Source organism: Molothrus aeneus, chromosome 6 (genome assembly GCF_037042795.1).
Source record: "Molothrus aeneus isolate 106 chromosome 6, BPBGC_Maene_1.0, whole genome shotgun sequence".
Taxonomy (NCBI): Eukaryota; Metazoa; Chordata; class Aves; order Passeriformes; family Icteridae; genus Molothrus; species Molothrus aeneus.
In genome coordinates, this window is record NC_089651.1 from 25,178,048 (window position 1) to 25,308,045 (window position 129,998).

The following is a 129,998-nucleotide window of genomic DNA, read 5'->3' on the forward strand; positions in this document are numbered from 1 at the left end:
GCTGCCTTACCTCAGGTAAGAATAGTGATGCCACCTTCAGTAAGAGTCTTATGAGAACCACAGAAGTACATTGGCAGGTGAATATATTTCCTATTTTTAACCATTCTCTCATCACCTGTAGCAAGAAGAGATACTTTGAAACAGGTTCATCACAGAGGATATTTTGTGGGATTATATGGCTCCTGTGCCACTTACCCTTAGTGTACCAGTGAAGTGGCTCCCCCAAGGCAAGATCAGGTAGGAGAGACCAATCAGAATTTGGACTACCAGTTGTATTCCTGACAGACTTTTACCTTCAGCATCTTCTGTCATTGCCTCCCTGTTAGACCTCCACTGGTGGCAGTCACTGCTGGAGAGCTAACGTAAAGCAAGTTGTCCCCTGTCATACAGACTTGGTCTGAGAAAAAACAGATATCATGGTGGTTAAAGTTCAAGGCAAGAGGATATAGACTACCCTCCTGTTGCAACTCCTCCTACCCTTTCTGATGGAAGAAGAAATGGGAAATTATGAGGAAAAAGGCTCATAAAGGCCTTGCAAAAACTCAAATAAAAAAGCTACATCGAGGAATACTTTGAGGCCACAATTAGTCCTTGCAAATGCATGCTTACTGTTTTCATCAGCTGGAAGAGTTAGCAGAAATTAGTCAGCTGTGAATTGTTTCTAAAATGAGACAAAAAGCAGCAGTCATCCACAAGGGATCTGAAGCAAGAATGAAAAGAAACACAACATGAAAATGTGGCCAAAACTCTTACATGGGGAAACAAACAGGCACCAAAATAAGCATGTGAAGTGTCTTTACTGGTCAATTCATCATGAACAGAATAAGATGTTTCCCAGCACAAGAGTCAAAGAATCCCAGTTTGGTGGTAACATCCAACAACTTGAGCTGCCACCGTGTATGATCCGAGACTGAAGGGTAAAGCCTCTGCTAGATACTGGATAATAAACACCCTGGACATCTCAACTGTTCTATATCTTGGCACTTGACCAGCAAAGCGTCCGTGTAAAACCGTATGCCAGTAAATCTGCCTTCTGCTTTTAAGCTGATTATTCAAGGGTTAACTATGAGATCCCCTAATGAAGTAATAAAACCCAGACATATTTTAAAAGGTATTGATTCATCACACTATCTGTTTTGGAGCATTCTCAATGTATAAACTATAGAATGGAAATGCTCTGTAACCTACAAGGAGTTCATTAATTGTGGTACATATTATTTGAATCATTCTTTGCTCTACCTTTACTGCAACATTCTGGATTTTATTAGGACTGGGCCCAGAACAGAATCTTGCATAAGACCCCCCGTGCCCCCAAAGTTGAAAGGGTGCTCAAAATCTAATCCACAGCGCACAACCTGATTTTACCAATTAATCCATTCAGCACCATGATTGTGGTAGAGATCCCTGGCTTAATCCAGATATCCCAGCTTGCATCCTTTCTGGGTGGTAGTGATGCCTTTTACTCGGCGTCCTGCTGTGGCATAAGGCAGGTTTCCATGGAAATAGTGCCAAAATGCAAGCAACCTATGAGACTGTATTTATTTACCTTATACACCTTGTACCTAGTTCTGCAAGTTTTGTCATAAGGATTGTGCTCCTGACAGAAATAAGACACTCCTGATCCTAATCTCAGCTAGACATTGCAAGCACTGGCCAGGGACTGATGCTCAGATTCCACTTGAGCTGTTGTGCATCAGGGTAAACCACATCATCCCTGCTCTAGGCAGGCACTAAGGGAGGGATCAACCTCACCTTGCCTTAGCTTTCTACAAGTAAGGGGTCTCACCTGGTCAAGTCATGTAGGGAGCTCTGGAGTCAATGGAGAGGGAAGGGTTTCTGCAGGTGGTGATTCCTCCTTTCTAGCTCAGAGTGTCCTCCCAGAGTGAGCGATATGGTCCCACCTCTCAATGGGACTTGAGTCAAGAGGAAAAGTAGATAATTAATGTAGCCTATGTACCTATTAAAAGGTTGGTAAAGGGGCTCTGAGAAGCAGGATTTTAACACAGCACTTGTGTGTGTGTGAGAAGAACCACACAGGATGGGCCCTTGCCTCATCCCAGGCTTTTAAAGAGGACAGTATGTCAACCTTACCCAGCTGTTTAATTGCTCCTTGAGGACAGCTTCAGGACACCTACAGGACAGCTTAATTCCCTCCAGGATGTGATGGATGCTGCTGTCTGCCCTCCTGCCCCCAGATGATCTGATCAGCTGGAGAAACTTTAGTTGTTGCCATCTTTAAGCAGTCTCTGACAAAGGGCACCAGGTGACAGAAGATTTCTTGATCCCTGGCTGCTGGCTAAGGGTGGCAGCACAGTCCTATGCAAGGGCACTTAGGAGCCTCAAGAGACGTCCTCACAGTTGCTCAATTCAAGAAAGGTTCCTGTGTAGGCTGCAACAGAGCTGACGAAGGAGTTGGTACCCATGCCATCAGTGTACCACTGGTTTACATCATTTAACACTCACAAATGAAGTGTTTATTGCTCATCCATTTAGGGCTCACTATGTGGTCAAGTACCAGCTTTTTTCAGTCTGCTAAATTACCTGATGAAACTTTTGATTTAAGGAATAGAGCTGGGAGCTCGGGAAAGCCGGGCTCTTACCGACCAACTAGATTTGCTGTCACATGAGTGACAAGATATTTATGCTGATAGGTCAACAGACAAACAGACAGATTCATTAATTTTCTTCTCCCTTGTCCCATTATCTAAGCCCCTGTGCCATCCACAGCCACTGGAGTGAATGTTCATTTCTATTCGACTGTCATACTAACTACTGTTCTAGTTTAAGTATTCTTTTGAACCCCCAAGAACAATGTGCACAAGGCGCAAATCCATCCTGCTCCTCCATGGCTAAGTAGGGCCATTAGACAGGAGAAACAATAGAAACTCAGCGGGGGCTCTGTGTTTGCTCCCTGCATGGCCGCACACAAAGACAAAAAGCAAGGAGGGCTGGATGGTCCAGGGATGGTATTGGATACCCTGATGCACTCATTTTCCCAGCATCCCCAGATCACAAAGGAATAGAGGTTTTGCAAGGGCCTGCAGAGGCTACATCAGTCACTCGGCACAGGACCTCATTGTCTGGTTTGTTTTGTTTCCCTGAACAATATGTCACATATTTACTTTCCTCTTGGAGGCCTGATGCTAACATAAAATCATCACCACGTTATGCCAAAATGTCAGCATCCCACATTGCCACATCTCCACATGAGGCTGCCTCATGGGCCCCCACTAGGATTTCTGCACCCAATCAGTTCCCATAAGCAGTGTTTGCAGGATGAGAGATCTTCTTAAAATAGAACAAACCCAGAAATCCTGGAGCCGGTGGCAGCTCTCGTTCAAGTCTCTGTCTTGAGTGACTCCATCTGGACAATCTAGGACTGGTTTTGAGTGGCTGTGGAAGCAGCTGGTCCTGGTTAAAACCTTTTTTATTAGAAATAAATATAATTGCTAGGGATATAAGTCAGGAAGGTCTTTCTCTCCAGTCATTAGCAAGTTTTACCTCTAGTGAAGGGATTTCAAAGTGGATTTGCTTACTTAAGTGGCCAGCTGTATTTTAAATACCTCTAACTTTTACCAATGTGCAGCTCTGAGATGTTTGCTGCTGCTGCTGCCTTGCTGCAGCTTATGCTGGCGCACAAGCAGGTGTAACTCCACTGAGTCCCACAGACTTTTTCCTGCCAATACTGGCCTACACATCTCTCCAGAAATCCAGCCCTGGATGTTTAACAGCTTCTGCCCAACACCAGACCACCAGAAGAGTGAGGGAAGCAGAAGAGCTCAGCAAACACCTGGTGCAGCCACAGTGCCTTGATGGCAGGACACTCCTAGTGGGAGGTGTCCCACTTGGGGATCAGCCCCAAGTGGGACAATGGCATTTCATCAGCCTCCTACGCATGCAGGGTTGTGTGCCACACATCTCTGGCCACTCCAGAAAGTTCCCAGCTCTGCTCTGCTCTCCTCTCTGTCCTCTGGGACAGGCTGCACAGTGGCTGCACTGAGGCCATACTCTGGGATTTGTGCTGCCAACTCTCACATGCCAGAGGTCTGAGGCTTCCTCCTCTGAGTGTCTGCAGTGAGCTCCACAATGCTGGGCCCCTACCAAACATCCCGTGGGCTCGGGATGGGGGACAGGAGAGGAGGGACTGCTGACACAGGCAGAGCGTGCATCCACGCCACTCCCCAGGGGAAGGGTTAAAACTGCCTTTTACTGTTTTTCTGTGACAGATCTCTTTACTCAGTGCTATATAATATAGCCCCAAACATATTCTAAGTAGCCAAGGGCTGCCTGGCCATCTGTTTGAAGACACAGACCTTCTGATGCAGGAGTTCCCAAAGCCTGGCCCATGGGACATTTGCTATGGAGCCTGCAAAGGGAATTCTTCCCCTTTAAGAGGGCAGCTTGTACTTGTTTTGTTATGCTGCTTCAGGCCACTGTCCCATCCATGAATGCTGATCCATACATGACTTGTATATGGAACAAAACGTGGGAACTTCTGCTCCAAGTGAGAAATCTCCCCTCCAACTCTCCCCTGCCAAACTCAGCCACAACTCCCAGACTCAAAATAAAGAGAAAGATTTGTTCATCTCCCAGGTAAGTACTCTCAGTTCCTGCCATAACTTCCAGGGGTGCTTCTTATGAGAAATCACAATTTTATTCAGCTATCCTGGGTAAAAGTGCCAAACAACTACAGGACTGTGTCTTTCAAAGCAAATTGGGCTTTTACAGGTGCATTTACAAATGGTATCCATGGCCTACACTAAATTAGTTGAGAAAGAAACAGACCCACATAGCTGAAATATGTGCATGTCCCTAACTATTTTTGTATTATGCTTCATTTTATGTGTTTATTCAAATTTAAAGCAAAGGCACCTTTCAAAGGCTCTAGGCACAATAAATTATACAACAAACAACAAATACAGTCAAACAAAATCCCAGCAATACTGAAATCACTTCCTCTGGAGGAACTCAGCCACTCACTGAGTGCTGCTCACTTCCTCCATGAGAAGACAGTGCTGTGACTTCCCCATGCTATATTATATCACTTTCTCACATCCCCAGATGTTGTTTTCTCTCCCCTGAGACCTACAGGGTGTCACCTAGAGAGACCCACTTTTCTGTCTCTGTGGCAGTTTAGCAGGGAAAGTGTTTTGGGAGCCAAAAGGTTTGCCAAGGTACGGGGCAGAGCAGCACATGGGTGAGCACTCACCTCTCCTTGCTCTTCCAGTCAGGGACCACAGGCTGGGAGAGCTCAACCTTGATGCCCATCAAAGCAGCCTCTCCAGGAGGAACAACCCCCTGAAACATGTAGAATGTTGGGGTCTCTCATCCTGCAAGTCCCTGTAAGGAACCTTGCCCCATGTCATGGAGTGATAAACTGCAGGCAGTGCCTTTGTGTCCTTGAAACATTAAATTCCCTAAAACATACAAAGTATCTCTTGGTGAGTAAAATAAAGGGAACTAAAAATGTCACTGACTGTCCTGATGCCTGTGACCCACAGGAATCCCAGCACCACCCGTACACCTGCCACGGGTAGCAAATGCCACCAAGACCAGATACCACTTCCACAGGCACACAGAAAACAGAGCATTAAAGAAAAGGGTGAAATCGGTGGGGTTAGAGGTTTTGGGGTTTTTGTTTGGTTTTTTTTTTTTTTTGTTTTTTGTTTTTTTGTTGTTGTTGTTTTGGTTTTTTTTTTAAATAAAGCCATTTTTTCATATTTTCTTTACTTTTCAACTCTGCTCCACACCCCGGGGTAGCAGGTTTCTGCCAAGGCACAGCCCCTTGCTGGGCGGCTGTGCCGATGGAGCGCTGGGCTGGGGTAGAGGTTTGGAGCTGCTGTGGCATCTGGCATGAAAAAATGTCCCGGGAAGCTGTTACATTAAATGGCCAAATCGATTTATTGAATGGCAGGTGTTAGCTACAAACAGATGGAGAACATAAAGGCATAAGCAGGCATTTGTATGGAAAAGAAGCCATCGATTTGTAGCGAGAGACTCAATGGTGATCGTTACAGCCTTTAACAGAAATGCGCTTTTTTTCTCGGGCAGGGCGCGGGGCGGCCCGGGGTGAGCGGGCAGCGGGGAGCGCAGCCCGGCCTGGCCCGGGCCCGCCGGCGGCGGCTGCCGCGGGCTCCCCCGGCCCGGGCCGGCCCCGCGCGGGCGGGCGGGCGCTGCCGACGGTGCCGCCCGGCCCGGTGGCGGCGCGGCGTGTCCGGGCCGCCCGCGGCAGCGCCCCGCGGCAGATGAGGCACGCGCCGGCCTCATTACAATGAGAATGGGCAGGCTGGAGGGGCCATGTGGCAGCAACAGTTTGCAAATCCCCCCTCCTTCTGTGCGAATCGGGAAACATTTCCAAACATTTGTACCCCAAATCGACCACATTAACACCCCTCCGAGCGGCGCTCCCTGGAGGGATGCTCCACGCTACGGGCTTTTAGGCAGAAACAAAACAACAAGGGGGATTTTTTTTTCTCTCTTCTTTTCTCTCTCCTTTTTTTTCTTTTTCTTTTTTTTTTTTTTCTTAGAGGCTCTCGGGGTGCGTCAGCGCTAAATCGATGCGCAACTTTGTAGCTAAGGGGTTTTAAAGCCATCGGGAAATCCGTCTCAAAAAGCGGGGTTGTGCACATGGAAGAGCTGGCGAGCCCTGAATAAATGTGCGAGTCTCTGACTAAGAGATCAAACTCACTCCGTGATCAAGAAGGCGACCAGCGAGGCCAGCCCCGAAACAAACCGCAGAGCCCGAAGCAGGAACGCTGCCGAGAAAGGCGCGCAAGGTGCACAGTAAAACACCGCACCGCGCTCGTACAGGCGCTCGGGATGCTGCACTGACCGACAAACTTGTTATGATAAATTTGGACAAGTGTAGGGCAGCCCGCGGGGCTCTGGAGTTGCGAGGGGTCTCGGGGCACCCCGCAGCCCACGACCCTGGGGGTGAGGGGGTCGGCTCCCGGGAACGGTGACGAAAGGGCTCCAAGGTGCGAGTGCGCTGCTCCGCGCCCCGCGATCCGCTCCCAAATGAGTGCGGAGAAGGGGAAGTGGGTGGGCAGCGGATGGCGCTGAGGGCAGGGGAGGGGCGTGAGCAGCCGTGCCCCTCGGGCATCCGCACCGCTCCCGGGCACAGGGAAGGGTCAGAGTTAGGGGAAATGGGAAGACGCAGGACACCCTCAACTAAGCTTGACCCGGCCAGGAAGCCAGGCCAGCCTGGCTGTGGCTTCATGCTGCTTTAGGGGACAGCCTGGGACACCTGGGACACAGGGGAGACAGGGACAGCCTCAGGCGTGTCCCATTCCAAAAACGCCGGGTGGCACCACGGCGTGGCCGGAGCATCAGGCAAGTCGTGCCGCGGCCATAGGTATGGGTGCTCTGTATCTTCAGGACCTTAAAAGCGGCCCAGCAGAAGCCACGCAGAAAGCGCATGGTGGCAACAACATTACCGGGAGCCGCTCACGCCCAGACCCGCTCCCCGCGGGAGTTTTCTCCCGTGGGTGATGTGAGCAGATTAGAAATCATGGAGCCTTCAGAAAAAGAGAAAAGCAGGGCTGATGGTCGCGGTGCAGGTGCTGCTGGCTGCGCCTGTGCGCCGAGAGCGAGCAGCCCCTTTCCCGGGGCTTGGCAGGCTGAGAGCAGCAAGGACACGGGCGGCCGGGGGCGGGGGGGCTCGGGCACATCCCGCGGGTGGGGTAGCGCAGGACGTTCCCCCGGGAGCGAAGGAGGGCAGCCTGGCACGAGGGCTCGGGGGGAGGGATGGCTTGGGCAGGCTGGCAACTTTCACCCGCCCGGAATTAATTAACGTTGTCTCGTTAGCGACATGCGTTTGGCCCGGCCACGCGTATGCTGAGCCGGGCCAGCCTGGAGATAAACCGGCAGCAAATGGGGCGCGAAAGAGGGGAAGAAAGCGCCCTGACCTCGAGTAAGTGAGCTGGAGAGAGAGGGAGCAGGGTGGAACGGACGGGGAAGCAGCGACCACCGGGTATGTCCGGTCCGGTCAGTGCCCAGCATCCCGACAGGGGCCGCGGGCACCCCCCTTGGCAAAGCAGGGGGCTCTGCGGGCTTTCCCCCCTTCCCGAGGACAGGCACCCCTCGAACTGAGCCGAGGATCTTAGGGGAAGTGGCTGGGCTGTTGCTCTCCAAGTGACCCAGGATGGCGTGTTGGGCACAGGAAAGAGTTTGCAGGAGTTATGCTTCTAATCTGCTCTCGGCCGACTTTCAGGCTCAGCTGTTTGATGCTATTAGTGAAACTTTTTTTTTTTTTTTTTTTTTTTTATCTGAACTCCCTGTGTGTGTGTGTGCGTGTGTCAACATGCAGCAGGTGGTTTATTATATTGCCCTGTTATTATTTTATTATGAACTCTTTTTATAGCTGCAATCACAATAATGGTCGAGGAGGATTTAGCGTCTGTTTTGCACCACTCACTTGATCTCCTGAAAATATTTGGTTTTAGGGGGGACGACACGTGGGGAGCTGGAGTGACTTCTGCTCCCACCGGGAGCAAGCAGAGCTAGGTGCAAAGCTTGACTCAACAACCAGTGGCCACCCAAGAGCAGTTGAGCAGATTGAGGAGTGCTTGGGGGGCTTGCTCCCCTTTTGTCAGACCTGGGGGAAGGAGAGGTGGCAGCTCTTCTCCAGCCGCCAAGGTGCACTCCGCCAGGATGGCAGAGAGGTTTGGCGGAGCTGTGAAAAGCAGAGATGAGCTTGTCTTGCTTTAACCTACATTAGCTCCGGGTCCATATGGTAGATGCTGCCTGTGGATCCTCAGCACCAAAGCAAGGCCCTATTCTTGCACGCCGCCCTGCTTGTGCCAGATGGTGCCTGGACCAAGTGGCCATGCGTGGGGTGGCTCTGGTTAGCCTAATAAACGTCCAATACAAGTCAAAAATCAAAACACACACATACTAACATCTGCTAGAGCCTGCAGTACCCAGCTAGCCTTTCAATACTGAATTAAAGAGCCCCACAGCCCTTCTGTTCCCCTAGGTTAGACACTCATTACCATTTATCAAGCACTGATGTTATCTGGCCTCTCATTTTATTTAGTACCGAAGCTATTAGCATCAGATTTGATTTTGACAGTTGACGCTGCTGCTGGTAAAGCCGGGATCTGGCCGGGTGGATCGCTGCAAAATTCCGAGTTCATGAGCGGCGACACATTCCTCCTTCCCACTTGTTTACGAGGCCGAGACAAAAGAGCTCCTCGCCTGTGCCTCTGTGCCTCATGGTTTTTCTCCACCACGGACACAGCTCCCGTCTGCACAAACACGTACCCCAGGTGACAGCGGGACAGACCCAAGCCAAGGGTGCCCGGCCCCGGCTGCAGTCCCCCGACATTGCCAGAGTCTGTGCCTCCCGGCTTCGGTTTTCACAGGCGCAGTGGAGAAGTTTTAATCCTCTTTTGGTGGCGACCCCGATTTCTAGCCTGCGCCTCTGCCCAAACCAATCCACGGCGGCGGTGCCCGGGCTTTCCCCCACGCTTTCTCTGCGAAGCCGTGTCGTGTTCCCCATCCCCGTCCCCCGGCCCTCCCGGTGACACTTGGGGCGTTTGGACCCTGACCACATCCTGGGCCAAAGCGGGTCTCCAGGGAGAGCAGCCGCTCTAAAGGTACGAGGGAGCGCGACGGCCTGGGAAGTTCGGCTGGAGTGTGCCCTCCCCATGCTGCCTCGCCTCCAACCGATCCAGACCCCCGATTTTCCTTATCCCCCCGCAAAGAACTCGGAGTGGGGAGGTGACGCCGCTAGAACAGACCCTTTGGGAGAGCAGAGGGGCGGAATAGGACCGGCAGCGCTCTGCGCCCCGCGTTGCTCCCCAGGTGACCCACGCCGCGGAGGCCCGCAGCCTGGCGCGCCGGGCGCTGGCAGAAAGGTGGCAAGACCTCATTACCATACAGCTGAGGGTTTATCTCTCTCTCCCTCCCTCCCTCCTTCCCTCCCCCACTCCGGCCTCCCATCCATTTAACAAGCTGAAATAAAAAGCCACATGAAAGGCCTTCTCTGTGCTTGGCTTTAATGAGGGACACGCGACCCAACAATAAGCGCACGCTGCAATCAGGCCAAGGGCTTTATGGCACACGCCAGACCGCAACCCGGCCGCGACCAGGCGGCCAGACACGGCCCGCGGCCCCACTCCCTCCCCGCTTGCCTGCAGGCGCCCGAGTTGTCCCCTGCCCATGTTTCTGGGAGCCGGGGCAGCCTGGGGAAAACCCAGCTCCGTCCCTGCTGTCGACCCCGTCACCTCGCAGGAGCGCTCGTTCGCCACCGAATTCGGAAGGGCGACCGAGCGCCCGTCGATCCCCGCCGTGCCCGCGTCCCCTGCCACCATCCACCATCACCCACCCCTTCCGCTGTGGGCTCCGGTAGCCGGGGTCAGGAATGGGGCCGGGCCTGCGGCACGGGCGCCCCGGAGCTGGGCGCTGCGCCCCGGGAGCCGCCCCGGGTGCCCGCCTGCCGGGCAAACACCGTTTTACTTTTGGTTTCCAGCCGGGGCCGGCCCCCGCCGGGCAGGGCAGCTCCTGCCCGCCGGCCGGCCGCGGCTGCGGGGCACCGCGCCGCCCCGTCCCGCCGCCCGGGACACGGCGGGGAGGGGGCACACGCGTGGAGTCGTGGGGTGGAGGGCAACGGGGAACGAGCAAACTAACTAACTAACAAGCGTATTTTTGAAACATTTCATCCTCTATTGTTCGGCCGCCGTAGAAAGCTGCCCTGTGGAGAGGCGTCTGATTTTCGAGGGAACTCTCTCTCCCAGTGTGAGCGCCGTAAATATCTCAACAGATGCTCGGCTCGTTCGTAATCAGCTCGGCTCCTCGGCGGGCAGCGCGGCAGCAGCGGCGGCGGCGGCGGCGGCAGCAGGGTATTAATTCGGGATATGAGGGCTCTCCGCAACATTTGGTTCTTTTTTCCAGAAAGGAAAGATGGAAAAGGGGAGGGATCGCCCGTGAGTCTGACTGACAGTTTACATAATGAGCTTGTGAGGATGCGAGGCAACTATATAAACAGCTCGAAGCGAAGCAAGTTTTCCATTTACTGAGCGCTGTTAGCACCGGTTAAAGGAGGAGCGGTTCCACAGTAAGCACTCCCCTCCGCGTCTCTCACCAAACCCACCCGGCTTTGGAGTTTATAAAGGCGACGACAGCGATCAGAGGTCGGCGGCTGGCTGCAGGATTAATTCCCTGAAGGGGACGGATCGACACCTGGATTTTACCTTCCGATTTCTGCTGGTGCTCGGGGAATATTTGGAAGAGCAGGTTGCTCCCGGAGAATCGCCGTTACGCCTCTCTTTTCTCCCTCGACTGAGAAGCGCTTACTTGGTCCATTTGAGGAATACAGAAAGAAAACTAAAGAACCCACTAAGAACTGGAAGCTCGAATAACACAAGGATGACAGCCTTGCGCATCTTTGGCTTGACGTTTCTGTTAACGATTTTGCAGCAGGTAATCGCACAGGCAGAAAAAAAATGGGGGTTCGCGAAGTGTAAAGTGGGTGATGGAAGCAAGTTTGCATGGCAAAGCCGGGTAAGGTCTGATTTGGCTATTTTGTGTGTCTCCCCTTTGTGCAGAGGGTGTCCGGCTCCGGCGTCTTCCAGCTGGAGCTACACGAATTCGTGAATAGCCACGCGTCTCTGGCCAGCGGGGAGCCCTGCTCCCCCCACTGCAGGACCTTCTTTCGCGTTTGTTTGAAGCATTTTCAGGCAGTGGTTTCCCCGGGCTCCTGCACTTTCGGCAGCATCATCACCCCGGTTCTGGGAATAAACTCCTTCAGCATCAAGGATACTGAGAGATTTGACAGCCCCATTAAGCTGCCCTTTAACTTCACGTGGCCGGTGAGATTCTACTTTGAACCCGATTTTGATAGTGGGCAGGAGGGTGGCAAGAGCAGGCGGGCTGATAGCCTGTAATATAAACCAACTACTTTTGCTTTTAGATTTATTTCCAGAACTTCCTTTAAAAAAAAAGAAAAAAAGAAAATAAAAATAAAAAGCGCAATGAAAAAGCTCATCCAGATCAGAAGCACTTGGGATAACTAGTGTTATCAAGAGAAATAAAGCAAGGGGCTGAGGGGCTTGAAGGTGGGGATGTGTATCCGTGGTCTGCGGGAGGGAGGGAGGGAAGGAGGGAAGTGTGTAGCCGCGGGGAGAGAGCGCAAATGCGGGGCAGGGCAGGGCAGGGCAGGGCAGGGCAGGGCAGGGCCGGTGTGCTGTGGCGCGGTGGGGCGCGGCTCGGCTGGGCTGGGCTCGGTCCGGCGGTGCGCGCTGGGGCGCGGGGCTGACGCTGGTTTCTCTCCCGCAGGGAACCTTCTCCATGATCATCGAGGCCTGGCACGCGCCCGACAACTACCTGCCGGAAGGTGAATACTGCGCGCGCCGCCGGCAGGGGGCGCCCGCGCGGCGGGAGCGCCCCGGGCCCGTCCCGTGCGTCCCCCCCGGGCCGAGCGGCCCCCCCGGCTCAGCTGTTTATGCCATAACTCCAGGGCCGGCTTTATCCCACCATCAGGAGCCGGTCCCCCAACGATATCCATCAGGGGCCGCTTTGATTCTGCCCCGGCCTAATCTCCAACACAATTGCGTTTCCTCCGGTTTATTTTTGGCGTGGGAAAGCGAGGCGGGCTGCGGTGAGAAAGCCGGGAGCCTGCCAGCAAGCCCCGTCCGCCTTTTCCTGTATTTTACACCTTGCTCGAATTCCGCCCTTTGGAAAGGAATAATGGCTTTGGGATGTTTTTCTGAGAGGAGAGGAAAAGGATATTTCACAGCAGCCCTCCTTTCACAGGCCCCTCGGCTGAGTCCCTTTGGCCCGGGTTCGCACACCCTGGTGGCCTTTTTGTACCCTTGCATACATCAACCTCCAGACGCGTGCCTGCGTATATGTATATATATGTGTATATATATATATATGTATATGTGTGTATATATGTGTGTGTATGTACGTGTACATATGTGCGAGCGGGGTATCCCGCTCCGCTGGCCCGGCGGGGCGGGACGCGGCGGGCTCAGAGCCGCTGACCCGCGCCCGTTCTCCCGCAGGCTCCCGGCCGCCCCCGCAGGAGTGGCTCATCAGCCAGATGTCGATCCAGCGGTCACTGTCGGTGGGCGAGGACTGGTCGCAGGACGTGCATCAGGACCCGCTGACCAAGCTGCGCTACTCCTACCGCGTGGTGTGCAGCGAGAACTACTACGGCGAGAGCTGCTCCCGCCTCTGCAAGCGCCGCGACGACCGCTTCGGGCACTACGTGTGCGCGGCGGACGGGAGCCTGGCCTGCCTGCCCGGCTGGGCCGGCGAGTACTGCACCGAGCGTGAGTGCCACGGGCAGCCGGGCGGGGGGCAGCGCGGCGGGCGTCGGCCGCGCCTCTAAAGCTCACGGAGGCCTCCCGTGGCCCGGGCCGTGTTTTCATGCCGACCTCTCCACTCCCTGTCTGGAGAGGCAGAGTTGCACGCTGAGGACTTTGGCCCCTTTGGCTGCAACCACCCAACGCTGTGCTGCACCTATGCGAGCCTTAGCAGCAAAGAGCGAGCTGGCAGGAAAGGGACCTTGGCTGATAGCCCTGAATAGCAGTAGCTGTTGCAAGGTAAAAGGGTAGCAGCTTATTCGCACAAAGTCTGCCACCAACCATTCCTTCAGCTAGAGGACGTGAGATGGGTGTTGCAGTGTAGTAGTGGCAACCTTTACTCTAAGCTCAGTATCATTGAGTTTTTTCAGCCTTTCATTAGCACAAGCCAAAGCCACTTTCTCTTGCTGCTTTTCTAGCAAGAGTTGCAAGAGTTCATGTTTGTTGCATAAACACAGTAACTTGTCAATAAAGGACAACTTGTCAAGTGTTGGCTCTCCCTATTCACTTCCTCCTGTTCCAGAACTTCCTGTACCAAGAAGTTTTAAAACAAGGCTTTGAACAAGTAAAACTCTTTATAAAGTGTTTTTTAAAAGCTTTTTATCCTTTAAAAGTGTATTCTGTTGCGCCATGTGTTTTTACCTAAACATTTATGCTTTTTTATGTTCTCTTCACAGCCATCTGTCTGGCTGGATGTACTGAACAGAATGGATATTGCAACAAGCCTGGAGAGTGCATGTGAGTAGATGTGGAATGCAGTCTGAACATCAGTTAAAATGTCACCTTGTAATAGAAACTTAAACTCTTCTCCATGTCATTAATGTTTTAATTGGACTTTTCTTTTAGCTGCCGTCCTGGTTGGCAAGGCCGCTACTGTGATGAATGCATTCCCCATATAGGCTGCCGCCACGGGACTTGTAAAACACAATGGCAGTGCATATGTGATGAAGGATGGGGTGGCCTCTTCTGTGATCAAGGTTAGTTCTGAAGCTTGCGCTTACGGCCCCTAGGTTGGGTACTCCTTAGTACTACACTAAGGAATCTGACCCACTGGATCTGGAATTAAATTTCCCCAAGGTACATCTTCACAGGCATCAGATTGTAGCACTGCAGCCTTACATAGCAGTTCTTGTAGTAATTTTGTTTGAAAACAAGGAAACCTTTTTGGTAGCTGCAGTTTTTCTCTTGCAAAAGAAGTTTCTCTTGGACAAAGACCTAACAATCTGGATGAGTGTTGAACAGACAAGTTTTCTGCCTGCTCAAGCTAAGTTTAACTTATTCCTTGTACAAGAGTTTATTAAATAGTTTCCAGCAGCAGTAAACACCATCATTTGGGCCTTCCTTATTTTGCATACAAGGAAGTTAACTCATGTGATAAGTCTGGAGCATGAGAGAAAAATCATGTAAGCAAGAATGAAAAGTACAGGTTCCATTTTAAGGTACACCAGACCACTTCCACCTATTCAACCCACTGAATCACTGAACCGTAGCCAGCTGAGCAGTCATGTCCTCAAGGCCATATATGCACTGCTGGCACTGAGATTATTAAGTGCTCAAATCAGGCTAAGTGTTTCCAGGACAGTTATAGGATTGAGATGGTGAAGGCTGAATTAAGCAGGAAAAGTAAATTTGCAGATTTTTTTCTGCTTATAGTTATCTATTAAGCAGTTGCATTCAAATTACTCTATAATATTTATAGAGATAATAAAGCTTTTCTTACTTATGTCCTATGAACTTATGCTTAACCTCTGTCTCAAATTTAAAGAAAAAAAAAAAATAAAACCATAAAGCTTGGCAGGGCATTTGACAGTTTAATCTACTAACATCCATAACAAAAGAGCAAATAAACAATAAAAGATTTCTAGTGTTTGTTTAAATCTCAAAACCAAAACATCTTTGGTTTTTCCTCCCTGCCTTTCTAGAATGTGCCTAAAAGCACACCTTTTAAAGATGGGGCTCACTCTTTTAGTGTGTAGCATGCTGTACATGAAGTGGCCGTAGTGCTGTGGTGTGTGTTTCAGAGAACACACACTTATGAAGTACATTTTCCAGTTTGGTACCTAAATCCAATTGCAACTAACAGTTTTATGTCCACAAAAAAGGGACAATATACCAAAACACTAAGAAAGTTATATTTTTGCCAGCTCTTTCAAAATTCAGAGCTCAAGTGATACATGGTAATCTGATTATGACTGATAATAACCCAGATAACAATCTCCAGTATTCCCATCAATACCAAAACAAAATGCTTCATTGGAAATTCTGTCTTTTTTCTTGACTACCGCCTTTTTGTATGTATATCTTTTCCCACCTGTCAAAGACCTGTTCTCCTAACTCCTGGTATCTTTGCAGATCTGAACTACTGCACTCACCACAGGCCATGCAAAAATGGAGCAACTTGCATGAACACTGGCCAGGGCAGCTACACGTGCGCGTGCAAACCCGGCTTCACCGGCGTCGACTGCGAACACGAGATCAGCGAGTGCGACAGCAATCCCTGTAGGAACGGTGGCAGTTGCACGGTAGGGGCATTTTAAATGTAAAGCCTTTGTGTGCAGCAAGCCCCGGTGTACCTTTCCAGCAATGGCTCTGTAACAACAGAATGGGAATTCGATAGGACGCAGGTTCATTACTGACGCTCACAACTATCATACTGAACCCTTTCCGAGAGGTGTCGGGGGAGGAAGTCTGTCACAGGAGGAGATGTATCATCTAGATTAGAACTGGTCAACTGATCCTTGGGTTTCTGTGGCAGCCATTATGAGATCTTGGCAAGATCCAGGGTTGATGAGGGAGCAGATCTGTTAAAAATAAGCTTCTCAAACCACCGTTCATATAGAAATGCACTAAGTCTGTATTTTAATAGTAAATTAAAGAAAATTTTGCTTTCTGCTATGAGAAGATAGTGTCAAACAATATGGGGGCAATCAGCTGAAACTTTCTGCAAAACAGAATTCCACACTTTTAGATTCTCGTAGTTTAGTGTTTCAGCCTGTTTTTGGATCCAGTTAATGATGGATTCTTACCAATGATGGATTGGTAAAGGCCGATTGATTATAGATATCAAATGTAATCTGATGAATGTTTAAATTAAAGCCAATGCAATTTTTAGATTAAAGCACAGGACCCTACCTACCTTCTCCCAAGGCCTTGGACATATAGCCCTTGGAAAGAAGAAACAGTTTGTTATGATTTAAGTGGTGGGACTTAGGCAATCCAAAGCAATTTAAACCCTTATGAAATAAAAAAGGGCTCTCACACTGAGGATAAATGGCCTGATCACAGCTGTGAGGTCAACACATACCACCCTGCTCTGGGAAGACGTCTGGGAAGACCTCTGGATGCCATCAGACAGTAGTGGTGTTAGCAATGCTTTTGTGTAGCTACCTGTGTGCTCCCTACAACTGCATCTGCTCTGCATGTGTAGCTGCACGATTACTCCTGTACACTGAGTACAGCTGAGCCACAACTCTGTCCCTCACGGTCCAACCTGCAGTTGTTTACTCTCCTGATGTCACTTCTGCCACATCAGGCTGTGGATGAGAGGAGACTGAACAGTGCTTGCTGCTGACCAGAACTAAGCATGCAGGGAGCTATCATTTCTTTCCATTAAATAACAGTGGCCTAATGTTGTGTTTTGCAGGATATGGAGAACGGTTATCACTGCCTGTGCCCCCCTGGCTACTATGGCACTCACTGTGAGCACAGCGCTCTGACATGTATAGATTCTCCATGCTTCAACGGTGGCACATGCTTGGAAAAGGATCAAGGGGCCAGCTACACTTGCGTTTGCCCTTTTGGCTTCACAGGGTCTAACTGTGAAAAAAAAGTAGACAGGTGCACAAGCAACCCGTGTGCAAATGGTGAGTCTTTTTATCAAAAAATCTCATGACCCTGACCCATTTGTGCTTTTCAGTGCAGAAGTGATAGAAATCCAATCTGACCTCTACTCTTCCTCTAGAACATTAGTCCGTCTCCCCTGCTCTATTCCACGTCCACCCTAATTTTAGTCTCTTGCTGGGGCGGGACTTGCACTGGCATTTTCTATGCAACAAAACAATACATGAGGTTTATCATATGGTGGGGGAGATGGAAGTTAAATTAAATTAACTCTATTACATATTTAGAAGGGGTGTAATTTTAAGGCACGGTGATACAATTAGGTAAAGTAGAATGAACTTCTAGATGTGCAGTTGTTTTGTAAAATAGCCTCTCTCTTTTTGAGGTAGTATAACATGCTGACCAGAGAAAGGTTTAGATTTCTGTGTGAAGTGCATTGCAAACTAATTTTTATTTCATTTTTTTCCCTCAGATGGTAGTTGCTTTTACCTTGGGCAGATTCGTGTGTGCCGCTGTCGGGCTGGTTTCTCTGGTCAGAAATGTGAGATAAACATCAATGATTGTGCCAGAAACCCATGTTCCAATGGGGGAACTTGTCATGATCTAATCAACGATTACACCTGCACATGCATGCCAGGCTACAGTGGCAGGAACTGTGACATCAAAACCAGAGATGAATGTGCTTCTGGGCCATGTGAGAATGGAGGCACATGCTACAGTGGACTTTATAGTGCCAACTTTGTCTGCTACTGTCCTTCTGGCTTCATGGGCAACCGCTGTGAATTGCCAGTTTATTCAGTGCCCGTTACACTTCCTCCTAAACCAGTCCCCTGGATTGCTATATCCATGGGGGTGGGGCTGGTGGCTTTGCTCATACTGTTCTGCATGATAGCAATGGTCATCAGGCAGATGAGGATGCACCCAGAGCAGGAGTTGGAGACAATGAACAACCTGTCTGACTTCCAGAAGGACAATCTCATTCCAGCTTCTCAGCTGAAAAACACCAATAAAAATAAAGACCTTGAAGTAGACTGTGGGCTGGAGAAATCAAACTACAAACCCAAGAACCATAAACTGGACTACAATCTGGTAAAAGACCTGACAAGTAGAGGGACACCAGAAGATAAATATTACAAAAGTGAAAAGTGTTTAGGAGAGAAGTCTCCCCTCCGACTACACAGGTGAGTATGTAGTTTCCATTATAGTCTTTCTTAAAGCCACTCATCTTCATATCAGTCTAGAAGCAGGTGAGCATATGAGGGAAAAAGAAACTTCAAGCAGATTATATACAAAACAAACCAGATCAAAGCCAGGAATCTTCATACTGGAGTATGTGTGTCACAACCAAATGCTATCCTTAACTAAGTCAATTAATTTGAGTGTTTGTGCAGGGTGCTGCTGGTATGGATACTGTGAAGGAACCCAGAGTGGCTAGGCCAGTGGTGAAAGTAAGAAGTATCTTTCCTTCTTCAGTAGATCTTGGAGGAACAACAGTAAAGGCATACAGTGATTAAAAATCAGTATTTCACTTTATAAGAAGGCAAGATGGTCTGCTTACTGAGGAGAATGATATAGTGAAAACAACTACTCTTTTTCAAAAGGAGAAAAGGGTGGGTGTTCAGTGGCTTATCAGTCTTCTGATTCATGTGCTGAAGGTCTTGACTGGGATCTGCATGTTGTTGTTAGACCAAGGGCTCTGAGGAACCTGCTGTTAGGTTGGACATGGCAGGAGCATAGGAAGACTCTCGCTGTTCCTTATTTCCACTTCTCTAGCATAATATCCCAACAGACACAGAACGTGTGAAACTTGATCCCATGCACTTCCCTTCCACACCTTCATGGCTATCTCATTCCACCGCTCCATATTCATGGTAGATTTTGAGAGTCAGGCTTGTCAGTAATCAGCTAATGTTCTTTTTTTCTCTGCCCTGCCTTAGTGAAAAGCCAGAATGCAGAATATCAGCGATATGCTCTCCGAGGGATTCAATGTACCAGTCCGTCTTTGTGATAACAGAAGAACGGAATGAGTGCATCATAGCCACAGAGGTAAGTAAATACAGAGGTGGACAGGCATAAATTCACAAGGTAAAAGGGTGAATTATCCTTTAGTATTGTATCTGAGAAGGTTCCTTTATTTCCAGGGATCATGATGCTTCCAGCACTTTCCTCTCCTCTTCTGTGGCCCACACAGAATATGCAGTGGGGAAAATAAAAAAATAAGCTGCTCGGACTTTATTAAACCAGAGGTTTTGGGCATAGATAAGTCAGTGGTAGATGAAAACACAGAACATCAGCCCATAAAAACTCAGCACATTGTAGGATTATTTCCTCTTAAATAGGTGGTCAGAAAAAATGGAAATAATAATCGTTCTTAGGCCCATTGATGTAAAGCCATGTTTTTTCCTGTGACTACAATGGATAATCTTTGTTCTGTGGAAACAGGCAAAGCTATAGATTTCTAGCTGAAGATGGAAGGTAGCAGGATGTGTTAGTGGATAGGCATAACAGCCATTTAGGAAGTCTGTTATAAGGTAATTTCAACCTCTTAGCATGTAAGCTCCAGCTCAATACTCTCTAGCAGAAATTATTGCTGTTACTGATAAAAAATCTCAATTTTTATGTTATATTGAAAAGTTGGATACACAAAAAAAGGAAAGGTCTAACACTGAACTTTAAAGACTTTGAAAAGCAGATATTGAGGAACCAAATAGTTCCTGAAGAACTACCAGCCTTTTGGGAAAAGTCTCAGTGGAAGTTAAAGGCAATTTAACTTCCAATACCTGCCTTCTTCAGTGTGGTCATCTTTAGGACCAATTGCAGCCTGTAGGAAAGAGAAGCTTGCTGTGCCATACAGCAGTGATCTGTGAAGTCAGATCTGGAGGATTCAGTCTCCCTTTCCAAGGTGGATATCAGATTTCCCCTTGAAAGCAAGCTGGAACACAAGTCAACCAACAATATTAAAAGTTTAAGACTAAGTGAAAGGATTCAGAGATACAAATGACAGCTAGACACTTCATTCCCGTTAAGTGACCTAAATACTGTATCTTCAAAGATCTTGCTGAGCAAAGCTGGGCTCCCAAATTTACATCGGGCATCTCCAGAAATTATTCTGTTTTCAGAATGACAACCCCTAGAATCTCTCTGCACACCATTCAGGCTTAATGCTTCTAAACACAAGCTATTTAACTATACCGTGTACTTTTTTTACAGATTCCTAATGTTAAGCACCCAGGTTTGTAAGCATTCTCCCCCTGAAGCCAGGTAGAGAGGCCACAGATGACTATTTTATTTTTGCTGGTGATTCTTTGCCTCTGGACCCAACTGAAAACATTAAACACTGAGAGTTAAACTGCAGTAATGTTTGGCTTAAATTGTTTTGGTTTGGCATAGCTGAATTATAGTTTGTTAGTTCTGCACTACTCTGTATGCTGTGATTCCTTCTCATTCCTAGTGTTGTTTTATTTCCTGACAGGTATAAGACTGAAGATCAGACCATTTGCACCTCAGATTTGATGATGCCAGTAGATGGATGTTCCTGCTGCATTGTTTACAATTCAGAACTGGATTGGACTGTTTTTAATTACATGCAACTTGCTGCTCTCAGGCGGAGGATGGAACTGAGTGAACTGGACAGACTGTGAATTTACTGAAAGATGCAATACACCTTTTTGTTCTTACTGCCCTTGTTTGAAGTTTGATACCAGAAATCTCATTTGCTATTGAAAAGGGGAGGCAGAGGGAAGAGAGAGGTTAAAAATGTTGGTGTTTTAAAAGATGCTGAGGCCAGTTCCTCATGGACAGACCCCTGGCTTTCCAGAACTGTGGTTATGGGAGGTGCTGGTAGATAAGGAGGCACACAACTGTCACAGATGTTGCCATGGAAGGTGCGAAGCAAGACACATTGCTATGCAGATAATGGATACAGTATAAATGAGGTCTCAATTTTTTCTGGGTTTAAAAGTGCCTATAATGTGTCAAGAGAATCTAACAAGCCCAAACAGAAACTCGACTGCCGTTTTTGCAGTTACCTGAACAGTACTGGGCAGAGGTAGTTGATACTTCCTGCTAAACATCCATTTGCATCTCCTCTCTCCTTCTGCATGTACTGGAGACTGTGTAAGGGGTGAGAGGAGGAGGAAAGAAGAAAACCGAATTTACATGTCAACTCATTTGGTGATGCTTTGGAGAACTGATTGACTCAAGCCACGATGTGGAACGTGATTTTTGGGGAAGTTGTGATAAGGAATGTGTACTGCCTCGTCCCCATTGATAGGGAGGAGGTGGTCCCAGCTCTATATAAGGCCTTACAAATGCGTTTAAAATCAATCAGCTCCTAGAACCTTTATGTGCTGAGCTGTCTCAGCTGTTTTCATGCCCTTTGCACTACCAGTGATTGTGAATAGACATTACTTCTTTTCTTCTCCTTCCTCATTCTCTTCCCCCTGCCTTATTTTGACACAAATTCAGGGGTTTATGTAGTGTTTCTGAATTAGGTGCCACCTTTTACTGCAAATAGTCTCAAAATTGCAGCTGTTACTTCCTGAAGAAGGAGCAGCAGTGTGACACAACCCACTCACTCCCCCCACCATTTCTCCATCTGGTTGCAAAACTCCAACTCTTGTTCTTCATCCCGGTTCTAAATGCCCAGTAGTGAAGCACTCGCTGAGATGCCCTCTGCCAAGACAGGTGGAGATTGAAGTTAGAAGGTTTTAGGCTCATCCTGTTTCTTTCATACCCACCCAGTGCTACATGGAAAATATGCTGTGTCTGTCCCTGGCAGCCAGAGGCAGGCAGAAGCTCCTTTCTTCTATACATATTTACAGCAATAATATCGGACACCCCAGTGGAAAGTGCCGTGACACTCATGAATGAGACCAGGGCATGGGGCAGAATGAGGAGGGAGAAACAAGATCTCTCGGAGGAAACACAGACTGTGCTATCTCTCTGACAGTGATATTCCTGCCCTTGTAAAGCCTGTTGGACTAGCCCATCTACTCCCTTGAACTGTGCAGACAAGACCCCTTCATATTGTCCACTACTGACCTTCTGCTCTGACCACGTAGGACCATTTTGAAGATGACCTTCAGAAATCAATAATATGGGTTTTAGTTTGTCTGTTTGTAGTTTATTTTGAAGACTAGTATTTCAGTAATTTAAAAAAAATCAGAAGCACTGAACTTTCTACGTTTTATAACATTATTTTGTATATAATGTATATTTATAATCAAAACAGAAGTGTAAATATGTTTATTACTTCTCATGTAATGTTTTTAATGTGATGACAAAGTTTGAATTTTATTTTTTTTTCAAGCAATGAAAACACTTTCCTGCTACTACAAAGTTTGTTGTGGTTTGTCCTTTTACACATGTTATTCTGTGACAGCCAAAGTTAGCGAAGCCCCCCCAGAAGTAACCTCACCTGCCTGGTCCCTGCATTTTCATTGTGCACACCCAATGATGTCAGCTGCTTTTTATAAAAAACAGTTATAGTGTTAACACATGTCAACAAAGTTGTTCAGCTGAGTGGCATTCATCTGACATTTTGAGATGTTATACATATTTATATTGTGATAGATAATATTCAAATTACATATATACACACATGTATATATATACACATTCTCTTGCTATGTGTGGGACTGAACTGTCAGGAAAGTTATTTTAATTAAACTTTTCACTTTTCCTCTCCCCTGACAAGTCATGACACAAAAGATGCAGATTTAATACATTTTCAAAGTGGCGTAATAAATGCATTGTCTTGGGGTTCACTTACAGAGCAAAACACTACTATCATCTTTTTTAATCCTATTTCTTTAAACACTTTTAATAAGATCCAAATCTTCTCTGCAGGTTACTCTGGCACAGCATCTACACCTACACATGTAAGATTGTATCCTTGTTTGTTTGATTGCAAGGGGTAAGATTTGTCTTTCACTTGTGGGATTAGGGGGAGTTTCAGGCTTTCTCCTCCCGAGTTCCCTACACTACACCAGCAGCTGTGTCCTCCCAGGGCATCACAAAGTCATTATCCTCTACAGCCCTTTTGGAGGACATTTCCACACAAAAAAAAAAAGTGTAAAAAGCACACTTGTATAAACACTCCCAGCAAGTTTAGTAGCCTTTGAAGTACATACATTTACAGGCAATTAAGTCTCTCACTAAGTCAGCTAGGTGCAATACAGCCAAGATCTGAGTGCCCAAAAGCAAAACCATAAGAACAGGAAACTACTGCTGCTCTATTTTAAAATCAGGGGGTTTTGTTGTTGTTGACAAAGTGCCAAAAAATCATCTGAATATTGAATGCCTTTCCTATCTTTCCCCAAAATAAAATCTAAGCAAAATTTGCTATTTTTTTTCAAAAAATGAAAAATTAAAAACCCCAGTGACATTTAAAAAGCACCATAACAAATTCTTTTTACTTCATTAAAGAGAAGTCATTAAAATACTGCAAATAACGATTCATAAGGGTCCTTTTGAGTGTATTATTAGGGTTACATAAATACTGTTTACTTTGGATGGTTTTGTTTCTCCCTCTTTAGACCTTTTCACCGCAAAATTAACTTTCAAATCCCAGCCAATTTCCTCAGCTACCATAAAAATAAATTTAAGACGAAACTCAGAAATAAAAAGCCACCTCCCCCTCCCCAAACATTCACCCTGTAGAGCAAATTATGAAAAACAAGCCATTGACAAAAAGCTGAGCAGATGCTCCCTGCTTGCAGTCCTTCCTCGGCAATGTGAAATAAACCCAACAGATGCCTCTCTTAATTGAGCACATGGATTACATACACACATGCACTCTGTCCTGCTTAAAACAAAACACACACAAAAATCAAACAGGAAAATAGACAGAGAACTCTTCCCAATGCCTAGGCAAGCAGGAATGTTAAGACCAAAAAAGACTCAGCTCTTCCTGCTCAAAACATGACAGGAAACTGTACCCATAGACAGAAAGGAGTTGAAATCCATTAAAACCTGTGGGCCTGATTATGTAGATCCCATGGGGTAAAGCAGGTACAACACATGCCTTTGTGTATCCACACAGGAGAGAGGAAAAAAAAAAAAGCATCATCTTACAAGGAAATCTGTGAATATTTACTGGAGGCAGCACTGCACGATGCTGCTACCGGAATAGATCACAGATCCTACACAGGAAAAACAGGAGCAGTGCCTGCTTCCACACAGGGGGACATGGAAAGCATATGTGAATCCCTGCACGTGTGCACATCCCCAAGCCCTTGCCAAAGAAACCACAAGAAAGTTAGCTGGACACATAATATGACCTGGATTTAATCCACATTTTAGGCCAAAACCTTCCTCACCGAGGGCCACTGTGCTCCGACTGCTCAGCAGCCTGCCCCCCCCACCCCCAGGTGAGTACATCTCTGAGCCACAGTGTGGGAATTCACCAGGAGGAGATGAGATCCTTCTGGCTGTAAAAACTCCTCAACCTCAGCTTCAGAGATTCCTCTTGAGGACCACAGACGATGTCAGGACCAAAATATTGTGATAAGCAGTGCCTTTTCTCTTAACAAACTCTTGACAAGCTTATAGACTTCTCAGACCAAACTGTACAATTTATTGCTTTCAGCATAATTTGCAATAATTATGGTAAGATTATGGATTTGGCTCAAGGACTGCAGCTAAACTTGGCATTCAGTTTTAAAAGACTTCACAAATTCACTTGAAAGCCATTTGACAAAACAATTTTAAGGACAGACTGCTTCTGCGAAACTCTTGCATGTGTCCTTGTATTTGCACCTGTTAAAAACTTTTCCACAGCCATGCAGAACACTCCAGTCTAAGTAATTTTGGAGCTGGAATGAGTGAGAGGGGTACTGCCTCAGGCAGTGCTTTCCCTGAGTTGTTTCATGTTCGGCTCCAGCCCTACATTACTTTCCTCTTTGACAACTCTGCTGCTGAAGGGAGACAGACGCCGGGATATACCCGTAGCTATAGCACCCACTGGTGCTGAGACAACATGCAGCAGGACACAGCACAGGGCACAGAGTTTATTTAAGTTAGTGTAGGTGAGGGCTGCTTGTAGAACTTGGAGTCGATACAGGACATGCACTTGACCAGCAACAGCTTTCATCCTTGAAAGAGCTGCTGAGGAAAAGTTAGTTAGTTATTGTGCAATTACAGCCACCTAGTCCAACAGATGAAACCATCTCTGTAAAAATGCATATCAGGTATTTGCATTGCTCCTCAGTCTTTCCTTTCATTTATTTATGCTAAAATAAGTAAGGCACTGTAGGTCACTAGCAAACCCTCACCCCAGCAGCCTAAGCGACAGTTACATATCTGTGTTTGCCTGTCATTCCCTTATCTCCCATACCTGACCCATAAATACACATTGCTTTTACGCAGCAAATATGACACTCCCAGCACATTTGGCTCTCAATCCAAACTCCAGTTGTAGAGAATTGACATCACTCAGTGGCCCTCTGCCACACTTCACTGTTTTCACAGCTTCAATTTTAGACCATCTCCATCAAGATTTCCTGACCTCATTGTGCCTCTCCCTACCTAAGTCCTGCTCTCTCTTTTTAAGTTTTGCCAGCTCAACTCCCAGAGCTGGCAGGTTGGCCAGTGACACCCAAAGCAGTGAGATTTCTCCTTGATCACTCTTCCATCTGCTCTAAACCATCCTACTCTGCTCTCAGACCTTCTCTGGGAAACAGTGTGACCCAGCACCATAAAGCTACCCTTTCTGCTGCCTCTGTTGGGCATTACACTGCCATCCTTGCTCCTCTTCCCCTGTACAGTTCTGGGGCATATTTCTGCAGCACAGTGGTCTGTCATGCTGCAGGGTTAGGATGGAACTCTCTGGTCCATCAGGTAATTGATTGTGTACACAGCAATAATTTCACATGCCAATGCAGTTGTTCCACTCACAGCATTTGATTCCAAGGACCTTTGTACCTTGTGGAATATACCCTTGTTTCCTCCCTTTTAGGTCTTGATGACAGACCATCAGCTTCCCAGAGGTGCTCCATTCTCAGATACACCAGCTGTCCCCTCCAATGAGCTTTTTACCCCTCAGGAGACACAAAGGGAAAAAGACACATCACTGATCTGCTTACACAGCTTACCCAGAGGTCTTCACTGCCTGCCAGCAGCACTCCACACATGTCCCTGAGGAACTTGGTGACAGGCTTTGTGCAGCTCCCCACACTGCAGGAGTGCTCCCCTAGACAGGAAGAGTAGGTCAAGTTTAAAAGTGCAGGGCATGGAATGGACTGGAAAATAACTCCTGCTGCCCAAGTCTCCATTTCACCATCCTCCCCTCTGACTGGGTCACTTCTGGCTGTTATGTGAGAGGAGATACCTACAGCTGAGGCACACAAAGGGGCCTACGCCTGGGGATAACACAGCCCTGGGTGTTGTGTGACCTGCATAACACAGATGATCCCATGACTACCTTGCCTCTTCCACAGACTGTACAGTAGTGATGGACTTGCCTCCCACAGAGATAGCAGCACAGTACATAACCACCATGGAAGGGCTTAATCCTTCTTCATTTCCTCTGCAAGCATGCTCTCTTTCCTCTTGCCAGCCAAGTTGGAGACAGTGCCCAGACTCCATCTATCCCTGCAGCCAGCCCCCCCTGCCAGCTGCTCAGCATGAAGATCAGGTCATCCCCAGGGAGAGTCCCAAGGTTGAAAAGGAGCACCTTGCTTATAATCATGTTTTGCAAATACATGTTTAATGGAGGAAATAATGCAGTTTGAGGAGAGGCTGTTTGGTGATGACATCTTTTAGCTGTACTTTATAGCTTATTTGTTGAATTGTTGCTGGCTTCACATTGGTTTTGGTGATTATATTTTTAACTAACTGCCTAGAAGGTCACAGAGACACCATGTGTGTTTTTATAAATGAAATTGAACTAAGTTGTATTTAATATGCAAACAGATCTGCTGAGAGTTAGGTTTATAGCTGGCAAGGCCTTCACCAGTCAGAACAGGATTTGGCCATTCCTGGCATCATGCAAGAGCTCTGATGATCCCTGTACTGGGCCACATGGCTCCCACAGAGGTTCATGAGGAGGGCTGAAATTCCTGGTGCAGATATGAATCACTGTGCATTTGAAAGTATTTCTCTATGAACACTGTTTAATATTTGCCTTACATTTTCTGTTTTGGCAGAAAATGCCGAAGCGTTGCCAAAGCATTTTGTTCTTGATCACAAACTCATTTGTTCTCTGGAAGATTGTCAACAAAGAAACAAAAGACAATTTGAACAACATGTATCTGGGGGGTAAAAACCCACATGAGATAAAAGCATGGTAATTAAAAAAGCAATGGCCCTGTTCTAATCCCCTCTTTCAATTCAGCCCACCAGATCCTGGTGTTAGTTTCTTCATCACTAGTTTCCCGTCGTCTCATGTCTCCTTATAATACAGAGGCTCTTTTCTTCCTCCCAACCCTCTCCTTTCATGAAGATTACACTGATTTTCATGCTTTTAATGGTATTTATGTTTGTCATAAGTCACTAATGAGGAGGTTTTTGAAGTTCTTCAAAACTCTAGCTACAATTCACAATGCCTGTCCAGATTTCTGGAGGTAGAGCTCACTTACATCCTAGGAAGAGGTAGAAATACCTGTGTGCTTATAATTCCAAAAATCTCCTTTTTCACGGAGACAGTAATGTTGAGGAACCCTTGCACCAGAGCACATTTTTCAAACATGAGGACGAAGAATTTCCTTGCCTTTTTGGCAGTTGCTGCACAATCTGCTCTCAGTCATCTCCAGCAGGTGCAGATTCATCTCACCTCACTGCAGCCATCCAAGCGTGAAGCGTCTCATTTAAGCCAACCGTGTGACTTATCTAGGGTTCATGGAGAAAGGTAGATCCTTCCAGCGTTTGCTCCTGGAGAGGCATCTGAAATAACTGGGGGGAAGGATGACGTTTGGAAGGGTCAATGTCATTAACTGAAACCTGACAACTGCTTTTAAGATGGTTTGAGCTGTGCAAGAGGCGTCCTAAAGCATGAATTTGAGGAGCAGGTAGTGAAGGGAGTGGGATGCAGACACTTAACCCCTACATGTCGTTGAGGAGCTCTCCATTTCCATGGCTGGCCATTTTTCTCTCCTGACATGTGAGGTGGAATTGTTACTGCTAATGCAGCTTAGAAGGATGTTGGAAGGGCTTGCTCATATCCTTCAGCCTCCTCATGGCCACGGAAGTGTAAACAAGCCTTCACCGGTTTGGTCTTATTGTTCAAGTAGCTGCTAAGGACAAACAGCCCCTGGGCACGGCGAGCCTGCTGCAGGGCCGTGCAGAGCAGACGCTGCTCCGCCACCTCCCTCACAGCGTTTTCCTTCAGCTGCAGCCCTCACTGGGCCACGCTGTGCCGCCATCAGCGCTTCCTGTTTGTTACCTCACAACATCATTTCCCGTTTCCTGCCTGATTATGACCGTGCCAACTGCTTTTCCCAGGCCTGAACCAGCCTCCCAGCACGCCCATTTGACTGATACGGAATCACCATCATGGGCACTGTCGCGGTGGCAGAGGGTGCTCCTGGCTGCCATGTGAAGTACAACCCTCTCCCCACACTGTCACCTTCCCTCTCCCTGCCCACGTGGGTGCCCAGTCCCAGGCTAAAGAAGTGGGTCTCACACATTCCATAAAGTGGGAGAGAACAAAACGCAGTGCTGATAATTCCCAGGGTTTTACTGCAAGCCAGCAGAAGGCAGCAAGGTACCCTGCAGAGCATGAGTCAGCTGGACGGAGAAGGTGGAGACATGAGGGACTCGTGGGGCCCATCTCTACAGACACCCTCTCTGCCACTGGACTTTCTGCTTGCTCAGACACCTGGCACTGAACTGCCTAAAGCAAACTGTGGGAAATCACATGAAGGCATCAGAGTACAAGGGATTAATGTGGTCTCCAGCAGCGAGTCCCAGTGCCTCATCACCCCCATGGTAGAAATGCTTCCACTTCCATCATTGAACTTGCTTTCAACATCCAGACACTTCTGGTTACACCTTTCTCCACTCTACTTAGGACTTATTAATGTATTTTCTCATTACTTGTAATAAAGTGATGTTCCTAGTCTTGTTTTGGTGCCTGAGGCAACTGAGCCCTTTCAGTCAGTCTCTCCTTGAATGTCACAGCCTCTAAAGCTGAGGTGAGGTCCCTTGCTCAGGTGGGAAGAAAACCTTCCTCCTGCTTCTCTTTACAGCCTTGTTTAAGCACCCAAGGAACTCATGGCCCTTAGAAGGTATCCCTTCCCCCAGTGAGGGGCCTTAGAAGGTGTCCCTACCCCTCCAGAATCCAGCTCAGGGCCTGACCCAGCTAATATATATTGCCAGTTACTTACTCTGTTGTGTCACCACTTTTCAGATATGAAGAAAAAAAAAAATAGCTTTGCAGACAAACACCAGGGCTATGCTACTTTTAAGCTGTGCTGCAGCCTTTTATTTCCATACATCTCACCTACAGTAGGTAAAAATAAAAAAAACAACAAGCAACATTCTTGTTCCTTCGCCTTTTGCCTCTTCAGTCTGTTTAAACTGTAAAGTATTTCAGTATTGTCCTTTGCTGCAACTTTCATAATATTTAGGTGTTTCACAGATGCAACACTGGAAAGACCCTGGGCATTCTAAACGGAAGAGTGAAGACATGGAAGTGGCAATAACCGACCTACAACATAAAAACAAAAGCTGATTTCCTTAGCTGACCCTGAATGAACACAATGTGCATGTTTGTACTAGGTGTTTTCTTACTAAAGCACCTGGCAATAAGAGTGTACCACGAGTGGTCCCCTTGCAGTATAAAGCTTTATGGTCATTCCATTTGGGGGCTTTTATGAGAAATCTGCGCAGGCAACAGTAGCAGGGCACTTTCTGTACATTATATTTAGAATAGGCTCTCCCACAATGAGTAACTGTGGGGCACAGTGCTGGAAACAGGCTGGAAAGGAATGGATCCTGCCAGGTGAATCCAAACTGGCAGCATCTGACAGTGGAGAGAGTGCTGGTGTGGAAGGAGCTCTTCAGCATGCACAAGCTGCTGCACTCAGATTTTGTCTTGGGAAAGCTGAGCATGTTCATCTGTACCAGAGAGTGGGGAGAGCAGCAGGAAAAGGGAGTGTGTGTTTGCAGCAGTTGCACAAGCCCTGCAGCCCCCGGGAGCCGGCGGTACAGCATCCCTGAGCAGCCCTGTTCTGCCAGTAGGGGTCTGTCGAGTCGGCACAGCCAGAGCCCGCAGCTGCTCAGGGTAGGTGGCAGACCACATCTCCCTGTCACAAGGCACCTTAACTGAGCAGAACTGTGGGTCTCTTTGAACTGAAGGCACACCAAGCTCTGTCCCTGTGCACTGTGGTTAGTGGGGAACAGAAAAGTGGGGCTAACAGAGGGTAAATATTGCAAGATTTGTGGCTGTAGGGATCCCTTACTAATATTGAGAGTAGACATGCATCATTGCATGGTCACAGTTTGCAGATGTCTGGCCAAAATGGGGTTTTTAACAGAGTTAAAAGGTTTTGCACAGGTCTGGAACCCAATTGCAAGGTCACAAGTGACCATGGAAAGTGCACTGAGGCACTGCAAAACACTGCCTTCAAGGGTCTGGCTGGAGTCATGGGAGGAGGGTGTTTGGCATCCAGACCCACATTACAGTACAGACAAGGTGTCAGAACGTTCCCCAGCAGGCAAGGGAGGCAACTCAGGCATTTTCAATGAGACTCAATGTTAACACCCTCTCTAAGCTATAAGACACAAACCAAACTCTACCCTTTCGAAAGCCCACAGGGATCAGGGAAGTTTTATACCCTGGCTTTCAGTGACTAATTTCTGCACGGCACATGATGCAGCACTTCAGGTAACACACATTAATTCAGTGCCAGTGTGCAGAGCCAGGAAGGGCATCTCTCTGAAAGTCACTGCTCATGTTTCAGCTTCAGCCTGCAGCTCCAGATGGGGGGGAGTATTACTGCAGAGCAGCAGGCACAGGGAGAAAAAAAATAGCATCATTCCCCCTCAGTACCAGATTCCCACCCCAGGACCTTCCTCTGGTGTGCTCCCTGGCCATGAGCTGGATTGGTGGGCTGCAGCTGTAGCACCAGGAGGAGCTCCTCAGTGACAAAAGACAGGCTAACGCTGTGTGGGAGACAGCACATCTCTCCCCAGCCCACTATCACAAAACTGACTGAAAATAGCTGAACCAGAAGGCTGCAGCACAGCCACCCTGCAGTTGGTGCTTTGAAGGCACAGAAAAGCTTTCTGCTTTTCTCAGTTTGCCCCTTTGCTTTAGGGACTCCTGTATAGCTGCTTCAGCAGCAGTGGGGTCCTTGGCAGCACTGGAGCCCTTGGGGGGCAGGAATCAGCTCCAGATGTCTGAACAGCAGCCTGAACATGTGTTTGTTGTCAGAGGCTCATTAACATACAGCTATTTAATCGGTGCCTCCAAGGCAAACAGGGAGAGAGGCCATGGAGCACAGGGCTTCCAAAGGTTTGCAGGAGAGGCAGCACTCCTGCCAGTGGGACTGCAGGCTCAGAAAGCCTGACCCCCACGGCAGCCTGGAGGCACGTGGGAAGGGCAGGCCATGTGCTTCTTTAGGTGTGGCTAAAGACGTCACCAGAGCCCCTCAGGGTCCAGCACAGTTGGTCACTTCTGCAGCACTGATGTTGTGGGTGTGGCTGGTTAGTTTTAGTTTTCCTTTTCTCAGGCTCACACACATGCTGGAATTATACCAGCGAAAGGGCAGTTGGAACAGTTTAAGGGGTATTTGTAAACCTACACCAGAATTAGATAAAAATACCTGATGGGGAATGTGAGAGGCAGAGAAAGAGGGTGAACTCTGCAGTGGGCAGTTGCAGAGCCTGACCAAAAACGATGCCCCATCTCTGAAAGTGTTCTGGGCCAGGCTGGATGGGGCTTTGGGCAACCTGGTCTAGTAGAAGGTGTCCTTGTCCACAGCAGGACAATTGGAACTAGAAGGTCTTTAGGGTCCCTTCCAACCCAAACATTCTGAGATTCTCTGAAAAGGTGTCAGAATGTCATAGCAAATAGCTGCACTGTGTACATTTACTTTGAAAAGGATTTCTCACTGTCTACCTCTTCTTCTCTTTCACTATTGTTTCATTGCTCCCGAGCCTGTTCCCTCCTTCCTAACTAGCTGCAGCTCTCCAACCTTTTTGAGTCACGTTCTGGAGAGGCAGAGGCATTCAAAGCACTGCTAGGCAGCCACACAGGACAAATACCTCAGGAGAAGACACCACCCCAGACCTGCAGAGATCAGCCATTTCCCCGGAGGGTGGATGACATCCTCTGTATCTTTCTAGGTGCAGTTGTTCACTTCCACAACCACCACTCTGTTTTAACACTGTTAGTCCAGCTGTTCCCCTGTGTCTTGTGGCAACTAATGCCACAGGGCTGCAGTTGCCAAATGAAAGAGAACCCTCTTCATGCAGGCACACATCTGCCTTCAGGGGGCTGAGCAGCCTCAGCTGTAATTTTGCTGCAGAGCTGAATGATTATCAGGTTCAAAATGCCTTTGCATTAACCTGCGCAGTATGTTATGCACACATCTTGTGTTCTCCTTTTGTTCTCTGCTTTATTTTTATATAAAAAGCATTGCTAAACAGTTGCAGGATGTAATTTCCTGTAAGCTGGATGGAGTGTGTTCTGGAGTGTGAAGAAAGCTTTGCTAGTAGTACAAAGAACAACTGGTGAAGTGACATGGAGATAATTTTTTTATTTCTCAGCCAGCTTTCCTACTAATATAATTGCACTGACTCCAACAGTTACATCTGTGTAAATCAGGATGAGAGGGATTCAGAGTTAGGGATCCATTCCCTCTCTTCTCTCCCAGCTCCTACTGTACAGTCTCTGCAGAATCCCCGGGTTCTCTGTCCACCATGTTCTCCATCAGGCATTGTTTATCCACTGTACATTACAGCAGGTTTGTACAGTGCTTGCAGATCCTCTGTCCGTGGAGGCAAGAGTTACCATTACGGACAAACACCTCTCTGCAGGCCTGCCCTCCGCCTTGCTGTCACTCAGCACCGTGTGGGATGTGCTCAGGCAAATGGCAGAGTAGCTGCGCTGACAGGAAGAGAACCCTGAAGAGGCACTACCGAAGGGATTGCCTTTGGCTGCAAACCCGCGCTGCTGGAGCCGACTGCCTGTCCCGAGAGAGGCGTTACCACAGCATGGCGCTGTGGGTCCTGCGGGCACCCCTGCTCCTCCGCTCTCAGCTGGACGAGCTTTTTACTGAGGAGACAGAAGAATTCGGAGAAAATAAGAAGGGTTGGTGTTTACCTGGTGCTTCACTGGCTTCAAAAGCTTTCGGCATGAGCTCATTCTTCGCCCCTTCATCCGTGTCCCAACAGAAGGACTCAAGATCCCTACACCAACAGATTCACATGCAAACAGAAATCTTCAAAAGAGCAGCTCTGCCACTGAGGACTCGGTGCACAGACTTCTTGCTTGCCTGATGTGAGACACACACATTTCCCATTCTCAACTTTCCTTTAGGGAACAGGTGTGCTTTTTCTGATCTTTTCCTGTGGGACCATGCAGACTGCTGCTCAGGGGATGGGAGTGTTGTTAAGCAGTCACATGAGTCTTTTGAATAAGTCCATAAGGAATTCACCCTTTAGGTCATAATTAGTGTATTATATCTTTATTACTGTACTGTGGGGTTTCCAACAGCCACTGTCACTGACACAGGACTTGCTCTCCAAATTGTTTTGAATGCCATAAAGAGAAGGTTTTTTGCATGGCTTCTGCTGGAATTCTCCAAGCTCAAGTACCTGCTCAGTGTATGAATAGCTCTCTAATTCTAATGTTCAGTTAATAACTCATACACCATAGAGGATGTTTTGATTGGTTGGTTTGGGGTTTTTCTGAGTTTTGGGGTCTTTGTTTTAGATGGGGAGGGTGTTGGTTTGTTTGTGGGTTTTTTGTATTTTTTGTTTTAATGAATACCTCATTACTTCCACACTTTGTCTTCATATTCCAGATCAGCAGCTGGTGGTGAAGTTTGAGAACAACCTTGAAAGATGAACCTTTATGCTCTTTGGACCACAGAGGAACTCACTTTTGATCTCTTTAAACCTACTTGCTCACACTTTCTTGCAGAAAAATTTCTACTAGTTCCAGGATGACATTCCTGCCAGACTCTGAATGTCATCATATGGAGATCTGCTCCCACACAGAAGGGTGCAGAAAAGATGATGTGCTAATGAGCTACCTTCTTATCCCTGCTGTCAGTTCAGTGACTCTCCCTCCTCCTCTTCCCTTCCCCTGAACTGCAAATGTAATTGCTTTCCAGCAGCCCTGCGAACAGCCCGGTCCATCTGCAGCCCTGGAATCCCTCCAGAGGGCAAAGTCTTGGCTTTTTGCTTCAAATTATCTTGTCTTTTCTTGAGAGGAGAAAGAAGGAAATACCACCCAGGGCACTGATGCAGCGAGACTGAGCAGCTGAAACGAGGCCAGCATCCCTTTTGCCATCAGACTACCCAGGCTATCCTCCTGCCAGTGCTCAGCAGGCCAGTGGAGCCTGTTATTCTCCTTGGCAATGCAGCTTGTGCCCCTGAGCCCACTCCCCTCGTGCATTTCTCAACACATTACCTGGCACCCAACATGCAATATAATATCTAACACGGAATGTTAGCCTAGATTTACCTCCTCTCCAAGGAACTCGACCATTTCTGCATGCACAGGACTTGGGTGCAGGCAAACAGGGTATTTGACATTGCTCACACTGGTTGCCAATCAAACTTGGGTCAAGTCACTTTCCCCTCCCCCTCTTCCTAGGTGTAAAGTGGGGCTGGTACTCACTCATCTGCCTAGAGGGTAGTTAGACTCAATTAACTGTTGTAAAAAGAGTTCTGTGTGCTACTGTGTCCCACTGATGCAACATCTGAACCTGCTCAGGCAAGAGGTATGCTCAGGCTAGAGCACCGAATAGAGCAAGGTCAGCACAAACTTTGATGATACTTGTGGTCTACTGAAGCCATAAAATAATTTCAGATGTCATGGTCATCAGCATCTTTCTTTCACATCACCTCTCCATATGCACATTAGAGCTTGCTAAGAAGCACATGATGTGATTCTTGAGGCTGTCCTGTGCAGGGCCTGGAGTTCAACTTGGATGATCCCGTGGGTTTCTTCCAAACCAGAATATTCTGTGATTCTGAGTGGTCCTGCTTAGGGCACTTGGAAATGGGGAGAATGAGAGATCAGAGGAAAAAAACCTGCATGAGAAAAGGAATTTGCCCACTGAGTTTTCTTAAGAAGATCAATTGGTACAATATTTGTCAAATAACACTATCTGGGCGGTTGCTTTAATTTCTCATACTGAGGCAACATACCAGGAAAAAGATTTGTCAATAAAAATCTGACAAAAGACAATGATGCTTTCAAATTGTGTTGTTCCCCAACTCCCTTGTTTATGAAATCTATGCCAGCCTTTTATAGCTTTTTCAATTTAAAGGGTCATATTGAGAGCTCAGCTCTGTTTCCTGCCCTGCCTTTGTTTCTCAGTTTCCCATTTGTAGCTGTTTTTTGACTAGCCTGGTCACAAAGCATGAAATCAATTGTTTTCAAATCTAGTGCACTGTGTTCCCAACAAACACACAAAAAAACCTGGGGGATTCAACTTGTAACTATTTTGATCTGATATCTTCTGGGAAAAGCCACATGTGAAAACCAGCTGGCCTTCCCACATGGACTTCTCCCACTTGAAGGCTCTTCAGATGTGTTTTAATGGTAATGCTCAGCCTTATGATGCAATCTTTGCTAGATATATCATGGATGCTGTGACATGCCACAATGACCCTTCTACCCAGGTACTGAGTCCTCTCACAACACATTCTGCCATGAGCAATACCTAAAACGTGAGGCTATTGCACAATCATATCATGACACCTTCTTTCCATTACCTCCAGCACAGCAACTTGAAATTCCTCTTTAATTGTTCTCATTATCTTCCTCTACCACATATATTTCTAAAGAACCGCAAAAAATAGCTCAAAGAAAATAGGCCAGCTCTGTTACAGGAAAGTGGCTGAAATTTGTCCGAGGGGTTACCCCTCAGGCTCAAGGCTCCACAGAGGATGCTATGGAGTCTTGCTTTGGCTTTTCTTTGGTGCATAAGCCAATGTTATGACAGAACTAGAAGACCTTACACCTGCTGATTGCTGGTGTTTGAAAGAAGACACATGGCAAAGCTATATTTATGTTTAACATACACCAAGTCACCCTGGCTTGAAGGGAGGAAGATAAGAGATGGTTCTTGGCTTAGATTTGGTCTCCCATTGCCTGTACTGCAGTACTGCCTGACTGCAAAGTGCAGTACATGGGCTTTGTTAGATGAATGGAGCCCCCCTCAGCCACACCATCACAGCTTGGTGCCATTCCATCAACTTACAGTGAAATCTAAATCCTTTCTGCTGCTGCATTTAACCTGCCTATCCACATATCCACCCACAACTGCTCTTTTACAGCCAAGCCCTTGACACACAATAGTTGTCTGCTCCCCTTCCCTTTGTATGCTCGTTCATGGAAATCCAAGGGCTAAGAAATCCTAAGGCTCTACTGTGATGCTTTGCAATACAGGGAAGGGAAAATATTGTAAAGCCAGTTTAATGGGGCAGTTAAGGGAAAAGAGGGATGCTTGGAGGTGCACTCTAAGCTACTGTGCCATCAGATGTCATCTTAAACTGCTAAAGAGCAGTTTGCTTGTCCTGTTCATTTAGGATAAAACATATACACACAGCTCAGCCAGCAGCTCTGGAGAAGCAACAAGAAAAGCTGGGCCTTTCCCACCATTGGGATCAAGAAGAGAACAGCCATCCACAGCCTTGCTTTGAGGAAACTTCGTGTTAGATGCTCCCATTTCAGCACATAGGGTAATGGAGTGGGGGATAGGAGAAGAATAGGTGATGATGATTCAATCATCATCTGCTGGAATGCAGCATGAAACAGTCCTTGGGCAATAGTGTGATACCACAGCCATCTTCAGGGTTAGAGAGAAAAGGCACTGGCAGATTCAGAGGGATTCTTTCTACCTCTGACTCTGAAGACTTCTCTTATGCATAGGCTCAGACTCAAATTAAAGGAATCACTAACTGCTTGATCTTAAGCACATTATGAAGATCAGCATCAAGTGATTTAAATACATTCTTATCAATCTTCAATCAGGAACCTCTGATCCTTGTTTTCTTGTCTAAGCTTTAAAACACAGCGGGGTCTAATCATAACATTATACATGCACATAGTCAGTCTATGAGAGGGCAGCATTGTCACTTCCCATTCCACAGTTTGAGGCAGTGTGACAGGGAATAAAGGTAAAGGATTTGCCATTAGCTTGCAGTGACAGACTATAGGAATAAGCATCTGCCAGCCAAGATCTTAGAGAGGAGAACACTGCTGTCCTTTCACCCTGCATCCACAACTGCATGAAGCTTCTCTCCTCCAGACAGTGCCCAGATGCTCCAGCTGATGCTGCGAGCTACCTGCTGCTAGGCAGGGGTCTTGGCAGATTGTACCCAAGTGCTCTCAAGAGGTTGAGATTAGAGGGCAATTTTAAAAAGAGAAAACTATTATTCTGAAGAATTATTTACCTCTTAAAATCTATAAGGCAACAGCCTTCCTATCTTAGCTGGCACAGATTTCCTAAAATGGGAACACAACTAGAACAGATTAAAATATATTGGAAACCACTCAGTGTTCCACAATATGACTTATATGTGTAAAATTAAGAATAGGCTGTACATGTCCCAGCACTGCTGATAGCAATGCCACATTCATCAGAAACTGGAACACAAGCAGCTGTACAGCCACTTTATTATAATGGTCTGGAGGCTCTGGGGTAAGACCTTATGTATTCTTTTACTGGGAAGATGTACTCAAGGAACTGTTTCTATCCAAAACACACAGATAGAAACACAGAGTCTTTCCTCAACAGTGCAATCTGTACCATGGTGGGATTCACACATCTCTGAGGATTTGAAATATATGTGTTAGCTGAGAGTCCTGAAATCTTATACTGAGGATACCATCGAGGGAACATTTAGAGGCTTTTCCTTGAAATGAGGGGAGGGAAATACCTCTCAAAAAAAGCTGACATTGTCAGCTGCTGTCCTGGCACCAGTTAGTGTTCCCACCTCATGAGAATCTGTCTCTTTCAGGCTCTTTAGCCTGATGTAACCCCAGGCTATGTGTAACATCAGAGTTAGTAAACAGGTGGTGACGGTGCCTCTGCTTGTGTACAACATTCCAGTCCAATCATTACGTAACATACCAACCACTCAAGCTATGATTTTGATATTCCACTGACACACCAGTCATCAGCATCCAGTGCCCATGCCACCAGAGTGTCTGCAGGTTTAGTCTGTCTCAGGAGCAGATTCCCCATGGTCAGCACTGTACTGCTCACTGCCAGATTTCACACTGGCCATTAAACAGGGACAGTGCCCTGCTAAACTCTGCATCCAGATTCAACCAAACTACATCACCTTTAACTCTGTGTTGTTACACTTGGCTTTGGAGGAATGAGTGCTACAAATGTCGTTACAGGGTGCAGGTAGAATTCAAATTGGATTAATTTAAGTAGATTACATCTAAAAAAGCACATAAGCCAAATCAATCTCCCTTCTCCCTCTTTTCCATCTCTCAAAAAAATCCCATTTTTTTTAAGAGCCAGATGCGTGTACTACTGCACCCTACACTATCCTTTACTTCAGGCAAGGCAGATAAACTGTACTTACATTCTGCTTTGGTGACATTGTTACTACCTCCACATACAGACAGATATAACTAGGCAGGGTATTGGGCATTGGAAAGATACCACAGCACCTCAAACTACTGGAGAGATGCTGAGAGATGGCATTAGAATGGGAAGAATGACAAGAAAATCTCTGGCCTTGACATAAAGAGATGAAGTTACTGAATTCAGCATGGCTCACCTGAACTTAGGCTGTCACATCCGTTCCAAAAAACTCAGCATGTAGCAGGGTTTCAGCTAAGACAAGGTTAGGAACATGAGAAGAATTAAAATCTGCAATGGAGACGTGTCATGGCAGAGCTGGAAAAGGTTAATGCCAGAACAGGATCAATATCAGAATCAGACCAGACAGAGAAAAGCAATCTCACAGGGAACATTGATAGGTCAGGGCTAGCCAAAAGAGCAGCAACATCATGACATGGTGAGTGCAGCAGAGAGTTCAGGCTGACACTGCAGTTACATGCACAGAGAAGTTACACAAGCAGACAGGTTAACAGTAAATACCTCGTTCTGTCAACACTGGATGATGTTTTCGGCCATGGCTATTAAAAGCCTGGCACAGTATGACAGCTCTGGACGGAGCAGAACTCTGTTTGCTGGTGCCCACAGGTCAATGATAGCTGAGGAACTCCTAAGAGGAGCTCAGATGACTTCAGTCAGGACCTTAACCAGCCAAGAGCTTGGTCACTGTCAGCCTCTATCATTTTGCTGTCAGTCCCACAGCTTCTGTGTGGTCCAGTGCCTGCTCTTCAAGTCACCGTGTTGCCTGCACAGAGGAGGATGCAATGTCTCATGAGTCACTTTCCTGTTGCCTCCCAATTAGGAGCACGGCCCACAGAACTGCACTGTCAACACTTCCCACACACTGCTTACACGGCGAGAAGGTGCAGCAGAAACATCTCTGCACCCAGAAAAGCTGTTGAGTTACCCTTCCTTGTCACGCATTCCATCAAAAAGCTGACAGAAACCTTCTCACACATGCACTGGAAGCAGGGAAATTATTATTAGTTCATGGAGAGGCTGCTCAAGGCTGCAGGAGCCTTGCTTGCTCAGGCATTCTGACACAGCACAGGAACAGAGCTATCATTGCACACAAAGTGCACCCAAGACTTATGCCCAGAGAACAAAAGCAAAGACACAGCTTCTGGGTAGGGACTGCTGGTTTCTGCCTGGAGGAGGGAGGTGAAGGCAGTGCCTGCAGGCAGAGGCATGTCTAGGTGACACAAAGCTGGGGCAGAAACACCAGCGGTCACTGCAAGCCCGGCTGCCAGAGCCGCGCAGGCCAGGGCTCTGCACTGACAGTGCCGTGCGTCACAGGCAGCACAGGTGAATCAGCCCAGTCTTATACGTGCCTGGAGTCAGCTTCCCCCAAACACACCCCCTTACACACAGTGCAGCCACAGGGAATTCAATTTATACTAATGCCTGACTCACCCTGTTGATCATCTTCTCTCTTTGCAGCCACTACAACAGCAGTCTTGGCCGGGCAGTCAAGTGCCTGAAGCCTGGATACTGGTGCTCTTCCTACCTACCTTCTGCTACCACCACAGCCTATGACTTGACACGTTCTCAGAAGCCCTCTGTTTCTATCTCAGTGCAGGACAGCACAACCCTCTGCTACGTGGCCCCAGTGTTCCATATGGGGCAGAAAGGAAACCTTCCCTCTCCAAAAAGAGCACAGTAAGACACACATATTGCTGGGGTTTTTGTAAAGCCAAAGCAGATTTCAAAGAGCCTGTGACCAGAGCCACTGCCTGTCTGGTAACAAGACCACAAAAATCATGCCTTCTCTTCAAGACATGATTCTAGTTATTTCACTAGAAAAATTCTGTTTCCACATGGGCTACAGCTGCACTTTCTGACCTCTCATTCTAGTATGCTTGGAAGCATCATATCTGCTAAAAACTCAACTGAAAGGGGTTTAATGTTGAAATAATTTACCTTCACAATCAGCAACAGTTTTAAAGTATTTGAGGGTCATGATATCCCCATGATGGAAATGATAACAGCAAGCTTTCAAATGCTTCTACAGCAAACTGCCACAAAGATTATGAAGCATGGAATGCACCAGGACAACCCAGGAGGGACCACAACCAACATGCAGGACAGCTCTGTCCAGGCAGATGCTTTTCTTGGTTTGATCTTGCATGTGGTTGAGCATAGGAGGACAATGCCCATCCTTGCCATACAGAAAATCCAACAGCCACTGATTACCTTTGACTATTCTCAGCTGTCCAGCCATGCAAGTTTTTGCTGTTCCCACATGCAAGAAGGTGGCAGGCACTTGACTTCAGAAAGCAGCATGACTGGTACAGGCAGGAGTACACCCAGCTTTGCAGAGATGCTCCAGCACTGACTGCTGGCCCACAAGATGGGAAGGATGGTGTGGACTGACTGCCGGGCAGCACATGTTACTTATGCATTTGTGCTCCAGGCTGAATGAGAAGTGTTTCTGTGGAACCTGCATGTCTTCACACAAGTTCTCATGCCTGTTATCCTGGCACTCATTTTTGTCTTCTGGAGCAGAGACAGCATGAGCTGATACACAGATGCTCTCTCTGAATTAAAGAGCTGGCAGATCTTGCTTATCATATTTGCCAGGGCACCACAAGGAAGACAGGCAACACTTAGCAGGTGTGTGAGTCATGTCTTGGCTTATTAAATAGCTTTTTTCCATAGCATTTTGTTCTAAATAAATAGCGTTGGGCTTTAAGGAAGGTGGTGATCATTAGCATGTTCTGCTCCTCATCTTAGGGAAGAGCCCCTGTAATTAGGAAGGACAGGTCTTTGGATCTGCTGGGCTAATCACAGGAAGATTCAGAAAAGGAAACTGCAGACCTAGGTTACCAAATTAAAGTGCAAAGAAAGCAGGGTTTTATTTTGAGACAGCTGAGAACTAAGTGCCCAAAACCTAAGTGAACATGACTTACACACAAAAGGAATGGAGTCACTGTTGAGACAGAATCTGTCCTGTTAATGCCACAAAATCAAACATGCTAGATCACATACAACACATCTACACCTGGTTTTCAAGCCACAAACAGTTTTCAACGTATGTGCCAGAGATACAAAAAAGAAAGACAAATATTTTCAGCAGGACTGCAAATTTCCTTCAGACAGAAATGTAGTCTTTACATCACAACATAAAATTCTGCCCAGCAAGGCCACATTTAAAGCAAAATCTTTCAGTACTTGTCACTAACAATAATCTGCTTGCTATGAGCTACAATCTCAGGACTATTTGGGATTTTTGGTCACAGCAATGAGACTTTTAGTCATTCTAGAAATAAACAAATCCCACTTACTGATACAACAGCAAAAACATCTGTCTTCCTCTGCATTAAGCATCACATTAGGTAGGTCATTTGCTTGCAAATGTTCAAAAGAGTGAAATACAAAGTAAGTAAGTCATATGGACACATTAAAAACTGTAAAGGAGAAGGGATGCAGTGAAGGAGGAAATTCTTATTGAGATAGCTACTTATCACTGTTTCTCCACACTGATTCATAAGTCCCACACATTGAGTGGCTGGGTTATTGCTTTGATTGTAAAGTCAACACACACATCTTCCTGCCCTGGAGCAATCAAGAGTCAAAAGCACTGTTCCTACTCTCCTTTTTGCCTTGATAAGGACTTGTCTGAGTGGGTAGCAGGTGGGTTTTTTTCCTCTCTCAGATGAAGACTATTAGTGAGTATTCCAGGGGCAAATCCATCCCTCTGGCCACTACAAAGAGGGGCAGGGCTGCTGGGAGGCTGGCTCTCTCCTTACAGTGGGGCATGGCAGTGTTACCAGATGCCTGGTAGAGGGAGGACTTTGTTCCTCTTTGTGCTGTTTAGTCTTGTTGCAGACTTAGCTCTTACTCTCTCTCTCATCTCTTTAGCCGTGTGTTTTATGGGCTTTCTTCCCAAGGAGAAATCTCTTGTGCCTTTATTACACTTGGCAGCTTGCTGCTTCCTCTCTTTGAAAAGCAGGCTTGCTACTTGTGGCTCTTTCTTACAGCTTCGTGGCTGACTTTACAGCTCACTTCTCTGCTGCTAAGTAGAACATGAATTTCAACTTCCTTCTACCCTTCAAAATTCCAGATGATACTGTAATACTGCTTTATCTGTAATGCTGGGGTTTCTCAGCAGTCAAGGGATGAGGTAATGTTTCAGGGTGTGCATTTATTCTGCAGCCTTTGTTTTGTCATTAATATATCAGTCAGATATTTCAGAACTCTCAGTTTGTGCCTGTTTAGGGCTTTGTGGTCATATTCTAGCTAGCTGTGTTGTAGAAAATGAATCCATAGCAGAAGAGAAGCAATTCTTGTTATGAAAACACTGTGACAATCTAGATAAGAACAGCTGCAAGTGTGTCAGGACAAAACCTCATCACTGCAAACTGATGAAGCCTCTCTGACACTACAAATCTGGGGAAATTCTGGTGCTTGGCTATACTTCAGCTGCTTCCTGTGATACTCCTGAAATGAAAACTTTCTGCTCATCTAACAAGAGCACTGGATGGAAAGGCAGCAGGTAACAGAGGTAATGACATCACATAATCTCTGTTGCAGTTAAATCTACTTGAAGAACTTATTTTTCTGTTATTGGTCCTTCATATAGAGGAGTGGGGATTGCAGATTTTAAAACTTGCTGCTCTGCAGGTTAGGATATTCTTAATCTTCAAGCTAAGCCACTCGTGTCCAGTTAATGCTCATATCCCTTTGTGTGAATTCAGTTTCAATAACAGGGCTTTAGTTTGCTCAACTGTGATTTATTTTAATGTCTCAAATACAGGAACCACTTGCTATTTTCCACTTGTGGTACCTGCCCCATTTATATATTTACATTCTTTGCTAATAAACTTTTGGGTTGTGTCTCTTTTTTCACCTCCCTTGACACAAGCACCAGGAGTTCTAAGAACAGTGCTTTTCCTTCAGATGTGGTAATTTTTTTAAGGACTCACAGCAATTACCATCCTGACTTTTATTGGATTGCATCTAAGGTATCTTTGGGGTAGACTAAAGTCATATCCCTGCCAGTAATCTACTTTTATCTTAATCCTCTTTTTATTTGACTAGAGAGCTTCTTATTGGATTTTAAACTCTTTGCAAATGTGCAAACTGGCCCAAACTTCTGCAGTTCTTACTTCATTACATAGCTAAGTGCCAAAACAGAAGTTTCTCTGTTGCATTATTCCTTGTCCATCCTGAATTTATTCCCTATTATTTCTTGAACTGCTATTGAAATCAGCTGGTAACTTCCATAAACAGTTATCCTTCTCTACTTAGGATGCAAATCATAGATTTGCTTTCTACCTTTGAATTAAAATTTCTGTTGTTTTACCATATTTCTGTCTTTGGATTCTTCAGTCTACCTGCTTATATCAACCAGTTCCTTCAGGTTTTTGCTCAGACCTGTTTAAAATTTTAGCTGTAAGCTCATCTTTTTTCTTTTTATACTGGAACTGAAACGCAATCACTTCCTGCAGTGAAACTTAATGAAATTACATCAGCCCAGACAAGATGCTGAGTTTTACAGCCTGGGCTGAGGTTCCCAACCCTGGCCTTGTGAGCCCATGCCTCCTCCATCCCTGTCTTGCCTTAAAGCTGCCAATGTGGACATCCACATGACTCCTCAGAATGCCCCTCTGGTGTTTGGGCAGCAGAGTGAGGCCATGGGGAGCAAAGAGCTGGGGGTTATACTGTACCAAAAGATGAGCCAATTGAGTTCATGGCTCACAGCATGGCACTCACATGAGCTCCTAGGTTTGGGATGCTGTGGGCTCAAGAAAAAGGAGTTTCCACAAGTCTGTACTCTGATTTTAATTTCAGTGTCCAATTTGTTCATCCCTCAAGCTAAGCTACTAGGAAGTGTTTGAGCTTCTTTCCTACTCTTTACCCAGTAAAAAAACAAATCTGAATTTGTAGTTCTCATTCTTTATAGTGAATTTTTTAAATGTACTAGTGCTGTGAGGAACTTTGTCAGCAACATGGAATATGAGAGAGGGACAGGATGACTAGAGCAATCAAGGCCAGCTCCTCTCAGGGGAGTCAAAACTGCTCACCAGCTTGAAGTGAGAACAGGGTGGAGGAACTCAGCAAAACCCATTGTGCAGCAGATCATTCTGGTGTACAACTCAAAAGCCAAAATGGCAGTGCTGGATTTTCTTAAAGGACCCCCTCAGCTAACTACCAAGATACTGGTAGGGTATTGATGGCATGTTGAAACACTTATCAGATATATTGATTTATTTTTTTCCTGTCATATAACGAATTCAAATACAAATCAAGTTTGTAATGTCTCCATCAAGTTTGTCACTCTCATCTGTGCACTGGGAACACTGCAAAATCTCCCAAGACAGCTGACAACAGTCAGAGCTGTAGCAATCATGGGGTAAACAGACTAAATGTGGAGTAGGTCAGCATCAGTTCAAGTTCTGTCCTGCAGAAGAATCACCCAAACTACCACCTTGTCCTAGACTTGGTTTTCAGTCTGAAGTCCTCAGGGTACTTCTTCCTCTGGATTTTTCAGTTGTTCTCTTCGACATACTGGTGTGTCCTTTGGCATTTCTAGTTCTCTGTGCTCAAGACTGTATTTAACCCCACGAGTTAATGCCTTTAACAATGGAAGTGTGTTCCCTTTGGATGCAGCAAACAAATTCAAATACACCTATTTCCTACTGCTCTATATGTCTTTCCTGATCCCCAGGTTTTAATACGGAAGCTTTGACGATGTGGCTTCTGCATTTCCATGTTGGAAACAAGGCTGACTGCATGTTTCTATGGTAAGTGTTCACATCTGGAGGGGATTTGTGAATGCCATAAGAATTGGATTCCTCAAACAGAAGTAAGACCCCTGGTGATGCACATGGATGTGGCTTTGTGAATGTCAGGTGAATAGCACTGATTTACATTTCTTTATAAAAAGTCTGTGGCATTGTTTGAACTTAATCTCCAATTCCAGTAGTTTTAATTTTTACTGAAGCCTTCAGGAAAAGAGGACAATTAGTTTTTATATTCTCCTGTCTGCTCATTGTAGAGAGGAAAGCAGTGCCAAGGTTTTGGAAGATTTGTGGTGTCTGGAAATGATCTGGCAATCCTCCTATCCCCAGCTGATATTTTCTGAACATACCAACTTTTGGTAAGACCCAGTGTGTGCCCTCAGTTTACTGAAGTAAATAAGAGCCTGACACACAAGCCACTGCTATGTGTCATGCCAGCCCTGTTGTTGGCTCCTCTGGCTCTAAGGTGATTCACCAGTATCCTGAAAAACAGGCAGCCCTGGCACTGCTGGTCACCCCACACTAACATGGGAATGCCTGCTCTGGGGAAGCACAGCACATACTGCTAAAGAGAAACTAGCTCCTCCTCTTCCTGAAACATGGAAAAACTTGTTTCAGGAGTAACAAATAAAGCTATGATTGCCTTTTTCTCTTTCCCAAAGGTTCCAGGGCAAAGAAAACATTCTTACTGCTGTTAAGGAGTTTTTTAAAATTATCATTATATTAACAGAGTATGACCATTATATTCCATTTCTTTTTCCCTTAGGCACTACTAAATTGTTGAAATGCTATGGCTTTTTTCCATCTCCTGTGGTCCTAATGATGGAGCAATATCCCAATTTACACAAGAAAATCAGGGACTTCAAAAGGAGTTTCTAACCTCATTGATCAGGTTGCACAGCACTGCAGGGAGCAGAGACCTGTAGTGTTTAACTGGTGTGGGATGTGAAGCTGATCCCCTGAGGCTTTTGCTGTACACATTGGCTCTCCATTGCAAATCTGGCTTAGCCGTGCACCAGAGCCTTTAAGCAAAGGCAGACACACAAATGAGACAGCTCTGCAAAGGAAAGAAGCAAGTTTTTCTCCCTTGCCAGCAAGCACACAGTCACTTCCCAGTGATATAATTTTGAATTTCTTGGTCCAATTTTCCTTAGCTTAGTACCAGCAGATAAGATACCTAGAGCTTTGTTTGTCACACATGCATTTCTCAGTCACAGTGCATTTCTCAGATCACAGAATCACAGAAGTTGCTGAGTTGGAAGGGACCCATCAGGATCATCGAGTCCAACTCCTGGCCCTGACCCCAAGAATCACACCCTGTGCCTGAGAGTGTTATTCAAACACTTCTTGAAACCAGAACAGGCTTGGTGCTGTGACCACTTCCTTGGGAAGCCTGTTTCAGTGCTCAGCCACTTTTGGGTGGAAAACTTTTTCCTGATATCAAACCTAAATCTCCCCTGACTCAGCTTCATGATTTTTCCTCAAGTCCTGTCCCTGGTCACGAGAGTGAAGAGATCAACAATTGTCCCTTTGCTTCCCCTCACGAGGATGTTGAAGACCACAATAAGGTCTCTAAGTCTCCTCCATACTGAACAAACCAAGAAAATGGATGAAATTCACCTTCTGGGGAAAGCTGAAGACAGAGGTCAGATTTTTTTTTTTCAACTGGTGTTACTAATACCAGGACCTAGCAAGACCACCTTCATCTTATCTTTTAGACTGATTTGTCTCTTTTTGTGCTCTTAATAATGAGGATGCACCTACAGACAAGTGTTTTAATGCTTTTATTAACTATATATTGGGGGTTTGCTTGAATTTCCTTAATTTTAGCAGGAAACAAAAAGTAAAGAGCTGAATATGAAAAATATACATTTGCCCTAGATATACAATTGGACTCAGAAGACTGGTTTAATTCCCAGAGGACACAGTTTTCATTTTATTGAAAGGCCACATCATTTTAGCATTGACAAACTCCTGCTAAGGCAGGAGTTTTGTATGTTAGGGGACAGGAACCACAAGACTGAAAAAACATAAGACTAGACATCAGTTTCTTGTTTTGCCAAGTGAAGCTTTGATACAGACAGCTGACCAGAACAGTTTCTGGAGCATTTTCTGGTCTAAGGACTCTGAATAGAGCAGCTATACAGACAGGTGACAGATTCACCTTCTGCCTATGGAAAGGGACCAGCAGAAAAGGATTCAGAGGCTGCAGCCTGTGCCAGCATGGGTGTGTGGTGTGAAGGGCTGGGAGCATGCCATGCCAACCCCATACCTTTGAGCCTGAGTAAGACAGAGAAGGTGATTGGGAAAAGCGCAAGTAGAGAGGAAAATGAAGGAGCTTTGGGCTCCGTAACAAGGCTGACCTTGGGAAGGGTCATCACAGTGACAAGTCAGAGAGTCAGTTGTGCAGGGCAGGAGAAAAGGACGTGCTGTGTGAGGCACAGAGCAGCAGGGCAGATCTGAGAGCCATGCAGACTCTTGTCACCCGTGGTGAACACACCACAGTACAGGGAGCACCCACCACACACTGTGGGTGTTGTAGCTGCAACACCCTGTGAAGCAGAATGGAAAGGTGGGTGCCAGTTGGATGGGGACCAACAGGAAGTTAAATAAAAGACTGTAAACAGACTGTTTAGATTGACTGAGTGCAAAGGACAAGAACAATAATGAGAAACACTTTGGCAATTTTGTTTTTTATTCTTTCTCCTCCTCTCTCACCAAAAGGAATTACTTTGTAATGTAAAAGTCCACCTCTTTAGCTGTCACAACCTGCCTAGAGCTGGTTGACAGCTGGGTGTCCATCCCATACACAGACAGCACTTGCACCCCTCCACGTAACAAATGTTATTTATGTATTACAAGCTGACACTCCAGCCTGGATATAGTACTAGGGAAAATGCACTCAAGTAGCTGGATTCAGCACCGTGTCCTCGCATTAGTGTGGATGTTATTATTCTGTTTCGCCTACGTTCCTTACACCTTGGCGCTGTGGACGTCAGATGCTGTCGCGCCACCCTGTTAAACATCAACTGCCTGGTGTTCCATCGCAGCACCTCAGGTTCTGGGGTAAAGCCAAAGCCGATAGCGCGGGGCAGGCTGCTAAGAGGGGCCGGCCCGCTCATTGCAGCCCAGCTTCTCCCTTTGGGCACGGCGCGCTCTGCTCCGGCAGCCTCCGCGCTCTGGCATCCCCGGGCGGGAATGCCGAACCCGGCGCTGCCGGACATGCGGACCCCGGGCCGGGCACCCCGCCTGACGCAACCCGCGCCCCGCTTTGCCCCACGCGCGGCGCCGCGAAACCTCCCGCCCTCGTTGCATCACCCGGGCGGGCGGGGCGGGGCGGGCGGCCCGGGCCGCCTTTAAAGCGCCGCGGCGGCCGAGCCGCGACACCGCCACCGCCGCAGCCCCGAGATGAAGCGCGACCCGCAGCTCCCCGAGGAGAGCCCGGAGCCGCCGCCACGCCCGCCCCTCTCCTCCTCCTCCTCGCCCTCGGGGCAGGCGGAGGGCGCGGAGCTGGCGGCGCCGGTGTGGATCTTCGGGTACGGCTCGCTGGTGTGGAGGCCGGGCTTCGAGTTCACGTCGCGCAAGGTGGGCTTCATCCGCGGCTACAGCCGCCGCTTCTGGCAGGGGGACACCTTCCACCGCGGCAGCGAGAAGATGGTAAGGGCGGGGGGGCGCGGGGTGCTGGGGTGCCGCGGCTCGGCTCGGCTCGGCTCGGCTCGGTTCTAACGCGCTGCCTTTCTGTGCCCACAGCCCGGGCGGGTGGTGACGCTGCTGGAGGACTGCGGGGTGAGTACCGGGGGCGCTGGGGCTGCCTGGGTGGGGGGTGCCCGCGTCACCTCCCGGACAGGTGTGGTGGCAGCCGAGTGCTCTTAAGCCCCCCCGGGATCGTGGGGGGTTGTGCGGTGCGTTACCCTTCTCTGCTCTCTCATCACTTGTGCGGGGACCACCCCGAGCAAGGGAGCTTTGATTTGAAACATTGGCGGGCGGCTAGACAGGCCAGTGCAGGTAACAGCATCCCGTAACCACCCTGCGCTTTGACTTTCAGGCATGCACGTGGGGTGTAGCCTATGAGGTCCGTGGGGAACAAATTGCTGCATCGCTCGAGTATCTCAACATGCGAGAAGCTGTCCTGGGAGGCTATGACACCAAGCTGGTGAAGTTCCACCCTCAGGAGAAAGATGCAGAGGAACCCATCCTGGCTCTTGTTTACATTGCAACACCCCAGAACCCTTCCTACCTTGGCCCAGCATCTGAAGAAGACATTGCAGCTCAAATCATTGTCTCAAGCGGTTGTGCTGGTCATAACATAGAGTACTTGTTGAGACTGGCAGACTTTATGCGCTACTTCTGTCCTCAAGCAGAGGATAAACATCTCTTCTCCATTGAAGAGGCTCTTATCTCCATCCTTCCTTGTCTATACTACACAGAGGACTCTCTAGAAGAAACTGCAAGTGTCCCTCAGAAGTCTAAGGGTTGAAATAGGAAATATTTTTGCAGGGTTCAGTAAAAGGGACATGAGGGAGAAGAAAGCAGTGGGGACAATCTTAACTCTGATAAAGTATACTGGACTGAGTGAATAAAGGGAGAACTAGCAAGTAGTTGGGGAGGGAGGAAGTGGAGAGTAAAAGGCTTGCTATAGGACTTGCAGTTAGTACTTGTTACACTCCTTGTCTGTAGCATCACCATACCCATCACTGCTTTCCAGCTGAGGAGCTGGGATATTCACAGGAACTCTGCTCTGTAAGACTTGCTTCTGGGAGTTAAACCTGAGGCACTCGTTTTCTGTAGAGAAAGAGGCTCATCTATTCTGTGCACTTTCTCTTTTTTTCTTACCTATTTTTTTTTTCTTTGAAAACTAGTTGAGCAGGACTTGACTGGGTTTAAGCAGTATCTGTGTAATTCTACCTCAGATTGGCAAAAAACTGTTTGTGTGGTGGTGGAGACTTTGGCAGATTCTGCCAAATAAAACCTTTATTTTTTTCCCCTGCCTTGTCCCACCTCCAATGCAATGACCTGACACTAAATTTTAGAACGTTTGTGCAATATGAAGTGAACAGGCCTCTTAATGCTCTTGTGGATCCTACTTCCTTATGTTGTGAAGGATCACAGTAATGCACTTCTTTTCTAAAATGTCATACTGTATTTATTATGTGATACATTTCCTCTTAGGAGGGGTATCTAAACTACTCACATGCCACAGTGGTATGCAGCCCACGCTCAACCTTGCATTTGTGCCTTCTAGTTTTAAATCCGTTTTCTGAGGAGCTAAGCCTGCTTTAATGACAAGCTTTTCTCCAAGCTTCACTGTCCTTGTGCTGCTCCAGACATAACTGACTGTAAGAAAAGGTCTGCCTGTGTGGGAAGCCTGTGCTGCCTGCAGGAAAGGTGTCAAGAGACTTTTAACTAGCCCTGAACTGGATAAACCTCTGGTGCTTCAGGATGACGTGGGTTTCTGTAGAAGCATTTTTTGAGGGTTCTAGTTCCATACAGGGGTGTCTGTCTGGCACCTTCCATTTGACTGCAGAGCACCATGAGTGACCATACTTGTACGCCTGTGAGCTGCTGAAAAGCCTGCCTTGACCATGTTAAGCAGAGGCACTGCTGCGAGCTCAGACTTTTCAGTTTCACATATTAACAGCATGAAAACCCACAGTATTTTGTGACAAAACTGCTGCTACTGCAACTGCAGCAAAATAGCTCTTGAGAGCTGCCCCCTGGGACTGCTGGCTCCTCCCAAATGCCATGTGTTTTTTTAATTATAAAAAAGGCGAGGGACTGTTTGTATTACTGTGGCTTGTATGCATATGAAGTGGTACGGTGCTGTGCCCAGTAATAAAACAAACTGACAAAGTCAGTCTCATGTACTTTGGTGTTAGTCTTTTTCATTATGGACTTAGAGTTCAAACTAAGAAGTCTTGGGTTTTTGTGGGGTTTTTTTGGTTATTGTTTTTTTGTTTTGTTTTTGGGGGTTTTTGTGTGGTTTTTTTTTTGTTGTTGGGGTATTTTGTTTGTGGTTTTTTGGGGTTTTTTTGGTGTGTGGTTCTTTTTGTTTTTTGTGGGTTTTTGTTTGTTTATTTTTGTGGGTTTTTTAATGGTGATTTTATTTTTTTAAACAAAGCCTTAATTGCTAATGCTGCTGAAGTTCCTAATTTTTTATGGTTTTGTTCTGTTTTTTTAAATCATCTTGCTGAGCAGCATGCCTCTGCCAAATCTAGTGGAAGAACCCAACTGACTCTTTCCCTTTGAGAAAAGGGGATTCAGTGACTTTCTCTTTCCAGCTTTTGTTGATTGTGGAGTGCTGGTACTGACAACAGACACAAGCCAGCCCTCCAAACTCTGCAGGGCAGGCACAGAAATGTAATTCTTCCTTGGCAGGTGAAAGGATTTTCATTCTGAGTGTAATTTGGCATTGCTGTTTCCAAGAAGTAATAGTGGGCGGACCAGAAACTGCAGCTGCAGCCAGATCTGCTGGCTACTGTAAGGGAGTCGGTTATTTTTTCCTGCCTTGTGCCCCACGTGGTGTGTACAGGGGTAATGTGCACATTCCCACTCCTCTTGTTACCAGCTCCCTCAGCACCAGCAGATCACTGTACCTACCAGTATAACCTGCCTCAAGACTTGAGTGATGAAGTAAAAACTAACTGAAACAACTGAATGTACCACTAATTAAAGGCAGGATAACAGAGTAGAGAAAAATACACTTTCACTGTCCTGTGGAGGCTCTCACTTCAGCTGAGCAGCTGCACCCTGAGGGCTGGGGTATCCTCCAGCTGGAAAATCAAAGGGTTAAAGAAGGAACTTATCTGCAGAGAAACACTCCCTCACTAGTACAAGACTGGGGTCAGATTCCAGAATAACCCAGATAAAACAAAACCATCTTCACACCTTTCCAGTCTTCACAGGCACAAAGATGCCACTGACAGGAATTAACATCAGATGTGCACTGAGCAACCTCCATTGCCACTGCACAGGGATAGCCCCGTGCCTTGTCCTGCCAAGCCTGGAATGGCCCCGTGATCCTTCACAATCTGGTAGGAGACAAGCAGTGAATGCTTATGAACAATGCAGCTGCACTAGGAATGTTCCTTCAGTGGCTGTTTCTTCTTCCCTGAAAAACTTCACTGTTTTAAGCACAAGTACACTACTCCACTGAGCTACCATTTTCTTCCCAAGGAATTCTTTGTAGTGGACTTGCAAAAAAGGGACCCCATTTTCTCATCAGAAGCAGTGAATTTGGCAGCTTGCTGCTGTCACCCTGTCACTGCATCTTCAAGTCAGTAAGACACTGAGGTCATTAGTTAACTTCTTTCTCCCAAGGCTTTTGCTGTGTCCTGTGAGTCTGGGGACTGGTCATATTTTGATCAGTTGATTAATTAAAAAGGTTAACATCCCAGACTTGAACTTTGGCCATGTGAGTGAGGAGAGATGGCACCCTGCAACATTTGCTACATGCCCAGACTTTGTACTGCTACACAAAGGTGGGGATTCCTTGCCTCTGATGAACCAAGTGGGAGGAATGTAATTGCTGTCTGGAGGCAGTCTCACAACCATGGCACCTGGGAGTGCCAGGTGGATGGTGACACACAAAGACAGTGTCCTACCCCAGGTATATTTCCCTGTAGGTTTCCTGTCCCTGTGCAGCCCAAGCCAAGCAGCTGGCTGTGGGTGCAGCTCCAGCTTCTGGCAGCCCTGCCACTGACAACTGGCCTGGGAAAAAACACTCACCATTGTCAGAGGGACACCCAGTGCTGCCAGACACCTCTGGAGATGCTTCCCTATCCAGCAGCTTCCTACTGCATGTGCATTTTTTTCTGACTTCCCTATGACAAGCTCATGCCTATCAGGTCACCTCACATTAGAAACCAATTGCAATGGAAACACATTTACAAGCTCTATCAATTGCATATTTCCCAAGCCTAAAACCAGCACAATTCATATGATTTCAGTTCCTTCTTCAGCCTTTTCCATTTTCCTGCCCAGCAGTTCCCACACAGTCTTGGAACATGGGCCTGAGTCACCATTTCCTTGAGTACACTAAGACAGGACCTACCCAACTGCTTTGCAGTGGCACAAGCCCTCTAAATAAAGTAGAGGACAACAGTTAATCCAGTCCCAGCCTTCATATGTTAAAGCACTCCTGAGGGCAAACAGTCCTTGAAAGGCAGAGAAAGGACAAGCAAACTCAGCAATGTTAAAAGGATTCAGAGAGAACCAAGCCAAGAGGAAAAACCTCTGGTTTTTAGATGCTACAGTACAATTGCAATTTCAAGGTGGAGTGTCCAGAACAGAGGAGACCATGCAGGTAAATCCACCAAAGTGATTCCAGCTTTAGTAAAAATTAGTTTAAATATAGCATCTCCAAGGTGTGAACTTACCTGTGCTTCATTTACTTCTCCAGGTCAGAAAATTAATGAGACCAAATTCGTATTTGTGGCTGATGACAATAAATGCATGCAACTTGGCAAGAGAAGGAGGTGGTAGGAAAAGGGAGAAGAGAGGAAACAGATCAGATTTCCTCATTTCCTCAAATGGGTGTGAAAGCAGCCAATGGCTTCGTCAAGTCTACCTGAGGAAAAGGTACATTTGAGCATCCCAAGAGTGGGGCCATCACAGACTTTGAAGGCCACTGAAGAGCCAGCCCAGAGTCTCAGTTCCAGGAGGAGCTGAAGGGGGAAGGTGGAGCTCTGCATGCATGCCCACAGGCTTGAGAGGCTCCCTGGGACTACGCCATGTGCGGCAGGGAGAGCCTTGCAGGTGGCCTGCAAGTCACAGGGAATGGCACATGCTGGACTTAGCATCTGTTACAGAACTGCAGCTGGTTGTATGCAGCACATATTATTCCATATGTGTCAGCCTGCTCCTCAGAGACAGGCTGCAATATGGATTTAATTACCTACAGATGTTTCACAGGCAGAGGAATAGCAAGAGATAGACCCTAAAGAAAGCTGCTGTGTGTGGGAGCCTGCGGAGGCCGCGCTGGCCGCGCTCCCCTGGCAGCAGCAGAGGCAGAGGCACTTTGTGCACATGAACACAGGGTGCACCTGTCCTGAGAGCACGGCTGGCTGGGTCACAGCCTGCTCTTTGCTCCTGCCACCAGCAAAGCTGGGAGGGAAAAGAAAGCAGGGGAGAGAAAGAGGGTCTGCTGGCTGTACAGCTGCACCAGAACAAGGCAGACACTTTGCATGAAGTATCCAGATGTGGCCACCTGTGTGCTTTGACACTTCTCCAGGTAACACATTCCAGACAGTTCAGCACCAGAATGGGGGCACAGCTGATATATCCCAAAACCTGGTAGTCAGTCTAGGGCTGAAACTTTAAATCAGGTTTTATCACATTCAGTGCAGTAATTTCAGCCCAAAGGCAGAAAGGAAAGCAAATGAGCAGAATTTGGATGGGAGATGTTCCCTGAGTCAGACTTCTTTCTCACTTTGATGCTGCCAGTTTTCACAACAGGGCACAGACTTCAGTAGCACCAAATCCAAATGTTTTTTAGAACTCAAGGACTGATGCAGCATAAGAAAGGACAGTCCCAGTGCATGACTGAGCAGTGATGTGCCATCAGCAGTCAGCCCAGCTCACTACAGAATCAGTCCCTGTGCATGGGAGGAACAGGAAAGGATTAACAAAATTGATTTACAGTCAAGCTGTGGAAAAACTACACTTGCAGCAAAACTAGCAGCTGCTCAAAACACTTAGGAATTTCCTACTAACTTAGTTGCCTTGGCTTAGGTGAAAACCACCCTGATTTATATGCTCTATTAAAATTATGAGAGAAGCCTCTTGTGGGTTTGAAGGAGTCTTGAGTCCTGGAGGGGAGGGAGGGTGGAAGGAAGTGGGCATTCTGGGCAGCACTGGGGAAGCTCTACATGCTTTGTTTACAAACCCTGTACACTTTTTGTTTGGCTTTTGGATGTTTTTTATCCCTTCTCAACTCCCTTTTCATCTCATCATAGTGCCAGCCACACTGATGAGTGTTTATGCTTGTGAATTCCTGAAGCACAGCCAGTACCTTGAACTCTAGAGAATGAGACTGAAATAACGTAAAAGGTCAGGGAAGTTCAAAGACAGAGGTGCTGTTTTCCTAGCTGGGGACACCACACTGTTCCCAGACCACGCTGGGCTGCTCTGGGAACACAAGAACAAAGACTTCTCTCTTATGTACTCCTGTTTACGCTGCTTTTTGCCTCCCTCACCTCACTGTTTTAAAAGGACTCATTTCCATGAAGCTTCAATTAAAACTACCAGGGATCAACTTGGCCTAAGCCTGACAACTGAGGAGACACTTGATAGCTACCATCACTTAAAACTCTTGTCACCAAAGGAAAGGGGAAGTTTTTAGCCCACTACCCAAATCCTGCGGGCTCACATAGCAGGAGGAAGCCCCCGAGTGCTGCTTTGTTCACAAGCAGGTATCAGCGACAGAGGCACCTGGAAATCTGTAAGAGTTTCACTCACAGAAAGGCCAGTCAGAGAGTGACTTTTGGAGAGTTTGGAGGGGTTTCATGTACCTGTGCTGGTTAGCAAGCCTGAGATTCAGAAACATGATGAACCTGCACCTGAGCTCACTGGGCACATGCTGGGTACGTGCAGCTCACCTGTGCCCTGCCAGTAGAGAGCTCTGGCCCAGCACACGGGACACCTGCCCACGCTCCCACTTCCAGCCGCAGCTGCAGACCGGGGCTTCCCTGCCACCTGCACACAACACCGCGCCATGTGCTCACTGCACCGCACCACACCCGCCCCAGTGCCCTCATTCACGGGCGAAGGGAGGCTGGGAACGGTCCAGGATGGCGTGAGCTCTGGGTTTCACTGCCTTCTGGCCTCAGCTCTCTGCTTTGCCTTAAACTGAGCCCGAGCACAGAGAGACACCAACAGCACAGACAATATGGAAGTAATTTCACAGACACATCCAGCCCACTTACAGCAATTAGAACCTGGTCTGCAAGCGAGCCGCCTGGGGTGCAACCGGCCAGCCTGCTGATATTAAAGTCTGTCTACACAAAGCGTATGTGACATTTGAAAACACTTAGAAAACAAACTTTTAAAAGCAGCTTTTTATCCCCTCCTTGGTAGACGGCGTTCCAGCCTTTCCAAACCCCGAGCCCGCCCCGAGGCACCGCGCGATGCCGTGGGAAGGAGGGAGGCAGGCAGGCAGGGCGCCGCGCCGCCCGGGCCAGCGCTGGCTCGTGTGCTTCCACGTGTCACAGCAGCGAGTGACAACCAGCGCTGCCAGTGACCTCCCAGGACTGCGGCTGAGCGTGGCTGGGTGTGCTGGAGGTGCGCAGGGGTGCGGATCCTGTTACAGACAGCTGGGGTCAGCAGCTCTGTCCTCAGGGTGCTTCTACTGGCGCCATGGGCTGAAATCTCTCTTATTCTTGTTTTCCAGGGAAGTACTCATTTCTTTAAGTAAAATTGAGCCAAAAGTATGTTTCAAATAGCTAGCAGGTTCTTTGATTGTACATAAATTCATTTCAGATTATACATACATGCATTGTTCGCTCTGCTTTATAGGAGTGTGCTTTACTTCAAGTTGTTTATCCCCACAAACACACAATCCCATTTTAAAAGAGGGAAAAGTGCAGGAGTGCCCAGCTCCCCACAGCTATGACAGATGCTGCTTTTCATCTTTACTTTGACAGCAGCTGTTAAGAGACTCAATTACCTCTGGACATGTTAGGCAGGAGCCAGATGAAAGTGTCTCTTGCTGCTGCACAGCACAGTTGATTCTGGAAGCATTTCTGTCTCTCAGCTACATATATACTGAATCTATTCCTGGGAATACATCATATAATTTGAGGGCAGATGAGTTCAGGACTGAGGAGAAAAAAGTAACTGTGGGACTAGGCTCATTCAGAATAAATATCCACTGTTTTTTCCCAGAGGATTGCTGCCTCATTTCAGTTGATTGGAGGGCCTTAAAAATGAGCAGCAGCTCAATTCCTTTTTCTCTTGTATATATTTGTTTATGCCTTTATGTACACAAATGCAGGGGGACTGTTCCCTCCCCACTCTGACTTTTCTCTGGCAAATCACTATAGCAACATCTGCACATCACCGTGGCACCTTGGCAAGCCTAAATTCCTCTTCATGAGACCTTTGTGAAGAGGTGTAATTTCTATTGTACAGATAGGGAGCTGAGACATCAAGAATATGATTTCAAAAGCATTCAATGACTTTAAAAGCACATTGTGAAATATTGAGGGATGATGTTTTTCGGAGTACTGGGAACTGTACACTGGGTGTTCAGTGATATCACACTGGAAAAGAGACAGTGTGTGCTCCTGTAATCAGCACTACATCCTGATGCAAACATGCAAGAGTCATCTCATATTTTCATGGATACTCTTATGTTTGCAGTCGTTCAGCGAGGATCTGAGTGGTTGCAAGTTTAGTGATTTGCTTTCAATATTCTTAAACTTTCATATACCAAAGCAACTAAAATTTAAGCTCAGCAGAGAAACATTTTTATATAGCTTGGGGTGTTTTTACTTTATAGGGATCGCTCAAATTTCTTGCAGTATCTCAAGCTCTTTTACGTGCTGACAGTTCCAAACTTCTCACTTGTGTTAATACCTGTAACATCTCAAAGATGAGATCTGGTCTAAAGTAAAAATTTAAACATTACTTTTTCCATATGCTATCAATTACATCATTGCAAGGCAGAGCTGGCCTTCTCTAATCTGTCTGTGAATATTCTACCAAACCAGTTCTCACATTTAGTATTTAGTTATTTGATTCCAGACAGACACAATGATACAAACAACAGCAAACTGCAGTGAAACCAAATTATGTTAATTATACAATATATACCCCTGATTGCATATGCTAGCAGCAAGTTATCAAAGCCAGGGAAGCTGCAAAGCTCATGATTGGTTGTTTCAAAATCATGTAAAGAACTTCAAAGCAGCCAATAAAAGGAATTGTCAGGACTTTCAGTCCCATGTCAACAGTGTTTTAGAAACCTCCTTGTGCATTACAGATTCAGAATCACAATGTCAGTAAGCTTCCAATTAGTCAATTGGAATTGATCTGAATGTCAATTTACTTGAATATTAAGAAAAACAAATTCTTATTGTGTTAACCAGATTAAATAAATATCTTACTAAAATTATGACTGCCAGATAGTTACAGTAATTTCTTCCAAACTCTGAACACGCAGAGAATGATGAAAGACTGCAATCATCTGGACAAACAGACATTATGAAGCTGAATTACTGTGTCAGGGGCCCTTGAAATCCAGAGACTGAAATGTCCCATTATGCACCTTTAGAGCTATTTCGAGATCCACTTCAACAAAAATAGTGTCCCTGCCCATGGCAGGGGGTTTGGAAGTAGATGATCTTCAAGGTCCCTTCCAACTAAAACCTGAGTTTTAGCTACATTCTATAGTTCTATGAAATACCATAGTACTGTGATTGTAACTAAGATTAAATCAAAGAAAAATTTAGATTAAATGGCAAGAAGAGGGAGGTCTGCAGGAATGCAGACATTGTTCACACAAACTCTAAGGAAAGACTAGGAACAGCAAGCAAAACAAGACTCAGAAGGGCCCTCCCATTAGCACCCACCAGATGCATGGAGTAATTCCCCCCCCAAAACAGGTTTTGGCTGTTAGTTTTCAATATTCTCTGAAGGTTCATATAGCCTGAACATCTCTTGTTTCCCCTGCTTGCAAAGGAAAACCCGGGAGCTTTGTCACAGACAAAGTGAAGTATCACTCAAGGGTGTGTCGGGCCACGTGCCATTGCATTTACTGTGCAGCAGCACGCTCCGCTGATCAGCACGTAGCTAATTGCAGTCACATGCCAAAAGCTTAATGTACTTAAAAAAAACCCCAAAGCAACATTCAGCCTACTACAGGTGAAATTTGCTGACTCTCCCATTCTTAAAAAAACCCCATCAGCCTCCACAGGCTGAGTGAAATATAGACAGGTACTCTGTGCTGCTGCTTCCGACTGACTGTGGAGGGCAAGGGCTGCCAAAGGTGACTGCTTTGGAAGCACTTCTGTGAGGAACTCAGATGGGTTTAGACCAATCCTGATACAATTTTTGACTTGTCTGTGGAGGAAAGTTACTTGAATTACAGAAGATTGTGAATTGTAGAATAGTTGTTCCCAGCAAATGTGAATGTTCTTCCTCAGCAAAGAGCTTACCAGGGAGGGGAGATTTTCGGGAACACTGTTGAAGAAGAAGCATCATAAAACCACTTGTCTACACAGCAGCTGCAAAACTCTAACATGTACTTGCTAAAATGAATAAAAATGAGAATTCCTGTGTTTTAACTCTACTGTAATATCAAGGGAAACTGTAACACCACACTTGAAAAGAAACCTGAAGGACAGTCACCTGAAAGACAGATGACATCTTACCATGATATGGAGGGAGGGCTCCCACCTGTGATGTATTTCTTCCTAGAGGAAGACCCAGTTGGGAAGTTAAAATGCAGGGTACATCAGAGCAACTACAGAAATAGATGAGAGGTGAGATTAACAGGATTTGCTTCACTAAGAGGAGAGTATTTCTTAAAGATTTCTAAAATCTTGAGAAGAAAGCTGCTAGTTTGTTATGAATAAGAAAATTTGAATAAATTTACCAAATAGTCAAAAAATCAGTTTTGTTAGACAATCCAAATCAGTAGTAAATTTTCAACTAAATTCTAATCTCTGAGCAACAGGAAGAGTTTTTCTTGTACAGTCCTCACAACAGAGGTGCAAGGCATAAGGGACATGCATTTAAGTGTTAACACTTTAGACAGAAGCATTTCCCCTACCAACCAAAAAAAACTGCTTGCAAAAAAGTCACAGAGATGACAAAGGATACTGTAGTACTTGGAGGTTTAGCTCACATGGTCACTGTTAAGTACAACAGACCTAACAGAACCAGCACTACTGACAAAGAAGGAAGAGACAGTCCACGGGAAACTCAAGAAGACACAAAAGTGGTGTTCCAATGTTTTCATCCCTCATTCTATCAGGGATGCTCATCAGCTGAGGAAGGAAGGAGTCATTGTTTCATACCTGAGTACTGAAACACTTCCTCGTGCTTAGGATGCAAAAGCATTCCCTCATATGCCCCTAGAAGAGTATTCTATAAATAGAGTACAGTACAAAATGCCTGGAAGGCCCATTAGCTTTGCATTAGTAACTTCACTTTTCTGAAGGGGTAGGCAGGAGTGAAGAGGAGGCTGAAGCTGGAGGAAACCCAACTCATCTTATCATGCATTCCTCCATTTCAAGAGGCATTTGTTGGATGCTTTTCAGAGGAGCACATGCTAATGTGAGTGCTACAAGAACAACTTGTTTACTCTACAGATCTGCTGGTTGAATCTGAGAGCTGGGCCATCTGTATTGGCCTAATGGATGCTCCTGAGAGAAAGGTCGAATCATCCTTTCCCCTCTCATTCACTGCTGTGCAACTGGTGCAGGCTGCAAATAAAAAATAAATCCTTCACAATTCTAGGAGTATAAGATACGATTACCTTTATTTTAGTACATATTTCTCAGTTATACTTCACATGCAAGCAGCATCCCTTTGGATAGGGAGCTACAAATTGTTTTCCAGCCACTCCAACAGAAATTTCCAGAGGACAGCAGGGTGTGCACCACCATCCCTCCTGGAGCAGGAAGGGGAGCACAAGACATGCCTGTAAGGATCCCTGAGAGTTATAATGTGTGTTTCAGACTGGAGAGTCAACAAAAAAAAAGAAAGATGGAGGCAGAAGTGAGAAGCTGAGGAGCCTGTATGTCTATCTGGGAGCAGAAGCAGGCCAGCTCACTGAGAAGACCAGGACAGAACATGCAGTGCAGTGGTCACAGGCAGCACTTCCCAAATTACACTGATCCACATCCTGTGCCAGAGTGATTTTATCAATTGTGCTCTTCCTCCTCTCAGCTGCAACTTGGCTGTTCCTGAGCTACAATCAAAGTAGTGCAGATCCCTATTCTAGCTGCATGGAGCTTTTCCCACTGAGCTTTGTGTGCCTCCCCCACTGGGAAATGCTGCTGAAGGAAATACTTGGGGATATGGAAATAAAGCAAGATACAGCTCTAGGCAGACAGGCAGCTTTCTACAAAGGGGGCACAAGACAGCAAAGAGCAGGGACACTGTGGTGGGGAAAGCATGCAACAGAGGGGGGAGAAGGCACAGAAATACACTACATTTGGAGAGTGCAGCAATAATATCCTAAAGTGAAGAATTAAAGCAGCTCCTGGTTCAAACCATCCTGCAGTAAACTGTTCATCTCTTTGCAAAATAAGGAAATGAAATTTAGTGGCTGGCTAAATGGAAAGGACAGCAGACTTGAGCCATAATAGATAAGAGAAAATGCAGGCTAGGGGACAAAGGGTGTTCTGGGACCCTTCTGAACTAGACAACCCTTATAGGCTAAACTACCAAAATGTGTGTGAGGCTGGGACACTAAAGCACTTTTAGGTCCTAACTTCTCAGGACCTAAGAAAATTATCACCTTTAAATGTCTTCAATAGGAGCATTGATCAGTGAACTGTATTTAACAGTTTTGTAGTAATTAGTGAGTAAAATGATCTAATCAACTAGCATGATGAATACATGGCACTCCCAACATGCCCCAAACCATACTGACAGCTATTTCACCATTCCAGCTCATACACAAACTCAGTTCATTCGATCATTGTGTCCACGTTTAGCAAATACCTTGATCTCTTGGAGTAAAGTGAATTTCTCTGCCATTACTGCGTGTACGTGCATAGCACACAGTTGGAGTGAAAAGATGCTCAGATGAAATTATAAAGAACAAAGCTTCAGTGTGCACACCCATCTGCTCACTTCAGAATAACTGTTCCCCAGGTATTGATTACAAAACTACCTCCACCTTCTTAAAAAATTCCCAGTCTTTGTTTTCACAGCACTACTTCCTTCTCCAACGCAAGAAATTAGACTAGGACAGCCATCACATGATTTTTCCTAGTTCCTTGATTACTATCACAGAATCTTTTCTCCTATGATGCATAATACCAAGAATGTTGAAATGCAATGTCTTACAGAAATTGAACTGAATATGATCTAGCAGTTAATTTATTTTACAACTATATTAGATCTTATTGAACTTCTTAGACTGACACAAACTGTGCAAGCAGATGGGCTACCACTGCTTTTGCCACAACTTGTGATGTCATTTAGTGTTTCTCTTGAAAATTAAATTATATTAAGTATTTTAAAAAATTTATTTATGTTACATTAAATATATTAAATGTTTTATTTTAGAAATATATTCTAAATATATTTATACTCTTAAATAAATATTTTTATTTTTATCAGTGGTTTAAATATCAATAATTTAATCTTCCAAAAGTATAGCATGTGACAGTACATATTACATTTTTGCAAGCTTTTCAAATGATAAATTTTTTTCTCTCCGCTTTGGATTATAATCTAATGCAACTGTCTTGCAGTTTGGAGATCAAGACTGTGCATAAAAAAGTCCTTTCAACTCCCACTGGAAAGAAAAAAATATGAAAAAAGAAGGAATAACTATAAGAGAATAATGTCTCAACAATCAACTGTATTGAATACCACTGAAGACCACGTACTGTTTAATATTATAGTTGCTTCTGTTTTCTTGTGACCTGCTGCACACTTCCTCCAAAATAGATTATGAGGTAATCAGTGAATACAAACATGGGATAAGGGTACAGTTGTAACCGAAGAAGGTTACAAACATGATACTTGCCAGAGCACAGATGCTCTAGAGCTTTACACTGAGCAGTGTTTGTCTCCAGAAGCACCTCCAGATGCACACCCCTCCATGCTCTCTTCCCTAATCCTCTCATTCATACAGCTACATGCATAAAAACCACAAAGACACTGATTTACATAAAATTATCTCACTCCATTTTATTTAAGATTTTCTCCTCCAGTTAGTAAAAGAAAGATGTGTCTCTCTTTATACATATGTACAAGTTCAGTTACAAAAATAGACAGCACATTCAAAGAGAAAAAAAGGCTTGGCATTTGTCTGATTCCCTCTAAATATCATATATACATGTGAATAGAAGGGGAAGGGGGAAGTCTTCATGAGTTAATTAAACATCACCTCCCCCACAATTATCCCCTGCAAATCTGTTCAAAAATCAATCTAACTAAGCTCAGTTCTGCTATTTTCAGGTGTGCAAATTAGAGGCAGAACCAACAGGAAGCACTCGCTCTACACTGTAGGACGCCAGGCAAAGGATTTGGGGTCAGAAAAAAATTATAATAATAAAAAAAGAAATCATCTTCCACTGTCACAGCCCAGACCTGCAACTCAACTTGCTTCTCTCAAGGGATGAAAGTGCCCCGGCAGAACAGCCTCTTAATTCCAAGTGTGAGACAGAACAACTGTCCCACACCTAAATCTCAGTGCAATGCAGACAACGCTTACAGCAAAGCAAGGGGCTACGGGCAGGGTTTGTGCATCAAGAATGGGGAAGGAACAACCAGGGAACAAGAACACGGATGGGTGCTGGCAGCACTGCCTTCCAGCAGCCTCATGGGACACGGCTACCGCCCACGCTGCAGTGAACTCAACCACGCCAGTATGTGTGATGATCACAGAGATGAGGGAAAACACACTGCAGGAACAGTCAATGGGATGGCTGGGATATGAGACAATTTTTTTCCCAGGATTTGGCTGGAAGGGAGAATGGCACAGTTCTCTCTCTCTCAGGATTGCTTTTCATTGCTCCTCTCACATCACTGCAAGCTGCAGATCCATGCTCTGCCACGGCACAGTGAGAGGAGCAGCACAAACTCCTCCTCAACACTTCAGTTTTCCTCCTTCTTGAGATTTATACAAATAGAGCATTATTTTGTTTCTAAGGTTTTAAGAGTTCTGCGCACCTCAAAAATGACAGAAACCATTCTGAACACGGAGTTTGTGCTGATGAGAACTCTGAAATGCAAACCAATCACTGGCCTGTGGTTTCTTCCACTGTGTGAAGCAGAGACTGTGCTGCTGCTCTCACAAGGCCTGACAGCATTCCCTGTATTCTGCAGCTCTGAACATCTTCCTGACAAATGGTGCTGAAAAGAGTCTGCTCCCTGGAAACCACCTGAGACACCTTCCTTTGAATTTCAAGTCTTTAAAGAACCCAGAGATCCACACCAGAAGAACCCAAGAATTTTTTTGATCATACATCATCTTCAGCATAGCCCCCAATTACTCCTGCATGCTCACTGATCAGCTGCCAGGACACAATGTCTTGTGACTCTACAGTATTCTCCTGGGGTTCAGATACTGATTTCATAGGACAAAATTAATGCTGGGCTCCACCTCAGGCTACAAGAGAGGAAGTATACTGGTGTGACTTCAAGCACACACAGCTGCAGGATATTGCATGGAGTAGTTGGATGCTGTCTTACCCCAGACTCCCTTCCCTCCTTCTTGCAGTGTCTGCAAAGATAGTTTTTTGGAATACACATAATCAAAGTGCTCACATCAACCACCCACTCCCATTGTGCTTTGATTTTCTTTCCACACATGTGCTGGACAGCAACAAGGCATTTGTTAGCACGCCTTCGACTGGCAGGGTGGTCTACTCTGAAAGCCAACACAGTTAGACAAGCTTTGGGGGTTCAAAATTACTACCGACCACCTGAGGTGTGGGCACCTTTGCTTTGCTTCCGAATTGAAGTTTCTGATATGAGACTGCTGGTCAGGTTTAAACTTTTGGGGGTCCCACAAATACTGTTTCCTTTGCTCAAAGGGGAGCTCAAGGGAGAAGAGGCGTTTGAAGGTCCAAAATCTGTAAGTCCAGAAGGCCGAATGATTGCTGTTTGTAGAGGGCTACTTGCAGACATGCCTAGCAATGGAAAAGAGAATCAAATTCTACATGAGCATATTATTCCACTTGTGGTTCTTCAACAGCAGACAATGGATTAACAATCAGCCCTAAGACCACTCTGTATTCATGACTTACAACAGTTTAATGAAGAGGGATGTCCTTAAGATACAAAACATCTTACAGTTATACACTGCGCTATCTTCAGCTGGTGTAAAGCTGCACCTTAATCACCATCAGTTTAGCAGGTTTTGGAATGCAATACTGTGACTTCAACATAATGCAATGCAGGAAAACCACAGACATAGCCATGGCATAAACAACACTATCTGATCTGTCTGAATACCACAAAAAAAACCCCCAAACCAACAAAAGCAACAAGAGGAAAAATATTTGGTGTGAGATAATTCAAAAGGCAGATGAAACTCAAAGTTATCTGAGGTAAAACTGGCTATCCTCTCACACCCTTACCATGTCACACCTTCTACTGCCTGGGTCTCAGAATATAATGGACAAGCAATACCAACAACACAGCACTTAAGCTATCTGCTGACAGGCTGTAAGCAGCATCAGGCCAGCTCCCGCTGCCTGTGCCCTGCCCCACGTACCTTTGGAGACGTTGTAGCCGTAGGCCGCGTACGCTGCCGCAGAGGCCGCCGCCGCCCCCGCCTTGGCCCCTGCCATGGCCGCCGCGCTCCCAGCTATCGACTTCCGGCTCCTGCCTTTCCCAGTGCCACCCTTGGAGCCGCCTTTGGGACGACCTCGGTTTCGACTTGACTGGCCTCTGGCAGCGAGAGATGTATCTTGCATTGAAACGCCTGAAGAAGGAAAGGATGTTAAACCAGTGACTCGTACAGTGTTCCTCACCAGTGAATGCCACATCCAAGCTGCCTGCCAGTTACACCAATACTGCTCCTGTGTGGCACTCACAGTAACAGGGACACTGCTAGCAAGCCGCGGTCTCATGAAAAGAAATTATGTATACAAAACTTCACTCTTCAGCAACAGTATCTTAACTGCAACTACTTGTATTATTATGAATCCAACCTACAAAGAGGTGGAGCATTCCAAGTTCTACTTCAGGATAATGCATTTTCTTGTTTGAAGATGGAGATGCAATTATCTTCCATCTGCTCCCTCTAAAGAAACTCGTAAAGAACTATGATTCTACTTATTTCACAGTGAAAAACTACAGTAATTAAAACCACTTGACATTATTTAAAATTACATTGCCCTTGAAAAAAATTATTTCAACCACCCACTGGAGATAAAGAACTAATTATTAACCCAATAGCAAATTCAAGGAAAAGCTTAGAGATTAATAGTTCTGTTGTTGTCTGTAATTTGGTAACAAACTTAAGGGTGAGATCCCTCAATAACATAGGAACAAAGGACACAAGGTTTTGAAGTAACTAACATGGAAAAGAGGTAAGTGTGGTAAATGACAGACTATAAACAGATTTCCTATCAAATCAGAAGTAACTTTGCAATGAAAAGGCAATTATTTTCCCTCCAAATCTTGCCAACCATTCATATATCCTGGGTAGAATGCAGAAAACCTATTACTTAGCTATGCAAAGTCATGGTTTAATAAATGCTAGTAATAAATCAAGGCAAGAGTACTGACCATTCACGGTGTCTGAAACTGAGCCAGTAATGGAAGCAGGAGAGTTTGTTGCCCTTGACTGAGGTGCTGAAGAAGCTGGATCATCCACAATCACAAGCATATCATTACTGCTCTCATCAGGGGGGATAGAGCCCATATGTAATTCACTGCTGATGGATATCTAAATGTGACAGAGAACAAAGCCATTAGCTCCTCAGGTTAGGAAAGGGTACAAAAATAGTAAGATCTTCAAAACCTGTACAATCACAAGTAATTGGTACTTGTTCTTTCCTATTTTCTCTACAATAGCAGCATGAGCATGATACATTATCTGCCTGATCACACCACACTTTATTTACAGGCTGAACAGCAGTAAAGACCTCCACTCACTATTTAATTTCAATTAATGAAAATAGATGTTAAGTTATGAAGAAAAAGACTAATGGGCTCAACAGAGATTTAAGCAAATTGCTGTTCAACTGTGCATTTTCAAGTGCTAAAGAGAAAATAGGATTCTTAATTCACTACTACTGCTAATAAAAATCTTGATCAATAAAGGAACAGTACAATACAGAAATCTTAATCAACATGGCACAGAATAAAATACATTTGCTGCTAAAACCAATTTGCAATTCTTTACACAGAGATGAAGGAAAACAAGATATATGCCACTGAGAATTTTTAATTTAAATTCCAGAGGAGAAAAACCACAATAACTCAGAACCTGATGCAAGTGAGGAAGCAGAGACAGAGACACAGATGAGACTATTGAGGGGTACTTTCAAAGACACTGAATGTCAAGGAGCTATTTGAGGGATACTTTTTGGCTCAGGAGCAGAGAGTTCTTACTATGGAAGATATTGTTATGGGAGAGGGCACATGGTTATAAATGTGAGCATGAGAAACGCAGGGAAAAGGAACAAGAAAGCAGGAAGAAAGTTAAGTGGGACTCCAGGTAAGAGTGGAAAAATTTAATGGACTGGAAGGGAGGAGTCAGGGGATAAATTTGCTGTAAGAAAAGGGAGGGCAGAGAGTCAAGGAAGAGGGGAATAATGGAATGTCAAATAACATGACGAGCTGTAAGGCAGCTTATTAGCAGCTGTTGCATTTTCAATAAACTATTTTCATTTGCATGGTTCACCTTTAAGATGTGTCACTTCCCCAAAAACTCAAAGCTCTATGAGAGCTAAAGTACCAGACAGCAAGAATCCTACAAGATGTAGGGCCACAACTGAAACAGTATGTGGGTTAAAGAAGCAGGGAGTCTTACCTCACTGAAAGGACTGGGCATGGCAGAGTCTACACTTATGAAAGAGTCATCCCCATCAGCAGACAGGTTAGAGTTATCGGCTGAGGGAACAAATGGGATCACAAGGTTCATGTTCTCTTTCTTTCTCTTCCCATCCAATTCATCTTCCTTCTTCTTCTGAAATAAATGAAGTAATACCAGGAATGAAAAGGCAGTAAAACAGAAGAATGGGAACAAGCAACCCAAAAACTCAAAATCTAGTGCAGTATTTTAACTCAGGAATGCCATAGGAAGAATTTCCCAAAACAAGTTTCTGAAGCATATGGTAACAGATCCCTTAAATGCTCCTTCTCTTGATTTCAGAAGGGTTTTGTTTGTTTTTCTTCAAAAAATAGCTGGAATGATGGAGTATTACTCTTACAAAATTACTTTGATTTCTAGTACCTTTTGGAGTGAGCTTGAAATTCTTTATCATTACACAAAATCCCAATTAATTAATGCAAAGCTTCCCTGTCTTACAAACTGAGAATTTTCATAAGCTGGTTTTAGCAATGCTTTTTAAACAAACTAATCTTCCCAGTTCCATGGAAGCCTCATAGCTGTATGGGATTTACCTGTGTTTGGTGCTTCCTTTACATTCCCCTTTAGTCCTTGCAGAACAAAATCTTGATAAAGTCACCAATTTAATGATTAGTTGATTGTCAGGTTTGTTTGGATAGGCAGTACTTCCCTATTTTTGAATTTTAGCTATTTTGCTAATAGCTAAAATACAGGTAACTACGCATTACTTATTTTTTAATATCTCTCTTCTGCATAAGGAACTCCCACAGACTGACTTTCAACAGTAAAAGCAAGAAGGTTTACTCATTAAGACTGCCTTGGCATAAAATGTTTTCACATTCCCTAACAGTGATCCTGAAGCTCTTCTGGCTCTGTTACTGACACAGGCAATCTCTCTGTATCAAAGTACCTTCTCAGCATATTTTTCCCTTTTACGTTTACGTTCCTTCACACGATTTGTTTCTTCTTGCTGCCGCTTCTCTTCTTGACGCTGACGCACTGTTGGAAAAGAAATACAAAGCGGTCACCAAGACATTTCCTATCCTTTTATGAATCTTACAAGAAGTTCTTATTCTAACAGAACTGGGAAGAAAAGTCAGTTGTATTGAAACTAAAACACATTGAAATCATTACTCCATTAAAACCATTTGCTTCCAAGTCACTAAAAATTAGTCTTACAGGGAAATTCTTCTTTCAAGCAACATGAAAAGTCTATGCCTCTAACTTCAAAAATATGATGAAATACAGCGCTTTTACTAACACTTTTCTTGTCATGACCCACATAGTTCTTGTCAAAGCTCTGTCATTCAGGAACAATGTAATGATCCTGAATGAGTGCCAATAAAAACTTAAATCACATCATCATGTCTCATTTTGCACAACTTCATTCAGCTCAGCAGTGATATCAAACAAGCTTGTACTAACAAGAGTTGCAGTACAAAAAGAGACAGGAAACAGAAGTTGTTATCAGCAATACATGTGTTTGTAGAGATAAAAACACAGACTTCATAAGGTAATGAAGTGGAAAATGGGGGAACTGCTGAAACACTAATTTCACATACATTTCTTTTCTAGCTCCTCATCATCCAGCAGAAGGCTGACCACCTCTTTTGGCTTCAAGGTGTCAGGTTTGAAATTGCCACCTGAAATTACCATTCGTTGAATCTAGAAGGAAAAAAACAAGTGAAGAAAAGGAAAGATTAGTCAAAGCCACCATGAAACATTTTTCATTACCCATTACTAACAGTCAGCTGCAAAAATCATGCAAGGACGTCTCTCTAAGTTAGACTTGATCCAATTTCTCTATCATACCAAATTGAGCAGCAAAATTTCAGGGTATAAAATATGAGAAGCAACTGAGATAGAAAGCAGAAAATTACCATCCCTTATGGAAAGTTACATTTTTTCTGAAGCAGTATGTAATAAAATACAAATTATAATAGTATTAATTAATATACTGTTGAACAAAACAAAACAAAAATACAGCAACAGCCCTCAAGTATTATTTACCCATTCAAATATTCAAGTAATTGCACAGAGGATCATGAAGATCGCATTTTTAATAGGTACAACATTTTTAGTGTCCTTGACTGAAAATTGTATCTCCATTTTGAGTCAGTGTTGCAGTTTAAGCAATTCACTCAGCCTCTATTACTATATTAAAAACAAACCCAAAAACTAAGAAGAGTTGTAACTTAACAGAAGAGAACAAGCTTTAATATAAGGCAATTTCAATGATTTGGATCACCAGCAGACTACGCCTCAGTTTCAGGCTGATTTCAGGTAACTCTAGTGTAGTATCTCAGAAAAAAATGTTTCAACAAGGGAAATGTGAATGCATTCAGCTGCTGCAACATCATGAGCAGCATCCAAGTAAGACAAAAGCTAGAAAAAACTCCAAGTACAAAAAATATCTGAATGTTGTATATAGTGTACCTACTGCTACCAAAAACCATGAATCTCCTTAGTTATTTTCTTGCCAATTAAGTATCATGAGGTTTAAAGTTCCTAGTGCACTTTGCTGCAGGACCCTGAGCTTTTCTGGCAACGCTGACACCTCAAATAATTTCCACTTGATTACCTTCCAAATGTCTTTAAAAAAAAATCAGCTGTTGTGTAACATGAGAAGAATCAGTAACTCTGACACAGCAAAGACAGAAGCCCTAGTCTTAAAGAAGACTGAGTATTTTCACTGCAACACAAGAAACAGTTTTCATGAAGTCATACTGTAAATAATTAGCTTCTTTCCAGTTCATATGTCACTGAACTGCTGCTGTGTTAGAGACACATATTTGAACAAAGATACTTCCTTTTGTCTTCTGTCTCCCTGCAGACACTTTTTCTGTCTCTTTACTCATGTTGATACATGCTTTATGATACCATTCCTGTAACTTCTCGTTGCAGGGGAGTTCCTTAGTCCTACCTCGCTCTTCTCCTTTGCGCGCTGTAGGATGCGCTCCTCGATGGTGCCTTTACAAATCAGGCGGTACACGGTGACTTGTTTGGTCTGACCCAGCCTGTGGGCCCGGTCCATGGCTTGCTGGTCTACTGTTGGGTTCCAATCACTGTCATAGAAAATGACCTGCCAGGCAACACCAGAGGGATTAAATAAAAAAACACGTTTAGAGCACCTGGTGACTAAACAAACAGAAATCCAATATACTGGTAACGATAGAAGTTCAGTCATGTTTCACAGAATTACAGTCTCACTGTAGGCTGTGTTAAACTAGCCTTGCCCGGTCCTGTGAAGTCTCTTCCATTGCATTTCAGGTGAATTCAAACTAACTGACACTATGAATGCTTCAACTTCCAAAGAACATCTTTAATATCTTCTTAAATAGACTTGATAGGGAGGCACAAAATTCCTAAGTTTGTTATCACATTGAATCACTGTCATACAATTACTTACAGACTACAGTCCCCATCATGGATACATTTTAGTGTTACTTACCATCATATCAGAATTTCATGAAGAAAGTAGTACTCCTATTTTTATTCAAAACCTAGATAAAGTCTCATGTTTCTAGTACTTTGACTATAAAAAACTGAGATGCTACATTAAATTAATATTGCACTATTACTCTAATAGTACTTTATGCACAATAAGCATCAAAACCAAAAGCATTAAAAAAATTTTAGCAAAGTATTAAGAAAGGAACACAGAAAACCACTAAAAGTCCTCATTCAAGGAACCTGCCTGAGCTTCCACCTGTTTATTTCTTCTTTTAAACCCTAAAAATTCTGCAGATATTTGTTTTCTTCTGATTTCTTGTGAATGACAGCAAGATAGGATAGGATTTTTTTTGATTCAGAGATCTTTGGGTTTGTGTGGCTATGGACTTGAGGTCAAATCTGCAAGCACACCAGGTGCAGGTTAGAAGCACAAGAATAGCTGTTAATGAAAAGATTAATAGTTCATCAGTATTCCTTCCCTAGTGATTAGTGGCAGCTGCTCCAGAGTGCAAATCCTTGCAATTCACCTAAATCAGTCTGTCTTTACACCTCAGGGGAAGAAATTTATCCTTCCTGAGTAGCTGATCTTCAACTACAAATGCCTTCCTACTTTTTTATAGGCATTGTTTCATTCTTCTGGACACAGAAAAACGGGTAACTGATAACTATTCCACTGGTTCCTTTGCAATTGAACCTTGGGAGCAAAGGGTCATTCATACAGTGAATGCTGTTTCATCCAAGTGTCATTTGCACCTGTAAACCCCTTCAGTAATCCAACTCCTTTCTGGACCCTGGTACTGAAGTATGTGTGGAGTGGGAAGAAATTTCCAACTGTAACCAAAATGTCCAATATTCTACAACTTTAACATCAAGATAATATTACATTGCGAATAACAAAGTAAACAGTACATACAATTTCACAATGCGAATGGCAGTACTAAAAACATTGATCAGTATGGGCAAGAGTGGCCAACTTTCACACAGAATGACCAATTTTCCAGCATAAATTGTTACCAAATTTCACCTACCGTATCTGCAGCTGTAAGGTTAATGCCCAAGCCTCCAGCTCTTGTACTTAACAGGAACACAAAAATATCATTCCTGTAGAGGAAAGAGATGAAACCCCCTTATTTTGTGCACGAACAAGGAATAACCACAAAAGCAATTTTTTGACCCATATGAAGCAATCAGGGCTATTTCTATTACTTGAACAGTTCAGAATGCTTTGTGCTGTTCATTCACGGTCAAGGAAAAGAAACATATGAAAGAGTAAAAGAAGGTAATCTACAAATGAGGACTGTCTGAACATGTAAACATTCAATTTGCAATTGCAGTTTATTAATCTGTATCAAAACAAACTAGGGCTTGTTTATCTTCCCCACACTGGAAATAAGGATTTCATACACACAAAGAACAATCTATTGTTTCACAGAACTGACCCAATGTTAAAGAAATCTTGCCTTAATGATGCTCAACTGATAAAAAAAAAGAAAAATAGAAGTCAAAACTGTGTAGATGCAAGTTTTGTTCTAAATTTGGTGCTTTGAACAGAACAAACAAGGAGACAACCCTATACGTAGCATGACCAAATACTGATGAAAACTCCAGTGATAACAGCAAAATCAAAGCTTCTGCCAAGGTTGTGAACTGCACTAGTGTCTCTGCAGGGTCACCAGTATTTAGAAGTGTTCCACACCTTATGGATCTGTGAACAGGCTGACAAAAACAAAGCAGACAGTACACTAGTAGGGACTCCAAAGACACTGACACATTGTCCTTCTCTGCTTAAGAGAGGACACAGTCTGGAATGCCACATCCTTTTGGTACTACACTGTCTGAACAACTTGGCAAATGTAAAATCAGTGAAGTACCAGAAACTCGAGCGGAATGAACGGGAAGGAACTAAAACCAAGCTGTCAATCTTCAGACTTTATCTTGCAAATAAAAAAGCCAAAGGAGTCAACAGGTGCCTGTTTGCACTGAAGGTAATCCTTGGCCAGGTAATCTCTTGTAACTATAGTGGGATGCATGTATAGACAGTCACCTGAACATGCAGCTGTGATATGCTTCTGGATATGCCATATGGGGAGCAAAGTGGACAGAGCCACAGACTATGTGAACAAATTATCATGCCATAGCTATGGATTTTCAGCACCTTGCAAGGATATCCTGCAGAATAGTTTAGTCTCAGTCATGCTTTTTTTTTCCTGGAAATATTTCTCATAAGTAAATCATGTATAAGAGGAACTCAACTATCATCTTAATAGGAATTCTTGTTTAGACTGGCTGACATACATTTCAAAGGGATTTCCTGCTGAAAGTATTATTTTTCTTCAGTTGTTTTATTCGCTAATAAAACCAAATTCTGTCTGTTAATAAAACTATTTTTTTCACTTCTTTTGGTTAAAGGACCTTACAGGAGGAAGTGTGAGTATTCCAGGAGGACATCATAACCTGCAAGGAACTTGTTTCTGACACCTGGAAACAGGCAGAAAGAAAGGTACTACATTGTCCTCTCACTTCTGCACATGTTCAAGTTCACTAGAAGATTCATCATTGCAACACGGTCCTTCAGGTCCATCAGCCTCCTGAACCAGTGACCTGAAAGGCCTTGACTCCTATCTTCAGCAACAATACTTTGGGACCACTAACATAAGGAATTTTCTCAAGTCTAGAATGTTGCTTTCACCCTGCAATAAACAACTATGTATGAACCTAACTCCACTGAAATGGGAAAGTGACCTTCCAAGCTCACCTCAACATACAGGAAGGATAACCTTACTGTGAACTACCATACCAAAATGACATTGTATCAAGCCACAGTTCATGATTAAAAGGAAACTTAATAACCATAAACATAATCATTTTAAGTAATGCACCCTGATTCGCTTATTAAAATGGTCAGGATCCATTTTGGTTTACTAAATGAGAAGAGTTACCCTACATTTCTAGCTAATAAAATCCCAATTTTATCTTTTGTATATTAGTTTAGGGTTTCTTAGTAAAATATGGTTAAATAGTTTGTTTTGCAGAAAACTAGGTCACTTTCAATACTCTGGCATATGCAAGATTTTCAGTCTCATCTTTACAGTGTCAATTGTCAAAGCATTTAATAACCATTGGACATTTGCTGCTTTTCTATTGAGCTTCTTTCTAAGCAACAGCCTATTTGGATTGGTAAGAAGTACAATAGGTGGCTGCACTAAAACTGCTTCCAGTACTCTTTCACAGATTCATATCAAAACCACTGACAACTGGTCAGCAAACCATCAAGAAACTGTTTCAGATAAATGAGGTCAATTTGATATAAAGAAAGGTAAGTGCAAATTTCATTTATTTCCATTACATCTTACATCAATTTCCTAGTTACATGTATTTTAGCACGAACACATCTTGCAAACTACATTACCTGTTCTGAAAATCTGCTACCATGTCCCTTCGCTCAGAAATCTTTGAAGAGCCATCCAATCTCATGTAGGTATGTTTCCTATAAACCATGTATTCCTGCAAAAAACATGCACAAAAAAATACAATTGTTCTTGAAACTGTTCCGTCTTGATTCTTGCAGAGCCCCTTGCCACACACAATAAAAACAGGATTGCTAATTATAACAAGGTTCCATAAACATCATTGACAAATGTTCTGTAAGCAATACTTGATAATAATACAATCCAGAAGTTAAAGCTACTTAATCATATCTCAGCTTCTGCCTATTTCCTGTAAGACATAGATGACAATGTAAATTCAGAGCTGGAGATACATTTGCTGTACTGCAGACCTATAAATAAAAAACTAAACAAAAATCACTAAAATGGGAAGTTTGTTTTCATAGAGTCTAAATTTTTACTAAATCCCAAGTTTTTACTGTGCAAGCAAACCTTTCCAAACAAACCAATTGCATCTGCTCCCTGTCGATTGTATATCATTTGACTGGTGGTTTTAAAAACCTGGAGCTGTATAATGTCTGTCTAGCCTTTATCTCAGCAGTGAAGAGCCTGTGAATCTCTTACATAGGAGAACACTGAACACTTACACTGGTGTGTGAGCCCACAGCTCCTGCCAAGCAGCAGAACTGAAACCATTGCCTGAGACAAATCAAATGGCATCAGCTAGGAATGCTGATGAAAAAGCAAATGGTTTTTCCACTGAGACACATTTTTCATGCTCTAAGGTTCTCAGCATTTCTTGATACCTGTGCAACTATCAACAAAATCTGAATTATAGACAAAGCTCAAATAACCACAGAGTTTCTCTGGAAAGACATCCTCTGGGGTGCTTAAACAATGGGATCCTTACTTGGCTGAAAAGAGGCAACACCTACTGGTTACACGAGTTAGTTTTAGCCATACTGGTGCATGAGTCTTTTTGAGATGCTGTGAGTGCAAATGAAGACAGAAAGGAACAGACAGGCTTTAGCAGCAAGAACTATTGGATTCATCTTGCTCCAAGCCACAGTGCTCAGCACACACAGAACTGATGTGCTGTGAGAAAACATGGCAGTGCACTCTAATGAACCTTCTGACAGAACCATGCCCAGTCCTCCTTTTCACCTATCCTTCAGGGCTCCTGATCCCTTTGTGTTCTGCAGAAACAGTGAAAGAGCTGCCATATTATAAGGAAACTGAGAAAAAGACTGATGCAGAGGACGCAAGTTTCAACATGAAGCAGGTGAAAAGAGAAAATGAGGTAAATAAAAGTGTGGAAATGGCCAAATCCAGACATGGATTACCTCCATGAAACAGAGCTCATGGCTAGTAGGATTTCTGGAGTACAACAGAAGTTCAAAGCAGAGAACAGCTACTTCACCACACAGACAAACAAATCCTAATTAACTATTAATTTATTCCATTTCTATGACAGGTTTCTGTCACAAACTAAAACCAGACAGATAGAGTTGTCAGGCACTATGCCACCTTTTCTCCAGATTTGATAAATTCTTTTATGATTATCACAAGAACCTTTCCCTTTCATTTCTTTGTTACTGTCTTTATCTGCCTTTATGATGATTCAACCTTTTGATCTTGACTTAGTCTTCCCTCATCTGTTAACCATCTTTCATTATCTGTCTTCTAAAAAAACTTCAGCACAAACAGAAGACAACTTACTTCATTCCATCAGGTGCATTTATCCTTATTCCATACTTCAGACATTTTCACAAAGGCACAAAGTGCAAAAGAACAAGTTATTCTACACCTGCAGTACTGGCATTTATTCCCCCATGTCTGCAAACCAGCTTTGTACATTAGCCCTTAGCTGAGTATGGCAAGAATGCGGTGCTGCTAAAGCCAGTGCTCTTCTGGGCTTCCACAATGATACTTTCTCAGGAAAATGTTTTCCCTTCATATTACTTCACAGTAAATAGAGAACTCTTCTGTTTTCATACAACTCATTAACTTGTGGTAGAGTATAACCAAGGCATTTTACTTCGTGCAGAACATAATCCAACCCCTCATCTCATGAATACAATCTGATTCCCAATGAAACTTTTATAGAAGAAAGCAATCACATGGAGAGAAACAACCAAAATCTTAAAAAGCATGAAATACACATCTGCATGAAAAAACAATACTGAAATTATAATTTCTCCTCTTCTGTTGAAAGAAAATAATTTTCCTCTTTGTATTTATATCTGCCATTTTATAATGGCTGAACTATGCAACAGCTCTTCAGCTGAAGCTACATAAAACAAACATCATTTTGTAACTTTGTAAACAATGTGCTTTGCGCTCTCTGCCCTGCATAGATTCGGTTAGTGCAATATAGTCCACATACTGTTAAAAAGGACATTCTGTGTTTTTTCATATTCAAGGCAGATATATTTTGACAGATCAGGAAAAAAACAGATATATATAGATGCACAGCTTTTGCAAGGATTTTCTTATTACTGGAGTCCTTACTTGATTTTTAGCTTGCTTAACTTCAGCTTCTGTTACTTGGTGGGGGGGAAAAGAAAAACAGAGGACTCAGTAGGTGGCTTATTTGGATCATAAAACACAAGTGAAGTTGAACATTCAAGAGATGGAATAGCAAAATGGTATGCTCATAAGCCTTTCAAATTGAATGCTAAGAGAAAAGACAGAAGCACTAAACACAGCTTTATGAGCTTCACGGTGTAATGCAGGGTATCAACAAACCTACACCATGTCCAATGTTTGCCAAAAGAAGAGGCATACAAAGCAATGCTAGGCAAAGTGCCAAAATACAGAATTGCAACCATGCAAGTTCTGTTTTTCCTCACAGCAGCAAAAACAAAATTCAGCTTGCGATTTGTTATTGAACTATTAACTGCTGACCTTAAAATACTCTCCTGTTCATACAGAACTCATGACTTAGGCAGCTATTGATTCAGGCTTCTAACTTTTTCTCTTCATTTATTGTGGAGAAGACAGTATCCTAGCTCTTTGATGGCACAGCTGCTTATCAAATAAAGATTTTTTTTTCTTCAGAGGCAGAATGTCTGGTTTTAAATTATAAGTTATGACTTCATCCCTTATTTCTTTCCTATCCCATATGCCAGAGAACCTCCTAATGTTTATGAAACTTCTGGAGAGGAATCAGATATTAGAGGAAAATGGTAATGGTCTGTGAAATTACAAGCAACATAAACACTGTAAAATTTACCACTGTTCTCCCTCTTCCTTCCAATAAAAAGGCATGTAGGCATCAAATGAAAAAAGAAGGAAGCAGTTCAAACCAGAAAAAGAGGATAATTAAGCCATGCAACCCCTTGCCACAGGGCAGTGCAAATACCAACACCTAACAAGGTGTTAAGATGCCAATGAAGAAGTCCATGGAAGAAGAATCCATGTTGGACAACTGAGTATATAGGAGGCACACTTGGTTGAGAAACCCCTTGAGCTGCAAACTTCTGGAAATTGAGTGAGTAATGGTGAAGTATCAGTATTCTTGCACTTATTTTCTGCATAACAACTGCTGTTATACACTGGTATCAGCAGAACACTAGGTTGAACCTTAGGTCTAACTTTGTATGGCAGTTCTTATATTCCTATATTAATGTATTAACCTCTGGGTATCCTCTGGTATAATAATTTTATTTAGGCTTTCTGCATCCAAATTATTGTACTTTCTCCAAAACAGTGTTGCTAAATCTCCATCTTCATAATTTGTCTTCTGTCAGCTATAGCTCTCCTACCTCCAGTAAGTCAATCATCCGTGTCATCTGGGAGTAAATGAGAACTCGGTGTCCTTGAGATTTCAGCCGTGTCAATAGAAGATCAAGAGCGTGAAGTTTTCCACTGTCAGTGATCAGACTTTCTTTATCTAAAAAGAAAAGAAGAAAAGCAGGTAATTAATAAAGCCAATCCAGATACATGCCACAAGTTATCCTCTCAGCGTTCCTAGCACTTCACTGCATTATAATCTCTGAAGTAGGGAGGTGTGATGGGAGAAACTCCAACATCCCTTCTAGCTGATACTTAAAATCACAATGGTAACATTAAGTTTTGTTTGCTGAGATGGGAGCACACCTATATGCTCCATGTGGCAAAATCTCATTACAGACTGGTCTTAAATATGGGCTCAATCCTTTTTCTGGACAGCCATATCTCTCATCTAAGGTTTTATTCTGCCCAGATCAACAAGCACTAAATGCCTTGACACTTGAAGAAATATTTTCCACTACACGCATGAAAATGCTGTCCTTTGCACATTTGCTGCTACCTGCTGCTGAGCTTTAGACTTATCCTCCAAAAATCAAACCCCTCACCTTCCCAGAAAAGAAGAACAGTTGTCCAGGTCACTGTAAAACAATCCCCTCACAGCACTGCCTTGAATTCTTCCCTGTCCTCTCCTTTTTTTCTTCTTTTGTTTTGTTTAAGAAATGTTTCCAGATGGCAATCTTTTCAGTCACTTCAGATTTTATACTTCATGTCCTGTCTATTTCAGCACTGCTCATGAAGTATTTTTCAGGAAGGAGATCTTCCTGTTTGTACATTCTGTACATAAACGTCAGTAAACAATACATTACTGTTGAAAGAGGATGAAGAGAAATTTTCTTCCAAAAAATTATCTGTTGGAAAGGCCATTGATGATTCTCTATTCTTCTGGATGTCTGAACTTGGGTTTACAGCCAAAACGGAAAGCTGACAACTGCAGATGGTGCAGGCTAGTACAGAACCCAAGGATTTTCAGCATGTCTAGCAGGTAATGTTCTCTAATGCCTAGCAGGTAACACTTTTGCACACTTCCTCCTACATAGAATGAATTAACTCATGGGCTGAAGAAAATTCAGCTTTCTGTAAGGCAGTTAACTGTCTTGCCTAATATCCCAATTTAAAAAAAAAAAGTTATATATAAAATTAATTCTTCCATCTGACCACCATGTATTTTAATATAACCAAAAGCAGGTCCAGACTAGCAGAAGAGAGGAGCACAGATCACATAACAGCACTCCTAAAAAGGTCTTATAAGCACAGCAGGCAACACAGTCCAAGAGTACCAAAGTGATATGGTAGGTGTGCAGTCATGTGGCAGAGTAGTAAGCAATCCCTGCAAGTACAGCTATGGGCTTGCTGGGAAAAGCAGGATTGCAGTTGCTCTCTTTCAAAAGTATCTTTAGCTTAAATATAAATAATGGACTTGATGCTGGAATCTACCTCAGAACATCAGAAAATGCAACTGTCTCCTTTCTGAAATTGAAAAAATTGTGAGTTTCCATATGGTTTAAAACAATTAGCTATTCCACTTGCTGTATAAAACAATGCTGCGAATGCTCTCTCCTATGGCAATTTTAGAGCCATGCACCTGCAATTCACTAGCTGAGAACCCAAGACAAGACAGGTCTGCTCTTTCTTGCTTGTCTGCCTATCTAGATAGTGACTGTATTTTCTCCTTTTGGCAGTGATGATCTTGCTCTGCGTGGAGCAAGAACCACACCATTGCTTAAATTGTTGACAGCTACCTTAGGGGATCCATTAACTGGAGAGCTGAGTCAAGGAAATACTGTTAGGAAAACTAGAGCCCACACATCAGGCTAGCATTTGTTCTAAGTACAACAGAATGTATAATGATGCACTCATCTCTAGAACAGCATTCAGTCTCAATTACATGTAAATCATTAAGAGTTTCATGCATTCTTCTAAGGAAAACCAAATTTTCAACTTAGGCAATTAAGCAAAATGGAAATGAATTACAGCCACTTGGTTTCAAAATACACTTATGGAAGCCAAAGCCTTTGTTCAACAGCAGTATTTACTCTTTATATAAAATGTTATTATTTCCTTTAATGATAAATACAGCCATGACATTCTGCTTTCATTCTAAGTGGTCAGCTTGCTGTTTCAGAACAAATTATATTGAGTGAAGCCACATGAAAAGTCTAGATATATAATCTAGATATAGTGGGAAACTAACATGATTATTAACCAAAAGCTATCTAACTGGAAGAAAACTCAGAGAATCAACAGGGTCTGTTCAAAAGTTAGTGTTAATAGAATCAGATTAACATATTGGCAAGTTTCGAAAAGCAAAATGCTATTGTTTTTCTCACAAAGGCACCAATAGGTAGAATTAAGCTTTGCTAACTGGAAATGATGCGTGTCCTCTGCTGCTGGCTCCTGAGGTCTCCATTGTGTAAGTTACTATTTTTAAATCGCAATGAAATGCAAATTACAAGTAAAGAATTTATTTGCAGATGATTTGAAAAGTTAGCAACTTGTTAACAGTTCATAAGTCATCCAATAGCTCATCAGTAGACCAGACAGCACTGGTGAAAAAGTTTTTGAAGTTTTTTTAGGAGAGCAAAACAGTACTACCAAAAAAGAGATTTATCATCTCTGGAAGAGAAAATCATTTGTCCTTAACCTGGCACCTTTAAGCTTGCTATCCTGATGCCATTGTTTTTTCTAAGATCAAGTATTTTTCCACGCTGAAAGCCTGCCATCTAGTGCTTCAAACAACAAATTCTGGAAAATGGTAGCAGAAAATGTGCTTTACTCATGCCATCTTCAGAAAACACCAGAATTATTCAAAAGAGAAAAAACCCCCTGTCTTCCATCTCTAGTTTCTCTCACTTCTATTTCTAATTTTCTCTTACCTAGGAGAAGAAAAAAACTGTTACTTTTTAAAAGGGGATTTCCAAAATTTGCAGTTCTACATGTTTTTACATTTAATGATCAGCAACAACTCCAAATGACAAATTCTTCGGATTTTTTTTTTTTGGTTGCTGTTTAAAAGGAGCTTTACACAATTTTTAGGTTCTTCAGCACTTATGAAATGAACTAGAAAAAGGAACCAGACCAAATGGCTGTCAGTCTGAAAAAAAACCAAACCCAACTGCCTCCAGCCATGCTAGGATGTGGACATAAATTATCTACAAGGGGATACAGTGGGCCTGGGAAGAATAGTTACAAACGATTATGACTCAGAATAACCTTTGTCAGGAGCTCTGGCTGATGACTGTAGCTGGGCTCAGTGCTCTCTGGAGAATGAGAAAAAGTGCCTCTGGACATGCAAAAAGCAGAGGAAAGAGAGATAAAGCCTGGGTTCCAGTTGACACCCCTGGTTCCCCTCCTGACGGCACAATGGGGTCAGTGAGGAGCTAGCTGGCTCTCACAGTAAACAGCCAGTGAGGCCGGTGCTTTTTATCGATACTAAAAGGACTCAGACACTTCCTGCCATTTAATCCAGGACCATTTTTCTTTCAAAGAACAGGAAAAACCTCAAGAGATTCCCACAGTGATCACAGCTGAGCCTGCTGCCAGGGTACTGGGAATGCAGAGTCTGGGAGAGGATAGATCAGGGTTTAGGAGAGAGAGGTGTCCCCCTTTCTTCTTGTCACCTATTTGCCACAGACCTTCACAGCAACTGTTCCATTTGACATTTGCTACTTCAGCCTTGCAAATGGCTCCTTCAGCACATCACTCACTTTCTGTAAGGCACTGCGCCTGTTTCTGCACCTATGAACACAGCTGTCCTGTTGCGGTGTGTCTCTCTCCTCTTAGAGTAAGTTCAGGCTTGAATGCTACCTTCTACTTTTAAATTAAAACAAAACTACTTTTTCACCCCACTTCTAGGTCCAACACTTCCTAAATTAAGCCAGCTTTATGTAACACACTCATCCCAACCTTCTCAACCAAGTTCTGTTGTGCTTTGACAACAATTTGCCCAACCTTGCACATATCCTTTCACTTCTGACAGCTTCTTGTACCCTACCTTTATTCCTCTAAAATTTTTTGCTGATAACAGAGTCCCCAGCTTAAAATGGAAGTCTTTCAAGAGAATGCAGCCCTGTCTCTTTTCTGCATTGGCTACTTTTCTACATTTCTCTATCCATGTCCTCTATCTTAATTTATCTCTTCAATACTTCCCACTTTTCTCCTACAGAGATTCATTTTATTTTTCCAAATAACCAGCAAACAATTAGAAGAATTGCTGAAGAAATAATAAAATCATCAGCTATGACTGAGTATTAATCCAGTGCAAATTCATGAAAAATGGTTTCTCCATTTCTTAGGTACAAATCTGCATGTGCTTCAAATGACTCCAAACACTTAAGAAGATACCTTCTTAAACCGGACTGTAGCAAGCAAAAGGCCATTTTCCTTTTACTGTACTAACTTCCCCTGCCAAACATCCTTGACCCAAAAGGGTCTGGGAATAACTTTGCATCTGGCAGTGTAAGCTGTTTTTCCTCTTGGCTATCTGTCAGATCTCTAGTACTTTCTGCAAAATTCTGCTTATTGCTCAGGACCATCTTCTGACAGCTAGAGCATATCTGGCCCATGAAAGTCACCACAGTACTGGCAAACTCTATGAGATCTTGGATTACTTTAGTCTAATTCTAAGAAAAAACAGTACATTTATTTTACTGGTACACTGGTACCTTTTTCCCACTTTACAAGGAAATATGAGTAAGTCTTTATTTCAGTGGAAATTCAGTAAATCCCTCATGCCTAATTTTCCAGACTGATTTCCTCTGAACTTGGTCCTCAAACCTATCCTTCTCATGGTAGACTGCTAAAAGTAATTCTACCCTTTTCACCAGGCAGACCAAAAAAAGATCTTTTACGACAATATGAAGCTCTTACAACACTTTAGGAGGCAAGGTATGTCTCTTAACTTTTCATGCAATCTTCCTATTTCCAACCTCAAAACAGTATTTGGTCATGAGAGCAGACTGTGATCTAGTAAGCAAGTCTATCTCTTTACAGTTATTTGGAGGACTGGCATGCAAAGAGAGGCTTGTAAGCATTAGAAAAACCTGTGTTAGATGTTTTCGGTATCCACTGAAGATTTACTTCAGACAGAGGATGCAAAATCATGGTGTATTTTAAGATACCAGGTTAACTTTCACTCAGAAGGAAAAATAAACACACAGCCATCCTTAATCCTTCAAAAAGCCCACAGCCAAGCATAAACTACCACCAAATAACAGATGTCCTTATTTATCTCATCTCCATTCCACTTCAACCCCCAAACTTACCTGGTATCCTGATAAAAGACCAGCCGTTCTGAGGCCTGATCCCTAAGAGCCCTCCTGGATGCTCTGGGAAGAACTGGGAGCACTGCTTCAGCCAGTCAGCTGCAAGCTCAGGGGATCCATGGAGTACACACTGCTTTGCTTCCAGACTTCCTCCTTCCCTTAGTGCCCTGCGCTCGTATTCTGCACTTCGGTCATTGCAGTAGAACTCCAGTGGCACAGCTGTTACCTACAGGTAAAATAATAATAATCAATATTCTTGTTCACATTTCTCCCTGTCCCCAAACCCCCAGTTCAAGTACCTTACCACGGGATCAAATTTTACAAGTCAAGTCATTTTGAAATGTAGAAACAGAAAACAATCTTTGGTTGGGCTTAAACCAAGCAAAGATGCAACATCTCTCCACACCACAAAAAACACCATATGAACAACCAGGCACAGAAAACCTGCCTTTTGATAAACTATGACTTCTGCCAACTGCTACACAACTGATAGCAAAACTATAGGAGTAATATCCTTGCTCTACTTCTCCTTTTGCCAAGATTTATTTCTTTTTAGTTCCACCCTTCACAATCAAGTATTTATCTCATTAGCAGAAATTACACATGTTGTCCTTAACAAAAATTCATGTGATAATTCAAAATTAGGGGAATTCATAGATTAGAAATGAGGAAAAAAGGAACAGCATATTTCTTGGGCTTTACAGTTGCTTTGAATGAAGTGGGCACAGAAATAGAGCTCTTTTTCTTGTGTGGAATTCTATGAATCCTATGCCCTATTACCTGTTTCAGTATATACAACCCAGCTGGACAAACCAGTGTTGCAAACACGGGAAGTGTGATTTCATGCCATGTGAGCTGTTCTGGAACAGCTCCCTCAGTGTAACTGCCCCTTTTCTGCCCCATCCACCCAAATCTGTACAGAGTGGAATGTGCACATGAGCCAAACAGCTGAATGCCAGTGGCTGCAAGGTGCTCAAGAAAAACTCTGTTCCAGCAGAAAAGGCTGGATTTTGTAAAATCTGCAGCTTTCTCATATCTCTCCCTTACCACAACAACCAAAAGTGAAACTGAGCCATGGTACACAGCAGGACGGACGGCTCTGCTGGATTTAACTTCAGATACTTCACCAGGAGTTAAATACCATGATCCAGAGTAAACACAATTACAACACTTTAATGCAAATATAAATGCAAAACAATTCACTGTCTAGCACAAAATTTTAAAAAAAAACAAAAAACAACAGATTACCAACTTCTTTCTACATTTTTTGAATGCAAATCTGTTTTGGGAAAACATTCTGGGGTGTTTACAAAATCTATTTATAACCAAGTTTACAAAAGAAAGCTAGTAGATGCTTTTACATACTATCTAAAGACTTAATAATGTGTTATAAACTCACATAGAAATGAAAACAAATTTTACTATTAACAGCCTTACAATACAGGCTAGTAACAGAGAGATTTGAAATGCTGTGACATTTTCTTCACCAATGTAAGAAGCAAATGTATCATTAATTTAGAAGTCATTGTTGCTTTTATTTCAGAAGTACAATAAAAAAATCCCCCATGTACAGTCATGTAAGTTAAAAACATTGTCATGAATCCTAACAGTGTGCAAAATTCCTTCCAGGACTGTGAAAAGCAATGTAACAAATGAACAACAGAGAAAATCAAGCTTGGGAGAGTTTTCACATGTCAAAGTGGCAAGTGGGGCTGTATAGGAAGAAACAGTACAGGAGGCTTATAGGTTTTAATGGTGAAGTGTAAGCAGTGGACTTCCTGCAGAATTGAGATTAGTGTGACAATAGGACATCTGAAACATTAAACACAGTAAAAGAACCATCTTTGTATGGCAGATGAAAAGCTTCTATATTTGAAAGGAGTTTAAATTTTTGTTCCAGTTTACTCTGGTGTGATAAAATTGCTATATTGAGTAACATATACAACATTGTATTATGCAAATGAAATATTTTAACAGCTTGTCTAAATGATAAGCAATAGATAGTTTAATTATTACCAGTTTTAAACACTGCACTTTAGAACTGTAAGGTAAAGAGAGCAACCCATACCTCAGGACTGCCTGGTATCTTAGATATTGGCTGTACGTCTCTGCACATTTGTCAGCTAACTCAACAGTAACAGGTATTAAGCAAGGTTTCCTAGCTGGAACTGTGGCCCAGACCAGTTTCACAGGAGTTCTTCTCATAGGAAAAAAATTAATCTCATAGAGACTTCTGTTTACAAGGGCCAAACAATTGTTTAGACAGATTATTGAGCACAGTTATAGCACTTAAAACAAAAAACAACAAACAACAAAAAAGCATACACAATCTTTGCAATAACGGTAAAGCCATTGTTTTTCAAGATGCCAAGAGCTATTTTAATACCTGTCTACGGGTCTTACACATAACCACACAAAACACTGCAAAGTGAAACAGGGTGTATTAAGACTGAACACATTTCCTCTACTCTTAGAGTTGTTGCTATCCTCTGCTGCCACCTGCAGTCAAAGCATGTTTGACCTTTGCGAAAAAGGGCAAAACCTCTTCCAAAATACAAAAAATTCAAAATGCAAGCAAGTTCTGTCACCTGAACACTGCTATAAACACTGTACATCACAAATGATGGTACAAACTTAGGTTGTTTAAGTTGTTTACTATGCACCATCACATTTCAGTTCACATTTCTACACTGGACAGACTGGAACAAACACTCTTTTCAAGCACAAACAATTTGCCATATTGATTTTCAGGACCTAGATTTTCCACCCCTAGGACAGGCAGCCACTACACACAAAACAGAGCAGACTAACTTCTGACACATAAACATATCCTATCTTCTGAAAAGAATACAGAGATTTATACACAGGATTTCTACAAGACAAAGTCAGAAGATTCTACAAGCCATGTTTCAGTAACACCTCAACCTAAGGAAGAATTGGTAGGAGACAATCTTGACACAAACACTGTGCGCCTCAGTGCTATTTCTACACTAACAAGAACTACTCTTCCTACATATCCCAGGCAAAACTGATTGACCTCTGAGGACCCCACACTATCTTTACCATCAGTTCCTTTTTTTTAGAATGCAGGCACATATTTCTAGGGTAGAGAGTCCTGTATAATTTGCATGCCCTTACAAGTGAAAACAAGACTTTTCTGAAATGGACAAAACAAAGTCTTTCATTTAAGTTTGTTCACTCTCCTCTTTATTTTGTCATGGTGCATTTTTTCAAATTTTTCTCCCCACAGGTTTGTTTTTCTGGTTTTACTAATAACAAAAGGTAGATTAGTCAGTATTAAATCCTCTTCTGTCAACACATTATTGTCAAACTGATTGATTGTAAGAGTCATGGTTCAGAAATACATCAAAAATACAGTGATAGGGATGTATGAATGCATTTGCACCCTAAATTAAACAAGTTAGTTTAGCTAAGGCAATTGTAAAATGCTTCCTGCATTTATCTTCATGCAAAGTTCACCTTTCAGACAGTGTGAGATGACCAAAATGGCTTCACACAATATTCCAGTGTGTAAGGAATCTATTGAAATTAAACCAAACAGTATTATTCAACATTCATTTCATTAGCTTCTTAATGACAATGCAAGATCCATCCTCCAAGTTACGTTTTTTATGATTGAGACCTGCCTGTACTCACAAAACCTGCCTGCATAGAAAGAAGACTTACTCCTTCCCCCAGCTGCTACATAAACATACACTCCTATTTCTATCATTTGCTCTGTTAACTTCCCAAAATTCATCATGGGTCAAACAACAGAAGACTATAGCTTCTGGGAACATATGTGCTCTTTCTGCTCTTTCAGGTCTTCTACACTCCTGCCAAAAGTTTCTAACAAGCATAAAATTAAATCTTTGTGCTCCTAGAAACAAAAAGCCATGTCTATACTTAATCATTTGATACACCAGCCAAACCAAAACAAATAACTTTTTTTCACTAGAATAAACTCAGATACGATTTCTTTTCACCTTTCCTTTAATTTGTAGCCTTCTAAGCCCCTCTCCACCCTTTCTGCTGTAGGGGAGCAATTCAACATATTCTTCATCCATGATGCAAATTTAGGTACAAAGAAGGACAAATCAAAGGAATCTGAAGGCGAAGTGGCTTTCACAATTTACTCTAAGAATAACCTCTTGTTCTCCAGTGAGGCAGTACATTTTTACAGAGAGGTGACATGTGACTTTGAGCAGTTCAGCTGGATTCCCAGCTCTTGAGCTGCTGACACTGATAAATTCAGCTTGAGCAGCAGCAGGTAGGTAATGAGCTTACTTGTGTGAGGTCCTGCTTGCCATCCACCCTTCTCCAAATGCAAAAGTATAACTGCACATCATTTTATGAGGCCTACAGCAATAACTTCAACAGTGACTAAAGAATATAACATCTGGATGGTCTGGTAATAAAATTGTATTTTGTCCAGTTTTGTCAAGATCCAGCAACATGGAAAGCAATAGCCATAGACCTAATGAAGGTCTATTGTGTCAGCCAGGAAACTTCAACTGAAATAATTTCAAAATTCATTTAACAGATGACAGAGAACCCCATGCAGTAGCACTAAACCTCCAAAAGACCTAGAAAATACCAACTTGCAATTTGGTGATTCCTCTCTGGAGTGTAAGAGAGAAAACAAACACCCTTTTCAAAAAAGCATTGCTTCCCAGCTCATTTTTGTCATCTGAGTTGACCAAACAACCACCTCATTCTGTGGTGATGACACCTAAGTCTTCCCCTTGGATTATCAATTAATATTTTACTTTAATATCTCTTCCATAATTGCTTTAGGTATTAGGAGAGAAAGTGAAATCTTAGAACAGCTCCTGTTGGGTGCATCTTACAACTTTCCTTTTCCCCTCAGTACACATTACAGTCACTTCCCCTACGAAAAACCACTATTGAATACTGTAGCAAAAGGATATCCTCACAACAGTTTTACCCAACCAAAAGAAAGTAATATATCATTGTGTTCCTAAGACACAATTCTACCAGGGTTTAAAACACAATAGAAAATACCTAATTTACAACTTAACTGGGACTTACCCGTGGACTGGCTATGCACAAGAAGGACGGTACCTCAGTCACCTGGCAGCATCGTACACATGAGGTAGCTGATCTCCTTCTATATATGACATGGTCTGAATAGCCAGTAACTGCTTTACAGTGGCTGCTGAACACAAGGTTCTGAAAACAAAATTAAAACAAAGAAGTTAATATCTATGAAGAAATACTACTCTCAAATCTTGTATCCACTCATGAGGAAGACAGACAAAGCACATTCTGTATGTATTTCTCTTTGAATAAGGAAAACTCTACACATCTTCTGTGGAGAATATGTGAAGAATCTTTGTGTAATTATCAGAACAATTAAATCCAGAAATGTTTGCAGTCAGAATAGATCATATCAATACTTGTCTTGATGCTCAGTTGGAACTAGAAACAAGTTTTTCTACCTTTGAACCTTTTGACCCTAGCTTTCCTAATGAAGGCAGTCCAGGAATATTCTAGTAAGTCTGATGCTCAGGGTGTTTTCTAGCTATTCATTTATCTATTCTGAGTTAAAACTGAATTTTGCAGAGAGCATTATTCTGCACACAATAGGAAACTAGCAATAATTTTAGAAGCATTAAGAGGTATACCTCTCACTGCCATAGGACCACAGGATGTGGTAAATGGCAATTCCAGCACTTAAGTTCACTTAAGTAAAAGGTAAACGGGATCTCAAGTTTTGGTATTTTTTTGCCCCAGTTCCTAATGCACCAAAATTAATGGCATGCTACTTTTACTTTACAGAGCCTACCAATTTTATGAAATCCCAGTATTTGAAGTTGTAAACATCCAGATACATGATAGAAGTAGACACCCTGTACAGCATGTCATACATTAGATATACGCATGTCTATGTATGTCAAAAAATGCTAGAAAACACCCACAGCAGGAGTCTATTATGGATAATGCATTCTGGGCCCTTTCATTTCCATTCACTGGGCAAGATGCAGATGGCAAGCACATATCACTTGGAACCTGCTGACAAGAGAGGAGAACAGTCTGACTGTCAAATACATGCCAGCACTACCTGCACTCAACCATAGCCCCTAAGCACTAGCGAGACTCATGGGCTGGAGCTGGCAAAAATAAAGTTCATACTCTGACTGAACATTTCCTCTTCTATATATGAAAGCTGAGAGCTGAAAGCTGACAATAGTCTTGCAATGACACTCACCAGAGCTAAAAAGTACAGGTCAAAGCTTGGCCCACTGGATAATGTGAAGTGATCCCAAAAACAGGCTCTTACTCAGCTGACAATTCTTAATCAGTAATGCTGGCTTAAGCAACAACTGCTTCACAAGTTTTCTCCAGTCCTCACAGAGCCCCTTCTTGTTGGCCTAGCTGTCTGTATTCATTTAAGATGCTGATCAAGATGAAAACAAACCCTTGCCCCTCCGCTCCAAGTGAGTTTTGTGACATGCTTCACCACCTGGTAAAACTGGTCACGTGCTGAAACAGTGTGGGAATCACAGGGCTGGAAATACATGCCTGTGGACAATGGATATGAATGCTGGCTTACTCATATGAGAACAGAAACAGTGGCAACAGAGCACCAACTCTGCTGCTAAAAAGGGCAAGTCCTTTCCCATATTTGTGCCACTTTCTATGCTAATTTTGTCTCCTCTCCAGAAGCCTCTTTGGCTACACATCTGAGCAAACAAAAAATTCAACAGCCATGAAAATACAAGGTTCTCTGCAGTTGGTTCATACTAGATGTGTTGGGGTATGCCTGCATCAGCAGACACAGGGTTCCAGAGCTGAGAGTAAAGAAAGGACAGCAAGAGTCAGAGGGGGAAGAGTGAACAGCTGTTTTAGCTCAAAGTCTCTCTCTTCCTCACCCCTGGACACGACACTGGGAGTGCAGCTGATTTTATGAAGAAGAATCAGCACTGCAGCCAGTCACAAGAGCTAAGTCTTATGACAGCAAGCACTGACATGCTGATTGGGACCCTGGTCAATAGAGGCATTTGGTAATTATTTCCTGGAAAGTCAGAATACAAGAAATGGATAGAGAGGAAGTTAACAAACTGTAATTCCAAACCTATGTGAGTTTGTTACTTAATTCTCTTTTGGAAAACAATATCAAAGACACATTTAAAATGACTTTATGGCAATTGAAGTACCTAGGAGGAAACAAATAAAGCTTCAAGAAGGTACTCAAAATAAGAGAAAAATATTTGTACCTGGGCATTAATCTGCTTTGAGTACTAGATTCCTGTGTACAAACTATGAGCAGGTCACATAAGAAACATCCCTCTGAATTCTGACATATGCAGCTGTTAAGTATTCATGAATGGAGCAGTCACCAGATATAACAGGGACAGTGGAAACCCATCAGCTTCCCAACAACCACATACATGGAAAAGACTGGGTAAAATTACAGGACTGAACACAGTCACAGATCTGAAATAGCTCACATACTTTAGAACAACAAAGCCAAAAACCAAAGAGGAAGACTGTTAAAAGCCACGAATGTACAACTATGCACTCCAAAATAAGTTGAAAGAGGGTCTCCTATATTGCAAATAGAGCTGCACATAAATATGGGTGAGTGCTACCAACATCTTAAGCCCATTAACACTTTTTAATAGAAATAAAATTACGAAAGGAAAGGAGGGAAGGGTTCATGTAAACAGAGCAGATTTTATATTCATTTAATTCAATGCATACAAATGAATACATAACATGTGGAGGTGTTGAGCAGGGGCAATCAAGAGACCTCACACTCTGCAAGCAATTTCTGTATTTACATGATTAAACATGTCTTTAGAGAGATGCTACTTCAATTTCAGAAATATCCATTAAAAAGAAATGTGTCTCTTTTTCTATTGACTTATTTTCATACTTTGTCTCTTACATCGGAAATGCTGATCTGAGCAGTTAAGAAAAATCTTTCCAGATTTTACCATTTCCTTTTTCCTCTTTTCTCATCCTTCTCATTCCCTACATGTTACTATCTTATGAAGCCCAAGAGGAAGCCTTGGGGAATGTTACATTGAAAGCTTCTCCAGTCAGGGCTAAGGAAAAAGTTAGCTCATTTCACTCACAATAATGTGCAGTGCTAAATGACAGGCACGTAAAGGGAAGCTTGATTTTCAACTCTCCTTTAGGTTTTGCACTCCCCAACCACCCTTTCTTTTTTTTTTAAGGTGTTCTAAACAAAAGCTCTGCAAACAAAATTCTGTAAATATAGCTCATTTTAAAGTGACTTCAGGTGGTAATTTGTCTAACAGGAGGCTAGAAAACAGCTTTAAAGTATCTGTCATAACTGCAGGGCTATTCTTCCTTTAGATTCACTGGGGTTATCACAAATGCACTGTATTGTACCCACTGATGAACTCTGCTCCTCAGCTGGCTTTTTTCTGTACTGAACTTATTAGTTGCAACAGTCATTAGTTACACACAGCCAACAGCCCTGGGAAACCTTAGGACACAATACTGACATCCTCAAAGAATAGAAATTATCTGGAGAAACCAAAGTAATGTTTAAATCTTGCTATACTGTGGTATAAGTGGGTCTGTAGCCTATCCTATAAATTTAATCATTAATATTAAAACCTACACATGTATATTCCACATTTTACATTTAAAGTCTAAAATCTTAATCCATCTTCTGTCCTTCAGAAAATCTAATGATTTTCATTTTGATATTCATACACACCAAAACAAGGGCTATGTAAGGACTTGTTCTACATATGTAGAAATGAATGCTACTTCTCAATTCTGATACCATCTTCTTTACTGCTAACACACAAATTCTCCTTAACCGTACAAACAAGAGGACAGAGCTACACTACAGTCTCAGAGAGAAGCACTGCAGGCACTATAGAAAGAGCTGACTGTATTTGCAAAAAAACTAACTGAAAGCAAATTCATATAGCATAGAGATTTTACCAAGCTAGACATGGAAACACGGACTACTGAAATACCAGCACAGCCAGAGTTAACAGGCACACATTCACTTGGCTGGCTCTTTGTTTGATAACTAGGAGAACTCATTTTGTTGGCTTTGCTGTCAACGCTGCAAAACATGACACCAAGTCCAAGGTTGGTTTCCTACTGCTTATGCGTCTTCAATTTCAACTTCCTCTACACAATATTCAATTGAATTCTGGCTATCTCCTTTCCCCTTCCAGACTCATGAGCAGAAGCAATATTCCCTTGAGAAATTTGGCACAATCTCACTGTTTCAGAAATTATTTTTTTTTTACAGCATATCTGCTAACTGCCCCAGATGTTTTCCTGACTCCACGTTAGCACTTCTGTGAACTTATTTCCCAGTGAACTGAATCAAAGGAGCCTTAATCTAACTCAGGAAATCAACTGCAATTTAGTCATAAAAAGGCAAAATCTTCACACTGATTGTTAGGCCGAAGACTAACAAAAATGATCTTGCATTTCACAGTATTGGAATACATATGGATCTACCAGACAGTAGTCAAAGCAAATTTCAGAGCAGAAATACAGCACTGAAAATGCTTGTTCACCAGCTATACTGTCAGACTGGTCTCTGTTTTCCCCAGCTGCTGCAACAATGTATTGAATTGGACAGGAGAAGAGCAGTTTCAGCCAGAAAATGACCATTTTGCATATAAAAAACATTATGAAACTCCTAAGCTTACATACAGAGTCTATCTCTGACAAATCATGAGTCTAGTTCTGCTGCTCCTGTATCTACTTTTGGTGCTCCGGTAATATTTCGAAGTCTTCCAAGTCAACTGATTTACTCATTATAGCAAGTTTGGAAATGTAATGCCACATGTGAAGGAGACGGGTTAAACTATTTTTCTGTTCAGTACTCTAAAGTCTCTTAACTGTATCTAAAAAAGCAGACAGTATCATCATCCCATTCTCAAGTCTGTTTTCCCTGTTTCATAAGGACAGAATGGTTTTCATCATTTCTCACTCTTTGAGGATTTGCTACTGTCCCCAGACAATAGAAATTTTGCTTACCTGCAGCAAAGTGCAGCTGTGCAAGTTAGGGAAAGACAGTGGGAAATTTACATCAAGCAAGAAATCCCTGTTCCTCAGAAAACATGACCCCTGCTCTTTGTCCTCTTCAGTCTCCATCCAGGAGCGCATGTGGTGGAGCCTGTAGGATGCTTTCAGAGACAGGAAAAGAGCTAACCATCTGAAAAAAAACCAGAGGAGATGCATTTATTGACTGCTTTGTGAAAGAAAGGCTTGAATATATTTACAGCATAACTGTATTTGACAGAAATGGGGTTTTTGTCAGAATATCAGGCTTACAGCATCCTGCCTTAAAGAAAATAATTTCTGCTGGACATCTTCAAAATTTTTCTTATTTCAATTTTTTCTAAGGTGGCTTAACTGAATCTAAGTGATTAAATCAGGATATACTTTGAAGCACTTAATGTAAAATGGTCAAGCCCCACTTAGCCACTACTATTTAAAATTCCATCAACTTTTCTGTAAATTGCATATAAATTATTCATAACAACATGTGTAATGAATGCAGAATTTATCATAAATACCACTGAGACACATCAAGAGAAATCTGAATTATGTTACTGAGGGGCAGTCAAGAAACAGTAATTCAAAATAACCAGAACAAAAAAATAATATTACACTTAAAAAGCCCTAAAGTGGAACATCTCTATTTAATAATAAAGACTTACTTTTAGTCTAAAATTTCTTACAGTCCCTATTAACCTGACTCAGAGTCCTTTCAGACTACAGTATAACTTAAAAGATCACCTCTCCTCTCACGATAATATAAATCCACAGTTCAAAGCCTATGTCTCAGAATGACATTCCATATTAATAACAAGACATGTGGAAAGTATGGCTCAGGGCTGAAGAACAACTACCACAGCACAAGCTTATTCCACGTGTGTTTAAAACATACACTCGAGTGCAACTGGTAAGAACTGCACTGAACTGGCCTTCCAAAGTCTGGATTTTGTGCTTGATAACACCAGCAACCTGCAGCATGACCGGAAGCAAACTCTCCTTTTGCCCTTTGACCATCCTGTGTATTTACAATGTCAACTCTTTGTAACACAGGGTTTCTTGTGACAGGGCATAAAAACTGCATTGCATAATGGTGCCCTATACCTGGAGGAACACTCTAGAAGCTGTTCTAGTATTAGATAATGATAGAGAAATGGTAATATTAGGAGGCACAGAAAATGCAGGTTTAGAGAGGAATGACTGACATCATCTGTACTTTTCCTGTAATTACTAAAAGAGAGAAAAAAAAGTTGTCCTCACCTGGCTAAGTGTCCCTGATTCATAAGGTTTGCCATTTCTGCTGGAGAGACATCAATAAAGCGGAGGAAAGAAAAACAGCTTTCTTCATTGATGCCTAGGTCACAGAAACACTGAAGTTAGGCCAACACATTTCACAGACACTCATAGCTGAAAACTAAATTTACTTCATCCATTCAGGATACACATTCTATGACACATGACAAATCTAGGTGAATAAACAGGAGATCTTAATTTAACCTACATCTCTTAGAAATACTTAACCTAGATCTTTTAGAAAGTTCAGTTTGAATCTCTGTTGCCAGACTCCATGTTCCAGTTCATTTCCCAGTGTGGGCAAGAGAAGGGCTCTTACCAAGAAAGAGAAATACATGCTAGGCCCAAGTGCAGTGGACATTTGTTTCACTTATTAAGAATCAACAGGCAGTGTGTATATTTGCAAATTTGAACAAATATCTTCCAGACAGCAGACCAGAACATGCATACCTCAGGATGCCTGTCTCACATGCTCCCTCTCACACAGGAAGTCAAATGGGTTAGAAGGAGCTGCAGGTATTGGTAGGGAAAAGCCTTGCAGGCCCACCCATGTGCACTGCATAGCCCCAGTACCAGCTGAAGAGGTCCATGCTAACAGATTTCAGCACAGTAATGCAGCCAGTATCTCTCTTGCTTCATACTTCTGAAGATTTTCCCATCTCAGTAGCTGAATGATCTAATTAGGTCTTGTAGAAAAAATATCCAACCATCTATAATAAATTGTATCTGCCAATATCAGCAGCTTTTCTGGGGTTTTTGCTCATTGATAGATTCTGGGTCACTTGCATCTCATCTAGTTTCTAGTTGAAAGTAAGTTGGCAGTTTAAGATACAACACAGAATGTACTGAAATGAATCCAAGATTTCTTAGAATTGAATCTGTGAAAAATTCACATTAGATTAAAAAGGCAGCACTAATCTCTTGAAGCAAGTTAAAACAAGACAGACTGAATTAGAATACCGCACTAGGATTAAGCAGTAACTAAATGACAAATTAACCAACAGGTTCTTCCAGCTGCTTTCCTCTGTTTCCTCTCTGAGCAAATTAAATGTACGTACAAACACAAACAAAATTTTAGTAAGTTCTTATCATATTATCTCAGAGAACTAATTAATCTGGCCTCTCAGTTCTTCCCCCTGAAGAAGAAGGCAGATTAAAATCCAACTTGCTTCCCAAGACTGAAAACCTACCCTTCCTGTGGAAGAGAGACTGCTGGATGTGGTCTGGTGCAAATGGCGAAAGTAAAACCCGTAACCACCTGAAAATTAAAGGAACAAAACCAAACAACATCAATAAGAAGGTGTTAACACATAAAATGTTCAATCACACGATCACTTCTTCTTCAAGGTAAGTATTTTAGCGCTCTGAATATCTGGAACTGGACAGCAGTAGAAGGAAAGTGCCCTCAGTCTACATGCACTGCTGTTAATTTGACACTGAGACACACCATTGTTGTGTTGGAACTGCACTGTATGTTTCTAGAAAAGCTGATCTTGTCTTCATACATGTCTCTCTTGTCTCTTCCCTCAGCACTTCTCATAACTGAATGCAGACAAAATTAATCAAGAACTGGCATGGTTGGAGAAAACAGCAAACTGCACTTGGGCAGATTCTCCTCATCCAAGGTGAGCATTAAAAGCTGTCAAGGCACTGTCAAGGCAGATGCTCATGTTATACCATGTTGCAACAGACAGATACTGACAGTTTCCTTGCATGAGAAAACTCACTAAAGGGAAATCAGGTGGGGTTTTTTGTTGTTTCAAGGATCTCTTAAAGCTCAATTCTACTACACATCATCAGCAAAACCTCTAAATTCCTTTTCCTAGCTTTCTAATACAATCAAAGGGATATTCTGTGATTAGAATTCCACCAAGAAAGAGCACCTATATCAGATGTTTAACAGCTGAATGACTAAAAGGAAATGGACTGCTCAGCCAACATCACTTAAGTACACCAGGTAAGGGAGCTAATTAGCATTTATAAAAATAAGTGTAAGTAATAATACTAAATATGCTAAACTGGATAGGAAGTGGAATAGGCTTGCCTGTCCCGTGAGTGGTTGAAGACCCTGATCTGTCCATGACGGTAGAGGAACTTGGAAATCTGGTATGGCTTTAGGGAGATGTGAAATGGAGACCAAGTTTCTTGTCGCTCAAACAGCTCTGGGTGATTGCACACCTGTAAGACAGAGAGAGTGTCAAAAGCTGGGAGGAATTAACTTAGTCCAGTGCAGCATCTACATCCCAAATCAACCATGACCAATGATCACTGAAACTTTAGTATTGCTTAATATTGCATGGTTATTTTAGTGTATCTGCTCAAATCTGAATATGGCATCAGACCTTTTGCTATTCATATAACAGCTATTGCCTCTTCCTCCCAACTGAATGGCTTCCTTCAACCAAACCAACCTTTGTAACCAAACCAGTTAGCAAATGCATGCATCATAGAGCTAAAACCCTTCTTCACCCAACATCAATGCTACACTGCATCTGAAACACAACTGAATTGCATGCCAATTTGCTTGCCTATGCCAGATTTTTTTAAATATGGTGTTTTCTAGAAGCCATATCTTAGTTTGGTGCTAACCAATGATCATACTTTTAAAAAATTATTATTTAAAATAGCCTTACCTTCCTAAACTGCATGACTAGATTCATGAGACTACTAGTGGTGGTCTGTGCTTGCTGAGTAGTGCCCATTGATGACTGCAAGAGGTCATCAATAGAGATTTTGTTTTTCAGAGCTTGGTACAAGAGCTTCTGTCGACTTGTCTGCTGGCAGTACATAAGAATTTCAATCTGCAAAATGATAATGAAGATTTAGCCATTTCTTTCTCTAAAATGAAGGATGATAACATTAGTGTACATAAAGCTGAAACACACCTTGAGGAAAACACAACTTTTTCAAAAAATACATTTATAGGCAGTTGCATTCAGATATGCATTTCAGGATCTAACCTGGAAAGGAGTTGACTGACAGGTGTGTTTTGGAAGGCTTGTGTAATGATGTGGGAGACAGACCTTTAAAAGTACATGAACACAACTGAGTAAACAGATGGATTCTTAAGAAGCTGACATCACACCTGCAGCTGATCAGTTTAAAATCTGATTTCAATTCTACCATCCTACAGCTCCCCACTTAGACCCATGCTAAGGAGTGCCAGGACCCACAGCAGCGATGGGTGCATCGCACAACAAGAGTGTCTGTGGGAAGGCCACTGAAATAATTAACCTCATCAGAACAAACCAGATGTCTCTCAGCCAATGTCTCTCAACCTGGGGACTGTTGACCACAAGATCATCTAGTATTGCTAACATCCATGTGAAATTAAGAGACTGGCAAGAGAGAAGAGCATGATGCTGCCACTATGTATTTCTCCGTACAGGCAAGCAAAAAAAAAAAATCCTAAATCCATGCCAAATCCTTCACAAAGGCAACTGGAGATGTTTATCACCCAGTAATTGATGTATTAATCTCCTTCACGGCCATTAGGGATACTTCTGTCAACTTAACCAGGACTGAAGATATTTCATTTTTAACAGGTAACAAAATACTTTCCCAAGAAAAACGTTTATTAATTAGAAGTTCTTTAGTTACATTCATATCTAATGACATTGCTGGGATGAGGTGCAAGAAAGTGAAGGTTGAAGAGAAGTCTACAGTCAGATTTCAGGTATGCAGACTGACAAAAAAGTTTGCAAAAACCAGATCAGAGAACAGAGCTATGACAATAGAGCTGTAATACCCATTCCAGAGAAATACTTTTTCTCACCTTATCTGACAGTTCATTTTCCACATCCTTCTTGATTCTTCTCAACATGAAAGGCTTCAGGATCATGTGCAAGCGGGATAGCTGGTCTGAAATAAAGGGAAGGGGAAAGAAAGAACAATTACTTAATCAAAAAGGAAAATTATATGGTGTTTTATGACAAATTAAGTCCATAACTGCTCAGCCATTTCCCCCATGTGAATTCTTACAGCATAGAGTTGATATTTTTCTCTGTTGATTTTTCTTTTTCAAATGAGTGCTGTGCTACACTGTTTTTCTGTTCATTACACATGCTATATTACAGCCAGAAACAGAAACTTCAACGTAAATCATCAACAGCAATCCAGTAATGTTCCAATCTCATTATGCATCCTCTGCATATCTCATAGAAAATTTAGCCATTTTTAGTTTAAAAAGGCAACAGATTCTTAATATAAAAATCGTAACAGTTACACACTGCACTCACTCTCATCAATAGCAGATTTGTTCTCTGCATGGCTCTCTATGTCCTTAGAAAACCACTCATTGAACTCTTCATGGGAATCAAACAGTGTTGGCATGATAAAATGCAGCAGGGCCCACAGCTAAAAGGAGAGGAGAAAACACCAGATTAGCAAAAGTCATCCTACTGTGGATAAGGTAATTGGGGATCCCAAAAGCTTGCAGCTCTTCATAAGCAAAATGACTTCACTAGATCATGAGACGTGGCAAAATTAAACAAAACACCAGCTGCATTCTCTTCCCGCCTCCCCCCACAATGCCACAGATATCAACTTAACAGAATCCCATTAGAAAGCAGTGACAAACACATTCTAATTACTGCAGCCAACAAAAGGAAAAGTCACTAGAATTAAATTTCATCCTGTAATCTAAGTATTACTTCAAATATCTTTAGTTTTGTTTAAATGTGTGGCAAGTTTCCATATTTTTCCCTCCCAGGGCAGATCCCATGTTTGTCTGCCAGTGGTTTGCTACAAGCATGATCCCACAACCACAAAAATACAACAGATTTCTCAACTGTTTACATATATTTAGTATGTATTATTGGTATAAAGAAAAATCCACTCTTTTGAGCTCCCAAATACCTCAGCCATTGTGTTCTGAATTGGGGTACCAGTCAACAACAATCTGTTTCGGCACTGGAACTGTAGTAGGATCTTCCAACGAACACTGATGAATAAAAGCAAGAAAAATAATTTATAGAGAAAACTGTAGAATGATATGAAGCATAAGGTATTTTAAGGCAAATTGTTTCCAGTGAGTTTCCCAAATGATCTTTGGAAGTCACTGGACAAAACTATTACAGCTGTTCCCCAGTCTTTCAAAAGACAACTACAGGAAAAAATAACCTTTTTCCAATTAAAAAAAAAAAGAGTGTAATTTATTATATTTTTCTAAATATCTTTTTAACTCATTTTTAAAACAAATGCTTACTAATAAAGTCTCATGATCAGAATAATTAACTTTCCAAAAGAAACAGGTACTTTGAATCAGAATGTCATGTATTTTTCACACTTTAAAAGAGGAAGCGTATAGGATACTGTGACAGGAGTGCTGAGCTATACATTAAAATAATCTTTGAGGGGTGGTTTCCCAAGAATGCTGAAGAGACAAACTTTGGTCAGAATCAGCCTGCATCTAAAGCAGTCCTCAACTTACTGCGACTTGGACAAAGGTTATGGGAAAGCAATTACAGAAATAAAGACGGACAAATCCATTACTTGAAAACAAACAGAAAATTTTCTGGCATAGAGTCTCATAACACACACTGGGCTTTACTGCAGCCAACAGTACTCATGGGGTTCTGACCTTCATTCATGTCTGGAAGTGCCACTGAATAAGGAATCAAAATAATGCAATTAATGGAGCCAATATAAGCAATATAAGCTAAAGACTACAGATCATTCACCAGACAGAATTATGTGAGTAGTCAGGAGGGAAAGTGAACAGCATTTCACACTGTTTTGTTTAACTGTCCTGTGCTCCATACAAGTTTCTGCTCCAGAGCTACCTTTTAATTATATTTTACATATCTGGAAAATCTAAATGCAAAAACCCTAATGAATCTATCCCGTGTCAGAGAGTTATATAGATATTTAACTGGGTTAGATACTTAAGGGGTCTTATGTGTGTCAATTTTAACTTCTATCAATTTATGTTCTCTTGATGCGTTCTTGATACTCCTCCAAGAGGCTGATACACAGAAAAGATTTTATTTTCAGTTAGTTTATTACCTGGAGCTACTCTTGAGTGCTTGTGCTTCATCCAGCACCATATACTGCCACTTCACTCGCTGGAAATACTTCACATCCTGCACTACCAGCTGGTAACTGGTAATTACCACGTGGAAAGGAGCATCCTGAGTATACAATGTCTTCTACAACCACAAAAGGAGAAACAAATGTCCACATAATGTAGGTACATTGTCAAGAGTTCACTGTAATTTCAGACTTCTGTTTTACAATCTTCTCATTACTATTGCATTTTCCACAGCTGACTTGTAAAATTAATTATATCACAGTTACTCAACTAGTGGACCTGGACTTCAGCCCTCGAACAAATTCAGACGTTTCTTAATGTGCAAGGCAAGACAAGACCTGGGTACTGAACCCTACAAAATGCTATTGTTAAATAAGGAACAATCTTGACAGAACTGCAGGGATTCTGCATTGGGATATCCCAAGCTAGGTTACTCAAACAGAATAAACAGTCCTTGACACTGAAACTTCCTGCTTTATTTACAGAGCTCTAGTTCTTCATCTGAACCCCACGCCACATTCAATTGCCCTGTATGGTATTGCTCTTCAGCACAAGAGAAGTCTTCCACCTCATTATCTTAATGAAAATGTTACTACAGGAATTAAGAAACTCTGCATCCACACCACTAGCTTAGTTTGGTGACATGTAGCAACAGTTTCTGGTTTACTGCGCATAGAGAAAGACAATCAAAGTACACATTCATGCTGGCATTACCTGACTCCAGAACTTTCTGATCACCTTTCTATCATGGGGATTTCCCCAATAAGGTAGCACCTGAAACAGTAAAAAAACCAGAAAGACATTATTTTCAAATAATGACACCAGCTCTGGAAATTTATAGTCTGTAGTCTACAAAATGACATACTTCTTTCTCCAAAACAACAAAAAGGGAAATTATCTTTTTACCATTGAGAAAAATCAGAAAGCATTTAAAAATACTTTAATTTACTTTACTAAAAAGAGCATTCCAGGAAAAGGCATCAAGAAACTTGGCCTGATCAAGCTATGCTGAGAATCTAAAAATGCCCATTAGCATTTAGCACAAACCTTCTAGTCAGTTTTTTTTTCCAAAAATTAAAAATGATACTTTGCTTATGGCAGAATGCACTCAACTGCTATAGTTAAAGCTAGAGGACTAGAAGGCTTGTTGCCTGTTTAACAACCTCCATGGTCCTGTTGGTTTTCTATTTCAGAACTGACCCCAAAAAGCTGAGATGAAGTTAAAATGTCTGGCATGAATATATTTAATATAAGAATTTGATTCTTATATTTATACTTATATATTATACTTATATATAAGTGCTTGATTTTAAAATCAAGCACTACCACCAGAGAAAGCCTTTAAATATCTACAGTTCAAAACTATTACTCAGACCTTTGCAGAGCACTGAATCCTGCCACTGGTTAATAACACTGTACTGCCATCTCCTGCCTGGTGGAAAGACTTACAGTCAGCTAAGACTGGGAGGTTTGGGAGGGAGGAAGAATGCTGCTTTCTGAGGTGGTGAAAAGTCTTACAACTTCAACTGGCAAGTTCCAAAAGCCTGTAATTGAATATTCTTCCTACTGTTCTGTTTGTAAAACAACCAGACTGACAAATCACTTTTTAGTCTTTTTGTTTATATATTCTGCCAGGGACATAAATTCACTGTGATTTACTACAAGCAGAACTGACTGCACACTTCTGTATGATTAGAGGAAGAAACAAAACTGGTTGAAAAAAAGATTGATTGAAGTTGTAAACATGTGACAGTAAGTTTAGAAAACTTATTTTTAAAATACATTTTGTTCCATGGATGAGGTAAACATCAGCATGCAATAAGATCAGCATGCCAAAGAACAACTATACAATGATATAAACAGTTTGGTGTTTAAGTCAAAAAAGAGAAAACTGTCTTTTCACAAGCATCCTGACTGCATTTTTCAAACATTTGCTGTATTTCATTCCTGAGAAGGAGAAAGCATAAACAGTTGCTTGCCTATTCCATACAATGAATAGATCAAAGAAGTGAGACAAAGCAGATAGACTGGCCAACAGCTCTCAAGTTTTTTAATCAAGAGTCCCTATTATTTTGGGCTATGAAAAGACATGAATGGATTATTTTTAGGCTGTGTTGGCCTTTCTTTTCTTTCGAATACCTCCTCAATAACACAAGTATTTGAATTTCTTCAGTTGAATTTCTTAGTTGCTTTAAAGGCTCAGTAATGCCAATTGATTCCAAAATACAAGTCACTGGAATAAGTATTGAACTATGCTCTAGCACAACTTCTCTTCATACAGATACTTCAAACTAAACAACACCACAACCAATGTACAGTCTCACCAGGATCTCCAAAGCAAGCTATTTGGTAAAAGCTAAGTCCTTTAATTTTGCCTTGCCCCAGATTCAAGAATCACTTATAGTAACACATTCAAAGGTTTTTCCTCATACTTTTTTGAGTAGCCAAGACATTCAAACAATTAGCCTGATGTTACTGGTATGCTGGTTACTCACAACTATATTTCTTCTACTGTTTTCTGTAAAAAGGAAAATCTGATGTTTCAAAAAAAAAAAAATCAAGACTTCTTTATATCAAAGGTTATTATGTTAACAACACAAATACTTAAATTATGATCTGTTTCTCTTTGCAGATGTAACTGCAAGCTTCTGACACTTTTGCCTATCCTGAATTCTGAAATTACAGCACTGTTTTAGCAGTACACTTTTCTTTTCAAATTCTCCTTTCCAACACTCCAATATTTCCACTTGGGGACAGGTAAGCAGCTTGTTTTTCAGTAACTGATAGTTTCTTCTTTCTAATTAACTGCTTATATTTCTATTTACTATGTTTTCACATTCACAATATACCTGAAAAACTCCATGTTTTCTTTCAATCTTCTTGTTCTTATCTATTTGTGCTTCACCTCTCTGCTTTTCCTTGATTATTAACTGTATGTCCATAGTTCTTCTATTTTTCTGTAATAACTGCATTTTGCTTCCCTGTTATCTGTTCAGCATTTGTTCACATACAATCTTTATCTGACTCAAATTCATATGAATGACTGAAAACACAGCTCTAACCCCAAAGACATTACATAAAACTCAGTATGTAATTCTTGGTTCTGCTGCCAGGCCCACATGTTACAATTATGCATACACTTGCTGACCTACTACAGTTCCTTACTGAGAAGGTGTCTTTAAGTCAATGTAAAATGAAAACCATGTGATTAAAGTCAGAATATTTTCAAGCCCTAAAAAACTAAACACTTCAGAAAAAAACCAGGATGATGGGAAAAAGTACCAGAAACAGTCCCATTACAGAGTTTCACATTCAGTTGGCACCCATATGTGATACAGAACTCAGGAGAACAAAATGGTCTGCTCTCAAGGAAACAGAAAGAAATTTCTTGGACATGCTTACTACCTTAAATTTAGGTACAAATCTGGCAAACTCCTGGTGCCAGTTGTTCAGAGTAGAGGCAGGTGAAATTATTAAAAAAGGTCCCCAGATGTTCTCTCTCTGGAAAACACACATAAAAAATTAAATTTAAAAAAATAATTGAAGTGAGGTGATAAAGAGATGGTTTGATATGGCTTTAAATCTACTAAATGACAGTGACTACATGAGAGGGAACTGTATGCAAAATAGCAAAACTCTTCCAGCACAGCAGGGTGATACAAAATCAAACAGAGCAGATCTAATGTTTAACCAAAACTTATTTCATAACAGCAAAGTTCTTCCCAGAACAAACTCCTTTGTTTCTGAGAGTTGCCACCTGCATGTTACTAACAGCCCCTGTTATTTTGATAAGAACTTGAGGTCACATTGAAAAACTTAGCTCTGCCACATCACAAATTACAGTGCCCTCTGGTGAATAACTGAGTTGATCCATTAATATATTAGCAGTTACAAGCTGGCCCTCCTAAGGGAGAGGCAGAAGAACAAAGCACTATGTAACCTTCAAAAAACCTCAAGGTGCAGTGTCACAGGAAGGCAAGCTTATCTTGTGATTCTCTCTATACAGATGAGCTCAAGAACCTTCAGCTCTGCACACTTTTACAGTATTTTGGCCAACAGTAGCAGTAACATAAAGAAATGCACACAAGAGTCACTTGGTCACTAGTGCAGCTAATTTTGCTTCTAGTATCACTTCACTGATATCTCCTATTTAGGGCAAGTGAGTGGATTGCAATCAAGACTTTAATTTTTTTTTAAAAATGTATCTATTTTTGCATTAAGAAGTAAGCTCCTGTTGTTAATTCTGTTTTGTTTGTCTGCCCTGGCACAAAAGAATCACTATGCTTCCTAAAACACCCCACTGGAATATGGAAATTAATGCTAATTGCCATGAAGCTCAGAATCTGAGCACTTTGATCTGTAAAACTCAGTGAACCATCAAGTGTGCGTGTTCTCTCCTGAGGCTTTTACATTCAGTGCAAGTGAGAAGATTTTACTCTGTGAATAAATGAAAACTCTATATAAATAAAAATTGACATACATTCATAACTATTTCAATGGCTCCATGTGGAAACAATGTATAAAATACCCTTCAAGACATTTAAGCTTTGTAATCCAAAATTCATTTCCAACATGTGAAAAGTACGCATCTTCTATCAAGCGTACTACCCAGGAACAAGGTATAACCCACCTACCTCAGCCAGATGTGCAAGGAGAGCAATACTTTGTACTGTTTTACCCAGACCCATTTCATCTGCCAGGATTCCATTGATGCCCTGCAAAAGATCCATAAATGAACATCTTCACTTTACTACTTTTTAAACTACAAAGAAGTAGCAAAACAGTTGCTACTGAACTGAGGAGGAACAGCCCCACTGTAATAACTCTGAAACTTTATCATCTCTTGCATCTACTCCTGAGAGGTAATTGATCTCAACTGTATTTCATTCATCTCTCAGTCTTATTTTTCCCCTAAGCCTCTCTGCACTTCATGATCCCATTGTGACCTGGGCACACTCACAAGGACAAGACTGCCTGCAGTTTATCTGCTGACCCAACCTTGAAACAATATGCAACTCCAAGCAGGAAAAGTCTCCTCCATATGTGATCCAAGTTGTATATATATGATCTATACAGTTGTATAAACCACACAAAGAATACTGAACTCAAAGCCCCATTCAAAGCTGTTATGTACTAAATAATCAAGAACTTTGATTCAATAATCAAAGAATAATCAAGAACTGGTACATGGCCTACCTAGTACTTTTTTTTTCCAAATACATTAAATATCAACTATACACAGTCTGTTTTTAAAAACAGTTGATTTTTTTGGCCAACTTAAATGACAAAGTTATAAAAATTTGCAAGATATACTAATATACCTGCTCATATAGGTTGGCGAGCCAATTCATGCCTTTCAGTTGATAACCTTTCAGTTTTCCATTGAAAATGGTAGGCTGTGGAATATCTTCTCCTGCTCGGATAGATGGGTTTGCTAAACTGTAGCTCTCTCCAAATCCAGTCCCGGATTTGTTAGCAGCCCGTAAAGCAGCTGCCCGGCTCTCCTTTGCATCTTCATCAAATGATCTGGTCTGAACAGGAAGAGGAAGGTAATGAATAAGATGGTGAATATATTAACTTATCAAGAAACTGTAGTGTAAAGGGCTTTACAACTCACATTAAGACATGATACTCGTCAGAAATGAAGAGAAAATGAGTCTGTTCCTATAGCCCAAATCGTCATACTCTGGTTTTCTACTGGTTTAACACAAAATGTGTATATGGAATTAAATTCAAATCTGGTCACCGGATTAACCTATTTGACTTGACTGCTATGAAAGATCCTGGTACTGTGGCTTCTACCAATTACTCTGCTTGCTCTTCTACTTCATGGATCAAAAAAATACATACCCGGGCTTGATGAATCTGGTAAGCATCCTCAGCATTCTTCAGAGCTTGGGCCTTGTAATAGTTGCTATCTGAAAATACCAGACCCATATTAGAGCTCTGCATCAGTAACCACCCAAACACACAGATAAATTCCAATAATTGCAGCAGTCCTTCTTGCAGAGGGACTGCTGCAATTATTGTGCTTGAAATTGTTAAGTTTTCACAGTAACAGACAGAGTACAGTAAATTTCAAGAGTGCAAGGAAAGGACTGTAGATGAATCATTTACCATAATCTTCTTGGGTGATGTTGACCACTACTCCTCCACCAATATCAATCTGCCTTTGGGTAGAGCTGTCTTCAAGTTTGCGCAGGATTTCCTCCTGTATCCCATCATGTCCAATATCTCGTTTACGACTCATAAAATGGGCATATAATTCAGTTTGTGTGATCAGAAAGTTCAGTTTTCGCTGCTGTCTCTTAGCCTAAGAGAAGAGCATTTACCAAAAACAAAAGAAGGGGAAAAAGAGGACATGAGTTCAATGTTAAAAATATAATTAAACAAAAAAAAATTCATCTAATAATGTATCAACAACCAATCTATCTAGATTATGTTAAGCACATCACTTTGAAGTGCTACATTATTAGTTGCACATAAGAACACTGACCAACTCCATAAATATCTACACTGAAATATAAAAATGTTGTAAATGAAAAGTTGTTTTAAATTCAGTAATCATTACAAAAAACACCATAATCTATTAAGAGAAAGTTTCAAAGTTTTGTTTACACTGAAAAATAAAAATATCAACAAAAAATAGCATGACTTTAGTGGTTTATAGTAAAGGAACTCAGCAGTTAAGAAGTGCTCTCATGGTAACCTCACTCCCACATTCTGTTACTTATTAGTAGAGGGAATTATGGTAGTACACATGAGTACAACAATAAGTAATAGATTTGAGATATTATCATTACTCAGCATTCAGCAAGGCATTGCTGAAGCTCTGTTCACCCTTAGGCTTTGGCAAAAAATGCAACTGTTAAAATTTGTCTATTTATCTAAGTCAGCAGAAAACTTTACCAAATGTTAATAAATTTGCAAGAATGAGAGGAACACAATAAATGCAAGCATAATTTAAGCATTATAATGCCTTATATTTAGTTTTAAGATTCAACCTTTCCTCATATAAGGTATACATATCTAAAATAACAATCACAGTTTCACTAGAGAGCTTTTACAAGGAAACTCTCTTGAATTCAATCCCTTTTACTCTGTAATAGAGTTCAAGAAGTTGCCAGTTGGCTAACAAAAAAAGCAAGCACAGAAAAATTCTGTGTCTCGTACATAAATGACAGAATCATCTTACAGCAGCAGGGGGAAAAAAGAACAGGACAAAAAAATTCAATGTCAATGAAAAAGTGTCTTCCCTTCTGGATCCAGAAAGATATACAAACCATTACAAAATGTTGGCCCTTACCAACACTGAGCTGTGTATGTCTGTGAGACATGCACAGCTTCTCTGATTCCTTCCTCAATTTCACTCAATTATAAAGAATTTATGCAATTTGAAGGGTTTTTTTAATCACCTCTTGCTAACATTAGAATAATTACGTAAATAAAAATACGACAGCAGAAGAAATATGTGGAATAGCACCAAAACAGAACAAATAACTGAATTTCATGGCTTGGATTCAGAAACTCAAATTATCGAGTCACTTCTGTCTCCTCAGCATATGAAGTAACAGCAATCTGTGATTTTGCTGTACCTCTCTCATCTCCTCATCCAGCTTGCGTTGCTCCAGAGCCTCCTTCTCAGCTCGTTTCCGATGCTCTTTTTCCACTTTTTCATACTTTTTCCAATAGAGAAGCATCTCCTTGGTGAGACGACGTGCTCGGGGTAGAGTTTCCTTACAGTTTTTCTGGGCCTGGATAGCAGCTCTACGGACCTCCCTCATGCACTGGTGGGCCAGCTAGAAAAAAATAAGATTTGGGAACAGTGATAAAATGGGCAGATTGTAAAGAAAGCCAGCAAGAAACAGTATCAGATTTAATTATAACCAAGTCTGATACTTCAAAAGAGAAAAAACTGTGATACTTTACTCAGCAGCAATATAAATGAATCAGACACTTGAGCACAACCCTTGAAAAGTGCTCAGAAAGCTGTTACCCAGTGTTTGTAAGCAAAGTTTTCCAGGTAGAAACAATGCCAATTCTCAGAGAAGACTTTGATGAGAAGATGGATTGCTTTCGCAATCACTTATGCTGAAAATTGCTCTATTTAAAATCTCAGGTCCTCTACATATTTATCTAAATTAAAGCACTTAATATTCCAAGAGCCCCTTTGATTTCAACCAGAATGCTTAAAACCATCAAGTTTTAATTAGTGGATAGATGGGCAACTCAAAAGTCAAAGTGTATCAAAGCCACTAATGTACAGTATCAAAGATTAGTAAATTTAAAATGTACAAACTAAATCTTTCAAAAGCCAGAAAGATCTCATGAAAGAACTCATGTTGTTTGTTTCATCTGTTGCTTATGAAACAAGACAAAACAACACAGCTAAAAAATGAAAAGCCTTATAGTAAAACACAATTATTGGAAACAGTTCTCTCTCCTATACTGCCCTGCTAGTATAGTCAGTATTGTAAGAAACAGAGAGGTTACAGTTTGTTTATTATATCCAGTACAAGGAACAGTATGAAACTAAACACCACCTACCTTTTTGCTGTTGGTTAGGAAGAGGTTACGGGCTGAAGCTTTCTGTTTGTATGCCTGTAAAAGAGGACAACCCGTAAATCAGTTAAAGGGTAATTGCTTCACAGTATTTAAAAAAAAACCACTATCTAGTCTTCAGCAGGTACATGCACCAACTTCAGTCATGCACACTACTGTATAATTGAGAATAGATACTGTAATTATTTTTCATTTTGACTGAAACAGTTTTTCATCCCTAAATTACTGAAGGCATACATAAATATATTCCAAATCCTGAAGGAAGCATGCAAAACACCTCTTTTTTTCACAATTGTTTCTTTAATTACTACTGTTGCAAAGCAGAGGTCTCCTATTCCATTTTTATCACTGAGGGAAACAATATTTTCCACTGTTTCCCAAAGATGTTAAGAATTTATGTAGATCCTATGTTCTTCACATGATCAAAATTCATCTTTTGAAAAAATATGGTCTCTCTCACTGCACATATCCTTTGTTTGGCTTTTAAGTCCATACAGGATGACACAGTCATGACTTGTTGTAGAATTCAAAGTCTGCTGACTGTGAACTTCAAAAAGCAGTGTATCAAAATGATACAAACACTTTTCCCTAATCTGTTTCTGAGGTAAGATTTGAAAAACACAGGTGTTGTGACTGAAACACCCATTTTCTGAACTCCACTGTAAACCTAGATAATGGTTTGGTCTATACTGCCATCCTGCAGATCAGTGTGAGAACCTGCTAGAGCTTCCTGCACCTTTCATTGCCGAGGGTTGAATAGCCACAGCAAGCACTGCATGATCTGTTTAGGTACCACTGGTGATATTTCAACTACATGTTGCTTACAGATTACAGAATTCCAGTTAGGTCATTAATGACCACTGGAAAAATCAGGTCTTACTTTACTCTGTTTTTCCAAGTGTCAAGTCCCCACTAAGTTGATTTCCTATTTCACTTTCTTGTATCATCACTGATCTACTGCCATTAGCCAAGCTCACCTTTGGTAACTCCTTCTTAACAATGCTAAGCCACACTTTGCGCCGACGTGCGTTAAGTTGCTCAATAGACAAATGCTTTTTCTTGGACCCAGGTGGAGGTGTATCGTGGGAAAACTTGGCAAAAACTTTGGTCTGGTGATGGTGGCGTCGTGGTGACTCCTCTGAAGAGAGTTCTTCATCCCGTCTCCTCTTTTTCTTTACTTTTTTCAACTTGCCTGCATGGCAACAACAATCATAAAAATACATTTCTATTTTTGGGGTACATTTAATTAGGCACCTTTCCTGAGTAAATTCTCCTAGTCAATTTATATGTAGAACCAAGAAAAAAGCCAAACTTATCCATGTTTTCCAATTCTGGTACAATTAATTTATACTATTAGATATTTCCTCAGTACTTTATAATGGAAAGATTTTCCTGTTTAATAGAGGGGTGAAATGCAATTACTTCCACCCAGGGAAACATGCCTTGAGAGTTAAAATGTCTCAGAGTTGGTGCATGTTCCTTGCTTTGCGGCAAAATTCTACTTAAAGCGACATAAAGGTAAGACTTTTAGAGGTGACAACATTATCATTTGGTACAATAAGTCTCAAAGCAAACTTCTCAGCAAAGAGAAGACTGCATTGAAAGATATTGGCATATTGTCATGTCATACCAGGCTTCAGAGGAAATTGATACTGGTATCAGATATTAAAAATGTTCACCATGAGTATGCAAAATTATGGATGCTGCAAGCATAATGGAGAAAAAAACCACCACAATTAAAGGAACTTGCAAAAAGAATGGAAGCCAGCCTGAAATAACACCTTTAAAACACAGCTCAAACTTAAGTACTTACACTAAAAGAGTTCACCTTACGCTGACAGCTCATAGCCTTCTCTGCTTCTTTCCAGATTTACAACTACTGCCAGCCCAAACAAGAAAGGAAACTGTATTTCCTGGCAAATATACATCTCAGAAACTCCAGTTGTTATGTTAGAGATATAATTCTATTCTAACTGACATTAAACATCAACTCCAAGTTCCCTCTATTTTCCAGAAAACACTCACCCCCTGAAACTTCCTAATCACTAAAACTACAAATTCAGGAATGAATAACTGCAGCAGGTACTGGATAAGCTCTTAAACTTTTCAAGGACCTATCATGTTTTCAAAACACTCTTGAGTAAATGGACCATGATATGAAACAATGTTTGTGGATTCCAAACTACTGAATAAGGTCCACAAAGAAAATCTTAAGCCATGAACTCTCCAGTCACACACCTTTTTTCCACCCTAGCTTTCTAGAAGCCAGATGATAAAGCACAATATTTTCTGAAGACATTTTTCTTTGCGAGAACTTGGTATTTCCCTGCAAAACCCGCAAGTTTTGAACATTTATGTTTAATCAAAGGAAACAACGTAGGACAGAAGTTAAATCCCAGCAGCCATTTAAAAGCATGAAGTTAGTAACTTTACCTTTTATTTTTTTCTCTTCTTTAAACTTCTTTTTCTTGGGCCCTAGCAGGTGGCGCTGCTGCTCGTAGTAGGGGTCGTAGGTAGAGAGCAGCCCCGCGCTGTAGTACTGGTACTGCTGCAACTGAAGGGGAGAGTGAGCAGGTAACAGAGACAGCCCCCAAACAAGCTCAGATCCTGAACATAAAGAAGAGATCAGGAAGCATGCACTTCTCCATATTTTGCATTTGTTATCAACTATCAGAGAGTCTAAAGTGAAACCACTGCTCCCAGGGGTGGGCTCCAAGTTGAGCACAGGGAACTGAGCCCACCTGGTGAAGTAAGAGGTGCAGTCAAGGTTGTACTTTCAGAACATACTGCTCTGTCTTTTCCACACAGGTGCTGCCCAGCAAGACAACACACTACATGAAGAGGTCCAGTTATAGACCCAACATTTGCTTGGCCTGCATTCCCAAATTACATACATGTTCTACTTTATCATCCCAAAGGATGTAAAAGGACAGGTTTAAAGAAAAGGCATTTAAAAGATTTCCACAAGGACAAACAACTTGAACACTCAGATTGTCAAGTAAAAATACAGCTGCCTCAACATTTTTTTCCTCTAAATGATGAAAAATGCCAGTATATTCCCAGCATTATTGAAATGAAGTAGTGAAGAATTCCACACAGCTTACACATAAACAGGCAAATTAAAGGCAGTACTGCTCAGAAATTAACTGATTAAAATATAAGCATACTTTTAAATTAATAGAAGATTTTTGAAAAGTGAGATCACAAGCATAAACAAACTTTTCTGATATATGTTCCTCTCCCTCCATAACTGTGTACTGCTGATCTAACAATCTCTCACTGGTTAATTTCACTGGGTATTATTTCTTACAAGTCTGGAAATAAGTATTTGTGTAAAATCTAACAAAGCTATGACCAGTTTAAAAATGTGGTGTATGAATATTTGTGTAGCTATGCAATATTTCAAGAAGCTAACACAATATTGGTTCAGAGCTTTACAAGAAAACAAAAGAAAGAAGTAAAGAGAAGCAAAGACCTGTGTGGAAAAATATTTCTTCACTCTTCTGGAGAGATTCGAAAAGAATATAAAACAGGAGGACAAATTTTAACTTCAGACACATTCTCAGATAACAGAATAGGATAACCTCCTTCATCTAAGACTTTCTGCTGCAATTCAAATCAGCAGTGAACATTTCTGTAAAAGCCCTTATAATTTGAAGAAATACATTATTAGAATCAAAGCAGCCATGGAATTTGGCTTACTATTAAGAAAAATGCAAAAATGCAGCAGACTATTTCCTTCTAAGAGAAAGAAAGAAAATATCAAAAGAAAGTCCAAAACAAACAAACAAAAAAGGTAAAAAGAAAGAAAAAGTGTCAAGTAAAACCTCAAATCATGACAGAAAATGACAAGGTAGTAAAATAGGGACTCCTTTTCAAGACTGTAAACATCACCTTACTATTCATTACTTTAACAATGATATAAATACACTTGAATAGCAGCTAGTACCTGTATTATAATTTAACTCACAGCATCTCCATTTTCATATACATTGCATATATTTAATCCAAATCTTGCATTTTAACACCCAGTATTTGCTCTAGTGACTGGGACAGAGCACTGTGGAAATTATATATAACATGTGCCAGTACTAGTTATGTACATTACTGACAGATTCACAGCATCTTTCATTCTATGTATGCAATTGATTCAAAAACCCTTGTCTAAAAGTGCTGTTAGACAATTACTGTCTACCAAACAGTGTATTTTCCAATTCACAAAATTATGAGTTTTGATAAAAACATAAGAGCAGTTAAAATAATACAGTTAAAGGAAAGAATAAAAATCAAGAAAATGTAAACATTCTTTTTACCTCCTTGTCTTTGCTATATTTACTTTGATGCAATTTTTTATACTTGTGTAATCGCAGCATATCGTGAAGTTCTTCCCTTGAAAGAGAAAATTCTTCTTCCTCCTCTCCATCCTCATCACTTGGTGAATCTGTGTCACTGGAATCATCACTCAGAAGGATACTCTAACAAGAATAAATGGGAACTAATTTAACAATCCCAAGTCCCTGTTTATTTATGCAAAGGACTCTTGAGCCTTTACCTAATAAAGGGGTGTGGGTCTCACCCAATAATGGTACTTAGTACTAACAACGTGTCCATCTAAAAAGACTCATAGAAAATAGATTTCTGAGGAGCAGACCTGTATAGCAGTGAATCCCATACACATTTTCTGATTTGGAGGAAAGTAGTTTTCTCTTAGTTTGTGACAGTTAAATCATTTTAGTCCACTTTGTCTGTTTGTGGTCTCAGAAAAGCAGCAGTGAGAAAAGCCAGGATAACAGCAGGGGTATTTTGTGATGTGTTGTTTGCAGGTGCTTCCCTACCCCATTTGTAGTTTGTCCTGCTATTCTACCACTGCTACCTGCATCAGTTTCTGCAAGTTTGGCTCTTGTTTGACCTCTTGGCAACATGTTTTAGCTAACTTGAGATGCCTACAATACAGTGAAAATGCAAAGACAGCATAAAGCCACCATTCCACTCACTTCTGCCATCCTCACTGAGACCTTGTAGTGAGTTCAACGTAAAAACAAATTCTCAGTCAAGTCCCAAATCTCCATTTAATACATTTTATAATAGATTCCGTAATTTAAAATTAATTCAGATTCTGAATGTAAACTAACTGCCAAGCCCACCACGTAACTCCATCCTCATGTGCCACATCCACATGCCTTTTGGACACCTCCAGGGATGGTGATTCCAAAACTGCCCTCGGCAGCCTGTTCTAATGCTTGACCATCCTCCCCAGTGAAGAAAATTTTACTAATATACAATCTAAACCTCCTTTGGCACAATTGAGGCCATTTCTCTTGCCCTATTGCTTATTACTTGGGAGAGCAGACTCATCCTCACCTCACTACAATCTCCCTTCAAGGGAGTCCCCCCAAACCTCCTTTTCTTCAGGCTTAATACTCCCAGTTCCCTCAGCTGCTCCTCCTAAGACTTGTGATCCAGAGCCTTCCCCAGCTCCACTGCCCTCCCCTGGACACACTCCAGCACCTCAATGTCCTTCACATAGCAAGAGGCCCAAACTGGACATGGGTTCGAGTTGTGGCCTCACCAGGACATCAAGTACAGGGAGACAATCACTGCCCTGGTCCCGCTGGCCACACTTGCTGATACAGGCCAGGATGCCACTGGCCTTCTTGGCTACCTGGACACTGCTGGATCATTTTCAGCTGCTTTCAACCAGCACCCTCAGGTCCTTTTCTGCTGGGCAGCCTTACAGCCATGCTTCCCCCAGCCTGTAGTGCTGCATGGGGTTGTTGTCACCCAAGTGCAGGATATTCACTGCATTGAACCTCACGCAATCAGCCTTGGCCCATGATCCAGACCCCTCTGCCGTGCCCTCCTGCCCTCCAGCAGATCAACACTGCAACCCAACTTGTCTGCAAGTAACTGAGGGTGTATTTGATCACTTCATTCACATCACTGATAAAGACAATAAACAGGACCAGGACCAGGCCCAGTACTGAGCCCTGGGGATCACCACTGGAGCTGGCCATCACCTGGATGTAACTCCAGGCACCACTACTGTCTGGGCCTAGCCATGCAGGCAGTTTTTCACCTGGTAAACCATGCACCCATCCAAATGTGAGCAGCCACCTTGTCAAGGAAAATGCTGTGGGAGATGGTGTCAATGGCTTTACTGAAGTCTAGACAGACATCCACAGCCTTTCCTTCATCCATTAGGCAGGTCACCTTGTCACAGAATATGATCAGGTTGGTCAAGCAGGACCCAACTTTCATATACCCATGCTGGCTGGGCCTGATCCCCTGGTTATCTTGCACATGCTGTGTGATGACACTCAAGATGTTCTGCTCCATAACATTTCACAGAGCACCAAGGATAAGCTGACAGTTCTGTAGTTCCCTAGGCCCTCCATCCAGCTTTTCTTGTAAATGGTTGTCATGTTTGCAAACTTTCAGTCAATTAGGATCTCCCTGGTTAGCCAGGACTGCTGGTAAATGACTGAGAATGGCTAGGTGGGTAACTCTACTCAGAGATTCCACAATAGCTGCATTGCTTTCCAATATTCTTACCTTCAGCCACTTTCTGCTTTTCTTCAGTTTGGAAAAATTATACAAGCTCCCTTTTTCAGACTTTGGTTCTGTTTACAGGAAAAAAAAATAAAGTTCTTAGAAATAATGCTTTTCCAGACTAACTCAAAGAAAGTCAAGATTCAACCTAATAAACACCCACCTGGCTGGAGTACTCCATTCAGGGAATGTGCGTTCAGCATCCCAGAATTCCCTGCTCCAGAAGACTCTCCAAGCAAGGAGTCTGGAGGCTCTTCCTTAACTTGCATCAGGGGATCCCCAGACTGAGGCAGCAAAGGATTGTCATCCAATCCATCTTCACTTTCATCACTGCAAGAAGATCCATAATACAGTGACAATGACAGGAAAATATTCAAAAGAGAAGATGACCATCCAGCTTTCTTACATATGGGCATTTGTCTAAAGGTTTGAGAACTGAGACTCCTTCAGATGTAATTCTAGACATTAGAAATATTGCTGTTAATAATTTCCCATTTACCCTTAGCAACAGTTAATCATGAGATCAGCCTGGCTATGTTATCAACCTGCACCTCCAGTCTTCAACTAGGTGTCTAGTTTTAGAAGCATGAACTGTGCAAGTCAAACCAAAGCATAATATTGTCATACTCATTGGAACATGTAAGAAATGTACATATACCTTTTCTAATCCTTTTGTGGGTCTTAATACATGCTTATAAATATATCTGTTAGCAGTTGCCCATTCTGTTAGCAGCTCTGTAACTGCAATACTGAAACACTGATGAAATTACATATTTGATTGTTTTGGGACAGAAACACACATTGATGATGCCTCATTGCTACAACTTAAGACAAATTCTGCATCTGACAAATCTTTCCGTTTTCTTTATGACTAAAGGCTGTAAGTGTCCCTGAAAATCTACTTAGGGCTTCCTCCTTCTACTTTTTGCAGACAAAGAAAGTTTTGGCCACTCAGCTACAAAAAAAGAGCTTTAAAACATTGTACTAATTTGTACATGAGCTGGTAGCACACTGTATTATCACTATGAACTGAGAGAAGCACAGTCCAAAATCTTTTATACAATCAGAGAATATCCCAAGTTGGAAGGGAGCCACAAAAATCTTTAAGTCCAACTCCTGGTCCTGCACAGGAGAGTCCCCAAGAATCACACCATGTGCCTGAGAGTGTTGTCCAAAGGCTTCTTGAACTCTGTCCAGCTAGTGCTGTGACCCCTTCCCTAGGGAGCCTGTTCCAGCGCCCAACCACCCTCCGGTTAGAGAACCTTTCCTTAATATCCCACCTAAATCTCCCCTGACAAAATTTCATGTCATTGCCTCAGGTCGTATCAGTGGTCACCAGAGAGAAGAAATTAGAAAAGCTTTGTTTCAAAACTCAAACCTAATGCTAGATTTATTATTAAATTTAATAGTATTGTTTAGATTTCCTCTTCTCTAGGCTGAGAGATCCAAGTGACCTCTCCTAAAGCAGAAGAGCTTCTAACGAACAAGTCACTGATAAATTCTTCATATGGTGTAGGTGTGGAACAATATTATAAAAATGCCTGTCTTTCCTTGGCACTCCCAAGGGAAAGTAGGAAAGCTTTTGGTACCTGGATATACTCCTGTTAAAGATGGCAGACGTCTGTCGTAAGAACTGATCCAGTTGCAGAGCTTTTTCCAGGTATTGCAGATAGAGGGGTTTTGCCAGCTCTGAGCAGCTGCCATCCTCCCTGGCACCCAGCTCTGAGGCCATAGAACAAACTTCTCCTCATGCACAGGTGCCTCTGAACACACAGCTGTAAAAAGAAACAATGGCCATCAGCTCCACACCTCTGAAAGGAGCAAAAAAGACAAAAAACCAAGACAACTCTAGGCTAGTTTGTTTACTATATCTATCTGCAGCTTAGGCTGCAGTTAATAGATATAGTAAACAAACAGAAATTGCTATTCAACTTTCCACCACAGTACTACCACAGCCACAAACTAGATTCTTAGTTTTCTGGTTTATGACTTTGTGGTTGCTGTTTGATAGGAACAAGCACTGTTTTAACCTAGTATGGTAATCCAAGTGGTGACATAGAAATTCAAAGTATTATGAAGACAGTCCTCAAGCAACCACAGTAAGCTTTCATCACGTTATTGATGATGCTTAACCCTGAACAGAAGGCATATATATATAACTGACTCAAAAAGGAGGAATTACTAAAAACATTGTTCCTCTGTTTTTTTTCAGTTCACAGCTGTAGTCTACTGAATACTTGTAATATTTCTCCTTTACCTTACAGCAATGCTCTTTCAGCACTGAAAATATAGCTGTTACCTGCTGGCAAACAAGCTACAAATACTTGACCAAAAACCCTTTCCTTCTAAAGCGCAACTGTTATTTTATTAAAGAAAAATAATACATGAAAAGCAATTTTCAAGATACTTTTTAATATTTAAAAATTTAGAATGTATTCTAGCATTATGTTTTTCCACTAGTAGGAACTGTCCACCGGATTTTTTTTTATTTGTTCTCTGGATTTAAGATACTTAATAAATCCAAATGCACCCCCCTGCAATATTTGCATACTACATACTCTGGAAACAAAGGTATCAAAACATTTTATTCCTCTGTCAACTGCAGTTTTCTCTTCCTCCAATTACAAAAGACATCATAACAACTGTTACAGAAATAGCTCTGTCAACTCAAATTTTACTTTTCTTTGACTACAAAAGATGCCATCACTGTTATAATAACAGTGAGAAAGGTACGTGATTTCCAAAGCCAGAGTTGTTACTTCGTAAATCAAAGTGCTATCAAGATCTTAAATATTTACAAACAAACAAACAAACAAATAAATGTCTAAAGCTTTTACTTCTGGTGGAGGACAAAAATCATGGAATGGTTTAGGTTTGAAAGGCCCTTAGAGAACATCTAGTTCCAACCCCCGCCACAGGGAGGGACACCTCTCGCTAGAACAGGATGCTCAAATTAAAACCAGTCAGACTTAGATTAATTGCTCTTCTGAAGGATTCTTGCGGTTTCTATCACTTCTTAAAAATACTACAAAATCTGAAGCAAACTTCTCATTAATTTGTTGAAAGACATATATTTGTTCAATTATTAAATCAGTGACTAAATTGTTTTATGCTTATGTAAGTAAACATACAGATTGAGTATCCAATCTTCAAGCTGCTCTCCCTCCACATGTACAGATCCAAAACCCAGCATCTAACCTTCTCTAAGTCTTTTATCCTTCAAAATTACAGAACAAATTCAGAACTTCAAAGTTACAATTAACTATAAGTGATCCTCATCTTAAGACTAATGGCTGTGCTTGAACAAGAGCAAATCGTATTATTTCTTAATAAACACTGGCTCTTGAGTTAACATCCTTACCCACAGAGGATAACCAATAACACACCAGAATTCATTAGACAAGGTAACAGCTCTATGATAAAAATTATTTTTAGACTGAAGCTTTCTACATATTAGGTCTTTGCATACCTGACAGCAGTTGAATGACTGACCTCTGTCACCAAATCCTCATTTCCAGCAGAACTTAGCAACACCTGAAAGCCTTCCCTATGATAAGGGTAGTAAGATGCATATTTTCCAAGCAACTTTTATCTACATATGTCATAGCACTTAACAGGTATTTGAAACCAAACAAACCAAACAAAAAAACTTAAATCAAGAACAGCCTTCCAAGAGAGAGGAAGACACAAAATGAACCACAAAATCATTTAGGTCGGGAAAGATCTCTAGGATCATCAAATCCAGCTGTTAATCCAACACTGCCAAGTCCACCACTAAACCATGTCCCCAGGTACCACATCCACACACCTTTTAAATACCTCCAAGGGACAGTGACTCAACGTCTTGCCTGGGCAGCCTGTTCCAATGCTTGACAACCCTTTCTGTGAAGAAATTAAGTAAAAGGGTTAAAAAATGAGAGGAAACATGAAACTTGTGCCTTTAATGGAAGAGATAATTGATGAAGTGGTAGAAAATAACACTTGAAGGTGAAAGGCGTTTTCCTTTCCTCATGATCACTAATAAAATTACATATATTACAAGAGCGAAAATCTCTCCCTAGTATCATAGCAAAACAAGCATTTTCCCATTCCATTTCAAAATGTATCCATCAACAAGGGCATGTATTATGTTAACACAGTTAACTCAAAAACACATGGCAACTTTCACCTGTCTGCTCTTTGCAGAAAACCACATTCCCAAAACTCAGCCTTGCATTTCCACACTTAATGAAGTCCTCCTTGACCTGACACAGCTCAACTCCTCTGCATTTCACCCATATAAAAGACACGTTTTTGCTCGTCTTCCTATTTTAATTGCTCCACAAGACTCCTGTACATACAACATTAATTACTCTTGTCCTCAAAACAGTTACTAGTCTGCATCCTGCCTACCAAATAAACAAATAAGCACAGGAGAGCTTAACAATATCCTTAAAACATATTTACAATGCCCAAAAGAAATTCAGTAAGTGTTACACAAGCATACTGAATAGTGAATAACTCAGACATTTAATTCAACCCTTCATTTATTTATATGCTGACAGTCACAGAGTGCTTCCCTGTTGATCAAAGTAGTAATACAGAAGGCTAAGTGACAGATAATTCATTCTCTATCCTTTTATTTCCACTATAGGTTTTAACAAACAAAGATTTCCAATAGCAAAAACTGATTGAACACTGAAGTGGGAGAAGACAGGAACAAACGAGAGGCACACAGCCTGATCCACTACTGTATGTAACTGTGTATGACACCACCAACATACTGCTTCAGTGGATTTACATGGTGATGACATTCATTCCACCTTTCACATTTTTGAAATGAATCTATCCTTTTGTCTACTCAGTTTAAGGACAAAACACAGATTTTCAAAAAGATTTCATTACTGATGGTAACATTTAGGTAAATACTCGTACGTTACAGGGGTAAAATGAGCAGAAGCTGCACAGTAATCCTTGTGCCATCATGACTTTCTTACTGATATATACCAACTTCATGTTAAGTTTCAGTATCAAATTCAAAAGCTATTTGCTTTCTCTCTTCCTCTTCTCTAGAGTTCTAACAGTTTAGAAAAACAGCATTTGGAAATAAATAGCTTCTGCACTGCCAGGCTGGCACTTTGAATCTTCTGGCATTTTTAATCAGAAGTTCACACTGAAGCCGTTTAATTGTATCATATGAACCACTAAATTATTAAAAGTACAGGTAAAATATCAGCAGGAATGTAATAACTTCATGCAAATAATTTTCATAGTAATTGTATTTTTTTAATAACTAATTTCAGTTCTGAAAGAGCCTTCCTTACGCTGTTTTAAAGTCCCATTGCTTAGTTCAATGTTAATGTAGGTGTGGGGTTTCTTCCCTCACTCCTGTTTTTTCAAGTCTGCCCATTTATAGCATCCAGTCAGTAAGCAAACACCCCACACTGGAGAAGAATCCTCCAAGGATATCTTCTGAGAGCAGCTAGGTTTTATAACAAGGTGTCTAAATTTTATGCCCACTGACCTGCACCAACCAAACAGCACAACCATGCTCTCCTAAAACAGCTTAGCTTTAAAAGAAGATTCTCCTAATTTAAACAAATATCCACTGCATATTTCTGAATGGAAGTCCAGCAAGCTTTTCCTACTGGTATCAAAGAGGAACCCCGTAAGTGCTAAGTGCAAAATCTGGCTCTTGTGCCTAGCTGCAAGCTGTATGGGGTTTGCTTTGCAGAGCTGTTTGAAGCAATACTTTTTCATCCATGAGTTTCTTGTGTTTTTTCCCTTTAGCTGCTGCCACCTCTACACCTCAGATAAGGCCCAGAGGATTAGCTTTTCTGCTCTTTATGACTAACATCAACTGTCATAGTAAATAATGATAACAACTCCCCTCCTAGCTGAGGGCACATGCACAAACACAAGCTGCCATGCAAGTAAAAAGTACTGGACTGTAGCTAATGCACAGTCCCTCTTCTTAGCAAGGCAAATCAGGGAGGTAAAAGTAATTCAGTCTCCCCAGCCACACACTAAGTGCAGGGATATGAAGTGTGACCAGGTAGGTGAGCACCAATACTTGTTCCAGTACTTCAGCCCACAGAAGCAGCCTCTTTTCTCTTCTCCATCCCATCACTGCAAACACACTGACAAAACATCCATGTGGACAAAAACCTGAAATCACAGAAAGTATGTACTCCTCAATTATTTATAGCATGGAAGGCCTTATCTATATAAGGATTAAAACTGGTCAAAATACAATCTTCTATGCCACCTTAATTGCCTTGCAATTTTAGCAGTTTTCTGCTAAAAAATGGGGGGTTTGTGCTTTGCAATTTGACACCAACTTATTAAGATAGATTTTCCAAACTTACGCAAATCCCTAAAATACTTTTCCTTCTTGAAGAAATTTAGAATTGAGACATACACAGGTCTCATTGGAGGAGCAGAACAGTTAATGCTGTGAGATGTTCCAGTAGTAAAATCTCCAGAATAAATCCTGACAAAAATATATCCAAACAGAAGATTCACCAAGTCAAGGTCTGTGTGGAAAACAAAGACTAGCACAGTAATAGCAGCTAGGCATATTTTGTCAGACTTCCTTAAATGCATATAATCTCCAATAGAAAAAACTGTAGTGGTATAAAAAACCTGAAGAACTATTTTGTTTGAAGGAGAATGACATGCTCTCCTTTCTCCACTCATTTTAGCTTGCTTTGGTAAATGCATAGTTACACTAACAACAATTTCCCAGAGCTATAGAGCACATTTTAAAGCAAAACCTAAGTCCCACATGGGGTTTTTTTATGGCAGCGTTCTAAATATAACTGGGATATATAAGACACTATGGCTTTTCAAAAAGCAAATACGAAATTTCATATGAACTGAAAGCCTCCACTAACCTCAAGTTGAACAAATAAAACTAATGTATATACAACTAAACTCTGCGTTCACACCATTTGAGTTTGAAATTTAAAAAAGACATTTTAATTGCTTTTGCGAGTAATGAAATCTAGGTAAACTAGATGCTTTACTTTGCCGTTCTGCTTTTGTGGTAAGGCTTCATATTGTTTTCCAAGGAATGAGACAGCATTTCAGTGATCTGTGTTCCACCTTTTAATCACTTTTAAATACAGAGAAGAGCCAGCAGGGCATTGCCTCCGGAATGCCCTGGATTTTCCAATTCCCAAAAATCCCAGTTAGAGATAGGGCCTTATTTATTATTTAAAAGAAAAACTATACAGCAGTGTATCAGAAGCCTATACGTAGCAAACAGCAGAATACCTTCAAACATACTGAACACAAAAGTAGGCGAATCAGAGCTCTGCTTCCAAGTTTAAATTAGCAGAAAAACAAACCTATTTAATCGTTCAATAAGAGTAACTCTTGTCCCAAGAGAGTTAATAGTATTTATGGATGCCTCTGACAATGCATTTATAGTTTCTGCTCTACACAGCAGCACCAACACTTACCCTCACACTTTGCCATTCTGTGCACACAAAATAACAACTGCATGGATATTTTCAGTTTTATTTGGTTTTTACTCCCTCCACCCCAGACCATGAAAAGGGAACTATATCCAAAAAAAGCTCTAAGAGCACTTGCCATCTAAGCTAATCTAGCATGTAGTCTAGCCTGTCAAAGAGCATGCTTATTACAGAATTTACAGCGTATTATGTTATACCCAAACGGAACAAAACTTGCTCACTTCAACCATCAAAAATTGGGAGGCAGTATTTTCAGCAGCTTCAACAAAATACATGTGAGAATATACAAAGAAGAATTACAGGCAATATTCTTTAGCCCTGGAAAAAGGTTCAAGATACAGTTCTATTTCTTGTACTTTTCCCTCACTATCTTACCAACCTCTCAGTGTCACGACACTCTTATACATACACATTAAAGGAGTGACAGCAAAAATGAATCGTTGAAGTTAAAAACTGTGTTGATCACATCCATACAGGGCTTATCAGATGTGCTGTACAAATCCATGCACTAGATTTGTTTGTAAGAAAGGAAACTAAAATCCAAAATATACATATTTCACTATAAAAAAACTAACTTGACTTGAACCATTTTCTTCATGCAAAGGCGAAAATAAATTAAAGGAGTTTATTATTATCTGCAACACCGCAGTGGGAGAAATCATTCACAGAAGACAGGCAACAGCGTTAAGAACGTATAACGCTAAATCACGAACAGAAATTGTATTGAGTCTCCCAGAGCAATTGCACCAGGCTACCTGTTTGCTGTCAAACAGGAGCGGACTTTATAGCGCAGCTTTAGGGAAGTGCGCATTCACGGGCGCGAACACAGCGCTGAACTACGTTTCACGGGCACCCGGGAGACACTTTCCATCAACAACGCCACGAGTCTGGCAGGCGGCCCCTTCCTGCAGGTGCCGGTGGCTATTCCGGGAGTGCTGGGGCGGCCGGGCCCCCACCCTGCCGGGCTCTGCGGGCACCGCCGCGCCACGCGGCCTCACGCACAGGGGCGGCCCGGCCGGGCCGCGGGGCGGAGGCCGCGCTCTGACGGCACCGGGGAAGGGGGAGGCGAGCGCGTACCCGCAGGCGCGCCCCCGCAGGCGGCGGCGGGCACGCGCTCCCGCCGGTGACGCGGCGCTCCCGGCCCGGCCGCGCCGCCGCCCTCGCCCCCCCCGCCCCGCACCCCCCGCCCGCACCCGCGCACGCGCCACCGCCCGCACGTGCGCCGGCAGGTGCGCGGCGGCGCCCCCGCCCCCCCGCCGAGCCCCCCCCGCGCCTGGCGGGGCCCGGCCGCCGCTCTAGACAGGCACTGGGGGAGGGGGCGAACGGTGGCTCCACGGACGCCGGTACCGCGGGAGGCATCCGGCGGGCAGGGCGGGGAAGGGGCCTGTCTCTTTAAGAAGAGGCCCGGCTGCTGCGGCCGCCGGTCGGCGCGGGGGGTGAAGCCGCGGCCTGCCCAGCCGGCGCCCCCACTGCCGCCTCCAGTAGCCCCGGCCTGGCGTGCCCTTGCGCAGTGGCCGCGGTGGCTCACCTGGGTACCGGGCCCGGCGGCGACGCGGCGGCGGCGGCGGCGGGGGGCTGGGGGTGTCTCCCGGGCTCGCTCCCCCGCTTGCTCCACCCGGCCTCTCGCCCCGCGTTGCCGGGGCTGGCGTTGCCTGTCTCCTGCCGCGGGGCGCTCCCGGCTCCTGCCTCGCCAAGATGGCGCCCGCGCTGGTGCTGAGGAGGAGGCGGCGGCTGCGGGCGCTGGGACGGCGGCGGCGGCCACTTTCGCTCACTGAGAGGAGAGGAGCAGGGACACGGGGAGCCATGGCGGGGGGGAGGAGAGGCGCCATGCCCAGGCCTGATCAATCGAACCCCGCATGCCTCCCCGCCGCTCCGGCCCCGCGCCTGGGCCCCGCCGCCCCGCCCGCGTCGCCGTGGCCGCCGCACGGACCCCACGACCGCACCGCGGGGCTCGGCCCCGCAGGGACTCCGCGGGGGGCCCTTCCTCATCGATGCGCTCCTGCAGCCGATTGATAGGGTCTGGCGATGACGGAAATTGCCGAAGGGACTCGGCCAGACGGCCGGGTGAGCCAGCGAGTCTCGCGCGAGGCGGGGCGGGGTCTCGCGATGCTGGTGCGGGGAGGCGGGTGCGTCCCGGAAGTGACGCGCGCTCGCCCTTGAGGCGCCGCGGGGGGGCGGCGGGTGCGCTCGGCGCCGCGGGGGGGCGGCGGGTGCGCTCGGCGCCGCTCGCTCTCGCTGCTGGGCCGGGGCAGCCGGGAGCCGGTACCGGGCGTGCGTGCGTGTCGCGGAGGCCGCCCGCGGCAGCTAGGCAGCTTGTCCGGCCTGGCAGCCGCCGCAGATGATGAGAGCGGTGAGGGGCTGGCGGCGCTGGAGCCGGGGCGCTGTCAGGGTTAACACATGGGGCAGTCGGTGGGGCTGCGTGCGTTCTACCGCTCTCGCCTTGTCAGGCGCTAGGAGTTGCATTAGAGGAGTTCTAAAGGAAATAGGCCTGAAGGTTAATTGCGAAGATGCTTTGCACCGTAAACACAGTGTGGCCATCTGCTGTTCAGCACTGCTGCCTCCCCTAACCCATTAACCAGTACACTTAGAGCAAATCCTTAAGTGGATGATTAATCCATGTCACCTACTGCATAGCGATAAAAATCTGTATTTCAGGACTAAGCTTTGTCACTCCAGCGCTCAGTAGGTATCCGTGCCCTGGTTTTGGCTGGATGGAGTTAATTCCTCAGTAGCTGAGACAGTACTGAGTTTTGCATGCAGAATAAAAAACCTGATGTTCTGAGTTTCACTAAATCGTGTTTATTCTAGGTCAAGTACTTGTCACGTCTCATCCTCTGCCACGGAGAGGGAAATCTTGGGAGGGTGCTCAGCCAGGACTGCTGACCTGAACTCACCAGAGGGATATTCCATACCACAGGACATAATGCCCAGTATAAATAAGGGCAGCTACTTGGAAATGAGGCCAATCTGGATTCAGGAAGGGAATCTGGCATTAGTCAGCGTAGGGTGAGCAATTGTATTGTGCATCACTTGTTTTTCTTCCCCTTTTTATCATTATTTATTGCTTTTTTTTTTCCCCAATTATTAAACTCTTCTTATCTTAAACTATGAGTTTTTACTTTTGATTCTCTGCCTCATTCCACTGGGGCAGGGTGGGAGTGAGCAGCTTCATGGTGCTTAGTTGCCAGCTGGGCTTAAACCACCACACAGAGCTGCTAGGATATAAAAATAAGACCATTGCTACTGCTCCAGTAAAACTTCACTAGAGTTGTCCTTAACTAGTGATGCTAATTGTACCCCTAAGTACAGCCAGGAATTGCATTGTTCAGGAGGTGTGCATGATTTGGTTACATGTTAGTACCACATGAGCTCAGACAAACAGAGCTGGCACTGAGCAGCATCACTGCTGATGGACCTTTGAAAAAATAACCCCTTTTTTCTTCTTAAGAAAATAGTAATTTTTAATCTTGTGCTTCAGTGAGTGATGACTCCATTCCAATAGATTTATTTTCTTTATGCTATTCCCAAAAGAGAACCAAAGGGAAAGCAGTACTTATATTTACCCAAGGAAGTTTTGCTACTTTAATCATTATAGTGGCACAGATGCAACTGGACTGTGAAGTCCCTCTCTGGAAATCCTTATTCCATGATAATGCCATTCCAGTCAGAGATCAAGTCCTTGGAAGAGGCTGAGAAAGCACTCAGTCTCTTATCAAGAAGGGTAGCTTCAGCAATTACTTTGTGTCATGTAAAAACATTCCATACTACATCCCAGACTTGATGCCTTCATCTCTCAGCTCCTCTCCCCCCCCGCCTTTCCCTTACCTGATACATCACTATTTTCTGTCTGGTAATAGGACTGCATGGACCATGTTGTGGAAATACAACCTAAGTGCTCTTGAGCTGTCTCTGACAGAAGAGCCTGCATGTTCCACACTGTACCCCACTGATCTGTGATAACCCATGACTGCTTGGAAAAATCTTCCTTCAGTTAAATGACAAAGAAAACCTTGGCAGGTTTTCTGTTACTCTGCCAAGTGAGGAAGTCTGACTTACAGTTTCACATGAAAATGTATTTATATACTGCCAATCTAGTACTTTGTGGGGAAAGGTAAAAAAACCCAACACACCAGAAAACCAACATGTTTCCCCTAAAAAAATTTTTAAAATGTTTAGATACATCATAAACACAGTCACACCAATTTACATCCAAAGAAAACCAACTCAAAACAGGTAGTGAGTGGCACGTACTCACATGCAGATGTCATATACCTTCCAAGCTGGTGTCATTATTATTCCCACCTTTGCAGCCTGATGCCCAGATTGTTCTTGGACTGCAATCTGGTTGGCACAGCGACCTTTGATCCTTCTTCATTCCTCCCTATTCTACATTCAGTATTTGCCAATATGTCAGAAAACTTGTTCTGAGACTGAGGCACGGCCCACATTAATTTTGTCCTGTGATAGAGCAGTAGTTTTGCCTTAATACTTTCTTTTGCCTGGGGAGGGACTGGTCTGGACCTCCTAAAGTGCTTTTTACATACACCACACAGCACAGTGGTGTTACAGCCTTATCCACGGAGCTGGATGTGGCAGCATGGCGAACAACAGTGGTGGTGGTGGTCTGCAGCTTCCAGCAGGAAGCTGCTCTAATGAGTTTTACATACCTGCGACAGGTAGCAAAAGAACTAATACAGTTTAAGAAAGTGGTCTGTTAACAATGCAAGAAAAATAAAAGTCACTCTTCTAAAATCAAAAATAGCTCTTGGAAAAAATGAATCTCAAAAATAGACCTAGAGAAGAACAGTCAGACACAGCAGGAATTTCCTCCAAAAGACAGACCATCGTTATTTCCATTCAACAGTGGAATGTTTAATTACCTGTCATTGTAAAGTCAGGAGCTTTTGTTGGACACCTTTGCAAGGGGAGTAGCCTCTTTTTTCACTTGGATGTCTCCAAACATCCAATCTAAGCTCATCAAATCACCTGTGTCAGAAATTAAATTCATACAGTCTGCTTGAGGTCAGTTTAAGGTCCTCCCACAGATTTTACCATATGAATTTGATTTTCAAGCTCTGCTTTGACAAAGCATATCCTTGATTTTTGAACGATGTGTTTTGAGACCCTGCTTTTTTGCCTTTTTTTTTTTGTGGGAAAGCAATTGCCATCATCTCTGTAGTTTCTATCCTTCTGTGGATTGTTTCCCTCTATTAAATTCCATGGCTGGTTGGATCAAAAGACCATCCTCATTCATTCTGTAGTCTTCTATTACTTTCTCCCTTTTCAGTTTCTGTATGTCTGCCAGCTGACACAGCTCCTCTGGCAGCTTCATGCAAATGGGCTAATAAGGAAAAAGAAACAGAAAAGAAATCAAATCAATAACATGAAATAGCATGCTATAGTTTTGTTAGAAGCAGGGACGAGGTCCCTCTGTAGTTAGCCAATGGAACACAACAATCCTGCTATCACATACAGCACAGCACCTTATCTACTGCAGCTCTACCGTAAGTGCACTGGGGATATCAGCTGTGCTGCACATGGGTGTGGTAATGGCTCTGTGGTACCAGAGCTCTACATGTGAACTGGCACCTCTTAAACAAGAGGACTCTGAACTTCTAGGAAAACATTTACTTCTGTACACCAGGTTCCCAGGCATCTGCTTCTTTGAACTTAAGTCCTAAACATGAGAACACGTCTGGATTTCCAAGTACCTAACAACCATCAGTATGAATCCACAAGGAGGGGTAAAAATATAGCAGATGTAGCTGCTTTACTAGCTCTTTTCCTAGGTGTCTGCATCCACAA

The 129,998-nt window shown here is 42.8% G+C and overlaps 3 protein-coding genes and 1 long non-coding RNA gene across 5 annotated transcripts; 3 read left to right on the forward strand and 1 right to left on the reverse strand.

Annotated features, from left to right (window-relative positions):
* The first annotated feature begins 11,049 nt into the window (after positions 1 to 11,049).
* DLL4 (delta like canonical Notch ligand 4) lies at positions 11,050 to 22,486 on the forward strand. 2 transcript variants are annotated; one of them, XM_066551735.1, is made up of 11 exons: positions 11,050 to 11,424; positions 11,550 to 11,813; positions 12,280 to 12,337; positions 13,011 to 13,280; positions 13,991 to 14,051; positions 14,160 to 14,290; positions 15,666 to 15,835; positions 16,957 to 17,176; positions 17,626 to 18,334; positions 19,091 to 19,199; positions 20,626 to 22,486. In XM_066551735.1, the coding sequence occupies exons 1-11, from the start codon at positions 11,371 to 11,373 to the stop codon at positions 20,629 to 20,631; spliced, it is 2,052 nt and encodes a 683-aa protein (XP_066407832.1). In that variant the 5' UTR covers positions 11,050 to 11,370; the 3' UTR covers positions 20,632 to 22,486. The 2 variants fall into 2 exon arrangements, with proteins under 2 accessions (XP_066407832.1, XP_066407831.1); XM_066551734.1 differs by lacking the exon at positions 20,626 to 22,486 and having other exon boundaries at positions 19,091 to 19,229.
* Positions 22,487 to 49,031: 26,545 nt separating this feature from the next.
* On the forward strand, positions 49,032 to 51,524 carry CHAC1 (ChaC glutathione specific gamma-glutamylcyclotransferase 1). The gene is made up of 3 exons (XM_066551816.1): positions 49,032 to 49,317; positions 49,411 to 49,446; positions 49,706 to 51,524. The coding sequence occupies exons 1-3, from the start codon at positions 49,069 to 49,071 to the stop codon at positions 50,135 to 50,137; spliced, it is 717 nt and encodes a 238-aa protein (XP_066407913.1). The 5' UTR covers positions 49,032 to 49,068; the 3' UTR covers positions 50,138 to 51,524.
* An 11,981-nt stretch (positions 51,525 to 63,505) lies between these two features.
* Positions 63,506 to 120,615, reverse strand: INO80 (INO80 complex ATPase subunit). Its single transcript, XM_066552478.1, has 36 exons — positions 120,542 to 120,615; positions 118,323 to 118,508; positions 116,897 to 117,063; positions 116,737 to 116,804; positions 114,498 to 114,659; positions 112,618 to 112,738; positions 111,162 to 111,376; positions 110,170 to 110,223; positions 109,218 to 109,421; positions 107,740 to 107,935; positions 107,473 to 107,540; positions 106,944 to 107,153; positions 106,257 to 106,337; positions 105,028 to 105,123; positions 102,337 to 102,396; positions 101,598 to 101,740; positions 100,449 to 100,533; positions 99,830 to 99,947; positions 99,367 to 99,452; positions 98,225 to 98,392; positions 97,636 to 97,769; positions 96,782 to 96,849; positions 95,559 to 95,652; positions 94,278 to 94,455; positions 89,319 to 89,459; positions 84,267 to 84,492; positions 78,978 to 79,105; positions 75,234 to 75,328; positions 72,853 to 72,925; positions 71,295 to 71,453; positions 69,934 to 70,036; positions 69,282 to 69,370; positions 68,333 to 68,488; positions 67,084 to 67,243; positions 66,065 to 66,274; positions 63,506 to 65,477 (listed from the first exon to the last, which is right to left on the reverse strand). The coding sequence occupies exons 2-36, from the start codon at positions 118,463 to 118,465 to the stop codon at positions 65,260 to 65,262; spliced, it is 4,677 nt and encodes a 1,558-aa protein (XP_066408575.1). The 5' UTR covers positions 118,466 to 118,508; positions 120,542 to 120,615; the 3' UTR covers positions 63,506 to 65,259.
* Positions 120,616 to 125,829: 5,214 nt separating this feature from the next.
* LOC136558310 (uncharacterized) lies at positions 125,830 to 127,298 on the forward strand. Its single transcript, XR_010783851.1, has 2 exons — positions 125,830 to 126,257; positions 127,002 to 127,298. It is a non-coding gene; the product is annotated as an uncharacterized lncRNA (long non-coding RNA).
* Positions 127,299 to 129,998: the final 2,700 nt, after the last annotated feature.

Excerpts from the sequence above, each read along its gene's own strand:
- INO80 (XM_066552478.1), bottom strand. The coding sequence starts at position 118,465 with ATGGCCTCAGAGCTGGGTGCCAGGGAGGATGGCAGCTGCTCAGAGCTG. Across the intron at positions 106,338-106,943 it reads TCGCCAACCTATATGAGCAG|GGCATCAATGGAATCCTGGC; the intron begins GTATATTAGTAT and ends GATCTTTTGCAG. Across the intron at positions 66,275-67,083 it reads AGTTTCAGACACCGTGAATG|GCGTTTCAATGCAAGATACA; the intron begins GTCAGTACTCTT and ends TTCCTTCTTCAG.
- CHAC1 (XM_066551816.1), top strand. The coding sequence starts at position 49,069 with ATGAAGCGCGACCCGCAGCTCCCCGAGGAGAGCCCGGAGCCGCCGCCA. Across the intron at positions 49,318-49,410 it reads ACCGCGGCAGCGAGAAGATG|CCCGGGCGGGTGGTGACGCT; the intron begins GTAAGGGCGGGG and ends CTGTGCCCACAG. Across the intron at positions 49,447-49,705 it reads CGCTGCTGGAGGACTGCGGG|GCATGCACGTGGGGTGTAGC; the intron begins GTGAGTACCGGG and ends TTTGACTTTCAG.
- DLL4 (XM_066551734.1), top strand. The coding sequence starts at position 11,371 with ATGACAGCCTTGCGCATCTTTGGCTTGACGTTTCTGTTAACGATTTTG. Across the intron at positions 11,425-11,549 it reads TGTTAACGATTTTGCAGCAG|AGGGTGTCCGGCTCCGGCGT; the intron begins GTAATCGCACAG and ends CCCTTTGTGCAG. Across the intron at positions 11,814-12,279 it reads CCTTTAACTTCACGTGGCCG|GGAACCTTCTCCATGATCAT; the intron begins GTGAGATTCTAC and ends TCTCTCCCGCAG.